The 144,179-nt window shown below is 36.3% G+C and overlaps 4 protein-coding genes across 6 annotated transcripts; 2 read left to right on the top strand and 2 right to left on the bottom strand.

The window, feature by feature from the left end:
* Window positions 1–815: 815 nt before the first annotated feature.
* On the bottom strand, window positions 816–13,202 carry ralaa (v-ral simian leukemia viral oncogene homolog Aa (ras related)). The gene is made up of 5 exons (XM_067377923.1): window positions 12,963–13,202; window positions 10,579–10,843; window positions 7,434–7,642; window positions 5,995–6,169; window positions 816–3,219 (listed from the first exon to the last, which is right to left on the bottom strand). The coding sequence occupies exons 2-5, from the start codon at window positions 10,690–10,692 to the stop codon at window positions 3,097–3,099; spliced, it is 621 nt and encodes a 206-aa protein (XP_067234024.1). The 5' UTR covers window positions 10,693–10,843; window positions 12,963–13,202; the 3' UTR covers window positions 816–3,096.
* Window positions 13,203–13,791: 589 nt separating this feature from the next.
* med1l (mediator complex subunit 1-like) lies at window positions 13,792–25,418 on the top strand. Its single transcript, XM_067377701.1, has 16 exons — window positions 13,792–13,881; window positions 16,092–16,167; window positions 16,259–16,313; window positions 18,813–18,945; window positions 19,034–19,062; window positions 19,164–19,235; window positions 19,314–19,388; window positions 19,470–19,546; window positions 19,625–19,690; window positions 20,496–20,607; window positions 22,204–22,328; window positions 22,433–22,548; window positions 22,817–23,015; window positions 23,136–23,237; window positions 23,442–23,544; window positions 25,001–25,418. Exons 1-16 carry the CDS (start codon window positions 13,792–13,794, stop codon window positions 25,356–25,358), a joined length of 1,788 nt encoding a protein of 595 aa, XP_067233802.1. The 3' UTR covers window positions 25,359–25,418.
* Window positions 25,419–36,328: 10,910 nt separating this feature from the next.
* Window positions 36,329–86,810, top strand: si:dkey-192l18.9 (F-box/LRR-repeat protein 7). The gene is made up of 4 exons (XM_067378643.1): window positions 36,329–36,605; window positions 49,054–49,143; window positions 84,177–84,782; window positions 86,074–86,810. Exons 1-4 carry the CDS (start codon window positions 36,569–36,571, stop codon window positions 86,808–86,810), a joined length of 1,470 nt encoding a protein of 489 aa, XP_067234744.1. The 5' UTR covers window positions 36,329–36,568.
* Window positions 86,811–94,178: 7,368 nt separating this feature from the next.
* itgb1a (integrin, beta 1a) lies at window positions 94,179–140,508 on the bottom strand. 3 transcript variants are annotated; one of them, XM_067377503.1, is made up of 17 exons: window positions 140,245–140,508; window positions 111,774–111,840; window positions 111,398–111,483; window positions 110,211–110,430; window positions 109,784–109,954; window positions 107,435–107,673; window positions 106,776–106,931; window positions 105,987–106,082; window positions 105,225–105,314; window positions 102,837–102,977; window positions 102,546–102,748; window positions 99,385–99,623; window positions 99,008–99,230; window positions 98,531–98,763; window positions 98,282–98,448; window positions 96,211–96,288; window positions 94,179–95,524 (listed from the first exon to the last, which is right to left on the bottom strand). In XM_067377503.1, the coding sequence occupies exons 2-16, from the start codon at window positions 111,838–111,840 to the stop codon at window positions 96,211–96,213; spliced, it is 2,409 nt and encodes an 802-aa protein (XP_067233604.1). In that variant the 5' UTR covers window positions 140,245–140,508; the 3' UTR covers window positions 94,179–95,524. The 3 variants fall into 3 exon arrangements, with proteins under 3 accessions (XP_067233604.1, XP_067233605.1, XP_067233606.1); XM_067377504.1 differs by lacking the exon at window positions 96,211–96,288; XM_067377505.1 differs by lacking the exon at window positions 94,179–95,524 and having other exon boundaries at window positions 96,210–96,343.
* Between the last annotated feature and the right edge of the window lie 3,671 nt (window positions 140,509–144,179).

The following is a 144,179-nucleotide window of genomic DNA, read 5'->3' as shown; positions in this document are numbered from 1 at the left end:
CACTGCTGCAGCCATGATACGGCAGCAAAGTTCCTTGATTATTACGCCTGAATGAGAGTATAGTTCCTAGCCATATCAGCCTAGAAAATCGCAACTTTTCATTTTCCGCCGGTCTTAGTACACGATGTAACTACAGAAGAGTCAAGTTTTAAATAGGAAAAATATCAAAACTCTTTGGTCATTTTTAAGCGCGATGCTAACGGTCTAATCAGATTCAATGAACTATGCTAAGCTATGCTAAAAGTGGTACCGCCAGAACCGGAGATCGGCTGAATGGATTCGAAAACGGTAAAACTCAACTGTTTAACTCTAGGGGAGTTGGAAAATTAGCCTATTTTCAAAAAAAATGGAGTGTTCCTTTAAATGCCACTTCAGAAGCACTTCTGTGCCACCGTTGAAGTGTAAATTCAGCATAACGGTCTTTACATAGACTGTTTAATGCTGCTCAGAGGTGGCATAAATGCATTTACACAGCAATGGCAACTGTATAGTTTGAAACTAAGGCCTGAGGTGGATCAGAGCTGGGATTATTGAGTCCAGCTTTTATGCAGCATTGCATCATTATACTGAATTTTGTGCAGGCACAGAGCAGCCTTAACTCAGCTGTGTAAAGAAGCCTTTAAGACTGCTCTGTGCCTGCTCAAAATTCAGTGAACAGATGCAATGCCACATAAAAGCCAGACTTAACGCCTGCTCAGACACAACCCCTAGTATCAAAAATATATAGTTGTAATTGCTGTAATGTCACATTTACGCTGCAAAGGTGCCACAGAACCGCTTCTGAAATGGCATTTAGGTGTGTTTACAGACTGTTTAATAATGCTCAGTGCAGGTATAAATTCATTTACAAGGCAATTGTAACTGTATACTTTGATAATATGGGATGAGGTGGGCCAGAGCAGGTATAATCTAGTTGGACTGTCACGCTCACACTGAATTTTGAGCATGATGCTTTAAATGCATTTATGCCACCTCTGAGCAACATTAAACAGTCTGTGTAAAGACACTTAAATCCCACTTCTGAAGCGCTTCTGTGCCACCTTTGCAGTGTAAATTTGGCTTAGATATCTGGCATATACGTATAACCATTTTTTTTCCACTAAAAGGCATACAGAGGTCTGGTGGAAATAGTACTGAATATAAATAAATTTCCCTGTGAATAATAAAGCACATATAAATTAGAAAAATTTATTTTTTTTGAAACGGCCGAAATAAGCTTTCACATTAACAATACATATATAATAAAAGCAGAAAAGCAAAGGGGAAAAAACAACAATCACTGGACTAATTTACATTAAGATGACAATGTATGTCTCTGTTATGACTGGAACCGTGAGTGCATGAGCTGTCCAAATCGACAAGTTTTGGATTTTCACATCACATATGAAAAGCATAAGATTGTCATCATACTTGCCCGAGCCACACCTATTTTGCATTTTCCAATAGCAAGGGTGCGAATCTCAAGTTCTAAACATGCTGCTGACGTACAATTCTTTCCTGTTCTTCTAGCTGCCTCTCTAATTCTGAAATGATCAGACACTAAAAGAAACTGGCGCTCAGTAAGTAAGGGTGCGTGTCACATTCACAACGGACATCAAGGCATCAGGAAGTCAAGTACACAGAATCGCTGCAGCCAGGCTTACTTCCTATTTGCAACTCATTTTGCCCACTGGTTCTGACAAGTTGCTTGGAATATTAAGTCATTAAAAAAAAAAAATTGGGTATAGCTGGTTACTAACACAAATCTCATCGCTTGTTAGAGTACTGCATTCTGTATGCATAACAATTACTAATTGCTCAGCCACAAACCAACAAATAATTGTTTTTAACAATGCATTTTCCCATAAAGCTTTACATCTTTTTTTTTTTTTCTTTTTTTTCCCAAAGCCCAATAATTAGCTCAGCTCCTGTATTTTCAGTTTTTAAGCCTCCTCAAGTCAAGACTCTTTAAATAGAGTTATGTAATGTAAATAAATGGGCTCATCCAGTGTTAAATTAATAACACTCAAACTCATTTTAGCTTTAAGGCCAGAGACCCAAGAAGACTATCTGACTTCAGGCTCTGCTTTAACATCCTTTTCAGGTGATTCAAACCCTTGTTTTAGTGCAATGATTGATTGACATGTCAGTAGGCGGGGCTTACAAGTGCAATGTTTTGACATGGATTTCTGACTTCACTAGCGCTCAAAAACTTTGGGTCAGTAAGATTTTATTTAATCTTTTATTAAGCAAATATTCATTAATCTGATCAAAAATGACAGTAAAGACATTTATAATGTTGCGAAAGATTTCTATTTCAAATATATGCTGTTCTTTTGAACTTTCTATTCATCAAAGAATCCTGAAAAATAAAATGCATGACCGTTTCCACACAAATCTGAAGCAGCACATCCATTTTCAACATTGATAATAATCAGAAATGTTTCTTGAGCAGCAAATCCATCATATATTAGAATGATTTCTGAAGGATCATGTGACACTGAAGACTGGAGTAATGATGCTGACAATTCAGCTTTTGATCACAGGAATAAATTACAGTTTATTCACATAGAAAACAGCTGTTTTACATTGTAATATATATTTTTCAAAATATTACTGTATTTTTGATCAAATAAATGCAGGCTTGGTGAGCTGAACAGTTTAAACAATCTGACTGACCCCAAAGTGACTGAATCGAACATTTCAGGCACCTTGTTCACCTGTATTTAGCGCTGTCCGTTTGAGATCGGATCACCCAAGACTGATGTTAAAACACGTGTTGGCCTGGGAACTCATAAAACAAACGAATTACACATGAATAAAATAAAAAAAAGCTCTGAAGTCACTTAGACAGGAAGTTTTCAGAAGACCAATGTCGTCCTGTGCTTTTGGACAATATGACTGATATGACACTAAAGAGATTTCAGTTGGACACTACCGCATGAATCTAAAATCGACTGTATCAGACTGTCCTGGTCCTTTATCTAAGCAACAACCCCACATCTGACACACAATCACCAGGAAACATTGCAGATGAGGATTAGTTATCAACAGGGCAAAAATACAGAACATACAGGTACATATATGCAAAAGAGGAAGAGTAAGTGATCACAGAGACTATAAAATGCAACATCTTTCGCGGATTCGTTTGGCCAGACTTTTCCTCTTCTTCTTTCCGTTCTTTTCCTTGCTGTCCTCCATCTTCCTAGCACGAATTTCCCTCATGAGGTCAAAGAAAACCTGCAGTCAAGACAGCAAAGCATCTTGGAAAATGTATTACTTAAAATAAATGCAAAATTGCTTGTATTATCAAAATAAATAAATAGTTTAAAGTCAACATAATATGCTCTTCACAACCATCTACAACATGACAAATTTCAAAGTGCAACGGAATATTTTACCAGAGTAACACATTAATAATATATTGTTTTATTAAATTTATAGCAATTGTAGCCCACAAATTAGACAAGTAGGTTTAGAATACAACACATTTGAGAGATTTGTATTGTCACTCGCTTTACAAAACCAAACCAACGCACACCTCGAGAGAGTGAATGCTTTCACTGCATGATGTATTTTAATGTCCCCAAATTCAATGTATAGGCTAACAGGGTCATTTCGCCCCATGAGTTTCGTCTTAGGTTTATATCAAATGATAAAGTTAAAGGGATGGTTCACCTGAAATTGAAAATTACCACATGATTTACTCAGCTCAAGCCATCCAAGGTGTATATGACTTTATTCTTTCAGATGAATACAATCGGAGATATGTTCAAAAAATATCCTGGCTCTTCCAAGCTATATATATATATATGAATGGGGGGGCCCAATTTTGAAGATTAAAAAAGTGCATCCATCCATCGTAAAAGTGCTCCACACAGCTCAAGGGGGTTAATAAAGGCCTTCTGAAGCAAAGCAATGGGTTTTGTAAGAAAAATATCCAAATTTAAAACTTAATAATCTAAAATAACAAGCCTCTGGTAGACCACCGTACGCATATTGCGCAAGTCGACTTGCACCACATGAGTAACCTGTGATGAGATGTATGACGCAGGATGTAGGAGTATCTTAAGCTTAGACGCCTCTCACGGTTAAAACAAATACGGCTGGGCAACAAACTCAAGCTCCTCTTCTCTTATATCGAAATCCTCCGGCATTTCTCTGTAAAAATTTCTAATTTTAAACTTCTAATTCATGACCGGTGTTTTGTTTTGCTCTATCCTCTGCGCTTCCACGTTCGTCACTACGTGTGCGTCAGGTCAGAGGTTACTCTTCCACTGCAAATCGATGAGTACAGCCGCTTGCCGGAAGTTAGTTATTATAGTAAATTATGTTTTAAATATGGCTATTTTTTTTTACAAAAACCCATCGCTTCGCTTCAGAAGGCCTTTATTAACCCCTCGGAGCAGTATAGACTACTTTTATTTATTTATTTTTTTCCCCCATCAATCTCTTTATTGAATTTTAACATGAAATAGAAACAAACAAAACTCCCCTTCACATATACATATATATATATATATATATATATATATATATATAAAAAAAAAAATAATAATACAAAAACCAAAACACCAAGAATCAACAAAAATAAACAATGACAGACAACATAATAACTATATAAAACAAAAAAACAAAAAAACAAAAAAAAAAACCCTTTAACTATTAGCTGTGAGTAACGGTCCAAAGGGCTACCGCCCATTCATTTGCAGCAAAAATGCGGGTCACTAAGTTTACTGAGGATTATCTGGAAAGGTCAACTTCCCAACATATTCAAAAAAGGGGTCCCACGTCTTAATTTTTTCTTGGGAGCAGTATGGACTACTTTTATGATGGATGGATGGATGGACTTTTTTTGGCTTCAATCAATCAGGCCACCCATTTTCTCCCATTACAAAGCGTGGAAGAGCCAGGATATTTTATCTCTGATTGTGTTCATCTGACACCTAGGATGGCTTGAGGGTAAGTAAATCATGGGACAATTTTAAATTTTGGGTGAACTATATCTTTAAGCAATATCACGCAAACAAGAGTGCTGTTATTCCCGAACATCAGCACAATGCAAATGTCATATTGATTTCATAAAACAGTTTAATAAACAATAAGTTAACATTTTGAGTTACATTTCAGACACAACACTGTTGTTATGTTATGTTTTTCGTTTATTTTGTCAAATTTCCAAATGAAACCACAGCAGAAATGTTTTGCGTCATAAATGTGAATCTGCGTTTGGAATGAATCAGTTTAATGAATGATTCAATTAGAGAATGAATCAGCCATTTGAACTAATCATTTGAATGAATGGCTCAACTCAGTAAGACAATCCCCGGGTCTGAATATGCTAGTAGTTGAAAACTCTATGTCCAAGTATGTCCAAAATCACAGTAGGTGAAAAGTACCTGGATGACCTCTTACTTCTGGTGCGATTCTGAAGTGCGCATTTACTACACCATGAGGCAACGGAACTGGATTTGTGAATGACAGTGAAGCAGTGCAACAGACACCACAGGTCACATGACAGTGAACACATGGCAGATGTAGTACGTCTGGATTTCATCCAAACTACACTCATTCATACTATATTGAATGTACTTTTTTAGCAATAGTGAAGCAAGTTATTTCTAAAGTATTATTTCATTTTTTAATTACATATATTTGCAATATCATAGCATTATTTTTTAAATTGTAAATACAGTATAAGTTCAAGCCACCTCTGAGCTGCATTAATCATTCTGTGTACATCTAAATGTACCACTGTTCCACTTCAGCAGTGCAAAGATTGATTTTGTTGATACTGATTTGATTTGATTTGATTTGACCAGTCAAGATACCAGGACTCAGCAAAATAATGTCTAATTATTGTTTTCAACAAAATCCCTCTATTATTTTTTTGTCAATATCACACACCCTTGGTTTACAGGATGTTGTTCCAATAGCATTTACCCAGTAACTGCCCACCTCTACACTAGTACACCATCAATTTCAGATTTACAGAGCCTGTTTTGTAGCACTGACCTTGTCTACGTTGGCGCGGGTCTTAGCAGACGTCTCCACGTAGCACACGCCCCACTGATCTGCTCTGGCTTTGGCCTCGTCGGCGCTAACCTGTCTCCGGTCCTCCAGATCCGACTTATTTCCCACCAACAGGAATGGGACGTTCTCGTCTTCCTTCACCCGCAGAATCTGCTCTCTGAGTAGGGAGTATTTTTTCTATGTCAAATGTAACTCTAATGGAAATCAATATCCATAAAAGCAGTCAAAAAAGAAAGCCTTTGCAAAAAACTAATGTGATTTAAATATGTGCAAAACTATATTTATCTTCATCTATATCTAATTAAAGTACCATTACTAAAAAAGTAAAAAAAAAATTAAAAATAAATAAAACCAAAAAAGTAAATAAATATAAAATGGGAACAAGAAACTAAAACGAGAATACTTTTTGTGCATCACAAAAAAAACAAAATAACGACTTTATTCCACAATATCTAGTGATGGGCGATATCTAAACACTGCATCATGAAGCTTTAAGAATCTTACTTTTTGAATCAGTGGTTCGGAGTGTGAATCAAATTGCCAACGTTTCAAAACTGACATTTCAAAACACATGACATAACGAAGCCTCATTTACTGAAACCACGTGATTTTGGCAGTTTGATTCACGCTCTGAACCACTGATTCGAAACAAAAGATTCATAAAGCTTCTAAGCTTCATGAAGCAGTGTTTTGAAATCGCCCATCACTAGATACTGTTGAATTCATTTAGTTTTTTTTTGGCACACAAAAAGTATTCTCATCGCTTCATAACATTAAGGTTGAACCACTGTAGTCACATGAACTGATTTAAAAATGTCTTTAGTAGCTTTCTGGGCATTGAAAGTGTTAATTATCATGCTGGCAATGCAGGCCTCACTGAGCCATCAGATTTTATAAAAAATATCTTAATTTGTGTTCCGAAGATGAACGAAGGTCTTAAGGGTGTGGAACGACATGAGGGTGAGTCATTGTCATTTTTGGGTGAACTAACCCTTTAATCACAACATTTACTCAAACATTTTAGGGTAAAAAGTTGCATCCGTTAGTATTAGGTAATGCACTGTGAACTAACATGAACATGAACATTTTTAACTAACATTACCAATGGTTAATAAATGCTGAAAAAATATATTTTAATATATTCAACAGTGTTGGTTTATACAAGTTAATACATTAACTAATGTTAACAAATGAGACCTTATTGTAAAATAAGTGTTACCATTAAACCTTATTGTAAAATATTACAGATAAACTAGACTAGTCACTTGTTGGACAACTACCATAATCCACCACAGTAACCCAACCTTAATACAACCAGTCAAAAAGGGTCAGTGCATAAACAAGATCATCAATTCAAGAGCAACAGTTTAAGTCTAAAATCAATACGGCTCTTTTAAATAAGCTTAAGAGCTGTAAATCACCTGAAATCAGCAGTCGCTGCAAACGATTCTAATTCAGTGATGGAGAAGACACAGAGGAACCCCTCCCCGCTGCGGAAGTAGTTATCCCGGATAGCCGCATAGTCCTCCTGACCGGCTGTGTCCAGAATATCTATCTGCACTTCCTCCCCATCCAGAACCACCTTCTTCCTGTAGCTGTCAGCTTTCGTGGGCTCATAGTCTTCCACAAACTAAGGAAAAGAACGTGGGAGGTGCGCAAATGTGTTTACATTGGGACCGAAACCAGGGTGATGGCCAAACATTGACTGGCATATGCCGATATGGTTTTATTTAAAGAGTTTATGACTTTCAACCGATAAAAAAAAAAAACACTATAAAGGTCTCAGCAAACATGCAAAGAGGCCTGAAGTAGGGCTGGGCGATAAACTGTATGTGACCCTGGACCACAAATCCAGTCATAAGTCACATGGGTATATTTGTAGCAATAGCCAACAATACATTGTATGGTTCAAATTTATCGATTTTTTTAATGCCAAAAATCATTAGGGTATTTGATAAAGATAATGTTTCATTATATCTATATATATATATATATATATATATATATATTTTTTTTTTTTTTTGTACATTTCCTAGCATAAATATATCAAAAATGTATTTTTGTGAGTTGATATGCATTGATAAGCACTTCATTTGGACAACTTTTAATAGCGATTTTCTCAATATTTTTTTGCAACCTCGGATTCCAGATTTTCAAATAGTTTTCTCGGCCAAATATTGTCCTATCCTAAGAAACCATACATTCAATGGAAAGCTTATTTATTTAGATGATGTATAAATCTCAATTTCAAAAACTGACATTGATAACGATGATAAGTTCTGGACATTTTTACTTGATGTGTCAGTGCATGTCACTAATAAGTGATTTCTGCGCGTCTGTGTAAATGAACGCTGCAGTTTCACACACACGTGACACTCATGGTGTTTTCAGTGTCTGCTGACTCATTATACGAGGACATGAACACACAAACTTCATCTCCAGAGAGTCACTTCACAAGCTTTTCACTGTTTAATTAAAAAAAAAAAAAAAACTTGCCAAATACACAATGAAATTGAAACTAAAACTGAAAGATCTTCATGACACAACATCAAAATAAAAGTTTGGTTTAACTTCAAGAAATGATGACAGAAATATATCCCTACTGTATACTAAAATCTATAATATTATTATTATTTCTAAGGAATATCATTCAATCAACATATTTTTTTCATCCATGTTTTAAATGTATACAGTTCTGTTGTGCAGCATCTTATTTGACAAAAAATAAAAAAATGTAATGTTTTGTTGTCATTTGATTACATTTCAAAAGCGTAATTGTTAAAGTTTATATATTAAATCATAAAACACAGAATCACAAAAAATAAAAAGGAAAACATAATAAAATGGATTTCATGGGGCCCACAGCTACTTTGTGGAGTTTAATTGTGAACAAACATGTTTATATAGGTTTACATTCATTCTCAAGGTCTAACAAATATGGAAAGCATTTCCTTCCCCATTAATGGTAAATGAATACAGAGATAAATATTGATATCGTATGATTGCTGGTACCTGCTTTAACCAGTCTTAACCAAGATTAGGGTTACAAAATCCCTGGAATTATCAAGGCTGGAAACTTTCCATAAGAATTAATGGCAATATATGGGAATTAACGGGAATTAATGGTAATAAACAGGGAATTAATAACATGGGATTAGCCTATAACAGGGAACTTAAATATAGTTGAAAAAATATCTTGCAGCATTATCTTGGTTAAAACAATGAGATTTAATACAGTCATTTGAATTTTTTATTTTTTTGCTCTGCACATTTCTCAATCACATTCACACAGCACACTACTTACTGCAGGGTTACTGAGGCCACACCCCCTGCATGCACTGTGCATTCCTCCATAACATGCATATTTGATCAAAAATACAGGGGAAAAAAACTGTAATATTTGTGAAATATTATTACAATTTAAAATAATGGTTTTCTATTTTAATATATATTAAAATATAATTTATTTCTGTGATCAAAGCTGAATTTTCAGCATCATTACTCCAGTCTTCAGTGTCACAATCCTTCAGAAATCATTCTAATGTTCTGATTTGTGTTCAATTAACAATGTTGGAAACAGTTGTGCTGCTTAACATTTTTTTTTATAACCTGTGATACTTTTTTTAGGATTATTTGATGAATAAAACCTTAAAGAACAGCATTTATTCAAAATAAAAATCTTTTGTAACAATATACACTACCGTTTGGGGTAAGTTTGGGGTCAGCAATTTTTTGTTTCTTTCTTTTTTTTTGAAAGAAATGAATACTTTTATTCAGCAAGGATGTGTGAAATTGATAAAAAGTGATATTAATGATATTTCAGTGATATTAAACACAAAACTATTAAACTATTGTTAGAAAAGATTTCTATTTTGAATAAATGTTGTTCTTTTTAATTTTTTATTCATCCATGAATTCTGAAAAAAGTATCACAGGTTCCAAAAAATATTAAGCAGCACAACTGTTTCAAGCATTAATAAATGAGTATCAAATCAGAATATTAGAATGATTTCTGAAGGATCATGAGACACTGAATAAATAACACACGCATAATTGCTTCAATAAAAATCTGTATTTACTAAATTAGAATTAATTGGATGCAAAAAAGAAGTAACTATGTTATGTCATGTTATGACAAACAAAACGTTTTTATTTATGTTTGTATATGATACATTTTATATAGAAATGTATATAAATTTATCAATTTTTCTCAATTAATTCCCATAAATTTCTCCAAATCTGAATATTTCCAAAATTCCACAGGTTCAGTTCACGTGGAAAATTTCAGAAAATGTACTGGAAACTTTCTTCCCCTTTGCAACCCTAACCAACATGCTCTACAAAAGGTCAAAACCAGATCATCCATCTGATATTGCCATCTGGAGCAGCTATAAACTGTTTAAAACCAGCAAGCATCAACATCAGATTTTTCATAAGGGCAAAAGGAGTGCTCATTCATAATATTATTACATGAACAAAACAAAAAAACTAATTAAAATATAATTGCACTTTCATGATGTCTGTGGGGGGGAAGCATTTTTGTAATAATGCGGAAAGCATCCTCACCTCATCGTACATGAACTGCAAAGTCAAAGCCGACTTTCCCACACCGCCGCTCCCAACCATGATCACCTTGTGAAGCGCCAGCGAGTTCTGTCCTTTGGGCTTGGCTGCTGCCATGGTGAGGGTTGCTATGGGTTTGGACTGAGAGGAGAGTCGTGAGGTTTATAGGACGGGTCGGGTTGGGTCAGGGAGGTGCTGAAGGTCACTGAAGTGAAGGGTCAGGGTGGGAGTGTGTTTGAGAGACGACCATGTACCGCCCTGTGTGCACCTGAACGAGAACAAAAAGATTTACAGTTCTTTCTGTAATATTCTACTCACTGTTTAACCATGACAACTCATATAAAACCAGAAAAGAAGATGCTAGTCTTACAGGCCTGTTTTAAGCATTTAAATATTTTTCACATATTATTATAACAGAATGTAATGCATCACACCACACATATCCTGAAATCATATCCTGTTCAACTTCCTCCTCCTGTAATCCAGAATGGCAGCACAGCTGAAAGGTTTGTTTGAGCTGCGCCCTCTACTGTACAGGTGTAAAAATGCATTTCCTTCAGCCTGAGGCTTATTCATTTCACTTTTGGTGTGAAAGGGCCTTAACATTTGCCAAAAATAGTACTTTTTGTTGTTTTAAAAACAAACAAACAAGCTCAGCCCGAAAGTAGTGTAACACATTACTTTTCATAAAAAGTAACTAAGTAATGCAATTAGTTAGTTTTGTAGGGAGTATATTGTATATTGTAATGCAATAAATTAAAAGTAACTTCCTCAACACTGCTAAATATATGGGTTACTGACTGACGGCTGACATGTCAACATACATCAAAGCAAAACAAACATCTCCTTAAAGTCGGCATGAAAGGGAAGTTGTGCTTTTCTTCCCTATTGTGACGTATATATCCAAGCACAATGGCTTCAGGAAAAAAACAAATGTAGGCTTGATTGGATGGTTGTGGTTTGCTATTGGTGGATCTCATGTGAGTGACAGGTTGCCCCGCCCTCGTCATCAGAGAATGATTTTGCTGCAAGAGGGAGGGGAAATTATTTTTTTAAAGCATTTTGCATTGTGATGACTGCAGATCTAACTTAATAAAGGAGAAATACGCAATGGTGAAACTTCAATAAATCTGACCAACCGAGGCACATATTGACATTAGTGATGATGACTGCAAAGCTGATCTAAGTAAAGGAATGAATGAATAATAACACATGTGGTGTAATATGACTGAGAGCATATGCACTGGTACATATGAGCACATTATATATGCGTATGTATAGAGAGAGAGAGGCCAGGGTTGGGTCTGCTGAGCACAACAACAGCTTCAACTCTCAGACAGACAGTCACAGTCTGCAGGCTTCAGTACAGTACATATACAAAGACATGGGAGATATGAAAGGATCCGTACGGCTGTCTGTGATTTTACCCCACTAATCACTGTTCTGCTGACAATTACCTTGTTTTTTGAGACATTGCAATTTGATGGTTCTATTTAGCAGCATTTTATGCTATGGCAGGGGTTTTCAAACTGGGTCGTGTTGCGAAAAACAGCGTAAAAACATAGTAAAGATTGTTTAAAAAAATGCAAAAAAAAAAAGGATAAAAAAAAATGCAGTAAATAAATAAATAATAACATGATTAAAATGAATGAATATATTAAATATAATTAAATAAATTAATAAATAAAAAAATATGCTAACCAAAAAAATTATAAAAATACAAATTGGAAATAAATAATACAATTTATTAATAATACAAGAAATAATAAATACTAATTAGATTAATATAGATTAGATGAACAAGTAAACAATAAGAATGTCTAAAATAAACAATTAGAATAAAATAAATAAGTAAACAATCAAAATTTGCTTTAAATAAATACACTTAACAATACATTACTATAATGAGTAATAGAATGAAACTTAAATGAAACTTAAACTAAATATTTTCCAAACAATACTTTAAATTGGCTTTAAATTAGTATAAATTGTACATGAACCTATATATCTGCCTTTTCAATTTTAGGATGATCATATTTGGTGGTCTGTGGCCTCTGAAATTTTGAAAAACACTGTGTTAATGTATCTTAGCTATGCAAATACTATGGTAATCATTCAATACCATGGTGTATATCAAAATACCATAGTATTACCATCTGTTACTATGGTATCACAGTACTTTGGTAAGGGTCATTTGTACAGTCTGCTCTCACAGACAGACACACACACACACACACACACACACTAGCTGTCCGGCTAGCCATCACACACACACACAGACTCAAGGGTTCATTAGCTCTGATCTATAAGCACCCAGTCAGGATTTGATATTATATTCATAACGACACTGACAACAAATATGCCTTTATACCTGTGCTAGGTCTTACCTTTGTGTCTGCTCGTTCAGCTAAAGGTAATCCAGAGACACACGGACTCTTGGGAAGGGTAAGATTCCTCTTCCCTGGTCTCTCTGTCTGTCTCTCCTGTTACTGCAGCCTCCACATCCCGAATAATGCCATCAGAATCGGACTGGATCCCTCAAACTTCACTTCCGTCTGTATTTACAGCTAATACAAGCCGGTTGATGTGATCTTTGGTGTGGCAGCAGTCAGTCATGGGTGTGTAGCGCCGATGATGATCCCGATAGGCGGGTCACATGGATCCGCTTCAGTTTTCCATGCAGGGAAGCGCACGGCGGCTGTTTGCGCATGCGCACGCAATCCCCCCTCCCTCCTTCGCCGCCCGCCTCCAGATTCGGCGTTGATTAGAGTCGCGCGGGAACTTAATTAGCAGCCAGAAGACTTGTAGAAAGTCTTTTTGAAGTTTGAACGTTCATGCTTATACTTATCTTGGAGTAATATGTTATTAATTTTGAGACTAATCTGTTGAGCAGCAGTGTAAACGTAATTAACAAGTGTCCTGGCCAAAATGGAGTCCAAGAGCGAACGTGGTAAAGTGAAATGTCATAGTATTTTCGTTTAGACACAATCTAAACTTGCTGGTCATAGTTAGTTTAAGCCGCTCTAAACTATTACTATTCAGCTGACAAGTTCCCAAATCCCATAAACAAGCTGAAAGACCAGAAAAACAAACGGCTTAGGCTGGTTTAGGATATGTTGTTTCTTATGAAGAAGGCTATACAACAACAATTCTCAAAATAATCTAAATTAAAAGCATGCAGTTGTTTACTGCTGGTCTTTCATAGGTCCTGCAAGTATGAAGACCAAAACCTTAATGTCTGACTTGAAGTCCAAATATGCTGAGAAATCTTGGAATGAGACTATTCAACTGGTCCGAAGATGCATGGTAAGACATTTTGAGAAATACTACATCCAAGAATGAAAATTCTGTAATAAATTCATTTGTCATTTCAGACCCATATGTGTTTTTTTCTGTGGAGCAGAAAAGGAGATATTTGTCAGAGCTGCTCTTTTCCATTCAGAATTTTCAGTCATGTGACTGGCGTGGAGACCTTGAGGTCAAACCATCCATAGAACTGCAGCACGGGTTATTTCAAATGGAGATTAGTCCAAGCTTTACTCACCCTCAAGCCTTCCAAGGTGTATATGACTTTATTTTTTCTGATGAACACAATCAGAGAAATATTAATAAATATCCCGACGCATCCAAGCTTTATAATGGCAGTGAACGGGACAAATGAGTAATGAGAAGAAAGTGCTTCCATCCACATCCATCCATCATAAACATACTCCACATGGCTCTGGGGCGGTTAAAGGATTAGTTCACTTTTAAATAAAAATTTCCTGATAATTTACTCACCCCCATGTCATCCAAGATGTTCATGTCTTTCTTTCTTCAGTCAAAAAGAAATTAAGGTTTTTTTTGGACTTCAATGGCAAAATGACAGTTGAAGATCAAAATGACAGTTTCAGTGCAGCTTCAAAGGACTTTCAATGATACCAGATGAGGAATAAGGGTCTTATCTAGCGAAACGAACTGTCATTTTCCAAAAAAATACAATATGCTTTATAAACACAAAATATCGCCTTGCACGTACTTCCGCTTTCCGTACTCTTCAAAAAGCTTACGCTGTACTTCCTACGCCTTCCCTATTCTACTTATGGAAAAGAACTAAACTGCCGTCACGTTCGTTCCGTAAGTAGAATAGGAAAGGTGTAGGACATACAGCGTAAGCGTTTTGAAGAATGCAGAAAGCGGAAGTACGTGGAAGGCGATATTTTGTGTTTATAAAGCATATAGTTGTATTTTTTTCGAAAATGACAGAACGTTTCGCTAGATAAGACCCTTATTCCTCGTCTGGTATCGTTTAAAGCCCTTTGAAGCTGCACTGAAACTGTAATTTTGACCTTCAACCATCTGGAGGCCATTGAAGTCCACTATAAGGAGAATAACCCTGGAATGTTTTCATTAAAAACCTTAATTTCTTTTCGATTGATCTTGATCTTCGATGACATGGGGTGAGTAAATTATCAGGAAAATGTTATTTAAAAGTGGACTAATCCTTTAATAAAGGCCTTCTGAAGCGATGCGTTTGTTTTAAAAAAAAAAAAAAAAAAAAAAAAAAAAGTAAAATATCTAGCTTCTGCCAGACCACCTTTCGTATTTAATGTATGAAAAAAGTGTAAAACAGTTCAAAAAAACGTATGCTACGTCCTACACTTTCCCTATTATTTAACTTATGGAAAAAGTGAAACTGACGCAAAGCCAATTTACACTTTCTTCGTAACTTGAATACAGAAGGTGGTCTGGCGGAAGCTAGATATTTTACTTCATAACTTGTTAAATATGAATTTATTATTTTTTTTTTTTACACAAACCCATTGCTTCACTTCAGAAGGCCTTTATTAATATAAAAAAGGATAAATAATATTAATATTTCTCCAATTGTATTCATCAGAAAGAAGAAAGTCATATACATTTGAAAGTGAACTAATCCTTTAAGGTTATTACGCAAAGTGGTGCTTGCCTTGTAAATGACCATCCAGCAGCTTTGACATTCTTCAAAACATCTCTTTTTGTGTTTCATAAAAGAAAGAAAATCAAGTGTGGAATGATGTGAGTAAAGTAAGTCAGAAATTGTTCATGTTACTTAAATTCACATTACCCATCAAACCAGATAACATGTATGCATGTTAAAGCAGAATGATGTCATGTGGAAGAGGTCGAGGTTGGGTCATTTATTGCGCATTAGCCAAATAGAGTCCTATCTTGGGTCTCGCAGTCATCACCCTCAGACGTTTGCCATTATGTGTGCACACAACCTTCCAAATCCATTCCAGATGTGGAGCTTAAGACTATTGTGGATTGCCAAAATACTATGCTAACAGCAGGTCCCGCTCCAGAAATATGATTTAATCTGCGTTCTCTCTGAGCAGCTGTAAGGTGCATAATGGTATTTGTTGGTTGGAAAGTCGCTGCATGCTACACTTGGGGTTGTATATTTGTCTGAGAAGGTCATTCCTTTAGGGATTTTCAACATTTCTCAGTTTTTCTGTGGTGAGGAACAAGCAGCTGAGGAATATTTTTCATTGTAGGAAAAAACAAAAGGAGATGGGAGAGTTTGTGAGCCAATCACAAAATGTCTTGAGAAGATCAATGAGGCACTCAATGGTGAGGATGTCCTTGAATTAAATTATTATAGTTATTTGAATAACAAAAATGTATTTTTCTCTTTATGATTGTTTGTGTGTTTTGTCTGCAGTGTCTTCCTTGGCAGCCATGGTGTCCAGACTAGAAATGATTGCCAAACAAAAAGGGTTTGATCTTTTCCTATATGGACATATTGCACTCAGATTATAACATTTTTATGCATTAACATCAGATCATTTGCAGGGAAAATGTTGCAGCAATATACTGTTTTCGAACATCTGACGCTGCCCCCACACTGCTGAGAGCTACGTTTAGATGAATATGTAAATATGTGCTGGGTCCTTTCCACTCGGTAACGAAATAAACAAAACAAAAATGAGATCCGCAAGCATTTTTCATAGAAAGCATAAAAGCATCAGATCATAACATCATGGGTATGTTAGTGCAAGCTAACTAGCACTCCGCTAAAGTCACTTCTTGTTCATTTATATGGCATTTTATTCAATAGATTGCTTAAAAACAAGCAGCCTTACGGTCTCAAACATGAAAACAGTGTCAGTGCCTCATTTCAACAGAAAATTAAGTTGTATTTTTACTATTAAGCGGCTATCCAGTGTGTTTGTTTTCACCCGTGGAGATCTTACCTCGACGGATGGATCACCTCCTATTATGTTACTGTTATGAACCAATGGTAGTACGAAGGTGTTTTGCAGCTGGAGCAAACTTTTCCTGTGAGTTCGCTTTGGCAAGCTGTTTCGAACTTCCAAAACGAACTTCGTTTTGGCCTGATTTTGTCTGAAATTACGTCACATCAGTTCGTTCTTCGATTTCATTTGAAGTATATAGAGGCCTTTAAACTGCAAATTTTGAGATTGAGGCAGTATTTGTGTAAAACTGGTAGGGTAGGAGGAAGGATTATTCGGGAAATCCTGTTTGAATACAGTAATTTCCGCAATATGTAGATGGAACATACACTTTTAAAGAATTAGTTCACTTCAGAATTAAAATTTCCTTATAATTTACTCACCCCCATGTCATCCAAGTTTGTTTTTCTTTTGAGGATTTTGAGGAAAAGATTACAGGATTTTTCTCCATATAGTGGACTTCACCAGTTTCAATGCAGCTTCAAAGGGCTCTACACGATCCCAGCCAAGGAATAAGGGTCTTATCTAGTGAAATGATTGGTAATTTTCTAAAAAAAAAAAAAAAAAAAAATTAGATTTACCCACAAATGCTCATCTTGCACTAGTTGTGTGATACACCACGCATTACGTAATCACGTTGGAAAGTCACGCGTGATGTAAGTGGAAGTACCGATCCAGTGTCTACAAAGCAAACATGAGTTTTTCGCCCTACCGCGGTACTTTCCAGTAGTTATGGGAAGTTCGGATCATTTTACTGACTCTGACTTAAGTCTCGTTCAGCAAAATGAACGAATCTCTTTTCGAGTCATTTCGTTTATTTTAGCAAAATGTAATTAAAATGTTACGTGTTACTTCCCCAACACATCTACTACTTACGCAAATGTTGATCACACTACAAACAATACAAAACTACAATGCTATAAGATACAGAAAAGATTAATTCATTCTTTACCTGGGTCTTCAGTTTATGAAAAAGGGAGCGAGAAGTGATTAGTTCATTTCATGAGTCTTTCGGGTTTTTGAGTCATTCCTTAATGACGTGACAGATCCATACACTATTTCTGACATTTCTGTCACTATGTTTTTGTTACGGTTTCTTGAGGATCTTATTATTTTATAAATAAATATAACCCTGTTATAAATAAAATATTGATTAATTTATTTTTGACTGTCTATCTGAACATCAACACTAGGCTATATAATATATTAATCCAAGCCTACAATACAAAGTATTTATAGCCTAGTTTGTTCATTTTTACTCCAATTTTGAGTTTGCTGGTATAATTGCTTTTCGTAGGCAGACTTGACATATTGGTCTTATATATGTATAAGAAGACTGCATTGACTGAAACGGGTGAACTACTACTAGCAGTACAGAACCTATAGAATATTGCGCATGCGCGACCGAACGAATCACCCCTCGAGACGACTCGTTCTTCCCGAGTCACATTAAAGATTTGTTCAAAATAAAGAATCATTCAAGAACGACACATCACTACTTTCCAGCGTGATTACGTAATGCAGAGCAGTGCGAGAAAAGCATTTGTGGTTAAGAACTATAATTGTTTCGCTAGACAACCCTTATTCCTTGGCTGGGACTGTGTAGAGTCCTTTGAAGCTGCACTGAAACTGCAGTTTGGACTTTCAACCCGTTGCACCATAGTGAAGTCCACTATATGGAGAATAATCCTGGAATGTTTTCCTCAAAAACCTTAATATCTTTTCGACTGAAGAAAGACAAACATCTTGGATGACATGGGGGTGAGTAAATCATCAGGAAATTTGAATTCTGAAGTGAACTAATCCTTTAAGCTGTGTTGAATTGATTGTTCATATTAAGTTTCAGTGTTTGATTGTTTTTCAAACTGTATTGGCATAATCGTCTTTGTTTCCATGCCTCCCAGTTTGATACTTTGTCAATATTGAATTAGATCACTATCATATTTCATTGCTTTACTTCCTTAAAACTCGTTGTACAGCTGGCTCTTGTCATTGAAGCTGACAGACTCCTGGTCTTTGTAGATTGGGGTCACATTTGAGCCCCACAGAGACGGTGTGTTATCTGACAGCAGACATGTTTTACATCGAGGTGGTGCTGCTGCCGGGAGGAAGGGTGGAAGATGTGAGGGCAGCCCATCACGGTGAAGCTCCTGTGGTGAGACAAAGTGCTTTTAAATGTGTGGAAAAGATTCTGTGAGCTGCATTAATTTTTGTATGTTTTTTTTTTTTTTTTTTTTTTTAAGTCCAGCCCATCACTCCTTCAGTTGCTAAGGTAAATAGAAATGTTCTTTATTTCATAAGAAACATGCAGTATATTAAAATAAAGTTAGCCTATTTAGAGTTGGGAGTAAAAATGTATTCGTATTCCCACAGGATGAAGAAATTTCAAGAGTTTTCTCTAAAGTTGGATGACCTTGTCTCCTTTTACAACATCCAAGGAGAAAGGTATTGCCTTTTGCTATCTGATGAAGAGGTAACAATTGATATTTGTATATTTCTCTAATCATGAGTGTGCTCTGGCAGTGATGTCAAGGTTAAAGTCTACACTGCTCTTCGGCACCTGGAAACTGATCTCTTCAAAATATCCCATTTACCAAGGTGTGGGAAACTAGCACTAACAAGTTACATGTTTCAGGATGAATGTATCATATAATGTGATAATGCCTCTTACACGTGCAGATCTTTGAGAGAAAGTGACCTTCACGTTGACCTCATTATGAATGGCAGGATTGGGAACGTCCAGCCTGGCAGAGATGGTACGTGAGGGAAAAACAGTGCTGAATCATGTTTTATGAGAAATATTAAAGCATTTTTTCACGCCACCTTTCTCACAGGAAGTCCAATGACAATCGAGTACTACATAAGTCCATTAGATGTTCTCATGGGGTTGTCCGGCACAGGTATTAAAACATTACTTGTAACTTCTAATGCAGTGTTTAATATTATTTATGTACTGTTATAGTACTTATTAACTTTTCAAAGTAGCTTATATTTTAATATTTTCATTATTATAAATCAATTCGCATCAATATTAAAGGTGCTCTAAGTGATCCTGGGTGGAGTAACTTCCTATTGACGTTCGAAGTGTTGTCAAACAAAACAGAGGCTCGCTAGACCCTCCCTCCTCCTCCTCCTCCCCCTCCCCTCCGTGCTTCCTGAAACAGTCATGAACACGCATTTAAAATCATTCTTGTCGGATATTGGCTGGAGCATGTTTATTATGTTTCGTGGTCCAGGTTGCACCTTTGTTTTAATTGCCGTTTTCGGAGCTTGTGGCGACTACAGAGACCGTGTTTTTTTTTTTTTTTTTACAGTGTGTTCAGGGGACAGGCAGCTAGCGGATAGTGAGATGTTTGCTGTATGTGACAAAAAATGTTTTGGCCTAAAAACGCGTGACATCACTTGGAGCACCTTTAAAGAGTTAGTTCACCCAAAAATGAAAATTCTGCCATTAAGAACTCACCATCATGGCACACAGATTTCATCAAAAATGTCTCAATTTGTGTTCTGAAGATGAACAAAGGTCTTACAGATTTGGAACATGAGGGTGAGTTATTAATAACAGAAATTAAATTTTTGGGTGAACTAACCCTTTAATGTAATGTTCAGATGAAATGCAGAGCAACAAGTAAAATAATTTCCATGCTACTCTTACGATTCCAGTGTGGAAGCCTTGTGCTCATATTGTTATTGTATTCAATGTAGGTGAGGTTAGTGGTGGCCGGGTGGCTTTGGTAACGGTGGGAAGCAGTGACGTCTCACACAGGCTGCAGATGCAATCGCTGATCTCTTCTCCACCCCAGGTCGACTCTTTCGGGTGAGTAGTGGAGTGTTTCTCACCAATCAGAAATGAGAGCCAGCAGCACTACAGATCATGTAAAAAAGTAGTAAGCCATTATCGCCTAATGTTTAGAAATTTGTGCTGCTAACACAAGGGTTGCAGAGTCTGCCAAGGAACTGGTAAGTTGAAGTCAGGGGCATGTTTACATCTGGTCACCTCATGCATTTTTACTGTTTGGATAGCTATTCGATTTGTTAAAGTGGTTCCATTTACACTTTGCCACATGAACTTGTGTGAAATCTGATCTTCAGTTCACATTATATGCAAATTCAACAGAATTCATGTCAACGAAAGCAACAGATATGAGACTTTTCAAGGTCCAAGACCGCAATAGGAGAGAGCATGGCATCAGCAATGCTAAGATCATTCTCACTACTTTTAAAGGCACAATATGTACGATTTTTGGAATAAAATATCCAAAAACCACTAGAACAATGTTATATATTTTGTTGACTTGTGTATTTACATTATCCCAAATGTTTCAAAGAATGTTTAAATTCAGAGAAATAGGCATTTTTAACCAGGACACGGACCATGTCTGTGCGTCGCCTATCACATCATACCTGCATTACCCTCGATTTCCGGTTTTATTTTGTAGAAACCATAGAAACACCAAAGACGCTTTTATATATTGTTTTATTAGACAGGTGAGCAACTGTTTGGATACATTCATTGACAGAAAACTAACCATGTTATATAACTCAACACAGTAAGTCTTATTGTTTAAATCTAGTTTTCTTTATTTACAGCGAGTACCATGTTTTACCATGGCTAATATTGATCTAGCTTACTGCCGCTGAGTGAACGCACAGAGTAGCATTATAACAACTTTCAACACACAAATGTATCTAAAATGATCAACAGCACTGCTTTACCCCACATACGCTTGACCGGAAGAAGTGGAAGCGGTCGGCAGCGGCATAATAAAAGCTCCACTGCTCTTGAGCCATGTGTCACACTCGTTTCTCATTAGCAATTGCTCCAGCGGCCTCGTTCAGCTCCAGCAGCTTTCAGCCACACCCTGCTTCATACTACAGTAATGTTAATTCTTTAATATATTTGCTCATCCATGAATGATTTCTGCCCGTGTCCTGTCAGATTCTTCTCCACTGGCTGTCGACGTGGTGAAAACACCTCTCATGATTCTGTGAAATCAAGGCGTCATCAATCTATGCCTTTGTTTTGAATAAATGACCTCTAGTGGTGAATATTACATATTGTGCCTTTTAATGAAGATGATTGAAAGTTTGGTGTCGTAGATGCTCGAATACACAGTTTAATTTATGTCAGATTGCACGGCGGCTCACTGAAGAGATGCTCTTAGTAAGAGATACTCTGATTTAAATCCATCCAGAAAGCATTTTGGAGGGTTTTTAGTCATGCACTTTTCATGATCAGATAGTTATCCAATCAGAGAAAATGCATGAAGTGACCAGGTGTAAACAGGCCTCACTCTTTTAAACCTTCCCAGTTCTCTTTAACTGTAGTTTAACTCTATAGAGAGAAGAATGAATGGTACAATATTGGTTTTTCTGACCCTTTATATCAGCCGAAATCTTTATTTTTCTGTAGGTTTCCAGTGTTTCAGCCGCTCACTGAATCCTGCTCAGAATTACTCCCTGCTACCTTTCTTCTCAAACTACAGCCACCGTTACCCATGCTTAATTCCTTCATAGAGAAAATGGGCAAAATCACAGGTGCATTATACACTGGGACACTTAAAGATTTGTTCTATAAAAAAAATGTTTTTGAACAATATCATGTATCTTTGCCAAGTAACCAGTCTCCTAACATTACTCAGATGGCGTTATGTCTGAGAAACACCTGCAGGTGGAGCCTCTACCCCAACTTCTCCTGAAGACCAACAAAAAGCAGAACTCCAAGATATCCTGGACAGACTGGGTTCAGTTTGTTGTGGTCTGTTTGCAACCCAAGCCACTATACTTTACATAAACAACTATGTTAGCCATGATAACTCTATTTATTACACGGTGACATATTCAGAACTGTTGTTTTGTTCATTACTGGCTACTGTTGCAGAGCGTTATTTGCATTGAATTGTACTTGTCATTCTTTGATGCTAGAAGAGTGTTTACTTTGGGACAGCAGAAGCAGCCCTTCATTGATTTTGCTCTTCTCTGTTTCGTTCTTATTTTCCTTGGTTACTGTCTTTCACATTTCTCAGCCATTGCCTGCCTCCGAGTACCACAGTTATGTGTTCCCTGGGGCCGAATGGGGCCGCGAGTCATGCAAAGGAGCCTTAATTCACACAGTCCCCTTCGATCACCCCGGCCACGTCCCTGCCTTACTGGATGTCCTTCGCCATCAGGCTGCCATCAATGTCCTACTGGCAAGCTGTTTCAGTAACCACAACCAACTCATAGGTTATTAATACAACTTATTCATGCATTCAGCTGGCAGTGGCCAGGCAACATGTTCTCTTGCCAATCGGTCTAATTTGCCATAATATAAGCTTTTGCCTTCTCACTTTTCTTATACTGTAGATGCTGGCTTACAGTATGACCTGAGATGTGAGGTCCTTCCAGAATCAGACCACTGTCTTTCTGTTACATTCAGCCTTGATGATGGCAACCACCTGGCTGTTCGTAAGGACCCATTCACAATCTGTGCTATATTGGGGGTTTATGCATGATGTACAATGGATTCGCTATACAGTATAGTCTATAATATTAAAACTTTAAGGGAATTCATTGCATGCTAACTGAACTGTTTTGCATCATACTTTAGCACATCCTGTGGAAACTATCAGCATATGTTCAGTATTGGAAATGTTGTTTCCTGCACTATAGTTCAGGTTACGGTGGTGGACTCTAATCAGGTGAGCTGCAGACTTCTGATGCCTGATTTTGTGGATCATAAATTGGATGACTTTATATCCAGAGTCCTTATGCGGTACGTCCAACATTTTGCTGTTTGCAACACCACTCCACATGCTCACCGATTATGGTAATGTCATTTTGCATTTTTAGATGGTTAAAATGAATGTGAAAAACTTACTTGATACTTAAAGGGTTAGTTCACCAAAAAATGAAAATTATTCCATAATTTACTCACCCTCAAGCCATCCTAGGTGTATATGACTTTCTTCTTTCAGCCAAACACAATCTGAGTTCTTTAAAAAAAAAATATCCTGGGTCTTCCAAGCTTTATGATGGGAGTGAATAGTAACTTAGATTTTGAAGCCTAAAAAAGAGCAACCATCCATCATAAAAGTAACCCATACGACTCGAGGGAGTTCATAAAGGCCTTCTGATGCGAAGCGATGCATTTTTGTTAGAAAAATATCCATATTTATAACTTTATAAACTATAATGACAAGTCTAGTTCCAGTGGAAGAGTGGACGTATTGACGAATACAGAGGTGCAGAGGATGAATTGGAAGTCTAAAATGAGAATTTTAATTTTATCGATACACCGGAACTTGACTCTCTCAGATGGCTGTTACCAAAAGCTAGTGATTTTAAGTTTAAAAGTTATTTATATTGATTTTAAATTAATTAAATTATATGGATTTTTCTTACAAAAATGCATTGCTTCAGAAGGCCTTTATTAACCCCCTGGAGTCGTAAGGATGACTTTTATGATGGATGGCTTTTTTGGGCTTGCATAACTCTGATTGTGTTTGGCTGACAGAAGAAAGTCATATACACCTAGGGTGGCTTGAGGGTGAGCAAATGATGGGATAATTTGAACCCTTTACAGGGATAGTTCACCCAAAAATGAAAATTGTCATCAGGTACTTACAGGCGAGGCATCAAGGGGCATTTTTTTATTCATATACACATTATGTAGGTAGCTATAAAGTTCATTCTATTCTTCTCCTAGTTAAACAGCAACTTTTGTATTTCAGGAGAAATTTGTGGATTTACGTGATGTTGATCCAAAGATCCGATTGTTTTTTTTGTTTTTTTCACAAAGTTTATTAAGAGATCCATATGAGTGGAGCAGTTTAATACCGTCTTCTGAAGAGGCACAATAAAAGAATCATTTCTGAGGGGGAATCTATTCCTTTATAGCAAAATGAGATGCTTTCCAAAATGAAGCTTATTGACAGACCCACTTGTAATCCTCAAAGATTAAACAGCCTCTTATTCAAAACTTTCTTTACATCCTCCATAGTCCAGACCTTCCATGTTTAGTAAATATTTGGGCTAATTTGATTGCTTTCACTTACCTGTAATGGTGTAGTTGTCACAGATTTTGACTTTGAAACAAACTACAACAAAAAAAAAGTGCTTTTAAAATTGAGCCTTGTCCTGAACTGCAGCTTGTGGAAACTTTCTCTGTTAATGAATCCTCATTCATCAAAGTTTGATTTTTTTTTTTCTTCTTTTTTTTTTTTCTACAGATGCATGTCCATCCCCATCACAATGAGGGCCATACGCAGGAAAGTGTCCAGCCTGACAACCCGTCCCTCACCTGCAGCTGACCCAGAGCTCACCACTGCAATGGAGAGCACATCAACTCCTCACTCGGGCGAATCTGTTCCAGAGATCATCAGTGCTGTCTATCCGTCTGCCTCCGTCTCCCATGAGGCCATTGAGGAGGAGAGGATGGACTCTTCTCCAGGCTACTATGTTATGTCTGTTGCTTCCCCAGTGGCTGATAATGTGAATACAGATGCTGTTGCTAACCCTTCCCCCTGTGCCTCTCTGGGTGTCTATTCACACTGGGTGACTAGTGGACTTCCTGCAGAGCTTCTATAGTAGGAGCAATTTTACTAAAGAGAATATTTTAAGAGATTTCTATTTTAGACAAATCTTAAATAAAGGTGTTATTTTAAAGTCACCATGAAATCAAAATTAACTTTTTATTTTATGGAATACTGCAGTATTCATTATAAATTATTTATCTGTACACATCATTGTTTTTAAGTCATGTGCCTCAATATTTAATCAAAATAACTTCCCCCTCCCCTTTGCAGTGACTTCTCTAAAGAAAAGGGTGGGGCAACCTGTCACTCACATCACCAAATCCACCAATAGCAAACCACCACCATCCAATCAGTCCCCGCCCTACATTCTTATTTCAGAAGCCGTTTCACTTGGATATACATCACAAAAAGGGAGAAAAGAATAAGAGCTTATAGACCTAACGCGGTCGAGAAACAAGCGTGCAGCCATCTTTAAAATTTTGTCTTTGAACTTCTGTTTTTGCGGTATTTCTATTGCATTGCTGTTGAAGAGTACTTAGCTGGTGAAGTGGGTTTATTTATTGTAATGTTAACGAAATATCATCATGAGCATTGTAATGTTTGTCATAACAAATGTCAGTAGACTGGGAAGATTTTAAAATGAGTAGTTAATTGATAAATCTGTAAGATCTTACCTTCATGCTGTGGAAATACAAACTAGAGGACAGAACATAAGTGCAGCACTGAAAATGGGCTGAGCAACATTAAGCTCTACAAAATGTGGTTTTCTATCATGAATTGAGGTCTGAATTTCTTTAAAGTCAACAAAAAAATCATAGCTGTTCCTGGTCATATTGTACAAGTGGCTGTGTAAGGGACACCCTTAGTATTTCAGCAAGGGTCTGAAATTAACACTTGCCAAGTAGCAAATGTGAGTAAAGATTGTGTGAATTTGAAAACACAACATGTGCCAAACCATCTTCTCAAATTTGTAATGAGAATCATTTATAAATCTGTGGTCAACGAGAGAAGCTTTGCAAGGAAATTGCAAAGGAAAAGTTGCATTTTTTTTTTTTGTATTATGTCGGAAATAAGCTTCCATAAATATTAGTACTGTAATGTTCTGTGCAATTTTTCAACCACTGCTGAGGAAACAATGTCAAACTGCCATATATTTAAGAGAGTTATGTGTGAAGCCATTTTATATTTTGAGCCTAACCAAAGTTTAAGTAAAATCTCCTTGTTTTAATTTATGTTAGCAATTGTAACTTAACTAAATTAAAGTGCACAAGTTACCAAATTTTACTTGGGAACTGCAATATTAAAACATGTCTGCTTGTAGGCTGCTATGTGGTCCTGAATATCTTGCTCCAGGAATTTTACAGCCATATGCCTACATTTCAACATTTAAGCATACTTAAAAATGAGTGTAACTAGGCCTACACTATATTTTTTTACCTACGAATTTTATTAAAAAAATAAAAGTAGCTTCAAAGAATATTTTCTGTATGATAATGTGAAGCACATGCAGAACATCCAAAGTTCAGTTAATACAGGCACACAACCAATACAGTAATCCACATCCTGCTTCAAATGTCACATCTGTGGTGAGATTAAAATTCAAGGCCATGGAAAAGTATTTGACAGCATGAGACCCTCTGCTTGACAAAATCATAAGTGGTCACATTTATTGTTAAAAGCATTGCATATAGCCTAGTGTTGCTTTTTTTGACGGCTGTATTACTATGCTAATAAATAGGGACACATTAAGTATTGTTTTGCAGTGATACAGTCTACTTCAAAAGAACTAACGTTATGACAATACTGTTAAATAGAAAATTATTTTGACAGCAAACGCGATTGTAACACTTTTACGAAGAAGAGCTTGATTAATAGTTCATACAATGTTTAAATGATCTTTTAACAAGCCTACACATGTGTTTGCGATGACTGAACGGCGCGTTTTAATTCATGCTATTCATCTTACATTTATACCGCAAATTAAGCCACTCTTACCGGGAAAGAACGTGAATCGACACCGTGGATGACAAGGCATTGATTCGTCAACCAGAGATCACGATACGACGATTTCCCGAATGCTAAAAGTACAGTAAAAAAAAAAAAAAAAACCGCATACGCAGAAGCCACGCCCACAGACCGAAATCACCCCAAGCAGCAGACGCCGTGACGTCACAGTTCGATTTTAGAACGCGACGCCACACTGTTATAAAGCTCTATAATGATTCGGTTTGCTCATTGCTCACTTTGCCTTTGTTCATATTTCACCGATTCTGGATTTCAGTTACCTTCAGCATGGGACAACACATTTCTTGTTGTTGTACGGTTGATACTGTCAGTGTGAACAGTTTACAGGACTGTACACTGCAACAATCAAACACTAATACAGTGGACACCCATCCACATCCAATTGGTGGGGAAAAAGTGAAAGAGAGGAAAACGAGATCTTGTAAGTTTCTCTCTTTGCTTCGGAGAGCTGGAAAAAAATTCAAGACCAGCTCAGGTCAGGGTGAAAAAGAGGAGCAGGATGCTGATGTGACTGTCATACCAGCTGCAAGTAGTACTGATGGTAAATGTCATGTCCATGTGGCAGGGCATGTTTTTGGGTGTACATCAAAGTCTGTAACTTAAAATTTGTTGAATACAACAGGGGTGCCCAATCCTGTTCCTGGAGATCTACCTACTTGCAAAGTTTAGCTCCAACGCTGATAAAACACACCTGAATCAGATAAAGATCTTCAGGAGCACTTGATAATTACAGACAGGTGTGTTGAGTAATGCTGGACCTAAACTTTGCAGGTAGGTAGATCTCCAGGAACAAAATGTAGCATGGTGGCATGAGACTTGGCAACCTTGATTGAGACATGGGCATTATATATGATGAACTTTAATTAAATATTTTCATCAATAAATAGATGTATTTAGAAATAAATGTATAATTTTTACCTCACATTTTTATTGGTGTCATGTGCTACCATTTGTGAATTTAACATTAATGATGTTCCCCTTTAGATCAGACTTCTCAGCATATCACTAGCAGTGACCCTGAAGACGATGATTACTGGTGTGACACCGGCTTCCAAGACTTAGTCGGCGATTTGTCCGAATGGAGTCATGCCGTTCAAGTTACAGACCGTACCACGTCCGACTGTGGTGTCACCAGCAGTGTTGGCGCAATGAAGCCATTTACTGGTCACTCTGAAGACGATGATTACTGGTGTGACGGCAGCTTCCAAGATTTATTGGGCGATTACTTGCCCGAATGGAGTGCTGCCAACCTCCGGGATTTTCATCTGTCCAGCCCTCTACAACCTTTACTTTGCACCTGACTCCAGTCCTCAACCTCCATGTTGAAACTGACTCCAGTGCGGTGACTTGTGAAGTGGGGCTGTTGAAGTGAACAATAGGGCGCCTGACTCCCATGTTGGAGACCACGGTTCGAATCCCGCTCTGAACGGGACCCGGATGGGAGTGAGGTTCAGGGGGGTGAGTGTAACAGACGTAAGCTAGTAATAGCTGTGCGTGAAAACCTCACTCCCCTGAACTCAAGAGGCACTCTGGCGACGGATGCTAGAGGCTGCGGTCTTTAGCTTCCTCGATAGAGCGCCCGACTCCCATACCGGAGACCATGGTCTGAGTCCCGCTCGGAGCGGGTCCAGTAGAACCGGTTACACACTGGCATATCTTAAAATATGTCAGTGCCATTGTTTTGTCTCAAAATGCCCACCAGTAATATTTAAATGCATGTTAAAAAGCTACTTAAATGTCCATATTGAACTACGGCCTAATCCTGGCTTAATATAAGCCCTGTTTGTGAAACCAGGCCAAAATGTAGTCATTTAGAACGTACTTGGTGAAGTTTTCCTCATTATCTTCACTAGGAATGTTTTCATGACCACGCTCCATGGTGTCCACCAGCTCATTAGCCGTTTTCTTAATAAGTTCTTATTATTTCTATATAATTAATATAATATAATTAATATAATTGCTACAAATAAATATAATTTTTTTAATAATTGTTTCTCTCAACTGTCTTGTTTGGACACTTTAAGTAGCCAGAGTAATAACTGATTACATGTAATTAAAGTATATTATATTTTAAAATACTAATATTCAGACTACAGTTATTTTTTATTGATTACATGATTACAACAATGGCAGATAAATATTTTCTTAATTCATTGATTCTCCATACTACTACTTTTTTATCTATTAAAATTTCCTTTCTAAATACGTCTACTGCTTAAATACGTTCAGAAGGTTGTCCAGGTTTGTGGAATTTACCCTTCACTGGGAGTTTGATTGACAAGCAATCTAACCAATCATAACGCCGAATCCGCCATTTTGTCCGACAAAGCAGTCAGGAGTTAGAAGATTAACCTCGGTAGACTTGAAAAATGGTGTGCACTGACGTCTTTCCGCATTTGGAGCAACATTCCTTCTGATGTTCATTCATGTTTATTTGATGCTATAAATTAACTACAAGGAAGAGATGATCGGTTCACGAGCTGCTTGAGCTGAGGCGCTACAGCAATCTGTCACAACACATTAAAGTGCCACAAAACGGTTTTTATTGTTCTAATTTCTTAAAAAATTACACCGTGTGAAAGCTGGGACTTTGTTTAATATCATAAGTAACCTGCTCTGTCTTGTCTGTCGACATGTTGTCAGTGTCCTCTTTGCTCCACAATGTATTTTTCACTCTGTGTGGTGTGACAGCGCCATGGCTTGTCGGACAAAGCAACAGTAATTAAGGGCGGTGGGTCTTTGCAAAAGGTCAATTGCACCCGCAGACCAGCCACTCGTCATGTGACTATCAATGAAAACTGAGACCCACACAGCATTTGATCACTGGGTTTACAGAAAGCATCTCACTTTTAACAATTGTTTTCTCAACATCGCAACACTGCATATCTAATAAACTTCTGATTAACACATTAATTATTATTTGAATTATCAGTGTCATTGAGTCATTTAACCATGCATTACTGTCTTTGGAAGGCTTTTGTCTTTCAAACACATTAAAATGTACAAATTCACGTCATTTCATATTTACATGCAAAGCAGGGATTCCCCAACTTTTTTTGTCAGCTACATTTTTTTGACCAAATATATGTACTTGAAGTACCCCCTGAGATTTTACTTGGTAAGTTAGATCAATAATAAAACTGTCAATAAAAATAATAATAATAACAAATAATAATAAAATTAAGTTACTGGTTATCTGGTGGGATCAACAAAATAATGCACAAATGAATCAGTGTATCGAATCTGCTGTTCGGAGCGCCAAAGTCACGTGATTTCAGCCGTTGGCAGTTTGACACGCAATCCAAATCATGATTCGACACACTGATTCATTGCTCCGCAGTGTTTTGAAATCGGCCATCACTAAATAAGTCATTATTTAGTTTTTTTTTGCCGCACCCAAAATATTCTCGCCGCTTTATAATATTAATATTGAGCCACTGTACTCACATGAACTGATTTAAATATGTTCTTAGTAAATTACCTTAATGGATCTTGAGAGAGGAAATGTCATTGCTCCCTATGGAGGCCTCACGGAGCCATCGGATTTCAACTAATATATCTTAATTTGTGTTCCGAAGATTAATGAAGGTCTTACGGGTGAGTAATAAATGAACTAACCCTTTAAAGTAATCCAAAAGTAGTCAGATTATATTACCTTAAATATGTAATGTACTGGATTAGGTTCCTAACTACATTTTTTGTCATGTAATTTCTAATCAGTAACCGATTACAATTTGTAAGTAATCTACCCAGCTCTGCTAGTCACTTACCCAATGTATCTACTATTAAACACATTTCTTACCAATAAAAAAACTTATTAAAACTTTATGAAATGTATGAAAGCAATGCGTGTAATATATCACAAACAAAACAACAACTTGAATTATTCTGTTTACACGTTAACTCAAAACTCTCCTGCCATCTAGCTTTAAAATGAATCACAAGGACTCAATTTTGTTAAATTTTATTTGGAATGCCCCTACAAAAGGCTTCGCCTTCCAAACTGCAGATGCTTCGTTTTAAAATACACATTTTTGCTTCCAACAGCACTGCAAGAGGTCTGAAATAACATTAACTCGCTGAGCGCCAAATGCAAGTAAAAGTACGCACTGGCGAGAATATGAAACTGTTACTCGCCAAATGGCAAAAGCTGTGATTTAATTATAATGACGTGTTGAGCGTTTCAGAGTGAAGAGCGGAACTGTGTTCATTTACACGCTAGCAGCTCATGATCTAGTGTTTTCAGTGTCTCAGAGCTGCTCAGAACAAATCAACGCCTACTTCATCATTGTGATGTAAGCCCTGCCCACTGCCATGTTAGTGAGATGAGGAGGAGAGAAGAGAGATAAAAATAACATTACCTTTCAAAGAATACTAGGAATATGGTTATTTGAATGTCTCTTGAGCTTTATATATTTGTATTTAGTATTTCACTGTGGATTATTTGGTAAATCAATCGCATTTCGGGGCAGGCTTTGCAAACAGACTTTAATGATATGGACTCGACAGTAATGCAACAACATGTAACTGCGTTAATTCTAATGCCTGATCTGATATTAATTATTCATGTACAGTCAGATGTTCTTTGTCTATTTAATTACATTATATATAGAAAGTGATCAAAGAACGCTCCCTTTACAATCACTGCAGCTGTCAATCAAACAGTGCGAGTTTATCAGTGACTGAGTTCTGTACTCGTGCCAGAACTCCCGTTTTATTCAACAAATCTCTTAGTTACATCGCGTTTGCACTGTTAGTTATGATGAAAGCATTCGTTAGCGTGCAGAAATTGAGTTGCAATGACGAGATCACTGCTTTAATGCAATCGGCTACAATGTTCATCACTGCAAACTTTCATGCCACGATCTAAATATAATGCCATAGATCTAAATTTGATGCTAATCAACACTTTTCACAATTATTTAACCTTGAGAGCTGTAATAGCAAAAACGTGGCAAAAGTTTCAGAGAGAGTAATACTTAGCTATTTCATATGCAAAAATGTCAGCCAATCACAGCAGTGGGTGTTTACACTGAAGTCTCAGCAGACACGCCCCTTAAAAACAGAGCATTCAAATCAGAGGGCTAAAATCAGGGTAGGAAATATGCCTTTTATTTCTAAATTACAACAATTTTTTATATTTATTATAAGTGCACCCCAGGAAACATTATAAAACAATAAAACAATGCAGTTCATGACCCCTTTAATAAATACTTATTTTTTACAGTACAATATTGTCATTGAAATTGTAATATATTTATTAGAAAAATGTAGTCCATTAACGCTACTTGCAGTAAAGGTTTCAGAAATAACAACTGAATTGTTACAAATGTTACCTTTGGGAACTATGGAAAGTGTCCCGGTCAAAACAGCTGGGTGTCAAAACAGTGGTGTTTTTGTGGACTGCAATGTTTTGCATCTCATTGTACAAAAGGAACATATAACTAAACCTCAAATTTTGCAACTTTAATATCTGACCTTTAATCGCTGCAAGTTCTCTCCAAGTCTCAAGTTTCACAGCCATTTTCAAAACCACATATTAAGCAGCTGGCTCAAGGTTTTCTTCCTGTTGTTTTGGTATCACATACACATGTGTGTCTGTGTGTGCCAGCCTGCATCAACAGAGCCCCAGAGACAGGAAGTAGATAGCGTTCTTGGGCTGCATACCGTCGAGGCAGAGCGTTTGGCTGTAAAGGCTTTCTCTGGCTTGGCATTTGACCCTCGTCCAGACAGCCAACAGACCGCTGATTGGTACCATGCAAGCCAAACAGACCAGTCAAAAATGGACGCTAAAAGTTCTCAAACTCAGTTCCAAGAAAAATAACTTTTGTGCAACTCAACATGTTTTACAGACTCTGCTCAGATCTGTGTTTGATAGATGGATAATAAATGAATACATAATTAACAACAACAAAGGTATTTAGAAAGACCTTTTTAAAAATGTGTGGTCCGGACATTTGGGCATGTTTATTGTCCAAGAATGAAGTAGTAAGATCTTGTGATAATTTGGCATCAGTCTATTCGCCTTTGTCATAATAGGAATTGGATAAAGAGAGAGATGTTGACTTCTAAAACAATAAATGTCCACCCAGCACAAAAAGGAACCCAGGCCTTGCAAACAATAAGGAACTTTGTATCGTCGCTACAATATAAAGGTCAAGGGCATTTACTGATTTATGGGGGCTTCATGGAAGTAATTCCTAGACAAAAATACCCTTGTGTATGATTCCTGTTTTGTTCAGAGTAAAAGGCTTCCGTTAATAGTCCCAAATGGCTTTATTCTGCACAGGAAGTCTCTAACTAACAATAGAACACACAGTAAGGATGCATTTTGGTACAGAGACGAGGAAACAGGTCCAGCCACTGATATTAATATTTATATTATTAATGGCCCCACATTTAAAACACAATTCTGAAATGTAACAATACTCAATTCAGTTTATATTAATCAAAATACTGTACATTGCATTGGATTCTTTTGTCTCATCATTACTTTTCATTTTCACTGAACTGGCTTCACTTTTCTGAGCTATTTTTGCATTGTTTTTTTCATCAGCCTGTGTGGCTGTGATTTTTAGTGGACATGAAGTCAGTTTCCCACAAAATCACACATGTTACTACTATAGGAACTATGAACATGCTCACTAGAATTTGACAACCACAAAGTGGTTATGATAATGCAATGGCATTCATACATTTTAAAGTTCTTTTTTTAAGAGTCCAATACACTTTATATTATATTATATTATATTATATTATATTATATTATATTATATTATATTATATTATATTATATTATATTATATTATATTATATTATATTATCCCTTTCATGCATAGAGTGGACAGCTTTTCAAAAAGCATTTTCTTGCATATGCATGGGTTTTGATGGCATCATCCTATACATTGCCACCAAGTAGCATCAAGCAATATATAATGAGTCATATAACAGTTCAATTTTCCAAATATTGATTTTAGATTGGGAGAAAATTCTGATTAATCATCTGTCCACTATAGTGGACATCATGCATCAATAGCTATATTTCAGCTACAATTCATACTATTATTGTGTCTGTTGTTTTTGAAAATACTTAATCTACAGTAACTTTTTTTAATGTAAATAAATGTATTTGTGTTAATAGAATGTATTTTGCATTAACATAAAAAAGTAATCTGTTACTTGTAATGCATTACTTTGCTTGTTAGAACAAAAAGTAATCTGATTACATAATGCACATTACTTTTAATGCATTACTTTACTAGTAAGATCAAAAAGTAATCTGATTACATAATGCATGTTACTTGTATTGCATTACTTTACTCATTACATCAAAAAGTAATCTGATCACGCAATGCAAGTTACTAATGCATTACTTTATTCGTAACATCAAAAAGTAATCTGATTACATAATGCACGTAACTTGTAATGCATTACTTTACTCGTAACATCAAAAACTAATTTGATTACGCAATGCACGTAAATTGTAATGCATTACTTTACTCGTAACAACAGAAAGTAATCTGATTATGTAATACACATTACTTGTAATATGTTACTTTACTCATAACTTCAGAGAGTAATCTGATTATGTAATGCATGTTACTTGTAATGCGTTACTTTGCTTGTTAGAACAAAAAGTAATCTGATTACATAATGCACATTACTTTTAATGCATTACTTTATTAGTAAGATCAAAAAGTAATCTGATTACGTTATGCATGTTACTTTTAATGCATTACTTTACTAGTAAGATCAAAAAGTAATCTGATTATGTAATGCACATAACTTGTAATGCATAGCTTTACTCGTAACATCAGAAAGTAATCTGATTACGTAATGCATGTTACTTGTAATGTATTACTTTACTTGGTAGAACCAAAAGTAATCTGATTACGTAATGTATGTTACTTTTAATGCATTACTGTTAGATAAAAAAGTAATGATTACATAATACATGTTACTTGTAATGCATTACTTTACCCAACTTAAAAAAAATCATCTGATTACGTAATGCATGTTACTTGTAATGCATTACTTTACTTGGTAGAACCAAAAGTAATCTGATTACATAATGTATGTTACTTTTAATGCATTACTGTTAAATCAAAAAGTAATTATTACGTAATACGTTACTTGTAATGCATTACTTTACCCAACATAAAAAAAATCATCTGATTACATAATGCACATAATGTGTTACTTTACTCCTTATCAAAAAAGTAATCTGATTACATTATGCATGTTACTTGTAATGTGTAAACCTCAACACTGCTCATTTCTGATGAGATTGAAATACCTAATCGCTATAGGTTTTTTCAGAGGAGAGCTATGTTAGAAATGTGTTCCTCTGGAACATAATCAGAATTATCAGCTAATAAGGGTAAACTGACATCTGGTACACTGGAGGGAACAACTGAATTGGGTTTCCACAGTTTTTCCTTGACAGGTTGTAAAGATCTCTGAAATTAGAACATGAGGATGTGATTCCATCAAAGATACCCGAACTTCAACTTGTATAAGTTCAATTGCGTTTTCAATATTCCACTTTTCTTTTTTTTTTTTTTTTTTTTTTTTTTTTGCTTATATTTTATAGTTTTCTCATGATTTTATGTAATTTTATTGATTGGTTTGTTAAATACACACAAAATTGCTGTGTTATGTTTAATACCTATCGTTTATGTTTAGACCATAAACACATGCTTTCCACTCAAGTCACTCATCTGGAAAATCTCTTTGAAAAAAAAAAAAAAAAAAAAATCAAATCTTGTTTTTCATGCATAGGAGGAAAAAAAAAATCCTGACTGAGCTTGTCATAATTCATGCATGAAAGTGTTAAATTATATTATAGCCTATTATATACCCCAAACACTACTTTAGGTCTGTGGCATTTTAAATTGAGGGTCTCTTTAAAGATGGTCCAGCCCCTCCATCACATTCTCGTATGCTCATAGTGGAAGTGAGTTCATGTGGTTAGTTTCTCTTCACACATCTGTCGGAACCGCCCGCTCGAGACCAGCGCAACTTCTTTCCGATAATGGACATTTTTCTCCGCGAGAAGATTGTCAACCTTTGCCAGGACAGCTGGAAACAGCGCTGCGCACGTTCTGCTCTCTGAATACTGCATTATAAAGAAGACTTTGACCGTTGCCATAATGGAGCTATATTGTGTCTGCTCGAGGACTTTCCCCGTGTAATCTTAGAGATGTCATTGTGAGGAGAGACTATGTGTTCTTCAGGATGGGTGCGAACAATGGCAAACACTATGGAAGTGAAGGTATGTGATCTCCAAGGACTAAAACATTATGCGATGAATACAGATCTGGCTGTAGCCAAAAAAATTAGAAATATCCATGAAAGATACTGCTTCTTATGAGTTATAATAAATTAAGACAAGTTTGATCATGTCTAATGTCTCTCAACTAAAATGGAGCAGGATTGTGCAGCTTTGTTCATTTTTTTATTATTATTTTGTAATGGTCAAAAGTAAAATTCATGAATGCTACGAGGTGTATTATAACACGGCTAAATTCATGAGATGTGGCTAGTGGTTGAAGCTGCATATGTAATTTTAGTAACACCCTTAAAATGTGGTAGCCTATATAAAAAAAAATAATCATCCTATAATATAGCCTGCTACCTAACAGATACCACAGAAGTCATCCTGAATGTGACACCTGTCTCCGAGAGCTGCTGTAAAACAGCCAAAAACAAGCTGTAGTCCGCGGCTGCGCATGTGTGTGTGTGTTAGGGGGCGGGGTTACCTGCTAAATATATCTGCGTACAACTTCAGCCACACCCACAACAAGTTATATCTACTACCAACCACGCCCACCACCACTGCAAAGAACGCCTGATACAGACCACACCCACTATTACATGAAATACAACCGCGACACAGGATTGCCCTATTTCTTGGAGTCAAGTCAATAATTTAATTAATAAACTCTTCAGTACTTGTTGAAGCCTCTTAAACATTGTTCTTCCAACAAGCCTCTTATTATAAAATGTCATATCCTGGAGTTTGCTAAAGGTTAGGCAGTGATATTTTTGTACCATTGAGATATTATAGTTTTAATTCATATTTTTGAATTAGGTTTTATTTTTATATTCTCCATTTTCATTTTGTTTAAAATTTTAATTATTTTGTTTTGTTTGTGACATTTTTATTTGTTTTTATTTCAGTTTTAGTTATTTTAGTAAATAAAATGAAACTAAATGAAAATGAGAAATGTTATGTTGGCAACTAGCTGAAATAAAATAAGTTTAAATTTTATTTTGTTTTTCAGTTAATGTTAGATATTGTATTTCAAGTAACGAAAATGTTTTTATGATTTCAGTTATAGGGCACATTTAAACGACAATGATTTACTAAAAATGGAAAAGATTTTCCTTTGCATTCACGTACAGACGTCAAAACGATCTTTGTTCACACGGTTCAGCAAAAATGACTAAAATCGCTGTATTCTGCTGCCAGGCCAGTAGTTGGCAATGTCACTTTGTAAAGAAACACTATACGCTTATAGAATGAACATGTAATACGCATGTGAATGATGTCATCGGTTTCACATGTTTACATGGAGACTATAATAGTATTGTTTTCAAAAAAATTTGCACTTTGTTTTCAAAAATTTTCAGGCCTCCCAATTCGCTTACATTTACTACGCCCTAAAAATTTGTACTCTTTTTGTGAACTAAAAGTACATAATTTTGAGTGTGTAGCAAAATATTAGACAAGCTTACATACTATCACATCATACAATTGTGTCTTTGCTCTCTGTCGCATCTTTAAACTGGCCTGTCAATCATCTTACACCCTCCACCACATTTCATTTAGTTAATTTCCTACCGTATCAGAGAGAAATGCAGTAGCACGTTGATCTGCAGTCACGGGTCTTTCATGTGGAGAACTCTCTTCATATGCATATGATGCATTTAAAAGTTAATAGCCAATCGGATCTTTATAAAAGTCCACATTGGTATTTGCAGATGAAATATAACACGTATAACATTAAATAAATATTTTCTATCAGGTTAAACTGATTATTAGTCACTCAAACCTCTCACCGTCGGTCGCGCATATTCACCATGTTTTGTAGTTTTTAACACTTTTTACTCATGTTTGTAGTTCTGAACTGAATCCTCATCCAAAGCGCAATGGGTTGTGGGCAATATTAGCCTTTATAGTTTGCACAGATCCACACTTCGAAAACCTACTGGAAATAATAGACCATCCTGGGACTTTTGGCATACTCTTTTCAACTTCCTATGCTTTGGGACACACTTATTTTAAAGGGTTTGTTCACCAAAAAATGAAAATTCTGTCATGTATTACTCACCCTCATGCCGTTCCACACCCGTAAGACCTTCGTTAATCTTCAGAACACAAATTAAGATATTCTTTATGAAATCCGATGGCTTCATGAGGCCTCCATAGGGAGCAATGACATTTCCTCTCTCAAGATCCATTAATGTACTAAAAACATATTTAAATCAGTTCACGTGAGTACAGTGGTTCAATATTATTATTTTTGGTGCGCCAAAAAAATCAAAATTATGACTTATATAGTGATGGCCGATTTCAAAACACTGCTTCATGAAGCTTTGGAGCATAATGAATCAGCGTGTCGAATCAGCGGTTCGTAGCGCCAAAGCAGTTTGGCGGTTTGACACTCGATCTGAATCATGATTCGACACGCTGATTCATTGTGCTCCGAAGCTTCCTGAAGCAGTGTTTCGAAATTGGCCATAAGTTGTTATTTTGTTTTTTTGGCACACCAAAAATATTCTTGTTGCTTTATAATATTAATATTAAACCACTGTACTCACATGAACTGATTTAAATATGTTTTTAGTACATTAATGGATCTTGAGAGAGGAAATGTCATTGCTGGCTATGGAGGCCTCACTGAGCCATTGGATTTCAACAAAAACATCTTAATTTGTGTTCCGAAGATGAAGGAAGGTCTTACAGGTGTGGAACGACATGAGGGAAAGTAATAAATGACAGAATTTTCATTTTTGTGTGAACTAACCCTTTAATCTTACATACTATTTAGGATGGATAGTATGGACATTGGGATGCAGGGAGAGTCTCTGATTCAGTTTCCAGTAGGTGGCGGTAATGTACTATATAGTATGCAACCCGCCATTTAATAAAGAAAGAAGAAGAAGCAAAGATAGCATCTGGGTCGCAACTGCCCCTGAGATGAATGGAAATGCTAATGGATAACTTTCTCCAGGTAGAATATAGACTTCCTTGGTCTGAACCATGGGAAATAAGGGGAGAGTTTAAGAAACCTGTTTGGAAACAGTTATTATTTGTGCAATTTCATATGGTGTGTTTTTGTGCAGTTCTGATCCCAGAAGTAACAGCGGATATTTACAAACAGTCAGGTTTTTGAGCTCCGCCGCCCCTGTATGATGCAGATGTTTATGCAGCTTTGAAAACTCAACACATGTGGGTGTGTGAAAATGTTCACAGTCAGGTCTTTCTGGCCTCGTTTACATCTGCCATTAGCATCTCTCTTGAGGGATTTGATCATTGCTTACCTGATCATGTGTCTCCTGTGAACACTTGTGATTGGATTTATTGGAGAGGATGTCTCACTACTGCACATCAGTGTTGAAAAAAAAAAGAAATATGTTTTAAATTTTACCTCACCACGAACATGATGATTCAAGCTGAATATAATTTTAATCAAGCTCTTGTATTAACTTAGAGCAGTACCTGTTCTTCTCTGATTTTAATAGACCATTTAATTGATCTACTTGTGGTTCACTATACAAGTGCTTGTGTGTTCACCCAACATGTTGGCATTTCCTTTTAAAGAGTGTGAAGCAATTACAGAAATTTGGGACAGAGTTTGAATCCACAGATTTTTTTTTGCTTTTTTCTTCGGACCACCATGATCTAAGCAGGTGCAAAGTATTTTTTGGAAAACAGATGCATGTTTAAGCTCGAAATTCACTTCTCGCTCATTGCAGCTGTTTAAATGCAATATCACACTTTCTTTCCTGTAAGTGTACTGAATGTCATATGGTATTTAGTGCACAAAAGTGAAGTTGACTAAACAACGGCAAATGAAACATTTCGGCTTTATTTACCTCATATGAAATTCATAAATATATTTGCATCGAGGACTCTGTTCTTGAGTTCGAACCTGCTTTTGAATTTCTCTTCAGGCCTGGCAAAATTCTCCTTGTGCTTTGCATAAGCACAGGACAGGAAACATATGAAAGCTTTTGAGAAGTTGTTTTCCAGACCAGAAAACAATTATGTCTCCCCTCAGCCTTGGCTCTTTTGATAACTCAATTTCTACTGCAAGGCTCAGCAGCTCATGGTGATTTGAGCTCAGTGGAGGGTCAAGTAATGTGTTCATTAAACTCCCTGCCCTTCTGTCTCTCCCTCTGGAATCAACAAGTGCATATGTACTGAAGTATTAGGATAAGGACATGGATCCTCGGGAAAGTATAAAGTTCCAATGAATACACATCTGGACATCAAGAACAATGAAATGGAACAACTAAAATATTGGACCCATAGTTGCCGCCATTCCAAACAGTATTTTGCAATGTAAAATAGTAAAAACAAGCACCTGTTATTTGATTCTTTCTACATGCTTTAGGTTCCAAAAGGTTTTTTTCACAGCAACCATTTTTGGTTCTCTAAAGAACCTTTCAGTGAACAGTTCTTAAAAGAACCATTTTTTTCTGCATGTGAAGAACGTATAAATAATCTAAATAACCTATTTTGCCCACTATAAAGAACCTTTTGTGCAATGGAAAGGTTCACTGTAAAACTCAATAAGTTCAGAATAACTTAAGTTAAGTTAGTAGAACTTAAAATTTTTGTGACAAGTGGGGAAGGGCCAAGAGCCATGGAAGCGGAGCACAGGTGTCTCTCATTAACAATCACATCACCCGTCGCTCCCACAGTTCTCAGCCTCTCCCAAATCATCATAATGTTAATTGCATACAATTTATTTACATAAATATCACATTCAGATCTTGGTTAAATGTTAGTTAGCAAATAACACATGCTATTATAACAATCAAAGAGACTGTCATTATATACTTGCATGTATATAATCAAACAACATACAGTATATGTGGTCGTAAAAGTTTTGCAGCCCATCAACCTAACCACAGGCTCTACTCTTTACCACAATGGTGATCCTACTAAACTAACATTACATAACCCCTTGTAAATCCCAACATAACAGAACTTTAAACACTAACTTATATCACTAACTGTTAATCTTGTGCAAAAATAACACTTAAAGGATTAGTTCACTTTCAAATAAAATGTTCCTGATAATTTACTCACCCCCATGTCATCCAAGATGTCCATGTCCTTCTTTCTTCAGTCGTTTTTGATGAAAACATTCCAGGATTATTCTCCTTATAGTGGACTTCAATGGACTCCACTGTTGAAGGTCAAAATTAGTTTCAGTGCAGCTTTAAAGGGCTTTAAACGATACCAGACGAGGAATAAGAGCCTTATCTAGCGAAACAATCTGTCATTTTCGGAAAAATATATATGTATATACTTTATATAAACAAATGATCGTCTTACAAGTGGTTCTGCCAAAACTGCACTTTTGTATTCTTCAAAAAGCTTATGCTGTACATCCTATGCGTTCCCTATTCTACTTATGGAAAAAACAGAACTGGCACTGTGTTTGTTCCGTAAGTAGAATAGGGAAGGCGTAGGAAGTACAGCATAAGCTTTTTGAAGAATACGAAAGTGCGGTTTTGGCGGAACCACTTGTAAGACGATCATTTGTTTATATAAAGCATATACATTTAATTTTTTTTTTTTTTTTTTTGAAAATGACCGATTGTTTCGCTTTAAAGCCCTTTGAAGCTGCACTGAAAATGTAATTTTGACCTTCAACTGTTTGGAAGCCATTGAAGTCCATTATAAGGACAATAATCCATCTAAAGCCTTAATTTATTTTTGACTGAAGAAAGACATGGACATCTTGGATGACATGGGGGTGAGTAAATTATCAGGGAAATTTTATTTGAAAGTGAACTAATCCTTTAATTTCAACATTTATTTTCCTTATACAGTCTGACGCAAAGCATGCTGGGAATTAGAAATCTGCTGCAACTCAATCATTTTAAGTTCGCTTACTACAATCAAATTTTGAGTTCACACAACTTTTTTTCTATTAAGTACAATGAACTTTCATTATTATTTTAGTGAAACAAACTCATTTCATTTAATTAATTTCACTGTTTGGTTTTACAGTGTTCCAAAGATGTTAAAAGTTCTTCATGGGACCATCAGTAAAGGAGCTTTATTTTTAAGAGTGTCGACTCCCTCAGACTCCTCCAAAAAATATTTGGAGAAAATCACTTGCATCATTACTATCATTTGCTTTGCAGATGCTACTTTGGTTTGATATCATGCATTGACACTCACTTAAAGGGATAGTTCACCCAAAAATGAAAATTTGATGTTTATCTGCTTACCCCCAGTGCATCCAAGATGTAGGTGACTTTTTTTCTTCAGTCGAACGCAAATTATGATTTTTAACCGCAACCGCTGCCCTCTGTCAGTCAAATAATAGCAGTAGATGGGAACTTCAACTATAACAGTAAATAAAACTTGCTTAGACAAATCAAAATTAAACCCTGCGGCTCGTGACGACACATTAATGTCCTAAGACACGAAACGATCGGTTTGTGCGAGAAACCGAACATTATTTATATAATTTTTACCTCTAATACACCACTATGTCCAACTCCGTTCAGCTTCCTGTTAGTGAGTTCAAAAAACGCGTTCTGTTGACGGAAGTGATGTCTCACCCATATACTTCAATGACCTCACTAGCCGAAAGCTGAACGGAGTTGGACATAGTGGTGTATTAAAGTTAAAAAAATATATAAATACTGTTCGGTTTCTCGCACAAACCGATTGTTTCGTGTCTTAGGACATCAATGTGCCGTCACGAGCCGCAGGGTTTAATTTGGATTTGTCTATGGAAGTTTTTTCGACTCTTATTGTTCAAGTTCCCATCTACTGCTATTATTTGACTGACAGACGGCAGCGGTTGCAGTTAAAAATCATAATTTGCGTTGGACTGAAGAAAAAAAGTCCTCTACATCTTGGATGCACTGGGGGTAAGCAGATAAACATCAAATTTTCATTTTTGGGTGAACTATCCCTTTAAGAGTCCAAATACATGTTGTGGCCACTGGGTAGATTGTCTTTTATAAATTTAAAGTCTGTACTGTCCTTGAATGGGTATAAATCAAGACAAATGTGGCAATGTTTACTTAGGATAGTCCTACTCATTTAGTCTCCATCTGGAATACTTAAAAAGAGTTTTAAATCTCCATCAAGGTGGAAAAGAGCTCTTATATGATTTATGGAATAGGGTCATTGGATCAAAAGCAGAAATGGCCACTCCGTTTGTGAACATTGGAAGGAAATCTCCTTTGCAGTGCTTTGTAATTTCTCCCTTTACGTGATGGGAAATGGCTGCATTCGGGATGGCAAAGGACTGACAACTTAATGATTCAAATTTATTTTCAAAGTCGGGCAGAGCACTTTTGTTCCTAGTTTAGTAGGAGAGAATGGAGACTTTTGGATTTTCCAGTCGTCATTTTTACAGGTCAGAGTTCAGTCGTAGTTCAGCATCCGTCTAAGAGCAAAGAAGGATCTCAAATCAAAAATCTATTCATCTACATCAGGCACTCTTAAAGGACGTTCACACTGACAGATCTACAAAGTTGCTCTGCTGTTGGTTGCTATTTGGAGTTTCAGCTGAATCCCATTGTATCCGGTGATGCATTTTGAGAATGACCCATCTCTGTGTTCACACCTATTTTAAATAAAGTGTGTTAATTGGCACAATAAACGTGATTGTTGACTACTTCATTTTCCTGTATTTTGTCACGCTTATATCATACATTTTAGGCCACATTTGTTTGCCATACGTCATTATTTGGTATTGAGTTGAGAAAATTGGCAGTAAAACTGCACAAAAGCAGATCTTTCAGCAAATATCTGTGGTTTGAGCTCTTGATTCTGACTAAGAACAGTGCTGCGTCTCTTTTAGCAGCAAAGTAATACAGTTTCCTCATCCATTTTGATTAAGCTGAAGACTTTAAGCTTTGTGAAAGCTTTCCCTAGCAACATAATAATAACAGCGTTCGTATCTGGTTGTAAGTCAAGGCGTGCGAAGCACATGGGGTCCACTTGACTGATGAGTCACATTCTGCGGACTACAATAGGAACTGAAGCAGATGTTCTGGCTCAGTGATGTCACTGCAACATGTCGTCGCAGTTGTAACAATGCGTTCAGTGTGGGTCACGTCATTCTGCTTTGGAAATCGTTGTTTTTCCGTTATGACCGAGGTGATAAGAGTTCATTGGGTCATTCAATGCATCAGCTGTAATCTGACAGCTTGTTTGAAAGATCTTCACACAACAGCTTTCCTGCGGCAGCAGGGTGGACGTATGTTGGCAACATTTCACCAGAGATGTGTAAAGGGGCGCTCACACTTATAGCATATATGATCAACAATACAGCAACTGTGACCCGTTTCTAAGTGTTTATTCCTGCATAGATACATGATAAGAGCGAGAAGAGGAACTTGTTTACAGAGAAAATGTGTTTGTGGAATGAATGCTGAGCTGTACTCACATGGAGCCACTTGTGGTTCAAGTTTATGACCTGACAGAGGATGAAGTGCCATAAACGAACCTTTCCAAATTAACACACATGCACACACTCACATCTCCTCCTACAGAAAGTAAGACATTATCCAAGGGCCTTGGCTTCATTATGGTCTGTTTCATCTTGTCAAGTGAAATATAGGTAAAAATTAGTCAAGTAGCCATAGCTTTTTAGGGAGAAGTTATTCTGATTCAAGTTTATGAGGCACATGAATGGTTTCCACATTTTGGTTTCATGGTGACTTTAACTACTATAGTACAATGCATCGTCGAAGAAATTAAAGGGTTAGTTCACCCAAAAATTTTGTCATTTATTACTTACCCTCATGTCGTACCACACCCGTAAGACCTTCGTTAATCTTCAGAACACAAATTAAGATATTTTAGTTGAAATCTGATTGCTCTGTGAGGTCTTCATAGGGAGCAATGACATTTCCTCTCTCAAGATCCATAAAGGTACTAAAAACATATTTAAATTGGTTCATGTGAGTACAGTGGTTCAATATTAATATTATAAAGCGACGAGAATATTTTTGGTGCACCAAAAAAAAAAAAACAAAAAAAAAAAACACTTATATAGAGATGGCCGATTTCAAAACACTGATTCAGGAAGATTTGGAGCGTTATGAATCAGCGTGTCGAATCAGCTGTTTGGAGCGCCAAAGTCACGTGATTTCAGCAGTTTGGCTGTTTGACACACGATCCGAATCATGATTCGACACAGAAGAATCGTAACGGTCCGAAGAAATGGCGCACGAGAAATATTCTCGTCGCTTTATAATATTAATATTGAACCACTCGGATTTCAACTAAAATATCTTAATTTGTGTTCTGAAGATTAACGAAGGTCTTACAGGTGTGGAACGGCATGAGGGTGAGTAATAAATTACAGAATTTTAATTTTTGGGTGAACTAACCCTTTAACTAGCTAGACACGACTTTTTCCCAAAATCATGGAAACTTAGTGGCACATCCATCATTCGAACCACATCGGTTCAACAGTATAGGAATAATTTAATGATAGGAAGTATAGGAGTATAGGAATAATGTAATGATGTCATGTAGGTGGAGTAATAACTTCTGCCAATTAATTGGTTTGAGATTGAATTCAGAGAGAATTGCTGTAAATGACAAAATAGAGGTATTCATTCAGAACACTTTTGAAATTTGTCTTTTCATTCTCTTGACAAACTAAAAGACAATGACATTTGTATAGAATGAAAGGTATATATTATCTTGATTATTTTGCTCAAGAGGATGATCAGATTGAGAACAAGTTTGATTTAAAGGGGTCATGAACTGATAAATCAAATTTTCCTTGAGCTTTAGGCATGTTAGAGGTCATCATACTATAAGAATATCCTGTATTCAGTTTTCAGAACTGAAAACTTTCTTATTAGTCCAAAAACAGCCTTTGAGAAAGCCTAGATAACGACTTGTTGTGGAATGTGCTTCTTTATTATGTAATAGTGCGACAAAAGACACCTCTGCAGAAAAAAATCAACGTCTACTTCATCATTGCAACATTAGCTCCAGTCACTGGCCTGTTAGTGAGATGACAAGGGAGAGAAGAGTGATACAGGGCTAAAAATAACATTACCTTTCAAAGGATCCTAATGCTAGGAATATGATTATTTATTTTCAACAATGTTAATGTCTCAATTGAGCATTATTTATTTGTATTCGGTACATTTCACTGTGGATTCTTTGGTAAATCAATTGCATTTCAGCCCAGGCTTTGCAACAGATTTTAGTGATATGGACTCGACAGTAATGCAACAACATGTAAGTAACTGTGTTCATTCTAATACCTGATCTGTGACCAGTGATTTCTGAAATGTAATGATTCATGTATAGTCAGATGTTCTTTGTCTATGTGTCAGTAAATCAAACCAAACGGTCAACTTCACATTGTTTCTAAACTGTGATTAAATTATATATAGAAAGCGATCAAAAGAACGCTCCCTTTACAGTCGCTGGAGCTGTCAATCAAACAGCACAAGTTAATCAGTCACTCTTGCAAAAAAACTCCTGTTTTATTTAACAAATCTCTTATTTACATCGTGTTTGCACTGTAATGATGAAAGCATACGTTAGTGTGCAGAAATTGAGTTGCAATGATGAGATCACTGCTTTCATGAGCTCAATATCATGTCTTTGATCAGCTACAATGCTCATCACTGCAACCTTTCATGCCACAATCCAAATATATAATGCCATAGATCTGAATGTAATGCTATAATCAACACTTTTCATGATTAGTTAACCTAAGTTTTTGAGAGGGTTCCGCATAGAGAGTAATACTTAGCTATTTCATATTCAAAGATGTCAGCCAATCACAGTAGTGGGCATTTACACTGAAGTCTCACAGCAGACACGACCCTTAAAACAGAGCGTTCAAATCAGAGGGCTGAAATCAGGGTAGGAAAAAGGCCTTTTATTTCTAAATTATAACACTTTTTGATGTTTTGAACTTTATAAAACAATAAAACATTGCAGTTTATGACCCCTTTAAGTCAACGTCAGACTAACAAGAAACTAGGCTGCTATTCACAGGTCGAGAGCTGTTGCGATACTGTTTGCGAATGTTAATTGGAACTATGGTTTCAGGGGTAATTAAATTATGGATTAACAATGGAACTTGAGACCTAGGGCCAGATTTACAAAACAATCCCAAAGAAGCACCTATGGGAGAGGAAATTTCTGCGCGTTATCTACTGCAAATTAAAGAACACAGATGCAGCCGGATAATTTCCATAATGAACAACGCAATGTACTAAGAGCGGCGCAAATTAGCGTCTGGTATAAGACATGCTTTTTTGGGGCGGTAAATAATGGCGCAAATACCAGTAAATTGACTAGCGCAAACCTTAGTAAATCACCTTGTATGATTCATTTAAATACTCTCTCCTCCCATAAATTTTGCACCTGAAAGGGAAACTCCTACAAATGCATATGCAATAAGGTCAGCCACAAAAATAACTGTGTCCACACCTTTTCAGCACTGATTTTTCACTGTGTGTCTTTAGTAAATCCTGACAGTAGTTTTTATCGCCAAAAGAGTGTTTGCGTTGGTGCAGGCTGTTAGTAAATCTGGCCCCTAGTTGGAGACTCCTAACAATGCTTTTGGGTAACACACCCCTGGTTGGTTAAGCTTTACTGGTGAGCAGCATGGCTATTGTGATCTGCCAACTAAGCACTTTACCAAATAAACCAGCATGGAAATTCATGCTTTTCGTCAATGAAAATCAGGCTCTTAACACTGGCTTGTCCCTGCGAGTGGGGGACAATAATTTTGAGGGTTGTGGTGGTGTCGCTGATTTATGTCTGAAGCACTGCATCTCCGTTCCAGGCAATGAATGACCACATTTTTATTACAACACCAATCCAACATTCAAATACACAAATGTGAACTAATATGCATGTATTGAACTTATTCACCCTCTTATAAATCCTCAACCAAATGCAGGAAACAAAACGTCATGATTGGTGCACAGTGGCCAAATAATGTCCTAATGTTTGATAGATAAATCTGTCTTAGAGGATCATAGCGAAACTGCAAACTCTGCCAGTATTGGAGATACTAATACTTCTTCCATCTATTGTTCCAGTCACGGATATTGTCTTTTTCTTTACTTGGCAAGATGACATAAACCGAAGGGTTTTGCTCAGCTTCAGCGCATTCCTGATGAGTACTGAGTAATGAGTTCCTCTCAAAATCTTTAATCATGAAAACCTCAGACCTCTCTTTGGATTAGGAACAAGAGGAGTTTCCTTGCTTTCAGTAATGGTTGAGCGAGTGAATGAGTGATGGGGCCAAAATGTCCGATCGTACTTTTATTGCATCTGTTATAATATTGACTTACAGTGGGAAGCGTTGCACCCCACCCTTCTGTGAAACTGCACACCAGCGTTCCCACAGCTGGCCAATGGGGCTAAATGCATGCAGTCAAGTATGATCCCAGAAACAAGCTCAAGAAGGTGTGAGTGCCCTCACAAAATGTTGTTTCCTTCTTTCCTTTTGTCCCAGGCAAGGGTAGTTCCAGTCTCTCCTCCGATGTGAGCTCCAGCACTGATCATACACCCACCAAAGCTCCCAAGAATGTGGCAACCAGTGAAGGTAAACCATCTGGTCTTCATTATGAGCCAAAACGCCTGCTTAACTCCCATTGGCTCTTCCTCTTTGCCCTCTCTCTCTTTATGAAATGCTTAACATTTTGGAGCAAACTTATATGCTTGTAGGATAACCTGGAAATTGAAAACAAACTCGATGTTCCCATCAGAACTAACCACAGTGTGTGTGGTTGTTTTTCTTAGAGGTTCTCTTGAAATTAGGAAAACATCATCTAGATGTTTTTACATTACAGTGGTGTGGACATTACCCATCGCATCTCCGCACTGTACTGTAAAAACAGCTAATAAAAAAAGACAGTAAATCTGGTAATCCCTGTGTGAGTTTCCCTTGGCCTTATGCATCATAGATTCTCATATACTACGATCTGTGCTGGTCCAGGACCTCCCCAGTAGACATATTCCACATATTAGATTACTCTATATTAGAGATGTTTTGTAACATGATAGGACTAACACTTACAACGTTCTTTTGCATTCCTTTCCATTAGGGATAACCCATTTTACCCAAGTTATTATATTTATCAGTACATGTTTAAACAAACTTGTTCATTTATTGGTTCCATAGACGTTTTGGTTTCATTACTGTAAACCTTGTCTGCAAAAAGCTTGTAAATATTTTTATTGTGAATTTGGCATGGGATCTCCATCTGCTGGGTGCTGAGAACTGAGCTAAACCATCACCTCGTCGCCAATCGCATGCGTATACTAACGAAACGATTATGCAGTGCTTTAGACCAAGTATGTGACGCAGATGCTTCTTGATTCTTATTTGAAGTCATTGCATTACAAAATGTGTCAGAGCAGAATCTAATTGATAATGCAATGCAAATACATGAGAGGTGCCTTAGTGGTAATTAGCATAAGCCGTCTTCATCTATGGTCTGGTTTCACTTGCATGCCAACTACTGTCATATAGCAACAGTTTGCAAATAATGTTGAGCAAGTTACTAAAAGTTAAACTGTCAACATTGTTACTTACACTGTCTACATGCTTAAAGCTAGATAAAGTTAATTAAACTCAACATGTTTATAGCAAAAGTTCTAAGTTAAACTGTCGGCATTTTTATAGCTAGTTATAGTTAACTGTTGAGATGTTTATAGTTAAAGTTCAACCATCAACGGCTAGTTCAGGTTAGTTTACCTGTCTTCATGTTTACAGCTAGTTAAAGTTAGTTAAAATGTTAGCATGTTTATAGCTAAACTTAGTTTAACTGTTGACATGTGATAGCTAAAGTTAGCTGATAACATAGTTAAAGTTAGTTCAGCTGTTAACAAGTGTGAAGTTAAAGTTAAAATGTTGACATGTTTATAGCTAACTAAAGTTAGTTAAACTTTTGATGTTTACAGCTAGTTTAAGTTATCCAAATGTTGATTTGTTATACCTAAAGTTAGTTAAATTGTAAACATGTTTATAGTTAGTTAAACTGTCTTCATATCTATAAATGGTTAACGTTTGTTAAACTGTCTTCATGTTTACAGCTAAAGTTAAACTATTAGCATGTTTATAGCTAAACTTAGTTTAACTGCTGACGTTAACTTAAGTTAGCTAATGTTATCATGTTTATAGTTAAATTTAGTTCAACTGTCAAAAAGTTTATTGTTAAATTTAAACTGTTGACATGCTTATAGCAAGTTAACTTAAACTGTTGACATTTTATAACTAGTTAAGTTAGTTCATCTGTCAACATTTTTATAACTAGTTATATTTAACTGTTGACATGTTTATAGTGAAAGTTATTTAAATGTTGATTTGTTATAGCTAAAGTTAGTTAAACTTTCAAAAGGTTATAGCTAGTTCAGGTTAGTTAAACTGTCTTCATTTTTACAGCTGGTAAAAGTTAGTTAAAATGTTAGCATGTTTATAGCTAAACTTAGTTTAATTGTTGACATGTGATAGCTAAAGTTAGCTGATAACATAGTTAAAGTTAGTTCAGCTGTCAACAAGTGTGAAGTTAAAGTTAAAATGTTGACATGTTTATAGCTAACTAAAGTTAGTTAAACTTTTGATGTTTACAGCTAGTTAAAGTTATCCAAATGTTGATTTGTTATACCTAAAGTTAGTTAAATTGTAAACATGTTTATAGTTAGTTAGTTAAACAGTCTTCATATCTATAAATGGTTAACGTTTGTTAAACTGTCTTCATGTTTTACAGCTAGTTAAAGTTAAACTGTTAGCATGTTTATAGCTAAACTTAGTTTAACTGCTGACGTGTTAGCTAATGTTATCATGTTTATAGTTAAATTTAGTTCAACTGTCAAAAAGTTTATAGTTAAATTTAAACTGTTGACATGCTTATAGCTAGTTAACTTAAACTGTTGACATTTTATAACTAGTTAAGTAAGTTCAACTGTCAACATTTTTATAACTAGTTATATTTAACTGTTGACATGTTTATAGTGAAAATTATTCAAATGTTGATTTGTTATAGCTAAAGTTAGTTAAACTTTCAAAAGGTTATAGCTAGTTCAGGTTAGTTAAACTGTCTTCATGTTTACAGCTAGTTAAAGTCAGTTAAACTGTTATCATGTTTATAAGTAAAATTTATTTGAACTGTTGACATGTTATAACTAATGTTAGTTTAACTGTTAACATGTTTATAAAGTTAAACTGTTGACATGTATACAGCTGGTTAAAGTTATCCAAATGTTGATTTAAGTTAGTTAAATTGTAAACATGTTTATACAGTAGTTAGTTTAACTGTCTTTGTTTATAGCTAGTTAAAGTTAGTTAAACCGTCTTCATGTTTACAGCTAAAGTTTGTTAAACTGTTAGCATGTTTATGGCTAAACATGTTTATAGTTAAATTTAGTTCAACTGTCAACAAGTTTATAGTTAAAGTTAAACTGTTGACATGTTTATAGTTAGTTAAACTGTTGACATGTCATCAGTTAAACTGTTAAATGCTTTGCATGTTTATATGTAGTTAGCAGTACTCAGATAAACTAAAAATAGCTATCTTAATAACATGTGGCACAGTGTTTGTTAATGGCACAAACATTTCAAAGTATCTCTATCACCCTCTTGAGTACTGGAGGCTTCTTACAGGTTTTTTGCAATATGTCATTAAGATATCTAAACTTTAGAAATTATATACATTTCCATGAATCCATTCTATTTAACTTATCATTATACTGCATTGAGTTGGATGTTTCAGTTTAAAGTCAGTATGTGGTTGGGCACCACCACAGCTCCCTGAGAAACTGTTTTCCAGGTTGGCACGGTTCTTGTTACACTGTGGTACCCACCCTACTCGGGCTTTACGCCAGGGAAATCGGGTCCAACTCCATATTGTCCCCAAAATGGGGCATCTGGTGTGTGTGTGTGTGTGTGTGTGTGTGTGTGTGTGTGAAAAAGAGCGAGCCAGGTGCTAATTGAGTGTGACCTGCGATTATGGTCGTAGTTGTAGTATTTCATAGTTTTCTTGGCTCAAACAGGGGGAACAATGAATATCAACAGACATTTCACTAAGCAACGCCCAGCATTAATGAGGGCAACATAGTGTGCGTGTAAAGCAGCCAATATGTGTGGTTCAGTAAGGGTAGCTCAAAACATTAGGTAAATGAAAATGAGGTTAAAGTCAATATTAAAGCTATGATTAGATGTTTAAGCTGTGTGAAGAACTTGGAAACTCTTCCCCCCTAAATTTAACAAAGACATAATGTGTTCACATAAAAGTTTAAATGTTAAACACACTGTACTGGCCTTTATAAATGACAGGGATCCAGTAAGGGAGTTGAGCTAGTTGCTAAGAAACAATAGCCGCTGCTTAAAGTCAACATGAAGCAGCGTTCGCAACCCATTTTAGTTCCATAACGTAAAGTTTTTACAAGTGAAACGGGATATTCAAAGGGGGAAAAGTTGGGACTTGATTTTATTCTTCAGGAATTGATTGGATTGTAAAAAGATGGGTGTTGAGCTAGACCTATATATTAAAGTCGGCATGAAACGGAAGTTACGCTAATCTTTTTTTCCCTATTGTGTCATATATATGAGTGAAACGGCTTCTGGAACAAGAACAAATGTAGGGCGGGGCTTGATTTTTTTTCCATTAGAAATTGATTGGATGGTTGTGGTTTGCTATTGGTGGATCTCATGTGAGTGACAGGTTGCCCCGCCCTCGTCATCAGAGAAGAGATGTTGCTGCAAGAGAGAGGGGAAGTTATTCTGATTCAATATTACGAGCCACATGAATGTAAAACAATAATGATGTGCACAGATAAATCGTTTATAATAAATACTGAAATTTTCAATTAAATAAAACAAGATTTTGTTCAAATCAATTTTGATTTCATGGTGACTTTAAAGGGTTAGATCACCCAAAAAACGAAAATTCAGTCATTAATTACTCACCCTCATGTCGTTCCACACCCGCAAGACCTTCGTTTATCTTCAGAACACATATTAAGATATTTTTGATAAAATCCAATGGCTCAGTGAGGCCTTCATAGCCAGCAAGTTAATTAACACTTTCAAATGCCCAGAAAGCTACTAAAGACATATTTAAAACAGTTCATGTGACTACAGTGGTTCAACCTTAATGTTATGAAGCGACGAGAATACTTTATGGGCGCCAAAAAAACAAAATAACGACTATTTTCAACAATATCTAGTGATGGGCGATTTCGCAGCTTTACAAATATTTTGCTTTGAATCAGTGGTTCGGAGTGTGTATCAAACTGCCAAAGTCACGTGATTTCAGTAAATGAGGCTTCGTTACATCATAAGTGTTTTGAAATTGGGGGGCGTGACTTTGGAAGTTTGACAGATCGTTTGGCAGATCGTTAAAATAGAGCCCTCTCTCTCTCACACACACACGCACACACACATAATGTAAAGACCTTGATTCCCTCTATATTTATGCCTTCAGGGAAGGATGAAACCCACTTGTGTGGGACGGCGCTTCCCACAGGATAAACACATGTGAGTGTGTCTGAAATGTCAGGATAATTCATATTGTCAGTCAGGAGACTGTTTGACCACAGTGATGTGTACTTTCTCCAAGTATGGATATGCCACAAACACACACAATGCCTGGAGGACTGACAAAGGCTTGGCATTGTGAATGTCCAATTCTCTAAGAAATCATATACAGTATGTGTAAATTGTGGAGGCAGTTCACCATATTTTTGGGTGCGGTAATTTTAGTAAAACATATGTCTTCATTAATTGAGACAGGTCTTACTTTTATGGGTTTTACTTTAAACATAATACACATAAATCATATGATTGCTTTATATTTAAACATGATCCTACAGGGTCCAAAATGAACACTCACACACATAAAAATCTCAATAGCAACAAAAACGGGAATACAAGAAAATAAAATGTAGGCCGATTGGTAAAGTAAATAACATGGAGCAACTAGCCCTATAAAAGTCAGAAGTTTATAGCCAGCTTTTCAAAGTATGGGAAAGTCTTGAACCAAACCATAAAATGCCCAAAGACAACCATTAAATTGCTCTAAATGCCTTCTGCCAACCATCTTACCATCATTCATATAATTCTGGACTTGTGATACACCATTTTTTTTTACCTCTTGTCGAATGTAAAAATGCTCCTAATGACAGATGATGCTCCTCTCTGTGGTACTGGTTGATTTTGAAAGACTCAGATCCAGCGCTGTAGAGGTTTTCTAGCGAACACACATTTCGAACACCTGCAGCCTTCGTCTGTTTTCCACAATCTCTGAGGCATCTGGTTGTTCAGCTGGAAAAAGGAACAGTAGATAGACCACCCTCGTTCATCTAAACTTCAGGGGATATTTGAGAGTTTATTTCAAAGAACACCATGACGCTAATAAAACCTCTTTAAGCCTAAAAGATAATGCTCAGTGGAACATCTCAAATTATATGGAAAACATCTAAAAGTGGGACAATTTTCAAGTGGAGCATGAAAGCCACTGCTTTGCCATCTTAAAAAGAATCGTCTGTCTCTCTTTTTCAAGACAAATACAACACAGAGTTCCCAGCTTATGAATAGCTAAATTTAGCTCTACTTCATCCTTACAAATGGCCATACAATATAAGAGAGAATATCATGAGGTGCTTAGCTAAAGCAGTTAAAATGCTTTAGTCTCCGACGTTCACATCCCTTATTTGGGATGTGGTTCAAAATATACACTATAAGTTCAGGCCTGGCCTAGAAATGGTTGTCCCTGGATAGTTTTCTTTGGCTACACATGTGTTTAAGGTGTGGTTTCACTACAAATTGTTCAAGGGCGAATAACAAATTATGAGACCAGAGCTGTTAGCACAGGAGGATTATTAACCCTGTTTGTGGTACTACTTGGTTAGTTCTTGTGTAAAAAATATTAAATCTTTTCCTCAACTTTTAAAGGTTTAGTCAAACTTGTAGGGTCATTAAAAACAAATATCCCCTTTGGACATGACTTTTGGCCAATACTGTATATTGATTGGTCCAGAGTACTTTTATAATGGTCCAATTGTTTCCATTTCCAAGTTCCAAGATCATCTTAAAGGGGACCTATTATGCCCCTTTTCACAAGATGTAATATTGAATTCTGGTGTCCCCAGAATGTGTCTGTGAAGTTTCAGCTCAAAATACTTCACAGATCATTTATTATTATATCTTGTCAAATTTGATCCTATTTGGGTGTGAGCAAAAACAATGGGCCCTATTTTAACAATCTAAACGCAAAGTGAAAAACGGTCCGTGCACCGGGGCGCATTTTTGGAATGGGTTTTCCCTATTCTCCTAATGAGTAATGGGCGTAACGTTCAATAAACCAATCAGAGTGTCATCTCCCATTCCCTTTAAGAGCGAGATGCGCTCGTGTCATGGCGGATTGCTATTTACATGGCAGAATTTGTTGGCGGAAAAGCTGAACGCTTTTCAAGCGAAGAAACCGATCTGCTCGTGCGCGAAGTTAAAGCGGGCTTGCAAATGCAGGCTTTCAAATAGCTCCACGCGATGAGTCAATTAATATATATGTGTGTGTATTGGCACGACTGTTCAATTAATTAGCCAATTTCGTTCATCATTATAAGTAGTAATAGGCTGAATTGAAAATAGGTAGCCTAATTCTAATACACGCAATGACTATTCATCATTACATTTTTATATTTATGCATTTACTAATTTAAGGACGTGGCGCTGAACGGGAAAACTCGAACGGCGCCGGATGCAAACTAGCAAACACACTTGCGCTGCGCCTTGCGTCACATTGTGCTGGGTGTATTATAGTGTATTACAACTTTTAGAATGAAACTGGATGTTTCTAAATGGTTAGTGGATACATTTATGTAGTTGCTGTGCAGTTGATTCAACTCATCGACTAGCGTGTGTCGTCATGTTAATCTTTTGTGCAAATCCAGTGTTGAATTGATCCTCGTTTGTGAAGCAGTCCGGCATAAAAAGACGGCATGGTAACAACAATCTACTACAACAACTCTTCCTCTTCTCTAAAGCAGCCCAACATGGCCTCAGCCCCTTTGTTGCGTGTTCCTGGGGTCGGGGTTTATGTAAATTTTGGGGTTTGTGATGTCACCAACTTGGGAAGAAGCTAACCATTTGCTGTAGTCCTTAAAAATCGATTTCTGTAAAATAAAACATCTCCCTTTGCATTGAACTTAGAGCGCTGTAACTTAGCAGATGTTTATGCTCAAACAGCAACATTACACACTAACAAAAAAAAAAAAAAAAAAAAAAAAATGAAACCATAATCAAGGACCTCTTCAATGCATTAGAACCTCCATTAAAAAAGAGGGAGTAAAGTGTAAATCTATTTTTTAAATCATATATTGGAGTTTATTTGAACAAACGCATGGGAGAATTCCCAGCAGGAGTTATCTACACCCTCCTACTGTCCTGCTTCTGCAAGAGTGTTATGTGAACTCGTGTTCTCACTGCCCACGCTGTGAGGTCAGTGGAGGTGAAGTTTAACAGTCTAAGCACGGCAATGCAGTCAGCCTTTGCTGTATTCAAGCTTTCTCTCTCCTCATGGGTGGACAAGTGCTCCTGTCATTAACAGTTGTTTGTAAACTTCTTGATTACTAACATTCCCTCTTCATATTTGTTTTCATCATTCAGATTTGCACAATGTGTGGGGTGTCAGTGTGGATCGTCTCTTGTGTGAGTACGAGTGGAAGTTTGTTATACTGGGCCTCAGAGACCTGCACTAAGGAGTAATGGGGTTTTAAGTAAGGCCAAGTGACAGTACTGATTACTTATGATGAGCACTAAATAACAGCAGATTGGACAGTTCAGCCCTAGTAAAACCTATTAATCAACTTCTCCCGATTCAGACCGATTGCTTTGCCAAAGACTTTCAGCTTCAGTAAATAGCCTATTGCATAAACAGAGATGTGGGGGAGTATACAGCAGATTTATTTTGCTATGGATTAAACTGTACAATACCAAAGTCAAATGTCATAATTTAAACATGGCATGCTGGAGTGTGCGGTTTCTGCAGATGCAGTTTGATCTGTTTCTTTGTGACATTTCCATATTATTTCATTGGGAAACTGTGTTCTATGAAGCAAAAATTTACAACTACCCTCGATGGTTTACTGCTTATCTTTCAAATACTAATGAATGATTTCAGTGTCTTCAAAACAGTTAAATGAATTAGTGAACTGAGGAAACAAAAAAATAAATTGTCTGCACAAATTAGCGAATCGAGGGAACGAAATAGTAAATCGTCCACATGATTTAATGATTCAAAGGAACGAATTAGTAAATCACCCTCACGAATTAGCGAATCGAGGGAACAGAATAGTAAATCATCAGCGCAAAGTAGCGAATCGAGGGAACTAAATAGTAAATTGTGTGCACGACTTAGTGAATCAAGGGGACAAAATAATAAATCCTGTGCTTGATATAGGAATTCGAGGGAACTTGGTCACGGTTTACTTTTTTCTTGCATGTCATGTAGGAGCTCTGTAAGAATCAGCTGTTCTGCATGAATATCTGAATTTTTTTGTTTCAAACTAATCAAGTGAATTATTCAGTGACTTGCTCACAGAGACGGTCACTCATTTAATTCCTGAATGAACCAGTGGTTTTGAACAAATTGGTTGAGTCAATGATTCAATAACTCATTCATAAAGACACTTGTCCCCACCTACTGGTGTGATGTTCCAAAATGCCATGCACAGATTGAAGACATCCAGCCAATACTGTCAAATGTAAAATCAAGCTTGAATGGAGTGCTTAGCATGCCTTACTAGCCTAAATTCTAACGTCTAATGTTTCTTGTTTAACTCCCTGAGGTCTGCAGGATTTTTTTTCACATTGCAGCAAAACAGACTTAAAATACTCCATAATTTCTTGTCATAGAGACATAAGTAATATATCAATTGAAACTATAGAATATCTTCTTTTATTTCTGTACACTCAGAGTAAAAACACAATGTTGTGCTTTTTGTAAAATAAAGAAAACTAACATGATGCATGATCTCTCCTCTCCCTCTGAACGAAGTCCAATCTGATAGTTCTCAGAAAATGAACTGTAACTTATGAATACTAATGACAAAAAAAATTACACTTACGTCTAAAGAAATGTTGAAATGTCAGATTTTAAATCATGTAAGTCAAATCGAAAACAAACATTCTGTGTTTATGTAATCTGTATGAAAAGAGAGCCATGTCAGAAGTCTGTGATTCAGCTCATTATCCGCTAATGCGGCCACGCCCACAGAGCCAGCGCTATCCAGACACAAATTCTGAGGCAATACATCGTCTCAATCGTGTATTTATTGTCTTGTTTATTTGGATGTTAAAGCAATGGTTATTGATCTCTAGAAGACATGCCGTTAGTTCCTAGTTCCTTTTCTTCTTTATATGAATTTGTGGCCTAAAGGTGTACAGAGCGCCCTCCGGCTGCAAGTATGAATTGAAAACACAGTATCCAGCACTCATAGTGATGACAATAAATATTACTTCTCAGTATAGAAAATTGACATAAATATATAAGAATCCATCAATATTTCTCCAAATGTGCATGCTTTTAAGCTAAAAGCCTATATGAAATGCCATAGAGGTAACATAATTGTTCAGACACTTTGCATCACAGAAATACATTATATTTTAAAGAATATAATAGAATACCATTATTTTAAATTGTAATAATATTTCACAGTATTGCGGTTTATGATGAGCTGAGACATTATTACAGAGGTTTTTTTTCACAGCCTACCTGACTGAAAGGCCTCATTAATATGCAAGTCATTTCAGGTCATTATTATATGATTCTTTTGTCTTCTCAGGTGAGAATGGCCCATTATTCATGTAGATTCACGCCTCCACGCATACTGTGTTTCTTGAAAAAAACTTACAAAAACTAAATCAATATATTGTTTTATATGAAGGAGTAGGCAGCATAATTTTTACATAATTCTGAAGCAAAAACTCTAGTCTACAACTTCCAATACCCAAAAGTCTTGTAAACACAGATTTAATATACTTTTTTTGGCCTTATTTCAGTGACTTAAGTTTTTTTAATAACCATGCATAAACATTATTCCTTCAAAATAACAAACATGTACATACATGTTCCTCACATATTATTGTAGCCTACTTTGTGCTGAATACAGTGTAATGACACTTTTTCCATTAATATGTTTATGAACAACTGAAAAAAGCACAAATGTCAGGGCATGTCAAAACTTCTCCAAGCCCCAAATCAGCCTCAGGCTCCAGAGGGTTAAATCTCATTTGTTCAGATGAAAAGAACAACAATTAGCCGTGTATATTTAATTATACCCTTTTGGATGTTATATATAAATTTATGCTATTATGTTTGTAGTATCCGATTTTTTTTTTTTTTTTTTTTTTGTAGAGTAATTTCTGTGCATTGTTAAATTCTCTTTCTGCTGAATTTACCCTAACAAACTCAACGTCATAATTCAAATTCTGCAAACATGTTCACTGAAGTTGATGGAAAACAGATATTGAGGTTACAGTTATGTTTATGTAAGACGGTGAAAGACCGCTCAATTATGGCTTCTTTTTTCAGAAGATGTTGAGCTGGATGTATTAGATTATGTACATGGATGAATGAGCCATAAATGCAATATGACTAATTACTCTGGAGCTGCAGGAAAATGATATCATAGCAATGCTGAGTGGCTGATGTTACTAGAAAAACAGCATGGTCTTAAACCATTCACTAGTGACTATCCCTAGCAGTGACATGGAAGGCAGTAGATGGAAAGAAATATTCAGTTTCATTGTTTTAAGAGTCTATCAAAATCTGTCACTGGCAAAACATCTACTGTACTATAAAGAAATATTAGCTCACCATACCACAGCTTAAGCACCACTTTTGTAGTCTCCTTATTTGTTTCTTATGGTCTGCAGGTGTTGCCGATTCAATTACTCCACCCAGACTCGTGACCAAGTTGTTTTCATTTCCCAGGGCAATGCTGACATGTGTGCAGAGGGTAAACCTGACATAGTATTGCACAATAACATATTATTGGGTTGAGCAGCCCCCATTTTTAAACACCACCAAGAACATGACAACACAGGCTCATTGGAATAACCTAAAAAAACTTACCTACACTTTTACAGATCTCAAAAAACTTACCAATAAACAAGTTTCCAGCTGAAATGAACCCTAGATGAAGTATAAAACAGCAAAAACTTTTATTCATTTTTTTACACAAAATTATGATTACACAGGCAGATTATTATATGTTTAGCTTTTTTGATGTAGTAAACTTGCTTGGTAGCTCATTGATACAGCGCTGCCCTTGTTTTATGAAGTTTTATGAATATTGTATTGCATGCGATGTTGCCTATAGACAGCATTCGAATGAAGTTTATCAATAAATGTTGCCTTGTACATTTTGAATCCCATTCAATGTTTAAATCCATTCATTGATCGCTTATTGTTTATTTAATATTTTTATTCTTAGTTACATTATCTAGCGAAATGATTGGTCATTTCTTAAAAAAAAATACAACTGTACATGCTTTATAAACACAAATGATCGCCTTGCACATGCTTCTACTTTCTGTGAAACGGCCTGTATATAACACGAAAGCTGTTGAAGAAATAAAACCAGCAGGTGCAACATTAAATATCAAGAATGTTTTACTTCCCTTTTACTTGACATGATCTGTCATTAATGCAACATGAAGCAATTGCATAAACTGGCATAACATTAGTTTTATTCTTGTGCGCACACTAAAACACAGACAGTTCTGTATTATGTTAAAGTAACATTAATGGAAAAAGTGTATTACACTTAGGTGCATTGAAATGCATAAGAAATAAACTAAAGTAATAAAACTTCTGATCAGGTACGTGAATTTCTTTCACCATTTCACCATTTTCAAACTGACTGATGTTGTTTTCTTTATTTGTTATAATTACAAATATTTTGTACCTACTTTTTATATGTATGTATATTTGATTTACAACCATGCAAAATTGTGAAAAGTGCTATAGAAATAAATTTGAATTGAATGAAACAATAGCCTACCTAACATTCAAAGTGTGGGCAAAGGTAAAGGTCATAATTATAAAACTAACTTCATGATTATTTTTTGCAACTCAAAACACATTTCCTGTCAACTTTTATCTAGACCAATACTTTTTTTACACTGAACAAGTAGAACTCAAATACAGTTAATTGAATTGCACATTTAATCATAACAGGTCAACATAGGATTCAACAAAAATAAATTACTGAAGTAGTACTTAAATATTTAACAAATTAAATAATTTTATTTGCAAATTGCTCGTTACATTTGAGCTGTAGGCAAAAGTTTGAAAATTCTGCATTTACAGCACCTGTTAGCAGAAACAAACTAGATGTTTCACTTCATACCTCATGTTTTCTTTTGTTTGCAGAAAAAGAATGTCTCATCTAAAAAATTACATAGCATCATCTAAAAATAATTTCATCATTCTCAGATTTGAAATACATGGTAAGACTTGTGTCTTTAGCTACAATGAGATTCTCTAAATGTTTCCTTCAGACAAATGTGCCAAAATCTGCAATACAGATTTCGAATACTGTGCATTCCACAGAGTTCTGTTGTTTAGCAAAAGTACAGCAAAACTGATTGTTGGTGAGTGTGTTGGCATTGGCTTTATGGCGTGTTTGAAACATGATCAATCAATGCGGTCTATATATGTCAACTTCTGGTTCAACCAATGGTAGGACGTTGGGGCAGGCCAATGGGGTCAAGGTTTAGCTTCAGCAGTTACGGTGTTTTCAAGTCATGTCAGAAAGAGTGTATTTATGAGATAAAACTCATTTTCTCAACAAAAGTTTTGGTAACTTTGAATTTTCTTAAGAGTTTCCGAGTTAGGTGCATGACGGTGAGAAAACGTCAGGGGCAATGGATGCAGAGTCTGCCCTAGTGAAAAAAAAAACCCTACCAAAATGTATTTAAAATAGGCCTACATTCATACTAACTACAAACCCATTCATATATTTACTGACATACTGACATAAATATTCCAATTAAACTTTATTTGGAATTCTTCTTTATATTGCACAATATCAACTCTGCTCAGATTACATATGATCCCCCTCTATATAGTGTTAAAGTAACACTGAAGCAGAGTTAAAGTTAATGAGATAATTAAGTGGTTAAGTTATGATTGAGCATTAGTGATGAACACCTGCTGTTAACAAGCATAACCACTGAAGAGAAACACAACAACTACAAAGGACTTCCAGCCACAGCCTTAGATGAAATCAACTGAAGATAAAATACATTAAATCTCTCAAGATCTGATTAAACAACTCCACAAACAGCATATTATCTCATTAACTTTAACTCTGCTTCAGTGTTATTTTAACTCTATGTATAGAGAGGGACCATATGTTCTCTGAGCAGAGTTGATTTAACTCTGGGGATTTTGCTGTGTATTTCTTAATATTAAACCTAAAATATTTAATATCACTATTAGTAAGGATAGTATGATCACTGTATATTTTGAATGCAATATATTTAAAGTCTACCTAAAGTATGCTTGCAATAGTTCCACTTTAGCATAATAAAAAAGTATCTTTAGTTGGACCTCAACACAAAAATACTTGTTCCAATTTAGCAGACTTTAAGTATACCAATTCAGCATACTAAAAGTACAATTGCATGGCATTTATATTAATTACATAAATATGTTAATGCATTTGTAGTATACTTAGCATAAAATAAATCTGTTTCAAATACATTTTAGTATATTTATTTTTCACTAGGGTAGTCACTGAAATAAAGTAGTATTTACAGATATTTCACAAAAGAAAGAGGGCATGTACTCAGTCACGTCTGTTTCTGTTTGTTTGCATCACATTTAGTAAGAATGATCCTTTCTAAATATTTTCCACCAAAAATATGACCTGAGCAACTTTAGCACTCTCTCCAGTGACATTCCCAATGCAGTTATATTTTCCTGTCAGAGAAACTGAGGAAGCTCCCAAAAAAACAGAGTTGCTTTATTTTATGACACATGTGGAGCTAAATATGAATATCAGACAGTCTGGTAAGAGACGAGACATACTGACAGATAAATTCACGATTGTGATAGCCTACTGTATATGATTTGTCTGATTTCTTCAAGCGGTCGTATTTACCATGTTTACTATGGTAATGGTTAGTGCACACAGTCTTTTGAATCGCATATTAATTTTTCTGTCTTCTACGGTGATCAGAATCCACATCTGAGTTATTTCAAACAATCGTTGCTGTCTGAAAGTGAGTTTTGAGCTAAAATATTTTTAAAAGTCTTTAATGCTGATGTTATTTTCTGCGGGGCTGCCGTTTCCAGACTCAGATAAACTCCGCCTTTGTTCGTAATCACTCCCTAAAGCCCACTTTGGACCAAGGTATTCGGCGGGCCAAAAACCCTGGCCGTTGGAAGCCCCGACGATGCCTGATCAAGCCCCGGAAGTGGAAACGCAACTGGCCCTGGCACAAGCTAGCATGCCCGCTTTTGGCCTGACAGTGGAAACGCGGCTATTGAATTTTACTGTATGGACAAAAAATATATATATATATAAGTGGGTGAACTATTCCTCTACCTGTCTCCAGACAGCTTTACCCCCAGCTGTCAAATTTGACATATTTGTATTATAAATGCACTGGGCAAGGAAAAGTAAAGGCTTCATTCAGTCAAAATTGTGGTTTGGCTCTTGTGCACCTGGTTCAGTCAAGAATCGTTGCTTTAATGTTTCTCCTAGACCTGTCTCATCACGTTAGATGGAGTTGTGTTTGGGCTCTCCTCAAAGGAGGCACCCTGTTGGTATGAACTTCTCAATCATTAAAAACACAACTGTGAAAATATGTAAGTCCTTACCCTCTGACTGAACCATTACACGAGCCGGAGCTGGGTTTTGATGGAGCCAAAGTTTTGGTAGAACCTCGCAGCTCCTAACCCCTTCACGGCGTATGATCCGACACCTCTCCGTAGAGGGACGCAATTTTAACAGCGAGGTTCCTAAACAACAAACTTTTATGATGTGCTTGGGGATAATAGTTCATGGAATGTTGGAGCATGGCTTTTTTTTCTGGTTAAAGCTGAATATGGACTGAATCTGGACAGCATAACATTACCTCATGAATGGCTCTCTTTCCAGATCAGGGGGTTAGTCAGTCAGCTCTCCAGATGTCCATGACCACATTACAGCAGTTACCACAATTTGCTTCTTGTCATAACTATATAGTGCAGGGGGCCTTCCCAGAACATCTTGCAACCCATTATGACTGTTTGTCTGTGATTTGTGTGATCTGCGAGAGTTTGAGCATGTCTGCTGTGCACATGTTTGGGTAGATATCATTAAGTTTCAATCTTTGATATTCCAGGCAAGATTCCACAGGAACTTTTGATAGCCGTATTTCAAGGTGCTAAATGATACTGCAGTGCCATGATGGAAATCGGATGGTGTTTGAGGTGTTAAGCCAATGATTAGGTGTAAAACAGAGCTGATCTGCGGGATTGGGTGTTGACTGGTGAAATACTGCTTGGGAGGGAAGTAAAACACAATAGTCTGCCTGTAGTGTTGCTTTTGCCCTTATATCTCTGCAGCATGTTAAGATCTATGAGCTGTGGAGAGCAGAAGGGGACGGATCGTATGTCCTTGCAGCAGGTTTTGTAGGCCTTGGAGGGGGTCCTTTGGGTATTTTTGTTTTTCTTGGTGAACTCTCCAGAAGGAGGACAAGCCCTGGTTGCACATGCTCAGTAAAGACCCATTTCCCCCATTGGAGTCTCCTCCAATGAGAATGTGAAGGGAGATTTTGACTATGTCATGCTTCAGTGGCCTGGGTGGTGGGCAACTGCTTTTCCATGTTCTGGTCTGAGTGTCCAATAATTAGCTCATACTTTTGGTTAGCGGTTTAAAGGATTAGTTCACTTTAAAATGAAAGTCGTATACAGGATGGCTTGAGGGTGAGTAAAGCTTGGGGTAGATTTACTCACCCTCAACCCTCACCATCAAGCCATCCTAGGTGTATATGACTTTCTTCTTTCAGATGAACACAATCAGAGTTATATTAATAAATATCCTGATGCATCCAAGCTTAATAATTGCAGTAAATGGGACCAACGAGTATGAAGCTAAAGAAAGTGCATCTATACATCATAAACATTAAGTAAAATATCTAGCTTCCACCATCCCGCCTTCCGTATTCAACTTACGAAAAAAGCGCAACTGATGTGACGTGAAATATTTTACTTTATAACTTGTTAAATATGGATATTTTTCTTACACAAACGCATCGCTTCGCTTCAGAATGCCTTTATTAACCCCCCGGGAGCCGTGTGGAGTATATTTATAATGTATGGATGCACTTTCTTGAGCTTCATACACGTTGGTCCCGTTCACTGCCATTATAAAGCTTGGAAGTGTCAGGATATTTATTAATATAACTCTGATTGTGTTCATCAGAAAGAAGAAAGCCATATACATCTAAGATGCCTTGAGGGTGAGTAAAGCTTGGAGTAATTTTCACTTTAAAGTGAATGATCCTTTACGCCCTGTTGAGGGGAGATGTGCTATTTCTTCTTACCAATTTTGCCAGGTGTACCATATAATAGGCAGAAAAATCCCATAGATTTACACTGAAGAAGGTACCCAAGCGATAAAGACCAGAATATCCTTGAGAATTGGGTGTAGACCAAAACACAACCTCATAGCAACACACTAAATAAAATTCAGAACACCTTAGAAATTGCATTGGTGTGAGAATTCTTTGAGATAAACCTTTTAATTTGAATAAAAAGCTACATAGAACGTAGAAGAGTTCTAATCTCTTACTGCGAAGAAACTGGCCAACCAGTAAGATTTGCGCTTTTGGACATTATGCCACAAATGCTGTTGATTAAGTTTAACTTACTATAAAAACAATTTGTTCTGAAACTGTAATATTCCTTTAAGGAGTTCATTATCTGTAAAAGAAGATTTTCAATCACTGCTACACCTTCCATTTATGTCCCAGACAATGTACTTCCCATTTTTTGAAAAAGTGGTGTGTCATTGCCAATGTCAATTGAGTAAAGAATAGTAGAGTGTTTCTCACATTCTCCCAGCAGTTTTCATTTGGAATCACTGCACATGTGGAAAGATCTGATGGAAAGGAAAGGGCACTTGAACAGTACTGCTGATGTGGACTATGAAGCCAAGCACCGTTGCATTAAGCTACTGGCAGGAATAACACTGACTGCCCTTCACACACTTGAGTCATCTTGGCTCGAAAGGTTTAACTCATCACCAGACTCCCTGAAGAATAACTTAACAGATTTTTTACTGCTGCCTGGACCTTGGGAAAATTAGTTTTGTAGTGCCAAATTTACCCTCCCCCACTCTCTCTCCTTCATCATCTGTGTTTCTTAATAATTACCACTGACTTATTCTATTCCCTGCTCTATCATTCAATTTTGCCCTCCCTGTATTTCCTCACAGCATGTGCAGTAAGTTTCACAGAGAGTATATTTAGTGGTGTTTGCAAAGGCAGAATCACTATTATTATTGCTCATATTTAAGGTTAGGGGTTTGTTATAAACCTTAATCTTAGGTATTAAACCTCAACTTATCCTGCCCACAGTGTTTGTGATACTGACATGAATGATATGAGAAGTCTGCAATTGCTTTTCTAAACAGTCAGACCAACAGTTTTTGCCTGGACAATGATAAAATGGCTGAAAGATCCCACAGAGGTACTCTTAAAACATTAGTTCACTTCAGAATTCAGATTTTCTGATAGTTTACTCACCCCCATGTCATCCAAGATGTTCATGTCTTTCTTTCTTCAGTTGAAAAGAAATGAAGGTTTTTGAGGAAAACATTCCAGGATTTATCTCCATATTGTATAGTGGACTTCAGTGTACTTTAGTACAATGGGTGAAAGGTCCAAATTGCAGTTTCAATGCAGCTTCAAAGAGCTCTACACGATTCCAGCTGAGGAATAAGGGTCTTGTCTAGAGAAATGATTGTTCATTTTCTAAAAAAAATAAAAATGTATATACTTTTTAACCACAAATGCTCATCTTGCACTGCCATGCAGTGCGCCACGCATGAAAGTACCGATCTAGTGTCTTCAAAGCGAACGTGCAAAGACTAAGTCAAACGCCCTTTATGATGATTCTGCACTGAAACTGCAATTTGGACCTTACACCCGTTGAACCCCAGTGAAGTCCACTATATGGAGAAAAAACCTGGAATGTTTTCCCTCAAAATTAATTTCATTTCAACTGAAGAAAGAAAGACATGAACATCTTGGATGACATGGGGGTGAGTAAATTATCAGGAAATTTGAATTCTGAAGTGAACTAAGGGTTAGTTCACCTAAAAATGAAAATGACCCCATAATTTACACCCTCAAGCCATTTTATAGCCCAAAAAAGTGCATCCATTGATCATAAAATGTACTCCACGCTGCTCCGTGGGGTTAACAAAGGCCTTCTGAAGCGAATTGATACATTTGTGTAAAATAAATATCCTTATTTTACACGTTATAACGTAGGAGATCATAGCGTAGTACGTCATGTCATTGTGTGCTATGTCGCGGAAGTTAACGCTTTTTAGACGCAAGTCCAAAGCATTTAGCTGTCGCGCTGGAAGCTCGCTATTTTACTTTATAAAGTTTAAAAATAATGATATTTGTCTGACACAAATGCATCGATTTGCTTTAGAAGGCCTTTATTAATCCCCCAGAGCCATGTGGAGTATGTTTAATGAACAATGGGTGCACTTTTTTGGACTTCTCATCCTCCAGTCACTCCCATTATAAAGCTTGGACAAGCCAGGATATTTTTAATATAACTCTGGTTGTGTTGCATTTGCAAGTCTTGATTTTGTTTTGGGCTCTACTAGAACAGGTTTTCATGCTTGAATGTTCCTTATCTTCCCCATATTCCCTATTCTTGCATTGAGGCAGCTCCTCTCTTCCCAGTCTGTCAGTAATGCTGTTTAGTTCCTGTGTCTATGAAGCCCCTCCTTCTGAAAAGCACAAAGCGCTCTGATTGGTCTGCTGGACCAGTGTGTTGTGATTGGTCAAGCGCTTCAAGTGTGTTTGTGAAATATCCCGCCTTTTACCATAACCGCTAGTTTCAAGACACGACTAACTAACTCAACCAGACCCAGTCCAATTATTCTGTGTATGCCTTCTTTTAAATGAAGAATATTGTGACGTGTTCGTTTTTGGAAGAAAACTCAAAACTACAATGTAGGCATTTCAGGGAGTTCAGAAACCGTATGCACTGATATAACTCCTGCTGGAGGGACTTTGTGTTTTGGAATTATCCCATTGCTGTTCAGTGGATGTTCTATTCAAGAACACGCAAAAGCACAGATGTTCATTATCTTCAGTGCTGTATGGCACGTCAAAGCATTGCCTTGCATCCAGTGATTAGCTAATGACTGATCACTTCTTTTTGATCAGTCCTGTTTTGTCCATCACTGGGAAATATCTTTAGCCAAAAGGCCTCACTGTGGTTTCCCACTTGAAATGCGCATGCTTTGCTTTCATATGCTTTGTCCAAGTTGAAGAGCAGATGGTTAACCTGTTTCTCTGATATCTCAAGCCTGTGGATTCCTCCACCATATGCAGACTTTGGCAGTTCACGTCAAGGTCAGGCAGCTGGAAGAGATACGAGTCTAATTATACATTCAAAAACAGATTGGAAAAAGTGGAGAAATTCGCCAAATATGAAACATCACACATGCTTCCGAAAACTCACCTACAGAGGAGAAGAGTTTATGGTCAGATAGCATTGTACCAACTTACTTCCCGTAATGTTTTGACTGTGCAAATCACTAGCTAAATATATAACACTTTTTCCGAGCCTGAAATATGTTTTGTCTGAATTGTTTTGGCTGTTCCTCTGTGTTTTGTCTAACGAGTGTGTATTTGTTTTAGTTCAAAGTTTGGTCTACGGTTCATAGTCAGAATTAAACAGATAGTTCAGCTTTGATTCCGATTCCAAATCCACTACATGAGCCCACAAGTGATCTTAGTTTCTGGCCTCTAGGCCGTGGATCAAACAGGCAAAAGAATGTAAGGGCAACCACAATTGAATTGAAATTCACTTGAGAAATGGAAGTTAATTAACTCTGTCTGTTTTGCTTTATACGGAACATTCCCTTGATCAGTGACACATGTAGTTATAGCTTATTAACTGCTTATTGGCAATCAACAGCTAGCAGTGGGTCTTGTATTCAGATGCTTTGTGCTCATTAAGAAATGTGAGAAACATTGCAAAACTTTTTTTTGTTCTTCTTTGTTCGAGTGTAGCCAGTGTACCTTCTTATTAAGCTTTACAAGTTTTGGGAAGTTGAAAGTAGTGATGCTAAGACACAACTAACTAACTAAGCAGTTTTTACTAGGGCTAACTAAGCAGTTTTTACTAGGGCTATATATATATATATATATATATATATATATATATATATATATATATATATATATATATATATATATATATATATATATATATATATATATATATATATATATATATATATATATATATATATATATACACTGTATATATATGCATCACGATTTGTGGATGCATATATGTGAATTCTGATATTAACCCAAATGCATCGCAAATCGATGTACAAAATCGCTATAACATGTTCACTCAAATGTTCAAGAAGAAGACTGCTTGTGCGTTCGGCTGAGTCTGACAAAGTATTTGCACATCAGAATGCTTTTATGACACGAGATTAATGTAAACAGCCCACTGCAAACACCCTTGTAGTTCTCTTCAACCTTTTCGAACTTTATGAATGATTATTTTATAGAAGGTTCAAGTGGTGTGTGTAAGGAAGCAGAGTACGAACAGAATCATTTCTTGATTCGCAATGCATCGATATATTGTCCCAGCCCTAGTTTTTACTCTCTCTTGCTGTCTGTCTCTTCCTCTCAAATGTAGTGTTGAAAAGACGGATTCTAGTGAATCAGTTCTTTTGGATGATTCATGTAATGATTCAGCTACCTTCTAAAGTCCCAGCACTGCATTTTAGGTGTTATTTATCTTGTTTTTATAGAAACATATTTAGTTTTGCTCTTTATTACTGTTTTGTCTAGTTAATGGTCCTTTCTTTTATCTGAAGCATTAGAATTAATGATTCATTCTAGCAAATCAGTTAGTTTGGATGATTCATTTAAATGAACCGATTAAAAAAATATCCACGGAATCAAGTTTCTGAGCTGCATTTTAGGTATTATTTTTTATAGCAAAATATTTAGTTTTTTTTTTTATAATATTAAGGTTTTTTTTTTTTTTTTACTATTTATTACAATTTAGATATACAGTATATTGTGGTAATTTATAATATAAGCTCAATTAAATTATTCTATTTTTTATTTAAAAAATATTTCTATTAGTATATACCATACATTTTTATAAAAGTTTAATGCTCTCACCTTAATTGACATAGTTGTAAGTAGTGTACTTTACTGTCCTTTATTGCATTTTTTTAAATTAATATTATTATTATTATTTTAGGGGAATAGACACTAATCTTATATATTTTGCATATTGAAATATATCTGAAATAAAATAAAATACAATTTTAGATGAAAAAATAACAAAACAAATGTTTATTGAAGTACTAAAATTGCTAAAACTGAAATTAAAAATAAATAAAAGCTAATTAGTAATATAAAAATGACAAAACCATAACATAATTGCTTAAAGTAATATTAAAGTAAAAACAGAAAATATAAATATAAAAGATAATTCACTAATACAGGGTTATTGAAGTGAAAACTGAAACTAAAACCATAAAAATACAGTTTTGTTCGATATATCCTGCCTTGTCGTCCTGTTTCACTTCAGTGGGTCTTTAAAAATGACAAAAACAGAATAACTGATTGAGCTGATTCACTGACAAAATTCAAAATGATTCATAAAAACTACATTAGTGTATCAGTGATACTAAAATAACACTGATTCAAATATGAATAACAACTATAGTAGTATATAAATAATACTAAAATAACACTTGAACAGATTGTTGTACTAGTGAAGGCATTAAAATATAGAGATACCTGTTAATAGTTAGATACCTTTTAAAACTAATATACCAAATTATTGTCAACTTTAAAGATCAAAATGTCTAGTAAACAAAACATTCAATCATATATGATGAATCGTGATGTAAAGCTCATTGCAACATGCTTCTGTGACAGACCTGGGTTGAATTGCCCAAATGGCCCATGGCATGAGAGCACTGGAAGGCTGTGCATTGTGTCTTATATGCTGGTTTTATAAAGAGCAGTTCATTTAGGATCAGCGGTCCATGGTCAGGCCGAATAAGCTAGGGGTCGATATATTGCCTAAACAAAAGACACATCCATAAACACTGGATATTAGCCAAAGTCTGCTCCATTATTTACGGAGTGCTTGAATAAACACAAGGGCCTCAGGGATCAATGGTCATCATCATGTTTCTTGCCCAGGAATCTCAAGTATGAAAGCCAATGTTCTGCAATGAGTCCCAGTCCCTTGAGCGGTAGTGATATTTGATGGGTAGTTTGGTAATGACCCAGGAACAAAACCTCCCGGGACTCATTCCAGCTGTGTGCACCAAATCCATAGATACTGAGTGTATTGCACGCTACGTGTCCTCGGGGAACCACAATATGAATGGACCACCCACAATTTGACGGTTTGTTGCAGAGGCTAGACTAGCTGCGGCGCAAAGCAGGGGATCTAGCGAATTCCCTTGGTGCCGTTCTTGAATCCTTAATCTTTCATGGTGTTTTCCTCTTTAAGCCTGAAGCTGATTGAATCTGTGAGCCACTGCTGCTCAGAAAGCTTGTATTGAAGGTCACAGGAGAAGTAATTCAGAACCCCTTCTGTAAAATTTGTTTACTTGGTCTGTCAACTTGTCCTGGCAGTGGATATTTAATGCAGTTAGACAGCCAGCAGTTGCACAATCAAAACAGGCTATGTTTTAATATATTGATATTATGCAAACAGCTCCGTCTGAGTGTATTTATAGAGCAAAAGTGGGAGCCGTTCCACAAATACCACAGTTGTCACAGACACAGTACTGGAATAATAATCATAAGAAATGAATACATCAGTATCATTGTGCCAGACGCTATAGTCACCATTTATTTAGCCTTTCCAAAGGAACGTTAATATGAACTAATAGATGAGACAATGATTTCCATCGGAATAGATTGTGATGGTCAGCATGCCAAAACTGGCTCTAGATTAGTACTTTTTTAAGGTTCAGTTTGTGCTGCATTCTCAGTATTGCCACAGGGGGCGTTGTAGTGAACATTAGTGTTTACTGTCTTCTTCTATGGTCAATGAGAATTAATGATATTTGATTATAATTGTGTATAGAGTACCTCAGTGATGACGTGTTTTTGTAGGCCAACATGGAAGTTAGCAGTGCACGGGTTCCCTCGATTGAAAGCCTATACTTTTTCCCATAGACTTTTGGAAAATCGCAAAAAATAAACTCTGTGTTTAACAAAGGGTTATGACACTTACACATTTTGTCTATCAAGATAATCTTTACAAGTTAACACAACATTTATAAATTTTGAAGCTTAAATAAAGTCATCAGATATAAAAAGCTAAAAGTAGGCTATAGCAGCACACCATGGTCATGAATCAACGTCGTCACCACCAAGCTTCCTCAAAACTTTATTTAAAAAACAACTTTATTTAAAAACATGCTCTCTGATTATGATCTGTGCTGTGTATGAATACTTATCCGCTTTTTCATGAGAAATGCTGTCCAAATGTCCTGTTTGTCATGATGACGTCTAAAGTTCCTGCCAAAGGAAGTAGTTCCTTTTAGCAACTAGTTAGCAACTGCCGTTTTTAAGACACAATAAAAAAATCACAAGCGGGTTATAACTGGTGTGTTTAATGTCATAGATCAAAATGTGAAAATATTTAGAGGCTTTGTTAACCACAGACCTTATTTCAGGTGATTTTAGGAAAAAAAAACATTCAAAAAACCCATAGACTCTAGGGCGATGGAACCGGAAGTCCTAAAATGCTAACTCGTTTCCAGGTTTTGCCTACAAAAACACGTCATCTCTTAGGTACTCTTATAAAATACCCTTAAAGTGATGAAAAAGAAAAATGCAATAAAACTTTTTAATATAATAGAAAAACCCTAGCCTTGTAATATTAGCTTATTTTTGTAGTTTTTTGTTCTTGTATTTCTCTTTCATGCACTTGATACTACTGTTCTAATGCAGATATGTATTGTTGTTGTTTGTACATGACAAGTTGTTCAAAATTTAAATTTTTTTAAAGGGTTAGTTCACCAAAAAAAAACCCCCAAAAATAACGGCTTTATTCAACAATATCTAGTGATGGACGATTTCAAACACTGATTCAAAGCTTTACGAATCTTTTGTTTCAAATCAGTGGTTCAGAGCGTGTATCAAACTGCCAAAGTCACACCCCCCAGTGGTGACCCATTGAAATTTCAAAACACTTATCTCATAACAAAGCCTCGTTTACTGAAACCACGTGACTTTCGCAGTTTGATACACGCTCCGAACCACTGATTCAAAACAAAAGATTCGTAAAGTTTCGAAGCTTCATGAAGCAGTGTTTTGAAATCGCCCATCACTAGATATTGTTGAATAAAGTCTTATTTTGTTTTTTTGGCATACAAAAAGTATTCTTGTCGCGTCATAACATTATACGCCTTTAGTAGCTTTCTGGGCACTGAAAGTGTTAATTATCTTGCTGGCAATGCAGAGCCATCAGACTTCATCAAAAATATTTTAATTTGTGTTCCAGAGATGAACAAAGGTATTATGAGTATGGAACGACATGAGGGTGAGTAATAACAGAATTGTCATTTTTTGGTGAACTAACCCTTTAAGTAAATTAGATCTTAAAGGTCCCGTTCTTCGTGATCCCATGTTTCAAACTTTAGTTAGTGTGTAATGTTGTTGTTAGAGTATAAATAAAATCTGTAAAATTTTAAAGCTCAAAGTTCAATGCCAAGCGAGATATTTTATTTAACAGAAGTCGCCTACATCGAACGGCCAGTTTGGACTACATCCCTCTACTTCCTTCTTTAATGACGTCACTAAAACAGTTTTTTGACTAACCTCCGCCCACAGGAATACACAAAAAAGGGGGCGTGGTCTTGTTGCGCTCCCACGGAGAAGAGCAAGAGTTGTGTTTGTAGAGTGTGTTTGTCGCCATGTCGTCGAAACGCTGTTATTTTCGTCCCGCAGTCCAATCACCTTTGTTTGGCCTTCCCAGGGACGCTGTACTTAGAGATCACTGGTTACAATTTATGTTTAACTCGGTTCCCGAAAATTATAATTGTGGTATCCTTACTGCAATAGTTAATGTTGGACTGCAGTGCACATAATGGCCACAAGAGGGAACTATGTTTATGTATATGGCTGTTTTCCGTATGAGGTACTCTTCTGAGTGAGTGCTAACGTTGTACATTTTCTGTCGCTGCTTGTGGAGTTTAAAGAGTTCAGTCTCTCGGGAATTATTGTCTTTTGTGTTCATTCGGCACAACACCACAATAATCCACATGTAAAACTATGTGCAGCACACGTTATGGTAAGAGGCGTGACCTTTCCGGGCAAGGAGCGCTAAGCTGCTGTCGAATCACAACACAGGAGCCACTGGCACAATCAGAACTCGTTACGTATTTCTGAAGGAGGGACTTCATAGAACAAGGAAGTCATCAGCCCGTTTTTATGACAGTGGAAACAGCGGTATACAGATAAGTAAATTATGTGAAAAATACTGTTTTTTGACACGCGAAACATGAACACATGTTATATTGCACACTATAAACACAATCAAAGCTTCAAAAAACCATGAAAAACGGGACCTTTAAATTCATTGTTCTCCACTCCAATATTGTATGACTCAAAATATAGAAATAGGCTATGGAAAATGTTGTTTTTAGTTATTTGAATTATAACACATCTACGTTAATGACAGACATTTAAAATTAATTTTATCAACCCTTTAAAGGTCCAGTGTGTAATATTTAGGAGGATCTATTGACAGAAATGCAATATAATATACATGACTACGTTTTCAATGGTGTATAAAGACCTTACATATGAACCATCATGTTTTTATTATCTTAGAATGAGTCATTTCTATCTACATACACCATGGGTCCCCCAAGTCGCCATTTTGCACCACCATGTTTCTACAGTAGAAACTGTAGAAATGCTGTGGTTATTTTGTTCTTAAGAGGAAAGCATGCAGCACATATTTACACATTCATCTAAACGTTGCTCCTATCAGCGTGGGCACCATCGGAATGTTTGCTAACAGTATATCGCTGCAAAAGTATTTCAAACTTCTTTTTATCCCTAAGCAAAGAAAAAAAAAGAACTTTGTTGTGAGTATATAAATAGATTGGCAATAGATTATACCGTGATTGTGTACAGAATGCAACAACGTTGCCTTGTTGAACTGGCAGAGAAGAACGCATTAACCTTGACGAGGCTTAATGGATTGATTCTGTCACTTGAACCCAAATTGTTTTTATTTGTCTTGGATCATTCTCGTAATGGTGAATGTCTCTGAGCAGTCTGGAGGGGTTTCATGTAGCTGTATACTGTTATGAGAAGACATTTTGCTCCCTTGAGAGGCAGTGTCTGTGTCTGTGTATGTCATCATGACCTGGCCATGAGTCAAACTGATCTCAGGTCAAGCCTGGAATACAAATCTCCTTGACTTACTGCACTTGCACATACACACACACACACACACATGTAAAAAACAGTAACGCACAAATCTACACAGCAGAGGGCTTTGTGTGTCATTCATTCTCACATGAAGAAGAAGGGAAGGAGACTGTCTGTCCCTACTGTCATGTATACGGCATGTAGACGGCCAATGTCTCACTGTCTGGAGCAAAAGCATATAGAGTGAATTACAATCATACTGTAATTTATCTGAAGACAGGGGTACACTAAACTCACCTTTTATTATTACAGATGCATCTGATTGGCTGAACCAAAGCCAATAAGTTAATAGATCCGGACAAAATAAAATGAAGGTCATGCCATTGACTGGTAATTTATTATCAACTTGTGTGTGTGTGTGTGTGCATGTACACATATGTTTTCATGTTTGTAAGGGGAAAAAAAGTTGTTTCTTTTTACATTTCTAAGAACTTAATGAATATTGAACAGTGGGTTCTTTCATCATATTTCTGTTGATGCTATTTTGCAAATAAACCATTTTGCTGGTGGCTACCTACCCTTACAAAACATAAGTATACTTCAGTTTCATATTTTTAAGTATACTTTATTTAGTAAGTATACTAAAATCAATGTACTAGAAGTATACTTGTAGGTGTACTGTTTCAATACTACTTGAGACTAAATTGGCCCACTTTTTAGTGTAAAAAGTATACTTTAAGTGTAACAGTAGTAAACATTGAGTACACAACTAGTTTACAGCTAAGTTTTTCTTTTGCACTGCAACTATACTTACAAGTAAACTTATTGGTATACTGATAATTTACTAGTCAAATACTTGTAGCACAATTTTTTGTTTATGAAAGTACACTTTGAAGTGTACTCTCAGTAAACTACTAGTTTAGTAGTTTTATACTGCAAGTATACTTGTAAGTTTTCTTTAAAGGTGCCCTAGAACTTTTTAAAAAAAGATGTAATATAAGTCTAGGGTGTCCTCTGAATGTGTCTGTGAAGTTTCAGCTCAAAATACCCCATAGATTAGTTTTTTATTAATTTTTTTTAACTGCCTATTTTAGGGCATCATTATAAATAAGCCGATTCAGGGCTACTGGCCCTTTAATTCTCCTGCTCCACGCCCACGGAGCTCGCACTTGCCTTGAACAGTGCATAAACAAAGTTTACACAGCTAATATAACCCTCAAATGGATCTTTACAAAGTGTTCATCATGTATGCGGCATGCATGCGTCGGATTCTGTGAGTATTGTATACTGTTATATTGTTTACATTTGATTCTGAATGAATTTGAGGCTGTGCTCCATAGCTAATGGCTAATGCTACACTGTTGGAGAGATTTATAAAGAATGAAGTTGTGTTTATGCATTATACAGACTGCAAGTGTTTAAAAATTAAAATAGCGACGGCTCTTGTCTCCGTGAATACAATAAGAAACAATGGTAACTTTAATCACATTTAACAGTACATTAGCAACATGCTAACGAAACGTTTAGAAAGACAATTTTGAGATTCGCCTGTTCTTCTGAGGTCTTTTAAACAAATGAGATTTATATAAGAAGGAGGAAACAATGGAGTTTGAGACTCACTGTATGTCATTTCCACGTACTGAACTCTTGTTATTTAACTATGCCAAGATAAATTCAATTTTTCATTCGAGGGCACCTTTAAGTGAACATAAAATTATACTTTTATGTTAGTGTTGGGGGTAATGCCTTTCAAGTAACTTGAGTTACGTAATCAGATTACTTTATTCAAGTAACTAGTCAAGTAACTAATTGCTTTTTCAATTTACAGCAAAATATCCAAGTTACTTTTTCGAATAAATGTTTTCACATTTATTGACCGACAGCTCTCCTGCCCCCATCTTGAGAGAAATAAAGTACAGAGGTGTTGTGTGTGCTGTGTGAACATGATGAGTATTGCAGTTAAATGTGAATATGCATTTACTCATCTCACTTGCACGAAAACATTCAGTATTCCTCAAAATGAATAAAAACAGTGAAATGCAATCATTTACAAAACTGTAATAATTAACTATATTATATTACACAAATATACTTTGTTTTAATCTCATTTGATTAACCAATGTCTTTGCTGCTGACCTTCAATGATCCAATTCAACCATACTAACAAGCAAAAATGACTTTAAAATAGATTTAGAAATAAGAGTGTTGAACTTCCTCCTCCTGTATCCTGTTCTTCTTCAATCCAGAATGACAGCACAGCTGAAAGGCTTGTTTGAGCTGCGCCCTCTGCTGTGCAGGCGGAAATATGCATTTCCTTCAGCCTGAAGCTTATTCATTTCACTTTTGGTGTGAAAGGGCCTTAACATTTGCCAAAGATAGAACTTTTTTTGTGTATTTAAAAAAAACAATAAAGCAAACCCAGCCATGTGAGAAAAAGTTACGCAAAGGAAATGTAACTCATTACTTTTCATAAAAAGTAACTAACACATTTAGTTACTTTTTTAGGGAGTAACGCAATATTGTAATGCAATAACTTTACCCAACACTTCTTGTAGTTTACCATTTATATATTATTTTTGCACTTTAAATATACTTGTTCCTATTTATGTATTCATTGTTTTATATGCTATTTGAAATATACCTTTTAAGTGTACTTAAAAAAAAATATATTCTAGCTTCATGCATCCCTTTTATGAACACTTGAATGTGGGTAAGTTTCATTAATTTTTTTTTTTTAATTATTTAAAGGTGCTAAAGAGGATGTTTTGTTTTATACATTTTTGCAATATTACTTGAAACTGTCTTTACTAACTGATAAAAGACTATTTATTAGGTGCACTGAAAGGAATAATATTAATATACATCATCTGTGCACGAGGTAGGGCCTTAAAAACATCAGCCAATCGTTTATGAGGTCATCGCGTAAACGATTGGCCCTCTGGCTTGTCAATCACTGCCATGACGTTCCTTGTGAGAGACGTGCACGGATTGGCTCTCTGGCTTGTCAATCACTGCCATGACGTTCCTTGTGCGAGACGTGCGCGGCTGCACGCTCCAGTAACTTTCCACACTCCACAGGTGCCGCATGCGATGTTTTTGTCAGGAGACAGGAGTAACAGCTGCAGATTATGAGTTACCTGCGGTGAGTCCGACATAATGAATCCACTAACACAACAGTGAATGCTGGTGGTAAACACTTGTGTTCCAATACTCGTGCACGAGTTTAGGGAGGCGTTCCCTCGAAATGAGCTGTGAAGGAGGGGGGTTTCTCTTACGCATGCGCTCATTTCAAAAACTCACTAACAGTCTTTGGTTTCTCAGTCGTTGAAAAGATGCTCTTTAGCACCTTTAATAGTAGACTGGGTAAACCCAGCCTGATCTGCCAGCGATTTGATTTCGCCCGGCAACTCAGTCTGGAAACCCGTACATTAATTTCTACTGCTTCTGTTACACTTTTGCGGGAACCAATCACAGACTGGCTTATCCACCTTGCTCTTGCTATTGGTGGGTATAACACAATGACGATAGAGAAGCGATTGCAAGCACGACCGTCAATCCAATTTCTTTTTAAATTTGTGTGGCTATCATCAGACCAAGCTCAATTTAAAATGGAACATTGGTCTGGGGAGTCTGTATGTATTTTCTACTGCACAAGAGGCGTGATCAACGAGCATTATTCACACAATTGGATAGTCCTTCAACCAATCAGATCAACGATCTTGGTGACGTACTTTGCAGAGCGACGCGAAAACTCCAGACAGGTTTAGTTTGTATTGGTTTGTAGCATTGATCAGCGGTTTGCAGAAGCAGCAATGGCATTGAGCGATTTTTGCAGGTTGTGCAAAAAAACCCCAAAAAAACATGAAAGTGAGTTGTATTTACACCCACTCGAGCGATTTGTTTGCTAAACTAAAGAAGTCATTCAGCATCGTCGAGAGGTTAATAGGCTACTCAATCAAAAGTGTACACACAATTACAAGCCTTACAAGTATACTTAGAATACTTAATTATAGCAAGCCAAGTGTACTTAGAGTACTTAAGTATATCTCTATCAAAAGACGAGTATTGGCCAAATACACTTAAGTGCAATTTTAAGTATATTTTTGAGAAGTACATAAAAAGTAGACTGAAGGTATTGTTTAAAAGAAGTATACTAATAGCACACTTGAATAAGTTTCTTTTTTGTAAGGGTAGCGCTGCATTGGTAGTCTCTGATCTACTGTAGATGTTTGTGTAAGGAGACTGTGTGGCTCTATGCTTGATTTTATGCACCTGTTGGTAATAGGTGTAGCTAAAGCCAAACCTGTAAATTAGAAGGGGTTGTCCACATACTTTTGGCCATATTGTGTATATTAAATTCTTCTTGCAGCGCTTCATTTGGAATGAAAAATATACACCGAAGACTGTTAATGTAGCGTTTGTAAATGCAATTTCACATGCAAAAAGTGGCTTGCAGAGGAAAATTCTGCCTAAGCTTATCCATCATGTCAGAGGCATCTGAGCCGCCCAAGTTCCTTGCTAAAGAAAATTTCCTGTACAGAAAGCATCATTGCACATAAACCCTCACTTCCTCACCAGGACCAAGCTTAGCAAAGAGCTATTAATCGAGAGTTTAGGGATGGAATCCATGAATCCAACAGGCAGACTTTGGAAATGTTTTGCTCTCGTTCTCTCATCCTTTGAGCTCATTTTTGTGGAGGAGGCTTGACAAGGACATGAAATAGAGAGGAAGGGACGACAAGAGCTCATTATAAACTGTTTTTCCCTTAAATATTTCTCCTCATTATCTTTCAGTTTATGACCTGCTTATGAACCAGTTTCCTAAACGGAAATCTAGATAGTAAAACTGTTTGTCACCACACTAACCTAGAGGGAAAAACTGGAATTAAAGTCAGAGGTGACTAACTGTTGCTGTATGATTTTTTTAGGTTTAACAACTGATGTAATATATTTTATTCCAATGGAAATGACTGGATTTTGTTCATGAAAATTCACCAAACAATGATAAATTTGATCATCTTGTAAGTAAAAACTATCATTTTGTATACTGAAAGTGTAATGTTTAATTTGTGAATCTAAGTTAAGAAATTGTGGTTGATATAGAATTGGGAATGGAAGGTTGCATTGTGGGATATATTAAATCTTGCAGACTCTTTCATACAAAACAGTTGCAGCACATTCAATTTATGTGTTCCTTAGGAATCAAACCCATAACCTTGGTGTTGGTTGTGTCTTGCTTGGTGAAGCTACAAGAACAAATCGGAAACGTTTTGAGCTAAACATTTTTGCAAAATTTTGTGTCAAATAGAAAACAAAAATATAGGAAAGGAGTTCTATAGTGGCAAGCCACTGTTTTGATGAGATCTAGAACTCTCAAACTATCTGTACCACCCAGTCTATTTCTTGATCTAAATCAGCGAACCATCTGTGAAGAATGAAAACTTCACCATTAATGGAGACTCAAGCATGGCAAGCACTTCAAGTGCATTTGAGATAAACTTGACACTTTTATCAGCGTCCAATAACAAGATATCAAAAACACATCTCTGCAGTTTTGAGATCAAAGAGCCCCAGAGCGTCGGTTGAGTTAACACCATTTGTGCTAAATGTGTTTCTTAAAGAAACTGATGGCTTCCATATTTGAGGTCCTTTGTGCTTCTTGACGTTTAATGTGATATCAGATTCTCTCCAAATGAGAATCAGGTTCTGTTTTCTTATTAATACAGTAAATCATATTATGTTCATTTTTTATTTTGGATTTCATTGGGAATACTCTAGTGGGGACATGCATATGCTAAATGTTTGAATAATATCAATCCACATATCTGACTTGCAGCCTGGATTCAAAAATAACGCCAAAGGTATCCAAAGGTAAACTGAGCCTGGTTTCTGCTTAGGTTTTTTTTTCCTTTCCTTCGTTTTTCCGTCACCTCTGGCTTTGGTGTTTTAAAAGACACTTAATATTAAAGGTGCCATCGAACGTTTTTTTACAAGATGTAATATAAGTCTAAGGTGTCCCATGAATGTGTCTGTGAAGTTTCAGTTCAAAATACCCCATAGATTTTTTTTAAATTCATTTTTTTAACTGCCTATTTTGGGGCATAATTTGAAATGCGCCGATTCAGGCTGCGGCCCTTTTAATTGCTCGCGCTCTCCTCCCCCTCCCGAGCTCTCGACTCTATCACTGCATAAACAAAGTTCACACAGCTAATATAACCCTCAAAATGGATCTTTACAAAGTGTTCGTCATGAATGCTGCATGCATACATCGGATTATGTGAGTATTGTCAAAGACTATAGAATAACACAAGACGTGTCACTCGTATTGTTTTGAATGGGAGAAAGTGTAACGCGCAATATGGTGGAATAAGCCCCGCCTTCTAAAGCCAAGAGCCAATCGCCGACTGGTAAAGTCATCGCGTCACTTCAACGGCCGTTAAAATCACCGGTTTCTATAGAAACAGTCAGACGCGCGCCTCCAAAGAGACGCGCATTTAGGTCTGCGCATGCGCATTAGCTTGATCCAGCCTGAAAAAAATAGAGTTTTTTTGTCATGATTCGAGCGTTTAGAAACTACATTTATGAGTCGGTTGTTGTTAAATTTCATTGGTGATTTCAAATATCAAATTTAATCGTAAGGTTGACGAACAGTTTTGGAGAATCTGATGTTTCCCCATTCAAAGAGATAGGAGCTGCATGATGCCCAGGATGCCCGAGAGGCGTTTCAAAGATGGCCGCAGAGTGAAATTACTTGTCTTAAAGGGACTTTGGTATTGTATTTATTTGGATGTTTACATTTGATTCTGAATGAATTTGAGGCTATGTTCGGTGGCTAACGGCTAATGCTACACTGTTGGAGAGTTTTATAAAGAATGAAGTTGTGTTTATGAATTATACAGACTGCAAGTGTTTAAAAATGAAAATAGCGACGGCTCGTCTCTGTGAATACAGTAAGAAACGATGGTAACTTTAACCACATTTAACAGTACATTAGCAACATGCTAATGAAACATTTAGAAAGACAATTTACAAATATCACTAAAAATATCATGATATCATGGATCATGTCAGTTATTATTGCTCCATCTGCCATTTTTTTGCTATTGTCCTTGCTTGCTTACCTAGTCTGATGATTTAGCTGTGCACAGATCCAGACGTTAATACTGGCTGCCCTTGTGTAATGTCTTGAACATGAGCTGGCATATGCAAATATTGGGGCGTACACACCGACTGTTACGTAACAGTCTGTGTTATGTTGAGATTCGCTTGTTCTTCGGAGGTCTTTTAAACAAATGAGATTTATATAAGAATGAGGAAACAACGGTGTTTGAGACTCACTGTATGTCATTTCCATGTACTGAACTCTTGTTATTTAACTATGCCAAGAGAAATTAAATTTTTAATTCTAGGGCACCTTTAAGTAATATCATCAATTTTACTGCTCTGATACTATCAAATGAGAACAAAACTCGAACTGAATAATGACACTACTGTCTTCTGTAGAGCCACTGAATCGAATTTGTTTCATAATTGAGAGTTTCGCAATAGGCTCTGTTCAATGTTGATTCAGTTTCGATCAATAACAGTGTTATTGAATGGAACTGAATCAACACTGAACCAACTCAAGCTAAATAATGGGACTTTTGTCTTCTGTAGAGCTGCTAATAGCTGAATTGAACTCAATTCATAATAGATTAACTTGAACTGAATCAACATTGAACTGAACTGAGCTGAATAATGATAGTCATTATAGAGCTGCTTTACAGCAGAATTTGAATTTGATAAAGTTTGCATCATAGGTTGTTATTTTCCTGCTTTGCTTAAATGTGACTTGACTCTCCATTTAATCTCATTGATGTCTAGTTGAAATAATTGTGATAAAGTTTTTCCTTTCCTCTTTGTAATTCTGTCTCTCTCTTCTCTTTCAGATTCAGACCTCAGCATGAGGACACTTAGTACTCCCAGTCCCGCCCTCCTTCTGAACCCAAACCCTTCCTGTGTGTCCCCTCAAACCGTCCCCAATGGCCATGAAACGTCTTCCACTTCCTTTAATGTCCCAGGGGAAACAGTCGCTATGGTTCACCCACCTCCAGGCATTCGCTCACGGCCTTTAAAAGTCCCTCACACCGCCCTCATTGATATCCTGCCCGATCCCGTTTTACTGCACGTCCTGTCTTACCTGTCCACCCCTCAGTTGTGCCGCTGCGCTCGAGTGTGTCGCCGCTGGTATAACCTGGCCTGGGACCCACGGCTCTGGAGTAGCATTTGTCTAACTGGAGAGCTGCTGAACGCTGACCGGGCCCTCAAAGTGCTCACCCATCGGTTATGTCAGGACACTCCCAATGTCTGTCTGACCCTGGAGACGGTCGTGGCCAGTGGCTGTCGGAGGCTGTCTGATCGCGGGCTACGTGTGATAGCACAGTGCTGTCCAGAACTGCGGTGTTTGGAGGTTGCAGGCTGCTATAATGTGTCCAATGATGCCGTGTTTGATGTGGTATCCAAGTGTCCCAATCTGGAGCATTTAGACGTGTCAGGTAATATTGGCGGATATATGCCATTGGGTGTCAAGAACCTATGAGAAAAGAAAATAATTACTCCAGTTTAAAAGAGAAAATGAGAAATTATATTTTTAAGGAAATTAAGCCAATTTGGGTGTCAATTGGAATGAAAAAAAAAAAAAGAAATAACAAAAATTCTTTAATGGTCTTAAAATGACCTCTGAACATTTCTTCATAAAATTCCCCTAATTGCAATATTTATTTATTTTTAATAAATTACAAATTATATATACCACTATGTGATGCATTGTTGTGGATTTTTATCAGATTTTCAAAATTCTAACTATTGCGCCACAGGTGTGCTGCAAACATATTTATTTGTATGACACATCCATTATGCATGAGATCTGGGCAACAAGTAAAACATATTAAGTCTTGATTATTTTTAAGAGCTCTTGTGATGGATTTAAGCGACTTTATGCATCAGAATAGCATGTTTGGTTGTGGATTTATTCAGGGAGTAATTCATAGTGGTGAAGTTTTTCTGGGAAGGCTGGGAAAAACATTATGGGATCTAGGAATCACTGCCAGTCTTTCAGTCTTTCTCTGGGGGAAGGTGAGGTCTGCTCGGTTTTGAAAGATGGACTGCTAACCTCAACCAAAGTGTAAGAGTCCGTCTGCTGAGTTCATTGTACAAGTCACACACTGTACAGTTATTCATCATGCAGAGGGCACAGCATGCATTCTGCTATCCACAAGTAATACGCCCTTTGTTGCAAAAGTATCCTAAATTTCTTGTGGTTACTTTTACTTTTAAAAGCAGGTAGTATAACTGTAACAGGAGCAAAAACAGATACTACCTGGATTTGGTTCCATATGGGGTTTCTGGATTTTATTTCTTTATTATTTTTCCCTGTTTTGCCTTATTTTCTCTGGCCTTTATTCACACACATTTCATTCATTCACCTCGATCTGAAAACCAGATGTAGACTTTAAATTTTAGAATTTTAAAGTAATTTAAAAAGTAATTTCCATAAAAATCACAAAATAATCACAGTATACACTACAGTCTCCATTCTTACAGTCTCCCGGACATTAGTATTTTAACAATTTAGAAACGATCAATCGCTGTTTTCCAGTAGTACTATTAATTGTATATTAGCACCGTTAGTTGTTTGCTTTTAGAATCTTATAGAATCGTTTGGATCTGTAATTGGTGACGTGTGACGCCAGACTTAACAACTAGACATTTAAAGTTTGTTGTGATGAAATTTACTTCTCTATTCATAAACCACAATAATGATAATATTCACTCCCTTTCCCTCAGGCTGCCCTAAAGTGACCTGTATCAGCCTGACAGAGGAGGCATCTCTCCAGCTTACACCGCTACATGGACAGCAGATTGGCCTGCGATACCTGGACATGACGGACTGTGTATCACTAGAGGATGAAGGCTTAAGGACCATCGCATTTCATTGTCCACGTCTCACACACCTCTACCTGCGGCGCTGCAGCCGCTTAACAGATGAGTCCCTAAGACAACTAGCACTGCGCTGCACCGCTTTACGTGAGCTTAGCCTCAGCGATTGCCATCTGGTGGGAGACTTTGGCTTGCGTGAGGTGGCTCGTCTGGAGGGCCGCCTACGCTATCTAAGTGTAGCACATTGTATGCGCATAACAGACGTTGGACTGCGTTATGTAGCACGCTACTGTCCGAGGCTCCGCTACCTGAATGCGCGGGGCTGCGAGGGGCTAACGGACCAGGGTTTGAGCCATTTAGCTCGCAACTGCCCCCGACTGCGGTCTGTTGATGTTGGTCGCTGCCCGCTGGTGTCGGACGCTGGGCTGGAAGTGTTAGCACGCTGTTGTGAAGGGCTGCGAAGGCTGAGTTTGAGGGGCTGCGAGAGTTTGACAGGAAGAGGGCTAATGGCGCTAGCAGCGGGATGCCCCGAGCTGCAGTTACTAAATGTACAAGAGTGTGATGTGCCACCTGAGGCGCTTCGACTAGTCCGACAGCACTGCAGACGCTGTGTGATCGAGCACACCATACCTGCTTTCTACTGAGGGGACAGGTTGGGGACACAAGGGGTATTGACCTCTGAAAAACAGATGTTTATATTTTGTGCATTCCTACGACTGCCTGAAAAGATGCAACATGGTGGATGCGTCTCAAAACCTAGTGCAGGGGTGCTCAGTCCTGATCTTGAAGAGACACTGTCCTGCAGAGTTTAGCTCAAAGACCTTCATTGGTTGGTTCAAATGTGTTTAATTGAGGATGAAGCTAAAATTTGCAGGGCAGGATTGGACGCCCTTGACCTAATGAGTCGATTCGATGTCTACTGCAGTGTTTCTCTTCCCTGTTCCTGGAGGCACACCAACAGTATTCATTTAGGATGTCTACCTTATTTGACCCATCCATTTCAGGTTTAGGAGTCTCTACTAATGAGCTGTTGAGTTGAATCAGGTGTGTTTGATTAGGAAGAATTAGAAAATGTATACTGTGTCTCCAGGAACAGGCTTGGGAAACACTGGTTTCTGCATACTGCAGGGGTTCCGAACTCTGGCCCTCGAGAGACACTTTCCTGCAGAGTTTAGCTCCAACTCTAAAGCTAATTAAACCCATCTGAACCAGGTCTTCAGGATTACTGGGAATTTCTGGGCAAGCATGTTGGAGCACTTTGGATCTAAACTGCAGGATGGAGGCCTTCTAAGACTAGTTTTGACATTAACATCTTAAAGCAAAACCGTAACTGATTTGAGATGGCCTTCATAGACAACAACATCAGTAACAGTTATGTGTCAAGCAAATAATGCTCTGCACATTAGACTCAACACTCACAATTTTGACATTCCTAGGCAGTTCCTTTTTGAGGTTTTGAGACACCGGGTGAGTCATGTTGCTTCTTACAGAGCTGTACCATTTGCCAATTAAAGAACTATATGACATATATCATAATATTTATCACATGAAAAAGATGGATTATTGCTACTGTAACAACAGTAATCTGGTGTTTTACTAGGTGTCTGAAAGATGTTTGTTTAGGTTGATTTATGTTTTGATTTCTACAAAAGCTCTTTAGCTGGTTGTCTATGTCTAGAGTTTGTCCATTACATGGTTACATTTAAAACATTTGAACTTTGAATGATATACTGGTTGCTTTTTTCCACAGAAAGGGGCTTTCGCACTGGGTAGTTCTAGGAACTTAGTTCTTGGAACTAGCCACCAGGGTGGTTCCCCGGGACCTAATAGTTCCCCTAGAGCCGTTTTCCTGGCTGCACTCGCACCATCAGTAGGAACTATGCAGTGACGTAAGCTGCGCTTGTTGTTGTTGTGACTTTTATTTTGACAGCGCTGAGAACACCAGAGCCTTATCACATGGCGTTCACATTCTCCGTCTTCATTAGTTTACGATTTGTTTAACAACTTATCTAATATGTTATTAGATAGAACTGTTATACAAAGAGAGACAGTATATGAAAAAGTATTAGCATTTGCCGTGTGGTTGATGTCCATTGTCACTACCTGAGCAGAAATACATAATCATGTTTTGCCTGGTCCAATGTTGCGTTGGATTTTCTCCTTAACTCAAGAGGTCCATCTAGCATTGTCTTTCATGTTTGTAGAGATACACTATATTGCCAAAAGTATTGGGACACCCCTCCAAATCATTGAATTCAGGTGTTCCAATCAGTTTCATGGCCACAGGTATGTAAAATCAAGCACCTAGGCATGCAGACTGCTTCTACAAACATTTGTGAAAGAATGGGTTGTTCTCAGGAGCTCAGTGAATTCAAGCGTGGTACCGTGATAGGTTGCCACCTGTGCAATAAGTCCATTCATGAAATTTCCTCACTACTAAATATTCCACAGTTAACTGTTAGTGGTATCAAAACAAAGTGGGAACAACAGCAACTCAGCCACAAAGTGGTAGGCCACATAAAATCATAGAGCGGGGTCACTGAGGCGCACCGTGCACAGAAGTCGCCAACTTTCTGCAGAGTCAATAGCTATAGACCTCCAAACTTCGTGTGGCCTTCAGATTAGCTCAAGAACAGTGCGTAGAGAGCTTCATGGAATGGGTTTCCAAGCCTTACATCACCAAGTACAATGCAAAACGTCGGATGCAGTGGTGTAAAGCACGCTGCCACTGGACTCTAGAGCAGTGGAGACGTGTTCTCTGGAGTGACGAATCACGCTTCTCTGTCTGGCAATCCGATGGATGAGTCTCGGTTTGGCGGTTGCCAGTAGAACGGTACTTGCCTGACTGCATTGTGCCAAGTTTAAAGTTTGGTTGAGGGGGGATTATGGTGTGGGGTTGTTTTTCAGGGGTTGGGCTTGGCCCCTTAGTTCCAGTGAAAGGAACTCTTAATGCTTCAGCATACCAAAACATTTTGGACAATTTCATGCTCCCAACTTTGTGGGAACAGTTTGGTGTGGAGGAACTTGACTGGCCTGCACAGAGTCCTGACCTCAACTCCATAGAACACCTTTGGGAAGAATTAGAGCGGAGACTGTGAGCCAGGCCTTCTCGTCCAACATCAGTGCCAGACCTCACAAATGCGCTTCTAGAAGAATGGTCAAAAAATTCCCATAAACATACTCTTAAACCTTGTGGAAAGCCTTCCCAGAAAAGTTGAAGCTGTTATAGCTGCAAAGGGTGGGCCAACTCCATATTAAACCCTACGGATTAAGAATGGTCATTAAATTTCATGTGCACGTAAAGGCAGGTGTCCCAAAACTGTTGGCAATATAGTGTAGTTTGTGGAGTAAAAATATAGGCTATAAACTGTGTGTGTACACAGCTTTTTTGAAAAATGGCGGGTGCCGGTATTCCACGTGTATTCGGCCAATCAATGTACACTCATGTCACTGGTAGTTTCTATACTGGTTTAGACCCTACTCTGAAGTCATACAGGTTTGAAAGAAGATCATGGTGAATAAGGTGACACAGTTATCTTTGTGGGTAAACTGTCCTTGTAAATATATAAAATTGACCCAGTCTCCTTCAGAAAACTGACATCTGATTTCAAGAGACCAATACTGACCAAGACTTTGTTCAATAAAATTACGAAAAGTATGGGCATTTGCACTTTAAAGGGCATTTATGACAATCACAGAATGACTTCTCAAGATCTAAAAGTCTTTAACCCCTGATTTCACAGACAAGGCTAGTCCCAGACTAAAATGCATGTTTAAGCTGTTTTAACTGAAAGCAACTTGCACTGACATTTCTTAAAATATGTCTGTACCATTCTTTTGTCCCAAGATGCACACCAGTATTTTTTTTTTTTCTAGGCCACATTTATAAAATCTACTTAAATGCCCTAATTAGTCTTAGACTAATCCTAGCTTAGTCTAAACCCTGTCTGTGAAACCGGGCCTAAGTCTTTTATTTGATATCCCAGATAACGCTAGTCAAGGATTAAAAGATTTGTAAAGGTTTCATTTTGTGAGAGCAATATGTTGCTGCTAAAAACACTCAATAAAGGGCTACTTATTTAAAATGAAATGTTTTCTGTAATTTGTTGTATCTGTGAATAATTGGAAATTAATTGCACAGTGACAAGTGTGCATACAGACCTGTAAACATGCAAAGGAAAGCTACTTTGTTCAGTGTAGTATAGTAGATAGATAGTAAGATTATCCATAGGGGAAAATAACTACCTCCAGCAAGGAATGTTAAAGGCCTGTGGCAGGCATCCGGTTGTCAGTTAGAACCTCCTTTGCACTTCTTTTTATTTGAATGAGATACACCTTTTAAATTGATCCAAACTCTTGCTTGTTCACACCAATGCTCTTGGGACACTTATGGATTCCCCCCTATAAATCCTTAGTAAGAACAATCAACAGCTGAACCAAAGAACATCTTGAGTCACATGTGCATTACCCTCATGATAACCATAATCATAACTTATTTCAATTGTTAGAGCATGAATCACGACTATACAAACAATTGAGCACAAAATAGCAAAGATGAAATCAATTACTCAGCAAGATGGATGGTAAATATGTGGTTGTTGTTGCAGCCGAGTCATCTGAGGCACTTGTCCTCTACACGTGACATCAGCTGAACACACATTTTCATTTTGCTTGCATGGGTAAGAAAGAACAAACAATCTGATCAAAAAAAAAAAAAAGTAAATGCTGAATGCTGACATGACTTGTTATACAACATATATATCATATGCAAGTGCTTATTCATTGAGGATTAGTATGATTACTGTCTCTATTGTAAAGCTAATAAATGTGATGTAATGTTGCTACCAGCAGGTTTGGGCAAAAATACATCAAAATGTATTTTAAAATAAAATACCAAATAACTTAATTTTAAGTGTATCAAAATAAACTACTGTATTTTTGTATTTTAAAAATACTTTTACAAGGGAGAATGAAATTTCTTCACAAACCTTCCATTAATTGGCCTATTTGACCTATCCCTTCACCATTACACTGTTGATTAAGTAAACAATGTTTGATAGCTTTTCTCTGCCTGAGTCATGCAATAAATCTGACATATGCAAACCAGTTAAAGGCACAATATGTACAGCAGGATTTTTGGATTAAAATATCTAAAAACCACTAGAACAATATATTTTGTTGATTTGTGTACTTACATTATCCCAAATGTTTCCAAGAAGGTTTAAATCCAGAGAAATAAGCCATTTTAACCATGACATGGGCTGTGTCCGTGCGTCGCTTATCAATGACATCATACCAGCATTACCCTCGGTTTCTGGTTTTATTTTATAGAAACCACAGAAACAAGTCGCATTATATAGCTCATCTGTCTAATAAAATATATTATATGTTTTATCAGACAGATGAGGAACTGTTTGGATTCATTCATCGACAGAAAACTATGTTATATAGCTTCTTGTGTAAATCTCATTTTCTTGATTTACCATGAGTACCATGTTTTACCATGACTAATGTCGATCTAGCTTACTGCAGTGTGCAACAAGTGTCTCATAGCAGCCGCCGAGCAAACGCAGAGTAGCATTATAACAACTTTCAACTCAAATGTATCTAATATGATAAACAGCGCTGCGTTACCCCACATTCGCTAGACCGAAAAAAGCGAAGCGGCAATTGTGGCATAATAAAAGTTCCGCTGCTCTCGAGACATGTCGCGTTCGTCTCTCATTAGCAATCACTCCAGCGGTCTCGTTCAACTCCAACATCACTCGGCCCTGCTCTGCTTCATACTAGAGTAACATTAAAGGATTAGTCCACTTTCAAATAACATTTTCCTGATAATTTACTCACCCCCATGTCATCTGTATTCTTCAAAATTCTTCATACAGCTTACGCTGTATGTCCTACGCCTTCCCTATTCAACTTACGGACAAAAAAACAGAACTGGCGCATCGTTCGTTCCGTAAGTTGAATAGGGAAGTGAAAGTGATCATTTGTGTTTATAAATCATATACATTTGTATTTTTTTTTTTTTTAAAGAAAATGACCAATCGTTTTGCTAGATAAGACCATTATTCCTTGTCTGGTATCATTTGAAACTGCACTGAAACTGTAATTTTGACCTTCAACCGTTTGGAGTCCACTGAAGTCAACTATAAGGAGAATAATCCTGGAATGTTTTCATCAAAAACCTTAATTTCTTTTTGACTGAAGAAAGAAGGACATGGACATCTTGGATGACATGGGGGTGAGTAAATTATCAGGAATTAATACTCCCATTCATAAACATGATTTCTGACCGCGTCTCATCCCGATTCTTTTCCACTGGCTGTAGACATAAAGACAACACATCTCATGATTCCACAAAATTGAGTTTAAGCGACTGAATAAGCAACCTCTAGTGGTGAAAATGTATACATTGTGGCTTTCACAGATCAAATATTCACATATCCCTGTGATCTCCCAGATGAAGGTTAGTTTTGAAGTAACTAACAGTTTAATGTTTAACAGCTTGCAAATGACTCATAATTGTATCCTAATTTAGTTATTTGGTGTTTGGTAACAAAGGGGCTACTTTGCATCAGCAACACTGACTCGATGACAAACAAGTCATTCATAAGAAGACAACTGATGGCACCTGTATTCATAGCAACTAGTTTCTAACTAATTAATCTTTTGATTGTTAATCATAAATATAGGGGGCTGCTGCTCGGTATAATAGTTTTCAAGAACATTATGTAAATTGGTAAACTATTTAGCCTAAGCTACTAAAACGAACACCAAAACTTAACATCTGTTCTGATCTCAACAAGTCTGGGCAAACCACTGAGCAGGCACTTCTTACAAAGTATTTTACGGTATTTTAAAACTACAAAAATTTTCATCAACCCTATGAAATACAAATTACAAAATACTATTTTGTATTCGAAATACATGTATCAAAAATACTGCCCATCCCTGGCTATCAGGGCAAATCTGTAAATGATAAGCCATCATAATATCTGTAAATAAATAGAAAAAACTTACTCTTCTCAGTGTGTTGTGGACGTTAGCTGTCAGTCACTGTTCTGTGGCCATAGTCTACATTGTATTATAAATAAATCTTTGCAATAAGCCCAAGTGAGTCAGTGTTTAAACTGTCCACTGGCTCGTGGTGTTGTTTCTGGGAGAAACGAGTCTTTATTTTCTTTCTCTCTAGGACTGCAATTGATTATCTCAAACAAAATAAACATATATTGTGTCTGTTAACGAAATGTCTTTTCCCCCTTAACAACACTCACTTTGTTTATATATTCAGTTTACAATCGCTTTTGTAGGAAACTATAGGCTTGTTATCTGCTGCCCTCTGTTGGTTAATGGCTGTTTCTGCACTTAATTTACAGAACGTTTTGAATCGTGTACTCTACAAATGTTACTATTTAGCTTGTAAAACGGCCTACAGCATGGAGTGATAAACGTAAAAATAATATTATGATACATTGTAGCCATTAAACCTCTTTATGGTGCAGTTTCATGCAAGGGGTTATCATCTCAGAAATTTTGATATTTTGTATTTTAATTCCAAATTGAAATCAAAATGTAAAAATGCCAACTGTGAATCTAGTCCAAAAATGAGTCGGGAAGGAGATGTTTGATATTTCTTCAGATCATTCATAACACTACAAATGCAAAGTTGTGATCATGTGTGGGAGATGGAGTAGTTATTGCATCTTGTAGGTTATCCTGCTATTCAGTGTAATTTTACAATTTACATACTAAGCAGTTTGCATACTGCAAAAAGTAGTATAGAATGACATTATTATATTCTGGAGTTATACTGTATTAGAGACTGACCAAACATAATAATAAAACATAGCAGTCATGGTTTTTAAAAAATATAAGGGTTTATTTAGACATCACGCGTCTCAAAGATTATGATTCTTGTTATAAGCGCATATATCAGTAACCCTAAAATAATGCTGAAATGTGTTTACCACTTTGAAAGATTTGAAAGAAAGACACGATCACAATCACTTAGATTTTGTTTTAATAAATAAATTCAAAATTGCAGAACCAGAAAAAGGCACTTAAAAAAACAAGCTTCATTGGGTGTTGTGGCAGTAACTATCTGGTTATCATCCTTCAGCTTAATATTTATTATTTTGTCAAGCATTCCAGTAGCTTTAAATGACTGAAACTGCTTATTATATCCAAATAAAATAAGTAAAAATACAGGGTTGTTGTACCTTTGAGCATATGATATAAACTTTTGAAAACAAAACTATACACTCGAATTCATTTTGTCCATGTAACTCTCATTTTTTAAATTTTTTATTTATTTTTGTATGTAGCAAAGAGCTTTACTTATTATTATTATTATTATTATTATTATTCTAATGTGTGAATTACAACTTCCTTTTTTTATTTTAAATATACTATCTGAAAACATCTGAAATTTCAATTGTAGGTATCAATAATTTTACTCATTTGTAATGAGCGGTTTAAGGACATTTGGCTTTCTACACCGACTGACTACAAACTACAAGATTTCACCTGAATATGCAGATACTTGTCAAGAGCCACATGATAATTCAACATATACTCCTTCATAACACATAAAATACACAGACATTTCCAGCTGACCACAAGACACGTGTCATAATGAGTTTCTAAGAGCAAGAATAAGTGGGAAATAATAGTTTTCACTTTCTAAAAACAAAGACATGAAATGCAAGATGTAAATGAATATGCATAGATTATCAGCATATCAAACCAAACTTTCATCACTTCCCCCCCCCCCCCCCCCAAAAAAAAACAAACAAAACAAACAAAAAAAAAAAATCATATATACACCAGTCACATATTTTTCTTATGCCAACATATGACTTATAGCATCAATGATAAAGCAGTATGAATGCAGATATAATATATATGTAAAAATAAAATCATGTTTTAAAATGGCATTTGATGAGTTTTTGCAATCTTTTGGGTGGGATTCATGGTTCCCTTTACACCGCAATTTAAAGTGAAACACTTCAAAACTTCATGCAAAAGCACAAAGATCTGTTCTGTTTGAAAAGGGAGAATGTGTGAATGTACACAGGGTTAAAAAAGAAGAAACACTGGTGTAAATAAAAAGACTATACAACCTGTACACGTTTGCAAGGGACGAGAGGCAGTCAGTTCTAAATAAAATATTACTTCCTTAAAACATCGCTACAATACTGATCTAAAAGAATGACATTACAATGAGACAATAAATCAAAGGAAAATTGAGGAATTCTGCACAATCATCCCTTCCAAAACATTCTTGTCATTATTTGCCTTCATATTTAGGGTTGATCACAGTTGTGACAGCGCTCTTGTAGATGGGGTTCTCGCCCTGTGAAACAAACAAAATTATATTTTACAAACATACAGAACAATTCAACCTCAAAATGTCATCTAAATTCATTTACACCCCAAGAAAGTGCAATAATAGAAAGATAAAACTTTAAAACGATGCATGCATCTACTGTATATAACATTTATTTACAGCATTTTTTGATGAACATATTAAAATCCAGTGTAAATATTAAGTCAGACTGATTAAATATTGCACAACACTGCTCATGCTGTCGTTGATTAGTGATTTTTACCCAATGCTAAAACCTTTTGTATCACTTTTGTATCAAGATTGGAAAATAATGACAACTCTCGAAATAGTTTTAGCATGTTATTGAATATGGCAATGTCAATGTATTTGGTCTTGGCAGACTAGGCAGGTGGAGCTGGGGGAGGTGGAGGGTTTCAGAGGAACTCTGATAGCGCGCTACAGGAAACACTGAACCAGACTATTTAAATGTTGACTAAGCAATCTCATTGGCTGCAGGATCGATCAGCTTGTGTCATGCCGTAATGTTGTGATCACTTGCAGATGGCATGCAAAGGACCAATCAGTCTGTGCCATCTAGAGTTTCATGACTGAACTAGATATAAATAATATACGACAAATGGTGATCTGGTACAGAAACTCACACACACGCACTGAAAAAAGGCCATGCAGAAAAAGGATTGAGATATACAAACTTATTGAGCCACAGCTTTACGTCCATAGTTTGGGTTGCTGAATTTATTAATAGGGCTCTTGTAAATTGGATTCTCTGTCTGAGAGTGGAAAGGGACAGACAACAGATCAAGGACAGATGAAGCAACAGAAGAGCTGAAATGATAGACAACATATGGAGAGCACAAAGGATGGTGATCATAGGGAGAAGGAAAGAAGATTTCATGACAGATTTTATGAGCATGAATAAAAAAGGAGGAAAGCAGGCATGATGACCTCAGCAACAGAATGCAGTATAAATAAAGATGCAATGAAAAGATGGTAAAAGCATAAAACATGAAAAGGTCTTTTATCCAATTATTTGCTCTTAAATTTAAGTCTGAAGCTCCATTTCACTTTGTTTAAAGCTGCTGTCCTCGATTTTTGAACTGCACGCATCTTGCGGAGGAACATTCTAGCCGGAGCTACTTTTCTCCGTGTGTCTATGGCGAGTCACACAGTTACTGTGATACTCTGCAGCGAGTCCTACCAGTCCGGTCTGAAATAGTCCCAATATAAACACTTATTATAAATGTACCATAATGATTCAGGATAAGACAAAAACACGGTTCGGAAAATGGATTCATGTTGTATATTCTCATTATATATATTTTAAAAAAATTTTTAACATAAAAAAAAGTTGCGGACTGCTGAAAGTAATGAAAGTAACATTAAGTTAACATTTTATTTATTTTTTATTTTTTTGGTGTGAATCTAATGAATAAATAAATTAGAGCTGTTAAACAATTAATTGCGATTAATTGCATCCAAAATAAAAGTTTGTGTTTACGTAATATATGTGTGTGTATTGTGTATATTTATTATCTATCATATATATATATATATATATATATATATATATATATATATATATATATATATATATATATATATATATAAATACACATATGTATTTATTTAGGAAATATATACATGTATACGTGTGTGTGTGTGTGATTTATGTTATATTTTTTTTTTTTGTTAAATATACATGTGCATGTACATGCATATGTGTGTATTTACATAATAATTATTCATGGTACACACTATGTATATTGCAATGATTATGCACTATGTAATTGCAATTAATTGTTTGACAGCACTAAAATAGATATATAAATAAATGCATATTTAAATGAATTTTTTATTTGATTATTTCTAATTCTAAAGATTTTTCCCGAATACTAAAACACACAATTAAAGCCATTTCTGTTGAAAATTGAATGTATTTGTAATGACGAAGATCCAATTTAGTACATTAAAAAAAAAAAAAAAAAAAATATATATATATATATATATATATATATATATATATATATATATATATATATATATATATATATAAATGTACTAAATTGCATCTTCTTCATAATATATTGCATAATATATATCATATATTATACTACAAAAGTAATATAGAATAAAACACTTTAGTTAAAATTATAATCAAGTACTTTACATGTTCTTTAGCATGTTAGTCAAAATAAATGTATTTCTTTAAAGCATGACAAAAGATTAAAAAATAATAATTTAAATTGTATTTAATTTGACATTATCACAGTGTTAGGAAACAAAGCCATGAAAGTGTACTCCATTTAAGTGCACTTAAGTGGTATTTTATTTAATATTATATTATCTATTATTTGCAAATATTACAGATAATACTTGCAGATAATACAGATTTTTAAAAAATAAACTTACAAGTACTCATTCTACAAGTGCACACTCAATTCAGTGAAGCGCACTTCACTGAACTGTTTCACGAGGGTGATGCATATACACAGTGAACCAGCAGAGGGCAGCAGTGAAACATCAACACTGACCTCAACTGGCCTTGACACACCCAGAAAAATGAGGCCTTGAAAATACAAAGCCTTTCCTTTCAGTTCCACAGCTGCCTTAAAGTCAGGACAGCTTTCGTAAAAACGGCACGTTCTCGAAGAGGAAACCGACACTGATGAAATGGTCTCGGAATTTTGGACAGATTAAAAACTTGAAGGAACTTGAAGCATCTTGGTCCAGTTTTAAGAGAGTTAAAACTTATTTTTTTCCTACCGTGTCCCACTTGGCGTTCATCTTCTCCTTCTCAAACTTGGCGAACTCGCGGCGGTCGTGAATGATCATGAGCAGCTTCCAGATCAGCAGCAGGGCTAGACCAATCAGAACGATGCCTGCGACCACACCCGCCACGATGGGAATGATGTCAGGACCTGCCGGACACTCTGCCAAACAAAGCACACATTGGTACTGAATGATAAAGTAACAATACAAGTTAGGTGTTAAACCTTCAATATAGAGCCTTACCTAAAGTCTCCACCACATGGACCTCCTTCTCTGTGTTGTTGTTGACGGCGTAAGTGTAGTAGAACCAGCAGTCGTTGGCGTCTCTCTCCTTACAGTGCATGAGAGGGAAGGCCTGCACCGGCTGAGGGAGTTTATCTCTGTCCTTCACCTTGATGAGGTTAAAGTAGCTACAGTCTCTTTCACACGTGTCTTTCTTCTCTCCTGTGCCAAACGCCCGGCACTGCACACACTCCCTGTGACAGGAAAAGAGTCATGAGCGTGATCAGTTGGCAACCTTTTACGGACACCAAAGGAGAAAGCAAATATATTTATCACTGAGAGTTTTGCTTACAATCTGGGCTGATCTTGACATTTTGTCATATTGATATTTTTTGGTCACCAGCATATGTTGTGCTACACTTCAGCATTTAAATTGTACATGTACTGAATGAAGCATGTCACAGATTCATGTACACAGATGTCATGTGTTTCACTGACTTGTGCTCAGTACAGACTCCAGGGCAGGTGGGGCAGATCTCACAGGTGGGCCCCTGGAACTTGGGGTCGGTGCACCTGCAGGTCCCGCACTCGCAATTCCCTCTGCCGTTACAGATCTGCTTGTTAGAGGCTAAGCAGGTGGAGGTGTCCAGAGAGCAGTCGCACGCGCTTCCGGTGTAGTTAGCGTCACAGATGCACACCCTACATTCACAGCGGCCGTGTCCTACAGGAAAAAGATCGTCAACTACCTTTATCTGCTGATTTTGTCTGTCTGATTTCTTCCTCTACTACCCTTTTACAACTCCTTTTCCTCTATTAATAGTCTTTTGAGTGATGCATTGGTGGTCTAAAAAGGATAAAGCTTCCTGTTTCAGTACCTCCACAGAGTTTATTATTGGAGCGGTCGCAGTTGAAGTTGTCACACTCGCAGAATTTTCCGCTGTAGCGTTCTTCAGGATTTTCCCTCTTCTTGCACTCACAAGTGCCACACACGCACTCGCCGTTATTGCTGCAGATGTCTGTGCCGTTGTCCTTGCGGCAGTTCTTGTCCAGGTCCTCGGTGGACACCTCATCTTTCCGGCATTCACACTGCCTGCCAACACGTCCCTTATTGCACCTAAAGGGCACAATGAGAACTTAGAAGTAGAGAATAAGGCTCACACTCATATAAATAGACCTTTCTGACTTACATGTTTATGCACTTAATATACAAACAAATACAAAAAGATGTTTTACATCAAAGAGTCAGTGTCATATTTAACCCTAAAATAAAAAAAAAAACGGTATTCTCAATTTATATTTGTTTTGCATTGTGACATTATTGTCTCTGACTTTGTCTTGTATTTAATGTATGCTGATTAAAATAAATCACTGTATTATATTTTTACAGTAAAACAGTAAATTATGGTATTGTGTGAATAATGAGAATTGCAAAAAAACTCAGTAAAATTATCTGGACTGTTATGATCATGTTTTTTTATGTAATGCGAATACATATATAAACTAAAAACTACAAACTAAAACTATTCAAAATCATTTTCAGTAATTGAAATGAAATTGAAATAAAATAAAAATCGAAATATTAGGTTATAAAACATAAATTTAAGTGAAAATAGGAAATGTTGTCTTGGCAAAAAACTCAAACAAAATATATATATGTAAGCAAAAGGTACAAGCGGCTATACTGTATCGTGAATAAGCCACGGCTGAAGGGCGTTGTTAGGTACGAAGTGAAGCGAAATGCCTGCAACCCCTTTCAGCTGTGACTTATTCACGATACATCACTAGCCTCGAGTGCTTTAATGCTTTTATAAAACGGTTACCACACAATACAAATATTAAAGCCAGAAATATGTATCAATGCAACTTTCATGAAGTAAACTTTCACTAAAAGCCTTCCTTCCACCAGAAAAAAATAGTCCCTGACCGTGAACAGCAACAGAAGTTACATTTTCACGCCATTAGATGGCGGCAAAGACTGTCTTTATGAGTGTGTCAGTCAGTAGCGAAGACTTTTACATTGAAAAGACTGAATTGTTGTGAACACGGAACAAAACGCAACTGACAAATGCTTTGACCTGGGCTGCGTTCCAGTTCGGTTTTTAAATGCCCTTCCCTCGCTAACTTCCCTCGGTCTCGTTGACTTAGATGTACGTCATTGTTTACGTTGCACGAGTGCCCACTTCTGGCGGAACCTTTGCAATGGGCTGAACTGGAGCGTTCTAAGCCCTTGATCACTTGGAATCCGCAATGGAGCTGATTTATTATTTATTTTTTCCCCTTACAAATTTGTTTAATACAGCATTCTATATGTATATATGTGTGTTTTAAATGTTTAAAAAAATTATTAATATATCATATAATTGTTTGTGGTAGGGTAAATTAAACGCGATGTGCGCTGACATCATAATCGTGTTGCATTGTGGGTTATGGAGCTGCCTGAAGTGTACATGTGAAGTAGACTTTCACCGAGGGAGCGAGGGTCTGTCCATGTAAACTTCCCTCGTCCACTTCACGAAGTGGAACGCACTTAAAAATGGCGGCAGGGATTCCCCCGAGGGGAAGTGTGTAGGGAAGTTCGCGAGTGCGTGTCTAAAACTGGAGTGGAACGCAGCCTAGTGCTGTTAGTCATGTGAAAACCCCTTAACTGTTAAAAGGACAAGATGATGCATCGGACATTTAAACTGACTTTTTAGGCAAGAATGTAGTAGTTTAGACCTGAAATATGTGACCCATATTTAATCATAATGCCTATTTTACAATTTGTTTAGACATTTTCGGAGATGCGAGTTCCTGGCCGGCGGTGGTCGTTCAGTGCTCGTGTACCCGCCGAGAACAGCTTTATCTCGGCCAGTGCTTTGGGGATTTGCCGTTGGCTCTTATAGTGGTTAAACATGAGATATAATTCATTTTGGGTACATAAAACGGGCAATCTTTGGTCTTATTAATCTGTTACTTGTTCCTTAGCAAATTGAATTGGGCTGTGTTGAATTTAATAATTTAATATTAAGGCTATATTTAACTTGCATCCTGTAGAGCAGTGGTTCCCAACCACGTTCCTGGAGCCCCCACAACACTGCACATTTTGCATGTCTCCTTTGTCTGGCACACCCATATCAGGTCTTTGAATCTTGACTAATAAGCTGATGATCTGAATCAGGTTTGTTTAATCAAGGAGACATCGAAAACATGCAGTGTTTACTGCAGGGCTACTGCTTTTGAACGTTTGACTGAATTGTACATTTTCTGTCATTTATAGGCTATTGTTAATTTTAATTTTGTTGTTCAATAAATATTTTTTTATATACATAATATGTTGTGTTTGTTATTGAGAAGGGGTCCATTAGTGCGCAATATCGATTGGGTGAAATTTATAAGAATACGCAATTAGGTGGTGGCAAACTTTACGAGTGAATGAGTCAGTCGCAAGAGACTTTTAAATTGAAAGACATTTTTTGTAAACAAAGGACATTGTTTTAGGGCTGTTATGGAAAATTCCCTTAATTCCCTGTATTAACAAATACAAATATTGCTTTCCTCAGAGGACATTCAAATGGATTTTTATAATGGATATAATATTATGGACATCGACCTGAAGAATGAATGTTATATCACACACAGGTAATGCTCGCTCAGGTGATCTCTCTCTCTAATACTGTACACAATACAATGAGTTTCATTTGAGGGACTCAACATTCCTTCATTACTAGATCTAAAGTGACGTTTTAGAATTAGTAATGGAGGCTTGGTCAAATTGTCAACTTGAGATTTGTATCCGTGGTGGAAGTAAGTAGTTCTGCACGCTGCGATTACCTGCGGCCTCGTACCTACGGCCGAATCACAGCGCGCTGATATTTAGCCATATTGCGCAGCTACGAGTGTGATATTGCTCATATATAAGCATAGCATTTGCAGTTTGCTTCACCTTCCAGGAAAAACTATTAGCAATTTAACAATTAAACAAATTTAACAATTAAAAAAAGACATGCATTTTTATAAGCCTAAGCAAATCCAGGATAGTTATTTGAGGACGTCTCACCTGCAGGCTCCGCACTCAAACGTTCCATTGCCGTTATGGCACAAGTCACTGTTCTTGATGCCGTGTTTGTGACATTCACACTCGCAAATAAAGTTGAGTACGATCTCGACCTCCTCAGTAAAGCCCAAGGGCTTGATCTTAATGGTTTCCGATTTCCCTTGCTTGGGGCAGCCTTGAGCTGTGATATTAATGTTGAACGACACCTGGGAATTTATTCCAAACAGAAAAAGACTCAGAAACAACAGGCTACAGGTTTCTAATGCATTTTACATCATGCTGATTTGACCTCACCTCGTCTCCAATTGAGATGTTAGAGCATCTCCGCCCATTTTCTCCCTCATTCACAATTCCATTTTTACAGTGTGATTGATAGGTGATAGTCACTCCCTCAGGAAGCTTACTGTTCTCAAGGATCACCTCGGAGGAAAGAGACTGAGAGAGACAAAGGAAACATAAATTAGTCCAGTTCTTTTATAGACTGTAGATGTTAACAGTAGTGGCCATAAGTGAGAAAATTAACATCTCAACCTTTCATTCAAATATTATTAAAGATTTGTTAATGACATTGTAGGGCTGTGCGATTGATTTTCCAACGATTATGAAAACAAGGTAACCGAGATAAAACAATTATTTTGACGCTGCTGCATTCCGTCCTTTTCTTCACAGCGGTGCGCTTTGGTTCCTCTCTAAAATCCCAAACTTAAAGGTGCCCTAGATTCAAAAATTTAATTTACCTCGGCGTAGTTAAATAACAAGAGTTCAGTACATGGAAATGACATACATTGAGTCTCAAACTCCATTGTTTCCTCCTTCTTATGTAAATCTCATTTGTTTAAAAGACCTCCGATGAACAGGCGAATCTCAACATAACACCGACTGTTATGAAACCGTCGGGGTGTACTCCCCCAATATTTGCATATGCCAGCCCATGTTCCCAACATTATGAAAGGCATTAGACAAGGGTAGAACGTCTGGATGTGCACAGCTGAATCATCAGACTAGATAAGCAAGGACAATAGCAAAAAATGGCAGATAGAGCAATAATAACTGACATGATCCATGATATCATGATATTTTTAGTGATATTTCTAAATTGTCTTTCTAAATGTTTCGTTAGCATGTTGCTAATGTACTGTTAAATGTGGTTAAAGTTACCATCGTTTCTTACTGTATTCACAGAGACGAGCCGTCGCTATTTTCATTTTTAAACACTTGCAGTCTGTATAATGCATAAACACAACTTCATTCTTTGTAAATCTCTCCAACAGTGTAGCATTAGCTGTTAGCCACGGAGCACAGCCTCAAACTCATTCAGAATCAAATATAAACATCCAAATAAATACAATACTCACATAATCCGATGTATGCATGCAGCATTCATGATGAACACTTTGTAAAGATCCATTTTGAGGGTTATATTAGCTGTTTGAACTTTTTTTTATGTTGTTTAAGGCAAGTGCGAGCTCAGTGGACGTGGAGCATGAGATTTAAAGGGCCACACACCCTGAATCGGCTCATTTCTAATTATGCCCCAAAATAGGCAGTTAAAAAAATGAATTAAAAAAAATCTATGGGGTATTTTGAGCTGAAACTTCACAGACACATTCAGGGGACACCTTAGACTTATATTACATCTTTTTAAAAAAAGTTCTAGGGCACCTTTAACATCCAACTCAGCCAATTAAGTGAATGTTGTAAAATGCAGTCTACTGTTGCTAAACTGCAGGATGAGTTTGATATTAAACAGTAATTTTAAAGGCGCATTATGCCGCAAAAGAGATAAAAGTTCCCCAGGCGGCTTTATGTGCGCACGCTCCGAGTCGAAGCCGAGCGCGGATAGGCAAATGGGCTTCACAAAAAATGTCAAAATGCCTTTTTGGAGAGTATTTATGTAAACACAGTAGGTTATGCCTTAAGTAAAAGTTCACAGTTGAGAAAGGAAATGCATGTGTAACTGGATCCATGTGGTAGCTCTTAAAGTGACAGCAGCCTAATAAACCTGCTCCAGTCCATCATTAAAAAAAATCACTCACTGATCTTGACTGAATAACTTAAGTAGCTTTAATAAGGTTTAATCTATATTTAATGTGTACAGTAAGACTATGCAGTGTTATTTTACATTTGATTATTCAGTTTTTGTTGTTGTAGGCTATTACTTGTATCTGAATACCATTAAATTACAACACTGTTTATTGCATTTGTATTTTCGCTCTGTTGTATTTATTTGTCCATTTTTTGTAATTAGATTCTTTGTTCTTGATTGTCTTGGTTATGATTTTTGCCATAATCAAACAGCCCTAAGATTTTGTAAGCATTGGAGTCGATTGTTTTATTTGTGATAATAACGCAATAAAACATGCCAAATTGTACGGCATCTTTTCCAGCTAGGCTATGAAGAAATTATGAACACATGCGAAAACAAGATAGAACCAATGAAATTAATTACTGATTATATTGTAGTCAATATATGCCTTTTCCTGGTTTTAAATGCACATAGAAACCTGTAGTTTGAGTTTTTTTTTTTTTTTTTTTGACTAAGTTTAGTATTTTTTTCTTCCCTAAAGAATATTTTCCTTATATTTTGATGGTTTAATCAAACTTGTGGGGTCATTAAAAACAAATATCCCCTCCGGACATGACTTTTGGCCACTACTGTATAAAGAAACTTTATCTACTCACGTTGTAGGCATCAACAATAAGATTGATAACATTGCTGGAGTTTGCTGAAAGCGTTCCCACTGCAGACTTTGGAATCAAATTTTTAAGTTCCTGTGGAAAGGAGAAAAAACATAGAAAAAAACACCCATGGATCTTAAGCACAGGGACACAGGGTGTTTGTTTTACAACAGAGCATTTAAACAGCAGACAGGAACTCTGAATTATGACTTTGGCGTCTGGATCCAAGCCGGGAAACTGAGGTTGTGGCTTTCCAAATACAGAGAATACAGAGAAGTTGGATTCAAACTGTTCAGATGCTTGAGAGTTTAAGGCTCTTGGTAGTGAAATATTTGAGATGGTATTTCATTTTACAATTCATCCATTTGTAACACAGTCTTGTCTCTAGATATAGCTTTTTTTATCTGTTTTATCATTCAGCAGTTGAATATTGTAAGTCTGATCACTTAGAAAAGTAACAACATGCCTCCCCTCAACAAGCCACATGATTTGAGGAATAATTCTTGCAACAATGGCATGTTATGTGCTTAAATTTAACCCTTAGCATTTAGTGTTTAATCAAATCCAGCAAGCACCACAAAGTTTTGACTAGTGTGACTACAGACCAAGTGGAAATGTTAACATATCAAAAAATGGGCTTCTCTTTGACCAAGTACAAAAAAATTTGATCAGGGAAAGAAACGACAAGCTCCAGACAGACAAAAATACAAGTGTTCCTGCTCATGCTTTCATACACATCATTAAAATAATCAACTATGGACCTACTTTGTAAACAGGCTGAAACTCCTCTGTAACTGCAAAGATGGTCTGGATGTTATTTTCGCTCAGTTTTTGAACCAAGTGGGCGATGGAGGGGTAATCCTTGTCAGGAAAGGAAGGAAAGAAATCAGTCAACATCCAAATCTGTCAAACATCCAATAGTCTGGTCTGAAAATCAGCAGAAAACAGGGCCGTAACCACTACAGACATTGAGGGGGACAAGCTCACCCCAATAATCACACAAAGTCAAACTATTACATTTTTTTTGCCAAATCTCACCATTTTGAATTGAAAATTGACCATATAATTTAACTTTCATACATTTTATATGAAATATACTGTATCCTTTATAGATATTATAGGTTTGTTAATCATTACATATATATTACACATATATAATAATGTTATTACATTATTATGCAAAATGATAACAATGTGATCAAACTTTGCTGAAAAACCTGCAGCACACAATCTACTACATGCCTTCTGTCGTCTGATTGATAGTTTAGAATTTTTTTAGCAAGTAAAAGCCCTTTTAGTATAATTGTACAAACGTCCACCTTCAGCTTGAGGTTCACCAGAAAACAGGGCTGCAAGTTATTTTACTACTATTGTTCTTTCTTTTTGTTTATTCCCTTTAAATCCTTTATTTCTTAAATTTCTTTTAAACAAAAGGACCGTTACATTTATGACAGCAGCTCCCTCCAATCCCCCAAAAATCTAGCAAAATTTAATTTGTCCACCCCAATGTTTAAGACATGGTTACGGCCTTGCCAGAAAATGTGATATACATACATAATAATGGCTCATGGTGTACATGTTGTTTTCTAAGTGGCATTTCCCATCATTGGGAAGCACAATTCCACCGAGTTTGCCATCTCCGGCAAAATGAAAACCTGCATCAGTAGAGAACACCAACAAACGGGTGACGTTTCTCCAGCCAATGTGGTCCTGGGAGAGAGATTAAAAAAAAAAGAAAAGAAAAAAAAAAAAAAACAGGAAGAAGGAGAGAAATGAGGCCAAGGGATACAAAGAGTGAGCTGAAAGTACAAAAACATATTGGGAACACAATTGAATCAAAGATGCCATATTACTGTAGCACTTCAAATTTTCCACTAATAAAGGAAGTCAGAAAATAATCAAATTAGGACATATAATACTGCCAGTTGCATAAACTTAGCCTCTATGTTAAGACTGTTTCTTGAGACCTAGTTTGACTAACTAGCAGTTAGACAAGAGGTAATAAGTCTTACTTTTCCTATTCAAATTAGAACAATCTACCTCTTTTATGTAACTGACTTTACATTAAAAAAGGTTAGGACCAGTCTTGAAGAACAAAATTAGATGACTAACAGCAGTTTATGCAACTGGCCAAGCTTCTCAGTGCATAGTAAATCAACTTTATATATAATGTAAAAACAGAGCAAACCCTCCCTAAGCTGTTTTATACTCACTCCACAGACAGCAACCTGCATGATAGCATCAAATCCTCCCTCAGGCGAGTCGAGGTTGCCAGATATCTGCTGTTGCCCTACCAGACTGTTGAACTGCTGCCCATTGCTGGTGAGTTTCAGCACATTTTTGTAGCTGAAGGGGCTTGTGCAGTTTTGGTCCCCTGTGCAGGGGTTCAGGAGCTTGGCTGGAGTTGTGCTGATATACGGCATAACAGTCTTCTCCACAAAAGAGCCAAAACCTGTCCGAAAATGAGCGAAGCAGCATCTTAGCTTTAAATTCATGCCTACTCGTGTCTCTAAAGGTTTTGGCAGTGCGATGAAAGTTTTGAATTAGGTCTTATTTTACCAATCAATTATTATTATAGTAATTATTATTAGTCTGTTTTAATAATAATAATATTATAAGACAATTTATGAAAAGACGTATAGAAAGCCAACATGTTGTTTGTGTAAATTTAGGACATTTGTAAGTACTGATGAACAAACTTAAGTGTAATTATTTTAACTTTCATATATTTTATATGAAATATACTGTATTCTTGATAGATATTATAGGTTTGGTAATCATTACATATATATTACACATATAGGACAATGTTATTACATGTTTAATCCTATAATGCTTTCTGTATCATATTTGATAGGCAAAATTTACATCAACGTGATCCAAACTTTGCTGAAAAACCTGTCGCACACAATCTACTACATGCCGTCTGTTGTATGATTGATAGCTTAGACTTTTTTTAGCAAGTAAAAGGCCTTTTAGTATAATTGTACAAACATCCACCTTCAGCTTTTGGTTCACCAATCTTTTTGCTGTGAAATCTTTACTGATTTTTATAAAGGTAAGAATCACTTTTATACTGGACTGAAGCAACTTAGGTTCAATTGATTATCCATACATCATTTTATAGAAAAATCAGTAACACTTTAGGATAGGGAACACACATAAACTATTAAGTGACTTTTCCCTCAATAACATTTTCTGCTTATTAATAATTAAGGTAGTTGTTAAGTTTAGGTATTGGGTAGGATTAGGAATGTAGTAGAATAAGGTCATGCAGAATAAGGCATTAATATGCTTAATAAGTACTAATAAATAGTCAATATTCTAGCATGCTAATAAGCAACTAAAAAACCCTAAAATAAAGTGTTACCGATAAATCATGTTAAAACGCATCAGGCTTTTGAGGAACGTTTATTTGCTCATATTTCAGTGTAACTGACAGTGAAGTTATTTTATATTTAATGCTCATTTAATTATTTTTTTAAATGTTTGACTTTGTTAAAGATCGTTTAATTTTAAAGGTGCCATCGAATTGAAAATTGAATTTGCCTCGGCATAGTTGAATAACAAGAGTTCAGTACATGGAAAAGACATACATTGAGTCTCAAACTCCATTGTTTCCTCCTTCTTATGTAAATCTCATTTGTTTTAAAGACCTACAGAAAACAGGCGAATCTCAACATAACACAGACTGTTACGTAACAGTCGGGATCATTAATATGTACACCCTCAATATTTGCATATGCCAGCCCATGTTCAAGGCATTACACAAGGGCAGCCAGTATTAACGTCTGGATCTGTGCACAGCTGAATCATCAGACTAGGTAAGCAAACAAGAACAACAGCGAAAAATGGCAGATGGAGTAATAATAACTGACATGATCCATGATTACATGATACTTTTAGTGATATTTGTGAATTGTCTTTCTAAATGTTTTGTTAGCATGCTGCTAATGTACTGTTAAATGTGGTTAAAGTTACCATCGTTTCTTACTGTATTCACAGAGACAAGAGCCGTCGCTATTTTCATTATTAAACACTTGTAGACTGTATAATTCATAAACACAACTTTTTAAATCTCTTTTTATAAATCTCTCCAACAGTGTGTAATGTTAGCTTTAGCCACGGAGCACTATCAAACTCATTCAGAATCAAATGTAAACATCCAAATATATACCATACTTACGCGATTAGACATGCTGCAAGACGAACACTTTGTAAAGATCCATTTTGAGGGTTATATTAGCTGTGTGAACTTTGTTTCGAGAGTCGAGAGCTCGGGAGGGGCAGAGAGCGAGCGATTTAAAGGGGCCGCAGCATGAATCGGCGCATTTCTAATTATGCCTCAAAATAGGCAGTTAAAAAATTAATAAAAAAAAAAAAATCTATGGGGTACTTTGAGCTGCAACTTCACAGACACATTCAGGGGACACCTTAGACTTATATTACATCTATAAATGTTTGATGGCACCTTTATGAACTAGTATATAGTAGAACCAAGGTTTTAAAGCAAAACTACTGAGACAGTTTTGTTTTCCAGTATGATTTTATAAGACTCTCACCTATCCTGAAATCTGAGGTGATCTTGGACATTTCCTTCATCAAACTAGTCCCTAGATTCTTGACATTCTCCAAGTCATCCTTCATGGAGTAGGACAGGTCCATAAGGTAGTACAGGTCTATGGGATAGTCTTCAGCCCTCTTGAACTTTAGCTTGATATTTTGAGGTTCCCCTACAGAAATAACAATTCATTCACACACACACACACACACACACACACACACACACACACACACACACACACACACACACACACACACACACACACACACACACACACACACACACACACACACACACACACACACACACACACACACACACACACACACACACACACACACACACACACACACACAACTGTGTTAGTATTGCCACAATTACTTGAGCAGATCAATGTAAACCACTGATTTTAAGTTTGCAGGCACCAGATCTAAGGTTGAGGCTGAGTTTCTGAGGCTGGATCTGTGTTATGTCCTCAGGTCGAAGTTTATCTGCTCCTTTCTTGCGGTTGGTCACTGGTTTGTTCTTGAGGGTCCTTTGGCTCCCGTGAGGGTTTTCGATCTTGGTGGCCGAACAGCCTCTTTTCTTGAGTGACTCCAGCTCATCGCAGCGCGCTGATGTCGGTTCTCCCTGTTTTAGAAAATCCTGTTGGGGAGAATATATTAAGGCTGTGTGTGAATTTGTGTGAATTTAGCTTGTCAGATTATTTAAATTTGCTCAAAAGTATGGAGTCTGCAAGATTATTTAAATGTTTTTGAAACAAGTCTATTCTGCTCACCAAGGCTGCATTTATTTTATCAAAAATACAGTAAAAACAGTGAAACATTGTTACAGTTTAAAATAACTGTTTTCTATGAGAATACACAGTAAAATGTAATTTATTACTGTGATCAAAGCTGAATTTCCAGCATAATTTCTCCAGGCTTCAGTGTCACATGATCCTTCAGAAATCTTTCTAATATGCTGATTTGCTGCTCAAGAAACATTTCTGATTATTATCAATGTTGAAAATAGTTGTGCTGCTTCATATTTTTGTGGAAACTGTCAAACATTTTATTTTTCAGGATTGAAAAATGCCATTGTTGATCAATTGAATGCATCCTTGCTGAATAAAAGTATTAATTTCTTAAAAAAGCAAAAACATTTTAATGGTAGTGTACATTTCTCATACAAAACATATAATTAAGCATACAGTACTAAAATAATAATAAAAAGAACATTTTAGAAAAGAAAATCCTCTTATAAGGACTCCTTATAAGCACAAACTCAAGCATCACCACAATGTTTCCATGTGGAATGAGATTTCCTAGCATGAATGGAATGATAACACTTATCCGCCATTACTGTTCCTGGCAAATCTGCCATAACTATTAATATCAAATGGCTTAGCTTGAGTCATTTTGTTTGGCATTATGTCTGTTTGGTTCAGCAGCACTGGCAAGTTTCTCAATATTAACCTCTCATTTATTTAACTGTTGTATAAAAGCAATGTCATAATCATGCTGTTGGTCTGAATATCAGTACGGCTGTGATTATGTGTGTAATGAATGTGTTTATTTGAACAATGGAGAGTTAAAGAAAAGAACGAGCATGGCATTTGAACACTACTCACGGTATCAGTGCACCATCCACATTTAGCCCCCACTTGTATGCACTCGCCACAGGATAAAGCGTTGGCTTTGATGCACTCGTTGCCCTCTGCAGAACACAAGAGACAGAGAGAGTCTGAAATCTGTCCAAAGAGTCGATTCATTTACATCACTCTGGCTTACTGTAATTGGAGCCAGAGATGACTACTCTATGTTTTCCATTATGCATAATGCTCCGACCGTGCTGGGTGGAGCGACCCCTGAGTAATGACAGCAGTATTTAACTGCTGAACGAGAACCCCAGTTAGTTATCCTCAATAGAAACGCAGCAGTTATTAATTCTGATGGAGTCGGACAGAGTTACAGTACACTGGACAGAACGAGCAAAGTTCACATTACCTTGCTGTGCGCGGCTGCAACAAATGATCCCTAATAATGTTGATATGAAAAGTAGCTTCAGGTCCATCTACAACAAAAAGACAAAAGCCATAAGCAAAACAAGCACCAATGGGAAAACAATGAATGTGGTAATATCCAAGCTATTTATTTCAATATATTATATCAATTACAATATTTACATATATGGTTATAAATATATTATTTAATATGACTGAATGAAACTGTTATCATTGGGCTATGACAATAAAACTCATATTTTAAGGGTTAAAATAGAAAAAAAAAAGATCCTTAAGGTGTCAAAGACAGTTTCACTTTTTACAGTGACCATGGTCTTTGAAATAACTTTGACTACCATATCAATGGCATATATCAATCAATGCAATGTTTTATATAAGGGACACTGGAAATGTGCAATTTTAAAAGTGATGGTTCACTCAAAAATGAAAATGATCCCATAATTTACTCACCCTTTAATCCATCCTGCATGGGTCTATATGGCTATCTTCTTTCAGACTAACACAATCAGAGATATATTTAAAAATATCTACCAAGCTTTATAATTTTAGTGAATTGGGGGTGTTTGAAGCCTCCCCAAAATGCATCCACCGACATTTCTCTTTAAAATTTCTCATTTTAGACGTATAATTCATGGCCGGTGTTTTGTATCCTCTAAGCTTCCGTGTTTGTCATTACGTCATGCATCGGGTTAGGGGTCACTCTTCTGCCTCAAATTGATGCGTACTGCCATCTCCCGAAGCTAGTTATTATACTTAATAAAGTTTTAAATATGGATTTTTTTCTTACAAAAACACACCCTTGTTTCAGAATGGTTTTATTTATATTTATAATGGATGGATGCATTGGGTTCAAAACTGCCCCCCACCCCATCCACTCCCATTATAAAGCTTGGGAGAGCCAGGATATTTTTTAAATATTTCTCAGATTGTTTTAGTCTATAAGAAGATAGACATAGACACCTAGGATGGCTTGAAGGTGAGTAAATAATGAGACAATTTTTATTTTTGGGTGAACTATCCCTTTAACTCTTAAAAAAATAAAGGTTCCAAAGGGGGGGTTTCACAGCATACCATGGAAGAACCATTTTTGGGTTCCCAAATGAACTTTTCAGTGACCAGTTTTTAAAAAGAACCATTTAATCAAAAATTATACAGTGTGAAGGTTATTTAAGAACATACAAGAAATGCAAAGAGTGCTACTGGGGTAAAAATCCAAAGGTTCTTTATTGGCATCTATGGTTCCATGAAGAACATACATCACTCTTAAAAATAAAGATTTCAAATTCTTTATAGTGGAAAAGGTTCTTTAGATTTTGAAATGAAGAATTCTTCAAACTAAGAAGAAAAAATAGGTTCTTTCAAGAACTGTTCACTGAAAGTTTATTTGGGGAACCAAACGTGGTTCTTCTATGGCATCGCAGCAAAAACTTTAACCTTTACTTTTAAGAGTTTAAAGAACCTTGTGTCCAATTGAAAGGATGTTAAAGGTTCTTTGTAGAATGGTAAATGCCAATAAAGAACCTATTTTTAAGAGTGCATCTGTACTTGATCTGACCTTGAAATGTTGAAAAAGATGTTTTATTGCTCATATTTTCAGAGTGATGACCTTGAGTTCACTGGAGGTCAAAACCTACATTACCCAACAGAGCTCATCTATTCTCAGCTCCTGAAAGAGGAACCACTGGGCTAATATAAATACCACCTCTCAGATGCCATTCTCTGGTAGAAGTAACCATAATTTACCGGTCGAACCGTTTCCTAGTGGCTCCTTCTCCTGCCAGAAATAGTGCCGACTTCTTTTGGCAAAGGGTGTTACTCGAGTGGACAAACAATATCCTCAACAGTATACTAGAGGAGTGCACTATAAAAAATATATTAGGAAAAATCCAACATAATGTGTAATAGCTGTAGAATAACACACACACAAAAAATAACTTTGTTTTGTTTTAATATTTGTTCATTCTGATTTATGTGTTTTAACCATATAGGCCTATCATTTTATTCAAAGTTCATGGTGCAACACTCTCTGTTGATCACAAAATGACTCGTTATGGGATTGTATACACGATCAGGCATAACATTATGACCACCTTTCTAACATTGCATTTTTTCCCCTTTAGCTGCCAAAAAAGCCCTGACCCGTTGAGGCACGAACTCCACTAGACTCCTGAAGGTACCAAGATGTTAGCAGCAGATTCTTTAAATCCTGTAAGTTGTGAGGTGGGGCCTCCATGAATCGGACTCGTTTGTTCAGCACATCCCACAGATGCTCGATTGGATTGAGATCTGGGGAATTTGGAGGCCAAGTCAACACCTCAAACTCGTTGATGTACTTCTCAAACCATTCCTGAACCATTTTTGCTTTGTGGCAGGAGCATTATCCTGCTGAAAGAGGCCACAGCCACCAGGGAATGCCATTTCCATGAAAGGGTGTACATGGTCTGCAACAATGCTTAGGTATGTGGGACATATCAAAGTGACCCAAGATTTCCCAGCAGAACATTGCCCAAAGCATCACACTGCCTCCGCCGGCTTGCCTTCTTCCCATCCTGGTGCCATGTGTTCCCCAAGTAAACGACGCACATGCATCCGGCACTGTGTATTCTGACACCTTTCTATCAGAACCAGCATTAACTTCTTGAGCAATTTGAGCTACAGTAGCTCGTCTGTTGGATCGGACCATACGCGCCAGCCTTCGCTCCCCACGTGCATCAATGAGCTTTGGCTGCCCATGACCCTGTCGCCAGTTCACCACTGTTCCTTCCTTGGACCACTTTTGATAGACATTGACCACTGCAGACCAGGAACACCCCACAAGAGCTGCAGTTTTAGAGATGCTCTGATCCAGTCGTCAAGCCATCACAACACATCAACTTTGAGGACAAAATGTTCACTTGCTGCCTAATATATGCCACCTGCTAACAGGTGCCGTGATGAAGAGATAATCAATGTTATTCACTTCACCTGTCAGTGGTCATAATGTTTTGCCTGATCAGTGTATATATTATGACTATAAAAATTCAGGTGCATGTGGACCCTAGTCATCTGTTCAATAGTCTCTTTATTTCCTGTAACACTGGCTAACATTGATCTCTCATTAGATTCAGAGCACTTCTGCCTGCTGAAAGCATAAATGGCTGTTGTCTGCAGGTAAAGCATTATTGATTAGTGTGTCCCATGAGACTTTGTGTTGAGTCTGGTTAATAAATGATTCTCTGTTTGGCTCCACATGTCGGTGAAGGGCTCAAAAGCACATTGCATGTCTTCAGTAGAGTGAAATCTATTAAAAAGTATATGTGGTTAACAATATTGTGTGCTAAAAGAATTTTCCTTAATTTGAAGTCAAAGGTTTGACAAATGCTGTTTACTTGCCTGTTCTGACATATCTCTTAACAAAACAGGATATTAAATTATTAAATAACAACTTCCTGCAGCTGGACATACCAACCTTGTGAAAAAACAAGCACACTTTAGCATACTTTTATTACAGAAATAATATACTTTAAAAGAATATACTGAATGTAAAATTGTCAGACACATTAATTTCAATGAAAAGAAAATGTATTATAGTTTAAATTCATATTAAATGCAATAAGTTGAACTTCAGAGTGTTTTTGACCATGCACGTGAGTAGGACGTAAGCACATCTTTATATGTCATTTCATAATTACTTCTACATCATTTAAATATGGTACTGCCGAATGTACTCACAAGCATTAATGGTAAACTAAAATATACTTTAATGTCATTTCTACTGAAACTTGTTTGTCATGTATTTAAATCCATTTGACATTACACAATTGTAATGATGAAGCTGCAATTTACATATTTACAATATATGAACTTTAAATGTAATATTGTATTTAACACACTACAGTTAAAATGAAGTTAGTCAACACATCAAAATAAGCATGACAAAAATACTAAAATGTAATGATATCATGAATATAATGTAATAAAAAGATAAAATATAATGATTTAAAATGTACTTTGAAGTAAAAATTGTACTTTGATTTTATTACAAAGTTCATTTTTTTAAAGTATACTTAATTGTGTTAAGAAACAGTCATGAAGTGTACTCATTTTAAGTGCACTTGTGTGCTAAAAAACATTTGTGAGTGTACTCGCTTTAAGTGCACTTAAGTGTTTTAAGAAACAGTCATGAAAGTGTGCTAGCTTTATGTGCACTTAAGTGTGCTAAGAAACAGTCATGAAAGTGTTCTCTATTTAAGTGCACTTCAGTGTGCTAAGAAACAGTCTCTTTAAGTGCACTTAAGTGTGCTAAGATATAATCACTTTAAGTGCGCTTAAGTGTGCTAAGAAACAGTAATGAAAGTGTACTCGCTTTAAGTGCACTTCATTGAGCTAAGAAACTGTTTTTTTTAAAATACATATAACAATACAATACATTTAAGATTTTAAGTACACAATAAGTGCGCATTGAAAACAATAGCGCACACTTCTTTTTCACAAGGGAAAGGGATCATCTCTTTTTATTAAGCTAGCCAGTAGTATCTAGTTTATGCCACAGTCGCCAACCTTCTTTGACAGCTTATATCATAGATAATCTCAATTAAAACACTTTGTCCTCCAGTCTTCCAGGTTTTAGATGTATCCTAGCATATAAACTTAATATCCTCATAAAAATCATTAGCTTTAGCATTACAAAATTCCCCCACAAAAAGCTTCATGAGTTCATTAATATATGGCCAAATGAGTGACTTATGCAAGAGTTTAGCATACACAACCAATGCTTTTAAAATGATTTGAAAGACGTTCTGGCTGCCACCATAATCTACAAATAGTATATCATTATCCAAAAGTGTTGACAGATACACTTAACGTGATACTGGCTTGATGTAAGAAATGTCTGATGCAAGTACGCTGCCTCTAAATTACATAGGACGTCAATGATAGTTCCAAAGAAATCTCAAAATATAACCAGTGCTGTTACGACATGACTGGAAACAAAAACAGCCTCAGCCCATGTGGGGTGTCCAGGGTGAAGCTGAAAATGCCTTTTACTTCACTGCTGAATGTAATGCATGTGGTTTCCATTAAACTCAATGGGCAGAGATGAGGTGGCTTAGAAGAATTCCACCCTTTAAACGCTCAAGCGAGCCACTGTGGGACCTGCGGCGGCCGAGATTAAATCATAAGTAACTTGGTAACACCTCTGAAAGTTGTTACGCTGTGAGTTTTTTCCATAGTAAAGTAAACTAAGTACTAGGTAATTCAGTCAGTGTGAGTAAGCGGGTGTGTGTGTGTGTGCTAAAAACTGTTCCTCTCAGTGTGCCTTTTATACACACAGTGTGCAGACAGCATGTCGGGCAGAGCGACCAGATTAGACTGTGTGTCACTTTGAGTTTAACGCTGTGAAGTCACACCAAAGCTTCTCATTACAATGAATGAAAAAATCCTTTAAAAGGTATTTCATACCTCAAAAAAACCTTAACAACAACAAAACATTATTCTCAAATCAGCTTCAATAAACAGCAGATTCCAATTGTGACAACACTGAAAAAAATTATACTTTGGAACATTTTTTTAAAGCCAAATGTATTAGTTTTTCTCAAATTATATGTATTGATTCAATTTCATTTTATTGGAGGGTTACATCTTAAATTGTTTTATTAATCAAACTTCCAAAGTCATGTGATTTCAGTAAACAAGGCTTTGTTCCATCATAAGTGTTTTGAAATTTCAATGGTTCACCACTGGAGGGAGTGACTTTGGCAGTTTGATACATGAACCACTGATTCGAAACAAATGATTCATAAAGCTTCGAAGCTTCATGTGTTTTAAAATCGCCCATCATTAGATATTGTTGAATAAAGCCTTTATTTTGATTTTTTGGCACACAAAAAGTATTCTTGTTGCTTCATAACATTAAGGTTGAACCACTGTAGTCACATGAACTGTTCTGGCCAAAAAAAAATATATTTTGAAATGTTAAAAATCATAGTTCATTGGAATGAGATGACACTTGGTGACTTTTGTCGCATTAGCAATATGAACACAAAAAAATCAAGGATATGATTCGGACATGTGAAAGGATAAAAAAAAAAAAAAAAAAAAAAAAAAACTTGACCTGGTCAAAAAACCTGGTTGGTCATTTTTGACCTTCTTTGTGATCAAAAATGACCGACATAGGAAATGAATGGGAAATACGAAAATTTAGAGAATCTTTTGTTGGTACAAACTACAAATCAGCCACTGTACAGAAAAAAAAGTGCACAGCAATGAAGGGGTGACACTTGTAAATGCCAAGAGTGCAAAATAGACACACCCAACCCCCCTCCCCCCACACACATATATATGAACTAGCACACGACTATAACACAGAGCAAGTTTATACAAATATGTGAAATAAAATCAATAATTCAGCCACAAAGCAGTAAAAGAATGAACAGTAAGAAAGACATTACACTCAGAAACATCAAAAGTACAAAACAGAAACACCCACTCAAACACACACTCACTTACACACATTCACAGACACACACACACACACACACAACACACCATTATACACACACAAATGAACCGGTGTGGCTGTAACAATGTTAAAATTGAGGCAAAACTCATATAAGAGGTTGAAATCAGATCAGACCCAGATTTATTAAGCTGTAATAAATGATACCTGTTAATTTTTGTTATATTTTTTATTGAATTTTGATGTTATGTGTAACTAAATGTCCTCCTCTGTGTTCAGGTTTGACTGTAGTGAAATTAATGCAAAAACCGACACTTCAAATCAACATTTCACACCAAAAAAATCTAAACCTTGACAAATAGTCTTTGAGAATGTCCAAGTATAAATCCAAATCCAAAACTTAATAAAAAATAAGTACTAGTGTCTAAAAACCAATAGAGAATTTATAAGCCACTTTATACCGAACTATATAGTAATCTAGAGTTACACCATGGCATTATATAAGTTTCTTTTTTTACTCCCACCATGTGGCACTAATCTACCTTCAAAAAAAGGTATTTTAACATGGAATACTGCTTTAATTGAAAAATAATTAAAAAAAATATTAGAAAAAAAAGTGTATTTTTTTCAATGGGAAAAAATAGCTAATAAAAATATAGCATAGTATCATAATATACCCTCAAAATTATACATAATAATCAAATAATATTTTAGAACAAAAATATATTACTTTAGTTTTCCTGAAAAACAAAAAAGTTAAATTTCAAGGCTTTGGTCACTTTTGACCGTAAAGAAGGCAAATGTGACTCCTAAACGAAGAGAACCAGAGGGTTACAATATGTCTTTAGTACCTTTCTGGGCATTTGAAAGTGTTAATTATCTTGCTAGTAATGGAGGCCTCACTGAGCCATCGGATTTTATCAAAAATATCTTAATTTGTATTTCGAAGATGAACGAAGGTCTTATAGGTTTGGACTTTAACACTTGAAAGCTAGCCAGTAATGTTTTCTGCACATCAAGCGAAAATACTATTTATAAAAAAAATAAATAAATAAATCTTTTAATTAGTTTTCTATGGGGAGTTAAGACAAACTCGTCAAAAAAGGTTTAACCCGAAAACCATGATTATGATTATTGATTAAACCAACATAAAAATGACTTTTTTTCAGTGTAGCCCCATTGTCCTTTAATACCAAAATAATGTGCACATAAGTATTTTTCTGTACTTTTTTGACTTGTTAAATTCAATGGAAACAAATGCATTCACTCATTTTTAATTGATCTAGCCAAGAAAAACATATTTTTAGGCCCTAATTAAGAGTGTGAAACCATCTAAACCATCTTGATAAACACCATTAAGGTGTCAAACCCTAAAAAAACAACAAAAACAAACAACCAACATGGCTGTTGCTGTGTTTCTGTTCAGTGAGGTTTCACAGCTGGACTCAGGAACGCTGGGGAGAGGCTGAACAGAGAGCATCATGGGAATGATATTTCTATCTATACAATGCTGTGGTAAAAAGCCTGGTACAACTCTGAGATAGTCTCACAACAAAACTCAGCAGTTGCTGAAAGTCTGTTCTTTATCATTATTTACTTTCGCTAACTTTCTTCTGATCCCAGTGTAATTTTCTTCGGCACATTAAGATAACACAAAGATAAATGCAAATACAAATGCAAAAGAAAAGAAAAGAAAAGAAAAGAAAAGGAAAAAAAAAAAAAAAAAAAAAAAAAAAAAGGGAGCAAAGAGAAAAACAGGGAAGGACAGCCCTTCTCTCCAGGACACTGAAATCCAGACAGAAACTTCAAACCCTTTGACTGCTGCATGGAAAGACCACCCTCTCTCTTCTCTGGTCTCTCTTTTCCATTCTGGACTGGGAAAGAGGGATCAGAATAAATGCCCACAAATGCCTCGTCCTGAAATGAAGGCCAAACACAACCATGACATAATATCCCTTTAAATGGGGGAACGTGTAATGAGGTCCAGCTTTAACAATCCGCCAGAAGAAAGTCTATCTTGACTCCTTCTGTTGCTCATTTAAAGACATATATATATATTTTGGTTTTCTCAAGCACTCAACAACCTCAAAATGCTTTTTCCATCAGAAGATTTCTTTTCTGTTCTTTTCTGTTTTAGTCAGTATGTCTAGGGATTAGGGAATGAAACTCATAATCGCTAGTTCTGAAAATCAACAGATTAGTATTTTTCCTTTGTGAAAAAGAAGTAACTTGATTAAAAAGAGCACTTATTACAGAAATTATATACTTTAAAAGAATGCTTAAGTGCAAACTGAATGTAATGTTTTCAGACCCTTAATTGCGTGTTATCTAAAATTAAATAAAAAATGTTTTATAGCTTAAATATATTATGAATGAACTTTTAAATGCTTTTTTTAATCCACTTAAGTGCATCTTTATATGCATATTAAGTGCATCTTTATTACTTCAACCCCTAGTTTAACAGACAAGGCTTAGACTAAAATGCATGTTTGAGCTGTTTTAACTGAAAGTAACATATCTTAAAACATGCCATTGTTTTGTCTGAAGATGCACATCAGTAATGTGTTTTTACTTAAATGCCCTAATTGAACTAAGGCATAATCCTGGTTTAGTCTAAGCCCTGTCTGTGAAACCGGGCCCTACTGTCTTTGAAATCTGGTTAAAGTGCCAAATGTACTGACATTCATTTATTGGTAAACTAATTTCCCTTGAAACTTGAGTTACATGCCATTTTAAGATGTTATTGATACAGTGTAATTATACAATTAAGAAATGATTAATAAGTAAGGGATAGCGTGCATCCAGACAGTTGTTAATCAGGTAAACAAGGTAATCAGGCTGAAGGGGTTTATTCTGAGATAACAACCGTCTGGATGTACATTATCCCGCTTATTACACGTCTACTTGCCACATAAGTAAATAATTAGATGTGAAATATTGATCGGAGTCAAAATATTTTATTAGCTCTTTAAATCACACCACTTATTAAACGGCATTTCACCATAATTATAGGGATAAAAGATACTGATCTGAGATTAAACTGTTTGAAAATCGTACCTGTTTGTAAACTTATCCAACAGTGTACAAAAAAATAGTCGCATGTGTTTGTATGAAACAAGAGAGAGCAAGTCCACGATAATTTTTTTTAAAAAATATACTTTTACGATTTTTAAGTTCACTACACATGCACATTCAATACAATTAATCATTTCTTTTTCACAAGGTTTTGTCTTGTAAAAATAGCAGAACTCTTAATGGTGCTAAACAGGCTTTTGGCTTTTGGTTTTGAATCGCGTTCATTATCGCAGATGAATCACCTTCGATAATGAACGCGATATTGCGTAGCTTGTCAGTGTCAGTGCAAGTCTGTCTATTAAATGGTGCTCCATTTGAAAGCAGGTGATGGCGATTTAGCGGTAATCAGGGAACCGGCTTTACTGACAAAATGCGCGTGACAATCGTATGCGATATATCGCCCAGCCCTACACTGAAGCACCAAGATTTGGTGCTACACAGCACTTAAAGTGGTTCCCCTATGATTACGAGCCAAATAATTACTTCTAGTATTATATAGCATAATTTTCTTATATTTTAGGTCAAAGAAGTTCGGCTGACAAAAAACTTGGCTGTAAACAATGCATTTGCAAAAAAAATTATCTTTTTCTTGACTTTCAAACTACATAATCAAATTGTGAATATGGCTAAATATCCAAGAGTAATGCTCTTTCTATGAAATGGACCATTAGGGAAATATTGACCATGCTAATGCTTGAGATCAACCCCATCCTTCACAGTCACACTGGATCAATACCACTTTCTGCTGTACTGGACATTACTTAGCCAACCACAATTCAACAATGACACAAATAGAACAAGATGCATGTAATCACCAAGCAGCAGAGAAAAAGTCATTGCTAAAAGTGTTCTGAGTTATTTATTATTTAGTAGTTTCTATATGGTTACTAGGGTGTTTTGGGTGCTACTGGCACAAGTCTGTTAAGTCTTTAGATAAGGCTTGGGTTCCTCCCTCAATTCAAGACTTTTCAGTCCTACTTTATATTACACTGTTGACCCATCCCTTACACCCACCTTTAAAGTGGCCTTAACTACTGTTATTTTTGAAGTTTTGCAAAAATGTAGGTAGAAGCACATTTTCCAGTGAGCCTGTGTTGAATATATGGCTAAACTCATCTATCTTGGTTCCACCCTAAGGCCAACCCCTTCATTTCATTTTCTCCACCCTCTGTAGTCAACCACAAACTCTACCATCCTCTTTAAAAGTATCCCAGGAATCCTTGAGATGTGTTTTCCCTATGGCCAGAACAAAGGCTTTTATACCCTATTCCCAGCACCTCCTCTAGTATCAGTCAAATGCAACCCAAATGAATCAAATTGAAGGCTGGGTGAGAGTTAGCCCTCAATAAAAGCTATCAAACATATAATGCATAGACTACACTGAGCATGATATATTATGCCTCTGAGACCCGTAGCTGACATTACAGGGTTCAGGACGTCATAATGTTACTGCTTCTGCCTGACTAGCCCTTTTTAACCGTTGACTTGGCTTTCTCTCCCTCGCTTTACAGGAATCTCCCCCTATCACACAGGAAACCTGCAGGCAGTCTGGCCAACAGCCAGAAACCCCTCGCTGTGAACCTCTGGCCATAAAAACGAGAACCCAACAGTTTGTTCAAGACCCTTCATCCAATGTAAGGCCTATATGTTTGTGATACCTAACATTTAGATGACGAGATTGAGCCTGTTAATGGGACTATTAAGAAATGTACAATAAAATAATCTGCTGTTTAAAGTCACCATGAAATCAAAATAGACAATTCTTATTTTTGTTTATTATAAATGATTTATGGGTGCACATCATATTTTTGTAAATTCATGTGTCTTGAAATCTTGAATCAAAATAACTTCCCCTCCCTCTTGCAGCGACTTCTCTTTTCGGATGACGAGGGCGGGGGGAACCTGTCACTCACTTGAGAGCCACCAATAGCAAACCACAACCATCCAATCAATTCCCCATGTGCAAAATCAAGCCCCGCCCAATATTTGCTCCACTTGTATCTTTTTATGATCTGATTCATATTCTTCCTGGTGTAACTGTGGCTGATGCATCACTGAAGTCATCCGTATGATTTAAGATGTAGAAAAATGACACAGTCACATGCTCATCTATCACTTTTATTGTTGGACCGAACTGATTCATTCACTGTAATGGAGGGGCTGACTCAGAGGACAATAACACTGTTGAAAAAAGGGTAAACCAGCTCAACAGCAGGCCATAACCCAGGTTGATTCAGAGAACACATAGAATAGGATCCAAATGTAGCATTAAACTTTTAATAACAAAAATAACAAAAGTAAATCCATACATGGAGAAACAGACAAAAAAATTGGTTAAATCCAGGCAAAAACCAAACTGAAAACAATAACAACACACACAATACATCCACAAAGCACCACACCAAACGGAACAGAAACCAAGGAGTAAATACTACAAACCGACTACAAACAGAAACAGGGAACTATGGTATCAAGAAAACAAGCTTACTATCTGGCCCCCATTACCATCACCCCCCTAAACCTCACTCCCATCCGGGTCACGGCACCAACGTAACTCCTCTGGTTCTTCTCACACTGCTCTGAGTAGGATTCGAACCAGCTTTAATGCCATGAGAGGCAGGAGCACTAACAAGGACGCTAAAGATCACAGCCTACACTGTATAAAATTACCGTGATTTTGACAGTAAAAGACTGTAAAAATGCTGCGGTGAAAAACTGTCAATTGGTTTACAGAAAGTTTCCGTACTATATATGGTGAATAACTGTAATAGATCTAACGGTACATTTAATGTAATTTTACGGTAAAATACCATTAAATTCAAAGTTTTTGGAAGTGAAAAATAACAATTCATTGTAAAATTTACAGTGAAAAACCATAAATTTACATTCCCACAATTCCCTGCGTGACACTTCACATTTGATATATTTTTGATAACTCTTTCTTCTTAGTTTTTCTAATTTTTTTCTAATCAGTTATGTACATTAGGGTTTTATGCTACATCTAATGTTGTTAAATTAATGTTTATTGCGTTTTTAAAATTTCATGCATGTTACCATGATGGTGTTTAGTGTGTTTGTGAATGACACTGTGTGCACCTTCTATATGTTAGTGTTGTCCCTCTCAGCTTGTGGAAAATCTGCTTGTGATGAACTTTGATTCATCATGTGACTCATATCACCACTGTGTTTGGTGACTGTCAATGTACTATAAAGGTACAAAACAGATATTAATATTTCATTAGGTTGGTAAATTAACATTATATCAGTTAATGAAATATGTTATTTTACCGTAAATTTAACAGATTTTTTTTTTTACGTTGCTACTGTATTTTTTACGGTAAAGTTCTGGCAACCACAGCTGCCATTTTTTTTACCGTAAATTTTACTGGGATTTTTTGTACAGTGTACAGCATCAGTCACTAGTGTGCCTCTTGAGGCCAGTGGAGTGAGGTTTACACGTACAGCTCTTACTAGCTGGCAACCGTTACATGAGTGTAACAGCTAATTTAAGGTTCAGTTTGTTAAAGAAATCAAGTATCAGAATTTATTAATGGAGGTTAATGTTTATTTCTAAATATACTACTGTTCATTGTACATTTATGTTGGTTCATAAATTGACTGTTAATTTATACAACTTGAAATGTTAATGTATACATTAAAGGTAAAAGGTCAATAAATGGTGTAAAAGTGTTGTTGAGGTTAGTTCTTTTTATCTGAGCAATAAATAATGTTAGCGCAATGTTGAAGTCTTTGTAGATAAGGAGGGCTGTAATAGTTTTGAGGAAATGAAATATTTTATCTGAGATTTGTGTTGGTCTCTTGGTTGGACCTATTCTTGGCAGTGAACCAAAACAAGAACAAGTAAGGGTGGAGTCAGCTGGCCATTATCACAAAATAAACCCAACAGGGAGATCAGGAATGTGACATGACATATATACACATTATCTATATTTTAGCACAAATAAACAGGATACAAGACGCGATAACAAACTAGAACTATAGGGAAATGCTTCCCTGGGACAACAGCGATAACTATATCTATTTATTTAGATCAATGTTCAACATATTCCAAAAACTGAAACCACAAGTGCATTTACTTATGTTAGCATAGACACTAAAACATACAATACTGACATTTTGAAATAATCTAAAATGTAAATCATTTATGTATAAACATCTTTATAGATGTACAAATGATGTGCATCCTTTATTTGAATTCATGCAATAAATCAATTGATGCTATTGTATTTATGATAATTGAGATTATGTTTTCAATCACATTTATTGAACGCAGTTGAATAATTTGTAAGTTACTATAATATTTCATTTTGTTCTGTATGACTTCTGGTGCCAGTTTGTTTAAAGGATTACATTACACTTTAAAATCTTAAAATGAATACAGTTTCTGTAATAATTTAACCATTCTTCATTATGTTATATTTATTTTATTATTCACAGAAGTGAATCAGAGTCTGAAACTCAACATAAGACGATCATAAACATAATCCATTTATTGAGCTGCAATCCAAATTTTCAGAATCAAGTCTTTATTCAACAAACTTGACCGTAACTGTCAAATTGCGTACTCATTCAAAATTAAATTTTTGCCGCCTTAAGAAGTGTTACGACAAAGGCTTTGTGTCAGTGTTATCAAATGCTCATTGGCTCTCATCTGCTTTGTCACTGATTGCAATATGCCATGTTTTGGGTGATGTTGAATGAGGGTGCATTTGAATGAGATTTGCATCATGGAGTGGATCAAGACAAGATTTTCAGTGATTAACAACTAAAATTATACTCTGTACCTTACACAAAACTGCTGCATACCATTTCTGGAATAACTTATTGCAATTACACTTGTCTATCTGTTTTGTTTTATACTGTATACATTTTTTAAGAAATGGTTAAGTTTAGGATTGGCAACTCAAAAAAAAAAAAGTAAAAATAAAATATATTTTAAAACCTTAAAACAACATTTCTGTAATTGTTTAACCAATACTTAATGTCATATTTATTTGGTTAGCCGTGAGACAGAAAAGGCATGCTATTAATATGCTGCCAATTCAAACAGACTATAAAATACATTAAAAACAATCCACTTTATTAGTGCGCTGTAATTCAGATCTTCCGAATCGATATAATTGTGATGAAAAGACCCAAAATAAAGCCTTTATCTACCGATCTTCACCCTCATCCTAAGAGTCAACGTTAACATCAAAAATTGACGCTACAGGAAACTATAATAAACGTTCATTGGCTCTCACCTATTTTATTACCAATTGAGACATGCCGTCCCTAGTGAAAAAGTTGTATACTTGTTTGTGCTAAAGTGGAACTATTCCAAGTATACTTAAGTACACTTTAAATATACTCTTGTGTTCAAGTTTTGAAATGCAGAATTCACTCAGCATAAACTTTAAATGTATTTTGGTGACATTAGAATTGCAATTCAATTACATTGTAAGAGTGTTGAACATACATTAATATTATACTGATAACAAACTTTTAGTGATTTTTAAGCATGTGACAGTATCAAATTTTCATGTTGCGAGCTTTTATCACGGTATACGATATTATCATGATATTAAAATAAGTTGCAAAACCATTTTTGTCATATTTTAACAGGTTTAAGAACTCATTTTGTAAAAAAACAAAAACAACTCTTACTGAAATTTTCAAACAGATTAAAATGCAAAAGAATTAGGCTATACAGAACAACAGATAACACTTTACTCTATTTAATGCATTAACTAAGATTGAGCAATAGCTACATTTGTTACAGAAAGTGTTATTTTGTGTTAATGTTAGTTTAGAAACACAACTGATCATTGCTAGTTTTATCTCAGGTCCATTAAATAAGTTATTTTGATTTTAGTAATGTTATTAAATAGTAACTAAGAAATTAACATTAATTAATAATTAATACTTTATAAGTATTTTTATTGTCAGTTTAGTGATAATGAATTAACATGTTAACTAATGAAGCTGTATGTTTTCAAAGTTTTACTGAACAATAACAAATAATCAGAACATTTCTAATTAGGGCATGTTGTAGTCCAGATTAAAATATAAAAATGTTTAGGTTTGAAAATAAATATCCTTTTAAGTCTTTTTTAAGTATCCAGTATTTGGTTCTGTGATGAACAACACTGAGATTACAAAAAATGAATGGCTGTTTGAATCATTTAAAAAACTTCACTAGCGCAGTGACTTTGTTTGCACGGTTTCCGTGGTAACTGCTGCACGCTGCTGTTCCATCAGCGCCCTCTGCTGTCAGAGAGTGAACGCGCACTTTCATTCAGCTCGTCTTCTTCACTGGTTCCGCCATGTGCTTCTCATGCAAGTTGGGATTGTTTACATCTGAGCGCGTGTCCTTTTGACGCAGAATACAGCGGTGTTGTGCATTTTATACGATTGATAGGTAAAGTATTCTTAATTCCCTTATAAAAAATTAATAAGTGGTAATAAATTATTATTTACGGTATTCTGAAGTGCCGACGATTACAATATCGTGCATATTCATTATCGCGATTTATCGCATTACCGAATATCGGCACAAGTCCAGTGGTTTTAAAACACATTGCAATGGCATTCCAAGTGAACTTGTAGTGTGTTAATGGCATCATTATAGTGAGCTTCAAATAGGCTACAATAATCTTTATAAATAAAGTTAGAGCTTTAGAATATGCCTTTTTCAGACAGCTCCAGTATACCAGTAACTTACTTATCCAGTGAACATCAGAGACAATGGGAACAGATTTATATGTGTATTGAATGCAGGAACCAGTACGGGCTGGAATCGAACCCGGATCACGCGGTCGCACAAGAGCACTCAGCTTACCCGTTCCACCACCATACATATATAGACTACGCAAAACTGGTATTACTTTGTGTTCTCTCTATACTGTTACAAGTACAGCTATAAGCACGGTGCACAGACATTATGACAGCACAAATTATATGGAGTAAAAGACTGTGAATCGCCAACAAAATTATTAATATAGACACAGTAAGTGGAGCGTGAAAATAAACGTGAAACGGCCTGTTGCTATACAACACGAACGTGCATTAAACTTTAAGCTGTTGAAGAAAAAACCATTAGATGCAACATTAAATATCAAGAATCTGTCATTAATTGCATAAACGGCACATTAGTTTTATTCTTGTGCGCGCACTAAAACAGAGACAGTTCCGCTCATTGGTGGAAAAATGTGAACGTGCAGAGCTGCTTGTGTTTCTGTGTGTACGGATGAAATATAATCATCAATAACATTCCTCTGCTGATTGTCTCTGCGCGCTTCAACTCTCAATGCACCACAACTGCTCCTGACAAAACACAATTAAATAATTTGTCGGTCTTGCAATAAGCTGCGGATTTATATGTGACGCATTCTGGATTTATTTGAAATTTTAACTTTTTTTTTTTTGCTCCGGATCAGTTTAATAATTAATTTAATAATTCATAATATTTTGACAGTCCACATTTCAAAGAGCAAATAAGGGCCATCAAAGTAGCATTAATGGGAAAAGGGTATTACAATAGGTGCATTGAAGTGCATTAGGAATACACAAATGTAATAAAACTTCTGATCAGGTATGTGAATTTCTTTCACCATTTCAAACTGACTGATGTTGTTTTCTTTATTTGTCATAATTACAAATATTTACTTATGTAACTACTTTCTATATGTATGTATATCTGTTTGCAACCATGCAAAATTGTGAAAGGAGCTATTGAATTAAATTAAACAATAGCCTACCTGATATTCAAAGTGTGAACTAATTATTAAAAAAGGTAAAGGTCATAATTATAAAACTTACTTATGATTATTTTTTGCAACTCAAAACACATTTCCTGTAAACTTTTCTCTAGACCAATACTATTTTTTATATAAACAAGTAGAACTCAAATACAGTTCATTGAATTGGACATTTAATCATAACAGCTCAACATAGGATTCAACAAAAAAAATTACTAAAGTAAAATTGTAACAAATTAAATCAATTTATTTGCAAATTTCTCATGGTTACATCTGAGCTGTAGGCAAAAGCTGGGTTTGAAAATTCTGCCCCTAAAGCCAATTAGCAGAAACAAACTAGATGTTTCAGTTCATACCTCATGTTTTCAACACATGGTGAGACTTGTGTCTTTAGCTACAATGACTTTCTAGACTCTAAAGTTTCCTTCTGACAAATGTGCCAAAATCTGCAATACAGATTTCCAATAGTGTGAACTCCAGTGAGTTCGGCTGTTTAGCAGAAGTACAGCTAAACCGATTGTTGGTGAGTGTGATGGCATTGGCTTTGTGGCGTGTTCAAAACATATCAATCATTGTGGTTCAACCAATAGTGGGATGTTGGGGCAGGCCATTGGCGGTTTAGCTTCAGCAGTTACAGTGTTTTCAAGTCATGTCAGAAAGAATGTATTTAAAATGCACATGAACATCAGCACAACTCATAATTATGAGTTTAGGTAACTCTGGATTTCCTTAAGAGTTTCAGAGTTAAGTATGTGACAGTGAGAAAACATGTCAGAAGCAATGGATGCAGAGTCTGCCCTAGTGAAAAAACACTACCAAAATGTATTTAAAATAGGCCTACATTCATTTCACACTAACTAAAAACCCATTAATATACATTAGTCAGCATTTGAAGTGGATCAAAAAAGTTAATCAAAGTTGTCCTCAGAAGAAGGTTTTAGGATAACTTTGATGAAGGGTTTTGATCCATTTCAAATGTTGACTATTTACATACATACTGACATCATACTGACTTCGTTTGCAGTTCTTCTTTATTGCACAATGTGCAATGAATATTTCTAAATATTAAGCCTAAAATGTGTTTAATATCACTATTAGTAAGGACTGTATGATCACTACATAATTTGAATGCAATATACACTTGTACTAAAGTATACTTGCAATAGTTCCACTTTAGCATAATCAAATATACTTAAGTATATCTTTAGTTGGACCTCAACACAAAAATTCTTGTTCCAGTTTAGCAGACTTTAAGTATACCAATTTAGTATACTAAAATTACAATTGCAGGGTATTTATATTAAGTACATGCAAATGTAAATGCAATTGTAGTACACTTAGCATAAAATAAATGCATTTCAAATAGATTTTAGTATATTTATTTTTCACTAGGGTTGTTTCAGGTGATGTATGCATTTGAATGAGATATAAGATTTTCAGTGATTAACAACTTCAATTGTGTTCTGTATCTCGTATAAAACTACTGTATACCGAATGCAAAACATCGTCATTTGGACTACTTTAGTTCTGCTTTTTGACATTTTCACAGTAAATGAATTGTGATTACACTTGCCTGTTTATTAAGTTTTTCTTTATTCTGTAAGTATTTTGAGGAATTTGTTTGAGTTTACAGGTAGGAGTGGGATTAGCGGCTAAAAAATATTGATATGATATATTGTAACTAAAATGGTCATTTTGTCAGTTAATACAATATACAACAGTTTTTTTAATATACTTTTTTATACTCTATAAGGATATAATGCTGGTTTGTATTGTCTGGTGTTCATTTTTTTGACAGATCAGTTCTGCATTTCTAACTACAGCTGCACAACACCAGCTGTTCACTGTGCAGAATTGATTCAAAACTTTCCCAAACTAACAAGGCCTTAACAAATTAATTCATGCTCAAGTATAAAGTAAGTACAAGGTGAATAATATAGCTGTTAACAGAAATCATTTGCATCTGCATTTAATGCATTAGATTTATGACAAGCATTAGATATTAACTGTATTTTTCTGGTATAACAGCAGCTTTCTCTTCACTCAGTTTTTTTAAGCATGTATAACAAAAATAGTTTGTTTTCAGCACTTTTAGTCAGGTTCCTCTATGACAGATTGGCAAGAAAAACACTTAAAACAGACGAGAGACCAGCTACACAATATTGCACAGACCACATGCCATTCCAGGTCAATTTCAAGCTAATTTACTGTGTGACCTTCATTGGCTAACACGAATACTGCTTACATTGTACACTGGCAAAAAAAAAAAAAAAAAAAAAAAAGGGTTCTTTCTCATTGGCTGACCAGTAAGAGCAATGAGAACTGAGATCAGAAAAGAGTAGACTGCTCCAAGAAAATAGGGAGGGGACAAATAAAGATCAGATTAGACAGACGCCTGTTTTCCAGACCAACATCAAACAAGAGATATTACCAGAGCAACAGAGATATATACACATACATCCTTTATCGCAACATGAAAACATTACAAGGTTTAGAGTCTAAAGGGAGTTTACAACCTTACTTTTTGAAAAAAAGAAAGAAAGATTCAATGCTTCATAAGCCAAATTTTGAATATTAAAGGGTAATTCTTTTGAGAAGAAAAGTTGGGACATTTAGCAAATGTTCCTCCAGACACGGGTTATATGCTTTAAAGGGATAGTTCAGCCATGTTGTTCCGAACCCAGAAGACTTTCGTTCATCTTCGGAACACAAATGAAGATCTTTTTAATGAAATCTGAGAGCTTTCTGTCCTATGCAACTACCACTTTGACACTTCAAAAAGTTCATAAAGAGATTGTAATAATAATCCATAAGAATCGAGTGGTTTAATCCAAATTTTCTGAAGAGACTCGATTGCTTTTTATGATGAAAAGATTGAATTTAGGCTTTTATTCACATATCAACATTGATGAGCGAGCGAGAAGCTCAACCATGCTTGATGCATAAGAACAAACCTCATTGGTTCAAATGTGCTGCGTGACACACGAGAATGAACCTCATTGGTTCTAATTAGCTTCCATAATATGGATTGTTTTTACGATCTCTTTATGAACTTTTTGAAGCATCAAAGTAGTAGTTGTGTGGACTGTCAATGGAGGGACAGAAAGCTCTCAGATTTCATTAAAAATATATTTGTGTTTCGAAGATGAACAAAAGTCTTATGGGTTTGGAACAACAAGGCTGAGTAAATGACGACAGAATTTTCATTTTTGGTTCAACTAACACTTTAAGTCTGACAGCTTCACAAGAACCTAATAATACATAAAAACACTCAGAACAACATGATGTGGAAAAAATGCAGCATAATATGATCTACAAGACAAATCCATTAAAAAAAAGTGGGTAGGGATGCTAAAATACCTCCAAAATGTCCAAGCAGTTTGCTTCCATACATTTAAAGAATGGTGATCTGGATGTCAAAAATGTCCAAAATTACAAAAAGTAACACAAATATGATTTTGTGGGAAACTTAGAAATGTATCACTGATCATCTCCCCCACTATTGTTCTCAAATCTCATTCGTGTTTTTGTTTATTCTAACAAGAAGCTTTAAGAACACCAGGTTTGATGTCATGATGCCAAATGTCATTGATTACTGTGTGTCTTATAACTAACTGTAGTGTGTCGAATTTGAATATGAGCGTATTTATTCAATAATATTTATGAGCTACAATGGAAGGGAAGATTTACAGTGGCTTAAACTTACATTTTGGTGTGTTGCTCACTCACAGCTTCTGTATGAAACTTGTATTACAGTGCACGGGTCATATGGACTACTTTTATGGTGCTTTTTTGTTGTTTTTTTGGGCAGCTTGACAGCCCTTGGCCACCATTCACTTTCACTGAATGGAACAGAGCAACATGAAAATTCTTTTTTTTTTTAAATAAAAAAAATAAAAGATGATGATGATGGAATTTGCATTTTAGTTATTTTAGTTTTATTTTACAATTTTAGACATCTTTGTGATGAGATCTCGCAAAGTTAAAATGTGATGAGATTTCTTGTTCAGGTGAAAAGCTGTCTCGCGATATTGCCATGATGAAATGTGAGGGTGAAATTTAGAATAGAATATGCCACCGCTAGGTTTTTATTATGCCTCCACTGTCGTTTTGCTTTTTATAGAAATAAAAACCATTTATTTCAGTTGGATAACAGTCACTTCAAAACCATCCAGCTCATCCAACACGAGCTGCAGAGTAGTTGTACGTAGTGCAGCAGGAATCAGAGTTCACTGATCACATGATGAGAGTACTGTAGGTGACGAGATGACTGACAAGACCATGGCGGAAGATTCGTTGCACAACAGAACCTAAGCGTCTGACAAATGTCTTATCTGGTAGAATGCGCACTCAGCACCGCTGCTCCCTATTCACAGAATATGCGCGATTGTGAAATTAAAAAGCCAAACAAAAAATGTGAGTGCTTATTCAAAGACAATTTCAATACCCCGCATTTTGAAAGCGGCTCCCTGATGCATGCAAATATCTCCCAATATGAAAGCTTTCTGGGCTGTGTAGTTGTAATCATCACTTAGCTCTGTATCATGCTTGAAGAAAAAATTGGTCTCTATTTGACCTTTGAATATTGAGAGAGTATTCATTTTTATTTATACTGTTTTTATTTCTATGATCAATTTGTGGAAAGAAGAATTCAGTTAGAAGGTCAAAAGTTGTAGAAGCTCATAAATCATGTACAGTAAGGTCTGAAGAGACTCATAAGAAATCATACAGAGAGAAGTCAGTCAGTTGAGTTTGTGGGAAAACCTTTAACAGCGCTTGAGTATTGTTGTTTTTCACTGCATATGATAATTCATACTCAGAAAATAGAACTGACATTCATTACAAGATGATTAGTTAAGACATTTCAAATGCAACTGCACACTATTTTTCATGTATTTTGTCATTGAGGATTTTTTTTTAAAATACTGTGTAAAAATCTCATCTCGTGAACTCAATATCGTGTCTCGTCTCGTGAGCTAACAGTTTCATCACAACAACCCTACTGAATATATTAGGAATGCATAGAAGTACAGAGAATCAAACTGTCAAAGGTATGGAGTTAATATTGTGCCATAATTATACAAACAAATCCAGCATTTTGCAAAGGAAAACTCGACTCGAAAACAAACAGAAATTGATGTGCAAATACAAAGGTCAGTTTAAGCGAAAACGCAGAGGAGTAACAAATATATGTATTGTTTTACAAAATAATAAATAATAAATTAGCCTACTTCATATTTCACAAATAAATACAAAACATCCTACAAATGTCATGTAACCTTTGAACAAATACCAAATTTAGTGCATACAAACACACACCTGTCTGTTACGATTGTAAGACACTTGCCTTTTTTATGAGATCTCTCCACTTGATTTTCTCACAAATGCAGTTGAGCAACTTCCTCTTCCAAAACACACACACACCACACACATACATATATATTATATATATATGAAATAGGGGTGCAACGGTTCTCGGTAAAAAATCGAAGTGTACGGTTCTCCACTTACGGTTCGGTACGCACTTGCACCGCGGTCCATCTCGAATGACAACGCATCTATTGGTTAATATGGTTTGTTTAAAATAGCAATGTGTAAAACAGACAGACAGAGTTCAAATAATGTATGTTTCAGTCGATGGATGCGCAAAACGTTTCAACCACGATAATCAAAAAGCGTGGACAAAACAGTCACTCGTCGTAAACTGTTAAAGCTGCTGTCCTCGATTTTTGGCCCTCTAGCGGTTAATAGACAGAACTGCACGCATCTTGCGGAGGAACATTCTAGCCAGAGCTACTTTTCTCCGTGTGTCTATGGCGAGTCACGCAGTTACTGTGATACTCTGCAGCGAGTCCTACCAGTCCGGTCTGAAATAGTCCTAATATAAACACTTATTATAAATGTACCATAATGATTCAGGATAAGACAAAAACACGGTTTGGAAAATGGATTCATGTTGTATATTCTCATTATATAATTTTTGTAAATCTTGCGGTCTGCAGCTTTAACTGCCAGTGCCGTATGCTCTAATGTCCAGTCATTTACGCCATCATCACCCGGGTGTTGATAGTGTGCGAGCGCAGGTGATACCTGGGGCCTGTACCATGATGGTAGTTGAACAAACTCAGGGTTATAGGATTAGTTTCGAGTTGACAAACCAAACCACTCCAATCCGGCTTTGTTTGTACCATGATGCTGATCATCAACTTTCTCTGTCAACTCAGGCTTTGATCCTGAGTTTGTGGTGCATGGGCACATGAATGCGTGACATCAGTGGCAAACAGCCAATCACATGCCTTGCAACAGAGAGGAAAAACTCTGATTAATTTCTCGCGAGAGAGCCAGCATGATTCAAAACTCTTTTCCTGAAGGTTAAGAGATTGAAGAAAATTAAGAATTTAAACACATTTACACAAAAGAAAATACTTGTCCATTAAAGAGGACAAATAAAATAAATGATCTTGCTCTATCAGTGCAAGTGAAACTTGTGAAGTTAGTTTATATATAGTGATAGAGACTCAAACATGTAAGGTCACATGTAGTCATTTTTAAAGAGATTGAGTCTACAGCTTATATGATCCGTGTATATTAATATTCATTTAAATTAAATGCTTAACTGTTAAACTAAAATTGCGTGTGTGTAATGGATTAATAATAATATAGATCATATAATAATTATATAAATCATAAAATAATCATTAAAGCCAGGCATTTTCATCTTTAAATATTTGTTTTTATATAGTGACCTTTAATTTGGAGGAAATGAAACTGGGTGTGTGACTTTACTTCGTTGGGTGTGTCACTATCACTTTGCTCACATCTAATTGGCCTAATTTCAGTTTGAGATCTCTAACCCAGAACATAACCTGCCTCAGAGCAGGTTAGCCGTGGGGCGTAAATTACTATGGCAATGAACACCGCTAAAAGCCAAGTCATGGTACCTAAAACCCAGGATGGGTGCAAACTAATCTGAAATTTACCTGGCTAGCCAGCTAATCCGGCTTCATGGTACAGGCCCCTGAACAGCACACATTGCTATCTGTGTTTAAACTAAACTAATTTAAGCCTTGCTGATTTAAACCTTCAAGAACGAGACGCGAAAGTGAACTCGCACGCGCTGTAAGAAGATTTGTGTGCGCTCATCCGAAGTGCGCACGCTTATTTCAGTCAGCGCGCAAATACTGAATTCTCTTTCAAGTCTTGCGCTTTAGTGGCCAAATTCATACAAACATTATGTCAACATGGCCGTCTTGGCGAGTATGTTAGCAAACATAGTCGGTGGTTATGTCTTAAGTGAACATATATTAGTCTAGAAAGTGTGTAACAGTATATGTACTGGATTGTGCATGCCTTAAAGGGGGGGGGGGGGGGGGGAACTATTTCTGCTGCCTGTTTTTAATGTTAAAGGTGCCATCGAATGTTTTTTTACAAGATGTAATATAAGTCTAAGGTGTCCCCTGAATGTGTCTGTGAAGTTTCAGCTCAAAATACCCCATAGATTTGTTTTAATAAATTTTTTTTAACTGCCTATTTTGGGGCATAATTACAAATGCACCGATTCAGGCTGCTGCCCCTTTAATTGCTTGTGCTCTCCGCCCCCTCCCGAGCTCTCGACTCTATCAATGCATAAACAAAATACACACAGCTATAACCCTCAAAATGGATCTTTACAAAGTGTTCATCATGAATGCTGCATGCATACATCGGATTATGTGAAAATTGTATTTATTTGGATGTTTATATTTGATTCTGATTGAGTTTGATAGTGCTCCGTGGCTAACGGCTAATGCTACACTGTTGGAGAGATAAAGAATGAAGTTGTGTTTATGAATTATACAGACTGCAAGTGTTTAATAATGAAAATAGCGGCGGCTCTTGTCTCCGTGAATACAGTAAGAAACGATTGTAACTTTAACCACATTTAACAGTACATTAACAACATGCTAACGAAACATTTAGAAAGACAATTCACAAATATCACTAAAAATATCATATCATGGATCATGTCAGTTATTATCGCTCCATCTGCCATTTTTCGCTATTGTCCTTGCTTGCAAGTCTGATGATTTAGCTGTGCACAGATCCAGATGTTAATACTGGCGGCCCTTGTGTAATGTCTTGAACATGAGCTGGCATATGTAAATATTGGGGGGGGGGGGGGGTACATATTAATGATCCCGACTGTTACGTAACAGTCAGTGTTATGTTGTGATTCGCCTGTTCTTCAGAGGTCTTTTAAACAAATGAGATTTATATAAGAAGGAGGAAACAAGGGTGTTTGAGACTCACTTTATGTCATTTCCATGTACTGAACTCTTGTTATTTAACTATACCACGGTAAATTCAATTTTTAATTCTAGGGCACCTTTAAATCAAATAACAAAGAAATCACTCACTGCTCTTGACTGAATAGTTTTTTTTTTAACTTCAAAAATGATTAATCTTTATTTATTTTATACAGTAAAGATATGCAGTGTTATTTTATATTTGATTACTTTATCCATTTTCTGTACCCTGAAAACTACTGTTAGATACCTGAAAAACCTGAAAAGCTATATTATTAATATATATATATATATATATATATATATATATATATATATATATATATATATATATATATATATATATATATATATATATATATAGGCTAGCCTGAAAAAAAGACAAAATGAGTGGTTAACAGGTTAGTACGATGATTTCTGAAGGATCATGTGACACTGAAGCCTGAAGTAATGATGCTGAAAATTCAGCTTTGATCACAGTAACAAATTACATTTGAAATCTACAACAGAATACCAGTTTCTTTAAATTGCTAATATTTCACAGTATTAGTTTTTACTAGTATTTTTGATCAAATAAATACAGCCTTGGTGAGATTAAGAGAACATCAAAACATTCAAAAAACCTTAATGTTTACAAACTTTTGACCAAAACTGTACATGCAGCAAAGATAAAGTAAGTGTTGCCGAAACCACATTTGTATGGCTATTATTAATATGTTTAAATGAAAAGAGGCAGATTGGTGTTTTGTACAACATGTTGCTGGCGGTTATACATAGAGATAACCGGAGTAGCCAGAGAGAGCGGAGTGATGTTATCAAGATTGCTGCTGTTGCATTTTCATCAGCTGTAAACTTCCTGTAAAGTGCTTTGAGATGCAACTTTTAAAGGTGCTAAAAAATAACATTTATTATTATTATAAACGCATGTTTCTGGGCTTCTCTCGGGAGACTAGCGTAAATTTTTGTGAAATACGAAGTAGGCACATTTATTTATATTTGTAAAACAATACATATATTTGTTACTCCTCTGCGTTTTCGCTCAAACTGAACTTTGTATTTGCACATCACTTTCTGTTTGTTTGCGAGTCGAGTTTTCCTTTGCACGGCAGATCGCGTTTGTTTGCAAAATGCTGCATTTGTTTGTTTAATTAAGGCACAACATAAAAGTGGACCCTCCTCCTCTTGATGCAGAATCAAAGCCCAATTCTGAACGACTGCCAAACAAGGTCTGGAAAACAATGATTGGATTCGTTTCTATAAACATTTTTGCTAAGATTTCAATTGACTAGAATGCATGGAAAATAAATACACTAAAGCATGATTATGTACATAAAGCACATGTAGAGTACGAATAAGTTTAGACACACTTGACTAACTTTATGTTTTGCATGATCTTCAAAGTGCTTTTGATCCAAAGGCTTCTACTTAAATACTTGAAATTAGTTTTTTGTGGAAAAATATTAAGCGTATATATGCATTTTAATGTGTTGGACAAGAGATAAATGGGAACTCTTTTCTTTGCAGTCGCACAAACAAACTATAATCATTACTGATACCTTACATGTAAAACTCTTTTAAGCAACCAACAAAGCAGAAACACACCACAGTATTGTGGCACACCTGCTTGAAAGACAGCACTTATCTGTCAAAAGAAGTCAACAAGTTTTTTTTTTCTGTCCAGCAGCTGTTGCGAAGGTTAGAGGTCGTGCACTGTCAACGAACAGATGCAACTGACCACACACCCGATTTATACTGGAATCGTACATTTACTTGATTAAAAAAGCTGCTGTCAGGCGCAAGGTTGTTCTAAAGGACAGAAGATCCAGACGTCCTCTTCAGATTAAAATGGGTACAAGGGTGTCACTGCATCCAATTAATCAATGCAGTCTTTTTCCTACTGTATTGACATTTCAAAGGAACATGTCAGCTTTAGGAAGCAGACTTGCTTTGGTCATATTTGAGAAATTGATTGTAAACAGAAACCATGAAAGATGTTTTTCTCTCTCTCTCTCTCTCTCTCTCTCTCTCTCTCTCTCTCTCTCTCTCTCTCTCTCACTCATGTTTTCCATTTGTGTCCAATATGTACTGAATCCTATTACTAGTAATACATTAAAAGGAGGAACATCTGTAGACATGTCATTCATCTGTACTGTAGTCTATAGTTAGTCCAGACCAATATCATAGGTGTGTTTAAACACTGGATAGCGGTTAGTTGCATTTACCTAGGAAAACAGATGAGCAAATTCATTATGAAAGCAATTTATTACATTTCTTTGTTTATTTCTTATTCCATTGCTTATTATATGATTTGAATTTGTTTTTTTGAAGAATCATATTTTCCACAGAATCCTGCAGCTTGAAATAAGCGAATGTCAAATGACATCATACACTTCGAACCTTCTATACGTCATCGTTCCATTCTTTCTTTATGAAATACAACTGTGAAAAATACATAAATGTTTTGATTAATAATAATATTCCACTTTAAACGAAAAGCCTAGCCAGTTAAATGAACATAGGTGCTCAGAAAAATGATTCTCCCTAGCAACAAGTGTAGATGTGCTGCATTTATATTGATAGAGAAAACAGATGGAATATAGGGTCGAACCTTTTTCCCCCCCTGTTGTGTGCTAAAAATCACACACAAAAACAAGTAAACTGCAAACGAGGCGTCTGTGAGAGGCTTTACTTCTAAACTAACAGAAGTAAACAACCTTTTTATAAACCACCCAAAATATCAGCGACTGAAGGACCGTTACTCAAACCGCACAAGCAACTTTACCACACATTTCTCACTTTACATCACACTCACATCTGATTTAAAAACCACTTCACCATTTTCTAAAATAAAACCAGTGTCCCTTCATGCGGCGGACAGCAAATGCACGGTAACTTTACCTTATGGCTTTTATTACTAGTTTTCTCTCCTCACTTTCGAAGCCTCATAGGGGTCTTTTGTCAACGTGTATCCTTCTGTGTCTCTTTAACCCTTAAAAAGCTTCTCTTAAATCCTTCTGTCAAAACAAATCACACAAAACAATCCATTCCGCGTTCGTTCGCTGTGAAATAAAGTATTCCACAAAGTCCACCGGTCGCGTTTATCGTCTACGCGTTTGTGTCGGAAAGAAGAGCTGATGAACGTTTCATGAAAAAGTATGAGGTCAGCAGACCCTCCGACAGACCCCGCCCCTACAGGAAATACCTCTCGACGTCATCAGAGCTGCCTTATGACGCCATGAGCCCCCTTAGTCCAACACTAAATAGAAAAGTTGGGTTTGCCTTAGTAATTTTGATAACAAAAACTGTAAGCCTAGGTTAAAACCATTATATTAGGAATTAGATGTATTGTTTTCTGTATTTATTGATTGATTAATTGATTGTGTAATCTCTCTATATTGTATATGTACTGTTATTTTATTTATTTGATTGGTATAAAAACTCATAATTTATCTAAAAGTAACAAGACAGCATGCGATGAGAAGGTAAATCTAATCTAATTTTCATTAGCCATATGCTCCTCTCATCAGAAAGGGTTTAACTTTCATAAAGGTCATACTAAAAAATACTAAAAAAAATACTAAAAAAAAATAATAATTATATATATATATATATATATATATGTATTTGTATTTAGTTTATTTTTAATTTTTTTGCTCTGGCTCTTGCCAAGCAAACTTTTAAATCTCTTAAATCTAACCAAAAAAAAAAAAGAGAGAGCTATAATTAAACTATACATTACAAAGACAGAGGAACACTTGAAAGACAAAGAGAAATGATGCAGATAGACATTTAAAAAAGAATTACATCAGATCTGTTGCTAAATCATAAACTATATATATTTTAAAGGGGGAAACCAGACTTTATGTTGAAAGTATTGGGTGGGTTCATACAAAAAGGAATGATGGAAAAAGATCCTGTATCATGTGCAAAAAAATAGACCAAGAAAACCTCAGTTGCTATGATTACATAAACACAAGAAAATGAGACGCCCAAAAGAGGCAATGCAGCTTTCGAAATGAATTCCTGCCTGAATACTGAAATACTTCAGCATCTGGTATGAAGGAGTAACTCTAGAAACGGTGTAAAAATGTTGAAACACCATAATGTTGGTGTTTATTATTTGGGTATTTTGGTATTTATTATATATATATATACATTGATCAGGCATAACATTATGACCACCTTCCTAATATTGTGTCTGTCCCCCTTTTGACCCATCGAGGCATGGACTCCACTAGACCCCTGAAGGTGTGCTGTGGTATCTGCACCAAGATGTTAGCAGGAGATCCTTTAAATCCTGTAAGTTGTGAGGTGGAGCCACCAGGGAATACTGTTTCCATGAAAGGGTGTACATGGTCTGCAACAATGCTTAGGTAGGTGTTAAGTGTCAAAGTAACATCCACATGGATGGCAGGACCCAAGGTTTCCCAGCAGAACATTTCTCAAAGCATCACACTGCCTCTGCCGGCTTGCCTTCTTCCCATCCTGGTGCCATGTGTTCTCCAGGTAAGTGACGCACACACAGCCGGCCATCCATGTGATGTAAAAGAAAACATGATTCATCACCGTGGTCCAGTTCTGATGCTCATGTGCCCACTATTGGTGCTTTCAGAGGTGGACAGGGGTCAGCATGGGCACCCTGACTGGTCTATGCAGCCCCATACGCAACAAACTGCAATGCACTTTGTATTATGACACCATTCTATCAGAACTAGCATTAACTTCTTGAGCAATTTGAGCTACAGTAGCTCGTCTGTCAGATGAGACCACACGGGCCAGCCTTCGCTCACCACATGCCTCAGTGAGCCTTGGCCGTCCATGACCCTGTCGCCGGTTCACCACTGTTCCTTCCTTGGACCACTTTTAATAGATACTGACAACTGCAGACCGGGAACACCCCATGAGAGCTGCACTTTTGGAGATGCTCTGATCCAGTCATCTAGTCTTCACAATTTGGCCCTTGTCAAACTTGCTCAAATCCTTACACTTGCCCATTTTTCCTGCTTCAAACACAAAATGTACACTTGCTGCCTAACATATCCCACCTACTAACAGGTGCTGTGATGAAGAGATAATCAGTGTTATTCACTTCACCTGTCAGTGCTCATATATAGATATTCACTTTTTTATATTTGTATTTACTTTTATTCATATTATAAAAGCGCTCTTTTCAGGGTCAGTACCTCCTAGTTTCAGATCATTCATGTAGTTTGATTGTAATGTGATTGCATATACAACACTGCCCTCTTGTGATCCTTTATATGAACTACATAGGCTGATAAAAGCAGTTCCATAAGGAGCTGCCATGTGACTTAACCCTCTACAGCACAGAAAGTTTTCTTAAGCCCTATGTTTTGTACATTTTTCTTTAAATGATTACAACCAATTAGAAAGGTTGAGAAAGTAACAAAGAACAGTTCAGTAAGGTGTGGGACTCACTATTAAGCAGCATTTAAAGGGTTAGTTCACCCAAAAATGAAAATTCTGTCATTTATTACTCACCCTCATGCCGTTCCACACGCGTAAGACCTTCGGAACACAAATTAAGATATTTTAGTTGAAGTCCGATGGCTCCGTGAGGCCTCCATAGGGAGCAATGGACATTTCCTCTCTCAAGATCCATAAAGGTACTAAAAACATATTTAAATCGGTTCATGTGAGTACAGTGGTCCAATATTAATATTATAAAGCGACGATAAAAAATATTTTTGGAGCGCCAAGAAAACAAAATAACGACTTATTTAGTGATGGCCAATTTCAAAACACTGCTTCAGGAAGCATCGGAGCACAATGAATCAGTGTGTCGAATCATGATTCAGATCGCGTGTCAAACTGCCAACGGCTGAAATCACGTGACTTTAGCGCTCCGAACAGCACGGATTCATTTATGCTCCAATGCTTCATGAAGCAGTGTTTTGAAATCGGCCATCACAAAATATGTCTGTTTTTTTTTTTTTTTTTGGTGCTCCAAAAATATTCTTGTCGCTTTATAATATTAATATTGAACCACTGTACTCACATGAACCGATTTAAATATGTTTTTAGTAGGTTTATGGATCTTGAGAGAGGAAATGTCATTGCTCCCTATAGGAGGACAAACTTTTTTTTTTTTTTTTTTTCAATAAAATGTTCCCAAATGAACCAAAAAATGATGTGGAATATTTTTTTTTTTTTCATGTGCCATCAACATGTGTGCAGTAGAGGGTTAAAATATAATACTTATTTTGATTGATAGAAAAAATGTTTTTTACATTTCTGCTGTAAAAGTAAGCCTTTAGAGCGTAACATCGTTGAATATCAATCCTATGAAAATATCAGAAAACACATTTTCATACACACAGTTATAGCAGGTGATCTGTTCCTGTTGCATAAAGTCATTAGAGAAAATCTGAAATGAGTCTTGAGAGGAGAAACTTTTGAGACATTTGATAAGAAATGAACAACAAATGACCTGAAGACAGTTACAGGAGAGAGCAGAGCCAAACACTCGCCAATGAGAGAGCAGAGCCAAACACTTGCAGGATCTCATGACAAGATGAAACAGTTGCTTTAAGATATTTTTAACAGGTTATGGGTTGGTTAATTTCTGTTGAAAATTACATCATTGTTCTACAGGAAGTTGAGGCCTACTAAAGCTCAAATTGACAAAAGAGCTAGATTGTCACATGCATTAACACTTAAAGATGTATTTAGTTTAAGGTTAAGGTAAAGTTTCACTTTACTTTACTACAGAGCAGCTTCACATCAGCTCATCTGAGAGAGCAGAGCCTGGAGAGAGCAGGCGTGTCTGGAGAGAGCAGAGCCAAACACTCGCAGGATCTCATGACGAGATG

The sequence above is a fragment of the Chanodichthys erythropterus genome, chromosome 23 (genome assembly GCF_024489055.1).
Source record: "Chanodichthys erythropterus isolate Z2021 chromosome 23, ASM2448905v1, whole genome shotgun sequence".
NCBI lineage: Eukaryota > Metazoa > Chordata > Actinopteri > Cypriniformes > Xenocyprididae > Chanodichthys > Chanodichthys erythropterus.
The sequence above is the reverse complement of the archived record's forward strand: the minus strand, read 5'-3'. Positions and strand labels throughout refer to the sequence as shown.

What these genes read in the sequence shown, in the direction of transcription:
- ralaa (XM_067377923.1), bottom strand. Translation starts at nt 10,692, where the DNA reads ATGGCAGCAGCCAAGCCCAAAGGACAGAACTCGCTGGCGCTTCACAAG. An exon ending in GCAGCGACTGCTGATTTCAG is followed by an intron (nt 6,170 to 7,433) that starts GTGATTTACAGC and finishes CTCCCTACTCAG; the next exon opens with AGAGCAGATTCTGCGGGTGA. An exon ending in CCCGCGCCAACGTAGACAAG is followed by an intron (nt 3,220 to 5,994) that starts GTCAGTGCTACA and finishes TCTTGACTGCAG; the next exon opens with GTTTTCTTTGACCTCATGAG.
- med1l (XM_067377701.1), top strand. Translation starts at nt 13,792, where the DNA reads ATGAAGACCAAAACCTTAATGTCTGACTTGAAGTCCAAATATGCTGAG. An exon ending in GATCAATGAGGCACTCAATG is followed by an intron (nt 16,168 to 16,258) that starts GTGAGGATGTCC and finishes TTTTGTCTGCAG; the next exon opens with TGTCTTCCTTGGCAGCCATG. An exon ending in GAAAATGGGCAAAATCACAG is followed by an intron (nt 22,329 to 22,432) that starts GTGCATTATACA and finishes AACATTACTCAG; the next exon opens with ATGGCGTTATGTCTGAGAAA.
- si:dkey-192l18.9 (XM_067378643.1), top strand. Translation starts at nt 36,569, where the DNA reads ATGGGTGCGAACAATGGCAAACACTATGGAAGTGAAG. An exon ending in CAAACACTATGGAAGTGAAG is followed by an intron (nt 36,606 to 49,053) that starts GTATGTGATCTC and finishes CTTTTGTCCCAG; the next exon opens with GCAAGGGTAGTTCCAGTCTC. An exon ending in GGAGCATTTAGACGTGTCAG is followed by an intron (nt 84,783 to 86,073) that starts GTAATATTGGCG and finishes CCTTTCCCTCAG; the next exon opens with GCTGCCCTAAAGTGACCTGT.
- itgb1a (XM_067377503.1), bottom strand. Translation starts at nt 111,840, where the DNA reads ATGGACCTGAAGCTACTTTTCATATCAACATTATTAGGGATCATTTGT. An exon ending in CAGCCTCAACCTTAGATCTG is followed by an intron (nt 109,955 to 110,210) that starts GTGCCTGCAAAC and finishes TTATTTCTGTAG; the next exon opens with GGGAACCTCAAAATATCAAG. An exon ending in CAATAATAAACTCTGTGGAG is followed by an intron (nt 99,231 to 99,384) that starts GTACTGAAACAG and finishes TTTTTCCTGTAG; the next exon opens with GACACGGCCGCTGTGAATGT.